Source organism: Amphibalanus amphitrite, unplaced genomic scaffold (assembly GCF_019059575.1).
Source record: "Amphibalanus amphitrite isolate SeventyFive unplaced genomic scaffold, NRLGWU_Aamphi_draft 000052F_arrow, whole genome shotgun sequence".
Classification (NCBI taxonomy): Eukaryota; Metazoa; Arthropoda; class Thecostraca; order Balanomorpha; family Balanidae; genus Amphibalanus; species Amphibalanus amphitrite.
This window is the reverse complement of record NW_024881548.1, coordinates 444652-584275: the sequence shown is the minus strand read 5'-3', so window position 1 is coordinate 584275 and position 139624 is coordinate 444652. Positions and strand designations below refer to the sequence as shown.

Here is a 139624-nt window from a genome sequence, read left to right as displayed (position 1 = left end):
GGTAAAAGAGCGAGAGGAGCTTTGAACAGTGATCGTATAAAAGGCGTGCCTAAAAAGCGGAGGAAAAGGTTGTTTTCAAAAATTTCGCGCGCCTTCGGCGCAGCATTTCAAGAACACTTGACCTTTTGTGACCTGGAGTATAATGAATACACACGATGCAAAATCAATGCAGCACGACCTATACGAGGTTACGCAAAAAAAAAAACTGGTGGCATGGTAAAAAACGCCTCCCAACCCCCCAACCCCCACTGAGCGATTTTTTTATCTCGCGACCGTATGGCGCCCTCCTTGGGTGAGATGGCGCCCTCCAAACCCTTGGCCCCCCCCCCTTCGCGATTTTCTAAATACGCCGCTGCATTGTAGTCATTCATTGTAGTGGTTTAAGTAAAATGCAGGCACTTTATTTGTATCATAATATGGTAATTCTAACACTAATTTTGTAGAAATGGCAAACAGGTTCAGTGTAGAAAGGTATTTGTTGAAATTGGCAGCTCCCAGGTAGTGGCAGTAATGTGGTGTGCAGTGTGGACCTCTTGTCAGGATGCAACTAAAAATAGCAAACAAGAACCAGTGTTTATCTTCCACTTCTTTTGATTATGTTCCTTTGAATCATCCTGCTAATATGGGTTAGCAGCTGTACCAGTCTTGGAAGGATTGTGCGTGAATTTTCGATGTTAGCTAGCCCTGGGTGAAATGGCCCAAAATTGATACCAAATGATTTTTTAGTTAAAGTGTTCATATCTGATCTTACTTCTTACCTACTGGGTACCTAAGTTACTTATTTGTGGCACTTATAAGCTTATACTACAAGCTCAACCGTTGTATCCACTGACTTCTTTCTCGTTTCTCCACAGCTACTCCGGTCTCCAGAGCTGACATCCATTCCCTATCACGCACCAGCTCTAACACTTCAATCGTCATGACGTCTGTGATCCGGATCAAGCGGAAGGTGGGTGATGACCCGCAGCAGGCACTGCTGGCCACCAAGCGGCGCCGGCTCCACTCGGGGGACGAGGCCGCCGCCTCCTCCAGCTCCGACACGCCACTCAGTGCCGTCCTCCAGTTCGTCGGCACCATGAAACCGGAGGACACCACGTTACCGGACGCGGCGCTGAGCGCTGTGCGCGCGCAGCGGAAGTCTGGCGCGGCACGGCGTGACCCGATGTCGGTTCCCGCCGCCGTGGAGCGCGCAAAGGAAGCGCGCCGAGCCCGACTCCAGGACGAACAGAAGGCGCGGCGCTACCGTATCGTGGCGCGCCGTCGCGGAGAGCCCGACGGTGAATCGGCCGACGCTGACTCGGGCCTCGCTAGTCTCCCTGGCGTCATAGATGTAGAGGAGGAGTCACCGGCGGCTGCCGCGACCTCCAAACATCCTTCCGGCCCGGGGGAGCAGCTGACGTGTAACGGCCAGGTCATGGAGCGGGTGGCAGTGCCGGATCCGACCTCCACCACCTACGTGTACGACCTCTACGTCAGCAGCGCCCCACTATCCGCCGACGACGATCTGCTGGAACTGCGCCCCTGCGACGACGTCCAACTCTGGGACCACCGCGCGGCGCGGCACAGCGACAGCGACGACCCGTTCGCCGACGACGACGATGACTCCAACGACGAGGACAACTGGCGTAATGACTACCCAGAGGAGTTGGGAGACTCCGACTACGAACGCTACATGGACCCGGTGGATGGCGCAGAGTTCGACCTCATCAGACGCATGGAGGCCCATGAGATCGCTGGAGATGATGAGGTTGACGAACCGCTCGCCTACGGACTGGATGAACTGGAAGAGGGAGGTGGTAAAGACCCGTACGATAAGTACAAGGCTCGCGTGCTGCGGCAGATTAATGGTGAGGACAGTGACAGTGACGGGGACGGAGGGTACCTGGCAGACTCCGGAGACGGTAGTGATGAGGAGGAGGGGTATTAGGCCGAACTAGGGATGATTGTGATGTGTGATGGCTGATGAAAGTGCGATTTTATTGTGGATAGGATAGGAATGTTTCTTGCCTGTGGATGCTATCGGAAGCAGGCCCGTTATGATGTCTTGAATGTTCTGTTCGTAAAGCGTAGATGTGATAGCCATTAAGTCTGTTTTGACTACTGTAACAGTCTCTTCTTTTCTGATTCATACTAACTTACAAGAAAGCAGGAAGCATCGTCATCATAATTGTTTCTCATCACCATTTTATGATAGTCGAAAATACATTGTTGTAAAATATATGCTTTATGTCTTTTCACTATTGTAATTCTCACGTTCAACTTTACCACCCGTTGTAGAATGGTCGCGTCGTTGGATCAAAAGAGCAGCTGTTGAATATTTCGTAAATGGTAATTGGAAAACACCCCTGTTGCGCTTGTAGGTCGGGGAGTGCCCCTCTCCGCTGACAAAGTCGTACCCACGTGGCGTTGATGAAGTGAAAGTTCGTCCCTCCACCGGTAGGTGTCGCACGCAGTGTCAGCCCTGGGGTAGGCTGAACCTGGGAAGATCTTAAAATCAATGCTGTTATAGACATATCGAAGTTCTTATCTGTGAACTGCTGAACGATTATATCACTTACATCACTGCGTAAAACATGTATGAGCATCAATGCATGAGCATCTCTAGGCGTTTAACTTAGAATGAGCATTCGTAAAAACCTACCGATTTACGTGATATGCTATCTTATGCGTTATACCTCAGTAAAAGTCTGACATCACATCGTGAATGCTACCTGTTGTGTGTGACGCCAGCCTATCCTAACTGCCTGAATCCTAACACCATGCGTGTACCACCGTTTCGGCAGGCCATGCCGCAACTCCTGCAAGCGCTGGCGCACCTCCGGGAGCACCATACTGCAGCTCCCTCAGCTTGGTGGGAGCCTGCAGCTCCTGCAGCACCATACCGCAGCTCCTGGACGTCATACTGCAGCTCCGTCAGCTCATGCCGCAGCTCCGCCAGCGAGTTGCGCCGCCGCCGCCGCCGGCCGGTGCGGGTCAGTGCGCGGCTGTTGGCGGCGCGGCGCGGGCGGCTGTAGGCGGCCCGGTGTGGCGCCGTGTCTGAGCGGCGCCGCCTCAGTGGCGGCGGGCGGGGGCGGCAGTCAGCGGCGGCCCGCTCCCCCGTCCGCCGCCCGTCCGCGCTGCGGCCGCCAGCCGCCATGGGCGACGGCCAGCTGCGGCGCCGGCGGCTGCTGCCACTGCTGCTGCTCGTCGCCGCCTTCTGCGCCACCGGCCATGCCCAGTCAGGTGAGTTCGCCGCGGCAACGGCCGACGGACGCGGCGATACTGCCCTAGGGGGTCTGGTTCCTGTCCTGTCTCCTAGTGTGTAGCTCCTGCCCTCGGACGTGTAGCTCAAAAGATCTGACCTCGGGTGTATCTTGTGTCTCGACTGTATAGGCTGGCCCCTGTGTTTCCTCCGTTTCAGCCGATTTTGTCAATTCTCTCGCTCGTTCAGGCCCATCTGTTCGCCGGTGCAGATCATTGCCTTGACCGTTAGTACAAGTGTATTATTTGTCTGTGAAACTCATTTCTCTCGTCCATGTATGTTTGTTCCTTGGCCCACGTATCCACTGTCCAGTGTCCATTCATTCTTCCTGATGAGGCTGGTCCCATTTAACCGAAGAAGTCCGTCTCTTCGCTCGTTGCCCGTTAGTTTACCCGTTACCCTTTGCTTTGGCTTTCGGTTTGGTTTTCGCTTTGGCTTTATCATTCGCCTATGCATTCCCCTTCCCTGCATTGCGTACGCATTTGCGTCATGGTACTTTGCGTCTTGAGATCGATCTACTGCTCAGCAGAACTAAGATGTTTGTCCTCTGTTGTGCTGAAAAGTTATCATAAAATGCCCGTAGTCATAGAAATTTGCATTGAATGTTGATCAAGCTCCTGCAACTTGCAAGCCATACCGCAGCTCATGCCTCAGCTCCGTCAGCGCAATAAGCGCATTGCGCTGCTGTTGAGCATTTGTCTAGAAAGTTAAACCATGCTTCAAGTCGTATTTTTGTGTGGGCACGACAGTTCGTTCTGTCTTTCCCTGGTATGGATACTTTTTCTTTGCACTTTGGCTGCATCTGGGTTAGATAAACATCGTAATAAAGAGGTTCTGTGGGTCTATTTATTTACAGAGCGGCTGCAAAATAAACGTGTCGAGCCTAAGTCCAAGTTAGTTCATCGTCTTTCCTTTTTTGAACTTTGTTTACTTATGAATGAATAAACTATGAAAAATAATCACCCACCCTGTTGCATCTGTGGGACGTTCATCTAAGAGTCATTCTCTTGGCAAAATTATGGCTGAGCGTAGTTTTTTTTAAGTGGAGCAAAAAAGGAGCTGTTTCGTATCACATACCACGCTGCTTTCGTGGTATATTTTTCGTTGCTCTGGCATATCCGGCGTCTCTCCCAGTGCTCCGGGACCATGGTTGGTGACCTAAACACGAACCGGAATCGGATGCTGTTGGGTATACAAACACTGACGTCACGAGTCGAACGGGACCGTGCCAGCTCAACGGGAGGCAGCAGGATTTCAAATCAAATGAATAATTCTTTGGTGTACTAATAGTGCTAAAGCCATGTACATACGTATTTCGGCGGTCGCTTCCTCCAATGCATGCTGGCGACACTTGGTGCTCTCAGACGGCAGTCTTTTGGTCGCTTTGTCCAGATTTAAAACTGTTAGGTAATTCAATATTGGTTGCTGCAAAATCTGAATATTTGGTCACGGTTCTTGGGGTTTTATTCCAGCCCAAGGCTAGTGAGCCTCAGGAGTTCAAACTCAAGCAGTTTTATAGCAGTCTGACTTATCATGCAAGACGTTTCCGCGTTGCGTGCCGCATGCCCAGGGGACCTGCTTCATATTTGATTCTGGGGACGTCTGCCTGACCGAGCTGCCGCTAACGCGGCTCCGATGTTTATACAGACACGCCAGTGCGTTGAACCGGGCCTAGTACTTACATCGAGGCTTCAACCTAGTGGAATGTCCTTTTACCAAGATTCTTACAGATACTTTTTACGAGCGCACGATTGCCAGCTGCCAAGAACATGAGCTGCCGTCTGTAAGATTTGCGTCTTTCTATGACCGTTCAATGAGTTAGACTTTTTTGAACGAAACATTCCCTTCTAATACCAGTATAACGCCTTTTGGGGCGATTAACGGAGCGAGCGAGAGGGTGGGCCTTGCACGTGCGAAATTGTGAGGGGGTACCTCCAACTGACTTGTGCACGGCACCCTACTAACCGGTCTCTAGCGATGTGCCAAATTTGGGCACAATTGGCCCAGCCGTTCTCGAGATCTGGAAGCGGCACCCTGCACGTGCGCACGTGCAAAATGGGTCCCAACTGACTTGTGCACGGCACCCTACTAACTGGTCCCTAACTGTGTACCAAATTTGAGCGCAATCGGTCGAGCCGTTCTCGAGATCTGGAAACGACCCCTGCACGTGCGCACGTGCAGCAGCACCCCAACTGTGACACGTGGATATGCAGTGCCTAGTGGGTGCCTACCTACATGCCAACTTTCAGCGCAATCGGCCAAGTAGTTACCGAGATATTGCAACAATTACAAAACGGACACCTCTTCGTTTTGCACGTGGCACGTGCATAAGGGGTCACCCACATGCATCAGGAATAGTCCAATACTTGGTAGAAGGAATGAAGCTACCCTACAAAAATTACCGCGTGTAAATCAGTCAAGTGGTTGCTGAGATATAAGCCTCCCAAAAGCGTGACCACGGCCGGCCGGCCGGCCGGCCGGCCGCTCATACTCAGAAATTTCCGTTATTCTACGTACCAGTATAACGCCTTTTGTGGCGACTAACGGAGCGAGCGAGAGGGTGGGCCTTGCACGTGCGAAATTGCGAGGGGGTACCTCCAACTGACTTGTGCACGGCACCTTACTAACCGGTCTCTAGCGATGTGCCAAATTTGAGCACAATCGGCCCAGCCGTTCTCGAGATCTGGAAGCGGCACCCTGCACGTGCGCACGTGCAAAATGGGTCCCAACTGACTTGTGCACGGCACCCTACTAACTGCTCCGTAACCGTGTACCAAATTTGAGCGCAATCGGTCCAGCCGTTCTCGAGATCTGGAAACGACCCCTGCACGTGCGCACGTGCAGCAGCACCCCAACTCTGGCACATGGATATGCATTGCCTAGTGGGTGCCTACCTACATGCCAACTCTCAGCGCAATCGGCCCAGTAGTTACCGAGATATTGCAACAATTACAAAAGTGACACCTCTTGGTTTTGCACGTGGCACGTGCATAAGGGGTCACCTACATGCATCGGGAATAGTGCAATACTTGGTAGAAGGAATGAAGCTACCCTACAAAAATTACCGCATGTAAATCGGTCAAGTGGTTGCTGAGATATAAGCCTCGCAAAAGCGTGACCACGGCCGGCCGGCCGGCCGGCCGGCCGCTCATACTCAGAAATTTCCGTTAATCTAAGGAAAGACTACGCTCGCTTCGCTCGCTCCGTAATTAATTATGGTGGTCCTTTGGCCAGTCTGAATGATCAACAAAACAACGTATCATGCCACTGCTGCTTGCTCGATTTCCTGTTTTTCCCCTACTCCCATGTGTCACGGACCGTTACCCGTTAGAAGACCGCCTTCCATTCTGGGTGTATGGCGATCTCCCTCTCCTAGCTCTCCGCCCGGCCGGCCGGTCAGCCCCGACCAGAGCCGCCGGACCGGGGCCGGCACGGTCCATCCCGGCTGTTTACACTAGCAGACCCAGATTCCGGCCGGCGCGGCGTCCCGGACACATGGCTCGTCTCAGCTGTCGACCGAGCCGCTGCAATGCCGTGCTGCTGCCGGCCGGCGGCGCGGGAACCGCTGACGAGCTATCCGGCTGCTCCTCTCCCCCTCTGTCCCCTCTCTCCCCGCCCACTCTGCCGCTCCGTCCAGAGCTAGCAGGCTCCGGATCCGTCTCCGGGTGCAGAATCAGTGACGAAAAGCCTTCCCGGAGGCGCAAACCCCTTCCTCTCCTCCAATTACGGTGGCTAAAAAAGTAAAGCACTCCCGATCCGGCCCTCTCGGAAAACAACTGAGACGGTGCCATGTAGTGAGTATCCTGGCCAATAAATGACCAATATTTATTATTTAACCATTATTGACCTGCCCAATATTTCCATATTTCCTAATTGTTTGAAGTGTTTCGTGTACTTTTTGCGACATTTCTTCGTGCCCTTTAAAAAAGAATGAATTGCAGAAAAAAGACCATCGTCGGTATCATCAGCATTCGTAAAACGTATTGAAGTCGGACGTTAGTGGGAGCAAACATGGACTGCCGAGGCGGCGAGGCGGCGAGGTTGACATTGGGGCTTGGGGGGGGGGGGGGCGTAGATATAGCTAGTTATGTGTGAAACACTCAATTCTCAAAGGATCTACGACAGACGAAAGGCCGGCTGCAGAGCTGAGGCTCGTTTGGCCGCCGACCGTAGAACAGCCGCGCCGGCTGGCCGTATCACTGGCAGTTAGGCTGTGCCGCAGTGCTTACCTGCCGTGCGGTGCAGCGAACACTCGCCTATCATCGTCCTCACTGGGTGTGGCGCGTTGTCGGGACTGAAACGAGGGATTTTTTTAGTGAATGTTTGATTTTGATCGTAGACCTCTTTACACCTGTATACAGAGGCATATGTTTTTGATGCATTGGCAAATTAAATCAGATCTAGATGAACGCCGAACGTCCAATTTACGGACGGTAGGCTAGACCTCGAAGGGTTGCTAGCTGGATGTCAAGCGTTGGGGCATCTGAGGTGGGAGGATCTCTTCCGGGCGGATTCTAAGTAAACTATTGTGCACGAGGTCCACGAGGTACGAGTACAGTTGCGGGTACGAGTACAGTCCAGGGTACGACCGCACGAGTACAGTCGCTCCACAGACCACAACAGTGGCAATTCGCCTTATTTTTTTACTCCTCATTCTCAGCAATGAAAGAAGAGCCGAGGTTCTGATCCGGTGGGGCAGTTAGGCCGGTCGGCTTTATGTAAACAAACGGAGAGTAGCATCGGATGGCCAAACACGCGCTGGGGTTTGACTGCCGCGACTGGGCCAGCACTAGGCCGTTAGCATGGGCAGGGTGTAAGGGAGCGGCAGGACGGGCCACTTTTGTCTCGTGGCTCTTTGCACCGTTGTTCCTTTCTAGGGCTGCAAATATTTACAGGACAAAATTTAACGTCGCTGTCAGCAGTCACACTCTCCGAGCAAGTGCACAGCGCATGCACAGTGCACACTGTCAAAATAAGACACGGAAAGGAAAGCTATCCTAACTGCCAACTGCCACCGCTAACCGCGAGTCTCACCATCTACCGTTCCGTCCGCTCTGCATTTCTGCCGTAACGGACCCGGACATGCACATGTGCACAGACACGCACACACACACCCGGCTGGCGAGTCGATGAGCCGGTGCAGCGGCGGCCCGCTCTCAGACGTGTTTACTCGCCGGATTCCGACGAGCGGACCGTCACCGTGGGGCAGACGGAGGCGGGATGAAGTCTCCAGATGGCCTGTGGGGCTTAGCTTAGCAAGCCTCCGTAGTGGCGGAACAGGGCGAGAACTTGACAACGAATAATGGTCTGACCTGTGACATTGGGATGGCCGGTCACATCTAGTTTGCCCTGTGCCAAACTTAACCCGGCGGCCGCTGGGCCCCCGCGCCACCCGCCGGCCGCTGGGGGGGGGGCATAAAGTTGCCCCCCCCCCCTTTACTTCTGCGACGACGCGAAGAGATAGAGAAGCGAAACTTTGCACACATCTTCCTGAATACCTAGCCGAGGTTGTGTCCAAATGTGGTGTCGATCCCATTTGAAATGACGTCACAGTGACGTCATAAGTGAAATTATAGATTTGCGACTCTCATATTCCTCACGATACATCAAATATATGGGCCCGAATATAAAGGGCCGATTATTGGTCAGAAACTAGATGGAAGTGTACTGTGTAGTAAGATGTTTTAGGATGACAGCAGGTGCTGTCTAGTTCATTTACAGTCAAGTTTCATGCTCAGCGTCATCAGAAACGGTCCATATAGGAAAACGACAAAACTTTATGACGTCACTGTGACGTCATCTTAGGTGCTACAACCACCAAACTTTCCTCAAACATTGCCTAGGTATTCATTTGAAGCTATACCAAGTTTCACGTTCGTAGCTCATCAGGTTTCGGAGATATTTCACAAAACGTAAAGGGGGGCAACTTTATGCCCCCCCCCCCCAGCGGCTCGTGGGTTAACAACGACATTTGTCTGACCTGTGACTGGAGATGGTGGCCGTTCTGACGTGTGCTTGGCACATGCCTAACCTGTCTAATTTGTGTCTAGCCTGTACCGACTTGTACCGTCCTCTAACCGCAGGCGGCGGCCGGCCGGCGGACCTTTTGTGGTCGACCGGTCTGGCCCGTATCTGACCTGTGTGCTGACCTGTCCCGTCCTGTGACCGCAGGCGGCGGCCGGCCGGCGGACCTGCTGCGGTCGTCCGGTCTCAGCTCTGGCCAGGTAGCCGTGCGGCGGACGGTGGGTCGGTGCGACCGTCGACCCCACAGGGACGGCGGTACGGCGCCCGACTCGGCAGTCACCCTGCCGGCCGCCACCGTGCCCAGCGTACCCACCAACAAAGTCATCGGTGAGTCCGACGACAATTTTACAACGCTGAGCGCTCGCTTCTGAATGTGGTCATCGATGCTGGAAGGAGCAAGATCTGTGTCAATGGTGGTGTTTTTCATTGTTTTTTACATGTTCTCCATCTGTTTATAGTTATGTTCCGGGTTATAAAGTAAAAATAGTAACACAAATATTAGCTTTTGATTGTTGTCATTTTTTGTCTTTTAAACGTAACTACATGTTTATATGTGTTTTGGCGATATAACTTATCCCGTGTGGTTTCCCCAGGCAAGTTTCCGCTGGACTTTTCTTTACTAGCGACTGTTCGGCCCGAGTCCGGTTCAACGGGAGCACTGCTGGCTCTCTACAACGACAACGGAGAGGCGAGTGCCCACGGGATAAAGTCGACAGGGCAGCTGTGGAAGACAGTTACTTAGGCCAAGGGTTCGGCATGTGATGGAGGGGGATAAGTGCCGTGCTTGTTCTCAACATTTTGTCTCATTCTGCTAACAATTTGCATAAGATCAAACAAATAATTAGTATTTTTTTTTTGTTTTGCTACTCTAACATTTAGTTTTCAAATGACTGTTTTTGGTAAAAAGGATTCCTTGGTGCTGACGTCTGTCAATTATTGTTCATTACCTTACAGGACCAGCTGATATTCACTGTCGGTGATACGATAGAGCTGAAAATTGTCGCCAGTCGGACAAAGAAGGGACCCAAGATACAAACCGTTACATTCCCCGTCAAAATCAACGACGGAAAGTAAGCAGCACTTTTACTGATTATGTGTGTGTATCTGTGTGACAGGCTACCGATAATACCGTTATAAAACGATAAAACCTTTGGAATGGGATAAAACGGCTTGAGCCCTTAATCTCTTGTGAGCTCCTGTTGTCGGTCATTTTAAATTTGGAATAGAATATGCAAGCGTGAGTTTATTCTTTTAAGCCCGTCATTAGGTATCTATCTTTCACAAGATAGAACGCCACAAAGTGCATGCGCCTCCATTCCTGATGCCGCCTCAGCCAGTAACTCGTTTTTCGGCCGACAGATGGCACCGTCTCTCGATAGCCGTGAAGGGCAACTCTGCCTCGCTGTTCGTCGACTGCTCCCAGCAGTCCACGCAGGCGCTGGAGCGGGACGAAAAGTCCAGAATCAGCCGGCGCGGCGTCACCATCGTCGGACAGGATCTGCTGGCCAGTCAGGTGTTCAAGGTAAGATGGCTGACGGAGGAGGGAACGCACCTGAAATGTTACACAGCGTGAAGGTCTACCTAAGTGCTAGTTATTTACAGCAATGCATCGAAAGCAGGTTCGTGGTCGTTTTTACACTGTTACTGTTTCTTTATTAAATACATGCTTTGTGCATCTATTACTTTATTCACGAGAGAAATCACGGACCCTCCTAACTTCCGTAGGTACTTTCCTCTGGCTCCGCACACCTTATAACACCGTTCTTCTTTCGCACAGGGCGACATTCAGGACCTGGTTCTTGTGCCGTCACCATCGGCCGCGTACGACCAGTGCTCCAAGTGGTCACCCAACTGTGACACCCCGCTGCCGCTCAAAGAGAAACCGCAGGCGCAGGAGCCCGACTACGGCGACGAAGATTACGACGGCTATGAGTACACCTACGGAGATGAATATGGACCTGAAGATATTTACGATTATGATTCGGTTAGTATAATTGGGTTCTTCAGATGGTGATTTCTCGTCAAATTAATGAGCCAAGCATTGGGCTGTTTTGGGATGTGTTATTTCGGCATGAAGAGCTGCTTTGTTCGAGCGCTTCCCATGTAGTCTCAAGTGGATTTTTAATGTCCGGGCGTGCTGTGATCGTAACTGCCTGTATCTGTCCGATGTCCGAAGCCTGGCTGTTGTCCCACTCCCGTCTGACGCCCGGTGCCGGTGTCTCCACAGAGAGGCAGCGACATCCCGCCGGACGACTTCGACCCTGCTCAGCCGGACGGGGGCGGCCCGCCTCCGTTCGACTACGATACAGACCGTCCCTCCCCGGAGCTGCCTCCGACCCCGACGGTCGGGGAGACACCGCCACCGGAGCCTGTCCCCGTGCCAGACCCCGACTACAGCGTGCCAACTACCGACTACGAGGACAGGACACTGGATGGCGCGGAGCCGCCGCCAGACTACGGCGACCCGCCGCCGAAGTTCCCGCCGCCGACAGAGGCGCCTCAACCTACCCCGGTCCCTGACGGCGGGTTCGGCCTGTCGCCGGAGTCTGGTCCGGAGCTAGAGGGACCCCTGCCACCAGAGGCGGCACCCACGGCCCGCCCCGAGTCCCCGGAGAGAGAGGAGGACAGCAGTGAGGAGCGAGAGGAGGAGGATGAGAGGGAGTACGAGGGCCACTACCCGGCGACGTACCAGGGTCCGCGCGGTGCGCCCGGTCCGCCCGGACCCATGGGACCGCCCGGAGACCACGGTCTGGACGGACCGCCCGGTCAGGACGGACCACAGGGACCGCCCGGCAGCGTCTTCATGATACCGGTCAGTGCGGGCGAGTAGGTTGTGCGAGTGCGTGGCTCATATTATAATCTGGAGAATTAGGTTAATTACTCTTAGGGCAATGGAAGGATTAGAGAGATTGGACTGGTCAAGTACTCAGGCAATTATGTGTGACAGCTTACGTCTTGATATTCAGGACAACCAAAAGTTGGTCATATGCCTCCCTCTGGCATTAAATATGCGGATAATATGCGGATTTCTGTCGGCGCTGGTTTGTGTCGGCGCTGGTTTGTGTCGCGTTCTTACTATGCAGTGCAAACATGCTGTTCTGTCCACATATCGTCATTCAAGCGACCTGACTAACCTGTGTCTCCTCTCCAGATAAACCAGCACGTGGGTGGACCCAAGGGCCCCGACAACATGGCCAGCTCCATGCGACTGATGCTGGACCAGCACATGCAGGCGATGCAGGGAGCGCAGGGACCTCAGGGCCTCACCGGCGGACCGGGGCCCCAGGGTCCGCCCGGCCCGGACGGCGTCAAGGGCGAGGCCGGCGAACAGGGAGAGCCGGTGAGAAATGACTTGGAGGGGCTATAGGGCAAGGAGCAGATGCCGTAAGATCCGAGATCTTCGAACATTAAGTTTATTGGAGACGCTCTGAGTGAACCATTTAACCCTCGCCCCGTTGGGGGGGGGGCCATTTTGGCCCCCCCCTGTGGTTTTTCCTGAATAGCAAGAAAACGGCGGCGCGCAGCGCCGCCAAATTTTCAGTACCTTCCCGGGCATCAATTTGACACCTTCACACCAAATTTCAAGTCTTAGGTCACCTTAGGTCAGGAGTTATTGAGGTCAAACTGAGGTCATGTTCGAGCAAAAATGAGCAAAAAACATGCAATCTTGAAACGCTCACCAAATCAACAGTTATCAAGCAATTTCAAAGTTCTTTATATGGTCTAGTAGACAAAAGGCGGCGCTACAAAACTGCTATCTCGGATTTTCAAAATTTTTGGTTTTTGACCCAAAAAAAATCAAAAAATTGATTTTTTTAGAAAAACTTTGAAAAAATCCAAAATTTTTACGAATTTCGAAAAAACCGGAATATATGTGATAGTCCTAGCGCTCTTCTATATACATACCAAATTTCAGATCGATATCTCGTTTTTTGGCCAAGTTATAGCGAAAAAACTGTTCAAAAATGATGACGTCAAATTTTTGAACTCAATTTTTAGCAATTCTAGACCTCGTACGGCAAAACAAAGACCACCATTGAACTCCCCGTGACGAGCTGCATCGATTCGGTACCCATTTTATGCAAAAATATTAACTTTGAAATTTGACCTAATTTGACCTGACCTTGACCTGACCTTGACCTGACCTTGACCAAAACGTGATCTAAGCTGGCCCGAAAGGCTGCCTGACCCATATAATCGCATTTATCATGTAAAATGGACCATAAAACATGTATCACACGACACTTTCATATTGTGACCCCCCCGTGACCTGACCTCTGTGACCTGACCTGGTATCAGTGACCTCAAATAGCAAAATATGTGTTTGAAGAACATTTCCCCATCGATGATTTTCAATGAAATGCATTTTACTCGATTTTACAACGCATTTCTTGAAGTGCCTGTAAACGGTGAAAATTGGACCTTTGACCTGACCTGTGACGTCATCGGTTTGACCTAGGTCAATAAAATTGGGTCACAAGGTAGTTCCCTGATAGGGCTATCCAACGCCGTTTACCGCTTGTCGCTATGTTGCGTGGTTCTCGAGATCTTAGGGGGGGCCAAAATGGCCCCCCCCCCCCCAACCGGGCGCGTTGCTCGGCAGAGCCCAACGGGGCGCGGGTTAATATCCTGCACAGTGCACAGTGCACATGCATGACTGATTATAACATGCTACTGCGTCCGGTATGTGTAGAAGTATTCGTTTAATGATTAACTACTGAGTACTGATTCCGTGATGAGAAATTGACGACTAACCCTGACTCATCTATTTTGCAGGGCATGCGAGGCCGTCGCGGCCCGGAGGGTCTGCCCGGCCGGTCCGGCAGGAGGGGCCAGCCGGGAAAGGACGGAGAGCGTGGTCTGTCCGGTCCCCCTGGAGAGAAGGGCGACCAGGGACTTCGTGGACTGCCCGGTAGGTGTTCACCAGCTTGGCAAGTGACGTTGGATTTATGTTGCATTGGTCTTTTTGTCCTTGCTCATTTCTAGCTCTGCTGATTTCTCTCGAAAGTCTTTGATAGTTACCTTCAGAAAGATACGATACGGTGTCCCCCATTCCCAGTTTAGTTTTCTGATTACTTATTTGCCTAATCTTCTGAACCGATCTTTAGAGGAATATTTTAAAAGTTGGTTTTGGCTTATTCACAGTCAAATCATCTGACTTGACTGGTGCCCGGCAGGTCTGTCCGGCGAGAAGGGCCACCGTGGCCGACGGGGTAAGCGCGGAGACCGCGGCTCGCCCGGTATGGACGGCTCCCGCGGCGAGCCGGGCATCCACGGGCCGCCGGGTATCCCCGGAGAGATGGGTCCGCGCGGCTTCCCCGGCCCTCGCGGCTTCGGCGGCCTGCCCGGCAGTCCGGGCATCCCCGGCTCCGAGGGCCCGCCCGGCCTCAAGGGCAGCGTGGGCGCTCCGGGTCAGGCAGGCCCGCCGGGACTGGTGGGGCCGCCCGGAGCCCCCGGAGCCACCGGGCCTGTGGGCGCCGTCGGACCTACGGGACCCACGGTAAGATTGCTTGGGAAACGGGGACGAGAGACGCCGGATCCGGATGATCCCAGTGTGATAGGGAATATAGAGACGTTGGGCAGGAAAAGAGAAAGAGAGCCCGGCCTCTCGATATTTTTGTAGCACTATTTCTTTAGAGTAATGGAATGTCTTATTAGAAAACTATGCTTTGACATAATTGTGTTGCATGCAATACATGGGTACAATGAAGTGAAGTGCGAAGCTGTTTTCCGATTAGCATCGCCATGTGGTTTCCGTGCACTTGTTATCAGTTCACCGTGTGGCTGTATCGCTCCATGTCTGACAACCTGTGTTCTGCTCCACCAGGGTCCGGAGGGCAAGCAGGGTCTGCCCGGCCTGCCGGGCGCCGAGGGCAGCCCCGGCCGGCCCGGCACCCCCGGCGCTCCCGGCCAGAAGGGAGAGCGAGGAGTGGCAGGACCCCAGGTGAGTCGACGATGCGACCCCCGCCATCCTGCCCGAAAAGACAACTCGTATTATGCATTTTGAAGTGACGTACTTACTATTTTTTTTTTGTTCACACTGAGAGTGATCAAATGTGTGCATCTTGTTTGCGTGCGAGTGCTTGCATTCTTCGCAAAAGATGGTGCTAATAGTCAATACCTGAAGTTAGGCTGTGTCGCAACGCAAGGTCTCGAGTCTATGATGTGTCGACGAGACCTGCGGATCAGTTTTCAGGTGACTGTCGCGTGAATATTTGGTTGCAATGCATAGCCGACTTCAAGATAGTGAGACATGCATCACTTGTGCTTGGTTTCCAGGGCACTATCGGTTTCCCGGGCCCTCGCGGCAGCAAAGGAGACCACGGCAAGCGCGGCACGGTCGGAGACAAGGGAGAAAAGGGAGACGCCGGCCTCGAGGGGGAGAAGGGAGACATGGGCGTCAAGGGAGAGCGGGGAGAGCCCGGCCCACAGGGAGTCGTCGGACTGGAGGGGCCACAGGGCGCCAAGGTGAGGAACACCTGACGTGCAAACAGTGCTATATTTTAGTGTGGAGAAGAATAACAATGGCTAATGTTTTTTTTTATAAAAGACGTTTCCTCGTTCAGTTACACTATTTTAGGCCTGGTGGTCAGAACTATGACTGTGTTACTTGTGATCTCTTACAGTCTATGCGATTTACTCATCTGCCGAGCCGATCGTTCTTCACACTCCGTGCTTGCTTAAGCTATAATTGTCACCGTCATCTTTGAATTGACTCATCTGTGCTCTCCACAGGGTTTCGAGGGCCCGCGCGGAGAAGTGGGCGCCATCGGGCCGACGGGCCACAAGGGCAAACGGGGCCCGGTCGGCTTCCCTGGCTTCCCCGGTCTGACTGGCAGGAAAGGCAACAAGGGCGTGCGTGGCCAGCCGGGCCGACTGGGCGACAAGGGCGAGCGGGGACCGGACGGCCTGCCCGGCGAGCGCGGCGAACGGGGACCTAGGGTGAGTCACTGCCTGCGGGGAAAACGGCATGGTGTGTGGTGGGTGTTAGTATTCAGTGTTTTTGTCTTAGCTCATCTGATCTTAGTTAATTTTAGTTGCTCTTTTAATGTTTTCTTTATAATCTTTTTTTTTGCAGTGTTTTCGTTGTATTTGGTTTTACATAGATTCATCTGTTTGGTGTGTTTTCTTTTTATGTTCGAGTCTATGACTATGTGTGATTATGATTTATGACTATGTCGTTAACATTTATGATTTGCTCACAAATACCCTGTCTAACCGCCCCCTCCCCACCACCTGCAGGGTTTCCGCGGCTCGCGCGGTAAGACCGGCTCGCAGGGTCCGGTCGGTACCAAGGGAGACACTGGCCGACCGGGGCCGGCCGGGCCGCAGGGCGAACGCGGTGCTCCTGGGAAGGAGGGCCCGCGGGGATTCGCCGGTCAGATCGGCCGGCGAGGAGACCACGGAAAGGACGGCGTGGCCGGCCCTCCCGGCGGTCGCGGACAGCAGGTCAGAGGCGCGGGGAACTGTGGGTGATGTAGTCTGTCACTATTCAATTTTTAGTTGTTTTGTTTCTAATTTGTAGAGATACATATATGCCGTGCTGATGATAAGATGGCGTATTTAACCATTCTTCATCAATGGTGTATTTAACCGCTGTTTCCGTTCCGTTTTCGCTCTGTCTGACGCCGCTGTCTGCCGCTCCCAGGGTGAGCCAGGTCCGCCGGGACCGGAGGGCTCAGCCGGCGTGGTCGGCCCGCCGGGCCCCACCGGTGAGCCGGGCGCCGCCGGGGAGCCCGGCGCCCCCGGCCTGCCCGGCCTGCCCGGCGAGAACGGTGCAGTCGGCGCCGCCGGGAAGGAGGGACCGCCCGGCCCGCAGGGATCGGCGGGCAAACCGGGCCCCACCGGCTCACCGGGCCTGCCCGGCTACCCGGGCGAGCGCGGCCTGCCCGGTCTCACGGTACGTGCGCTGGTGTGAAGACAGAGACTGCGGTGTAGCGATGCTGAACGGGACTAAGCAACGTTTCTTTCATATTTAATGAATGCACCAAATCTCACAGCATTGTGTGTTTTAAAGTAAGATTATAACATTTATCCTTTTTGCACCTACAAGGTCTGAAGCAAGTTGTCCTGAAATGATAGGAAGGTGTGAGTTAGCATTTCATCGCTTTCTTTCAAGCACTTTATATTCACGCTGCCTAATGTGGCATCCCTGTGGGAGTCGTACATGTCAGCTAGGCACGTCCTCTAAGTCGTGACCTTTCTTTCCACAGGGTCTGCAAGGAATGAAGGGCGACCGGGGGCCGGCCGGTGTCCAGGGGGTGCAGGGTGAAAAGGGTAAGACGGGCATCCCTGGTGACCTGGGCCCTCCTGGACCGCCGGGACCGAGAGGCGAGACCGGAAACCAGGGACCGGCCGGAACCAAGGGAGATCAGGTAAGCACTGGTGTTGTGGGTGAGAAATTTTCCAAGTGCTCTTGGACCTCTGCCCTCTTGGTGTATTTTTGTCACGCAGCATTGTGAAATGTGGATGTCTGTTGGTGGATATTGTATACGATTTCTTAGCGTCAGCCACGTTTGGCCGAGTTGGGTTAGATCTTTGTGCTGAGCTAGTTACGAATGTGTATGTATTTACTATATTTGCTGTGCGATGGAGTTAATTGGTAAAATTCAATGAACTCGACTCGCGTCATAGCCAGCGACTGATATTCGTACCTTTGTTTCCAGGGTCCGCCGGGCCTGACAGGTCCCACTGGACGGGACGGCCCGACCGGCCTGAGGGGCCTGCAGGGTCCCACGGGGCCTCAGGGCGCCCAGGGAGAGGACGGAGAAAAGGGAGAGGTCGGATCGCCCGGAGAGAAGGGTCACCAGGGACCTCGCGGAGAGCCGGTAAGAAATTACGAACTGACGGCAGTGTAGAGTGAAACGACTGAAATGGAATACAATGATTTCTGGTTATGTTTCTAGACTAGCGTGACCGTCTTTTATTCAGACGGTTTTCAGCCTCAGAATGTGACGATATCCCCCTCCCCAGGGCCTGGCCGGCGCGCCTGGCCCCCACGGCGCGCGTGGCGAGCCTGGTCCGCCGGGCCCGCCCGGTGAGCAGGGCCTGGCCGGAGACATGGGCCGCCACGGCCGGAAGGGCGAGATGGGACCGCAGGGCAAACAGGGCATTCCCGGCGCCTCGGGCAAACCGGGCCTGCCCGGAGCGCCCGGCGAGCCGGGAGACAAGGGCGACGTCGGACGAAAAGGTCAGTACGTGACGCCGGTCTGGCGTCTTGGTTGTTTGGCAGTACTGTGTGATAAGTTTTCTGGTAGTGGTGCGATTACAATTGCCGTATGAGTTTGAATTTACTCAGAGGTAGGGTTCATGTTTGTTTTAGTTGCTGCCCATCTTCGTGTGGCTCGCCTGTCTAACCGTGTCCCGTCCTTTCCCAGGACCGGCCGGTCGTGCTGGTCTGCCTGGTGAAAAGGGCAAGGCCGGCGCGCCGGGCCGCGAGGGCCTGCCCGGCCCGCCGGGACCCGAGGGCCAGCAGGGTATGAAGGGTGCCCCGGGCAGTGACGGCCCTCCCGGACCGGTCGGCCTGGCCGGCCGGAACGGCGACATGGGCCCGCCCGGTCAGAAGGGCGAGCAGGGTAACCGCGGCGCGCCTGGTGCCGTGGGCGGCCGCGGCCCGCCCGGACCCGTCGGCCCCAAGGGCAGCCCCGGCAACGAGGGCTTCCCCGGGCCGCCCGGCGAGCCCGGCCTCATGGTGAGCTTACTGCACGCCGTGCTACCTCTTGGGATCGCCTTGTGATTTTGAGGGAGCCGAATAGTTTTTTTTTTTTGAGACATTTGTGGGATTGTAATATCGGATGTTTAACTCATTTTACGTAGTCATCAATCACTCTCGCTTCTCGGTTATGTTAGAACTGTTGAATCGGTACAATTTGTGCGTCAAAACTTTGTCATAATAGGTGGGTATGTACGGCTAATGTAATGCTGCTTAGTTCTGTCGCCAGTACCTAACATTATCGCGTGTCTCCTGAATGGTGCAGGGCGTCAAGGGAGAAGCCGGAGCGCTCGGAGAGGACGGCAAGGCCGGTGCACCGGGTCCGCCTGGCGAGCCGGGGCCACAGGGCGAACAGGGCATCCCAGGAGCCGTCGGACAGCCGGTGAGTAGCGCAACAACGCTGAACGTCACGGCCAAACATTTGTGCTCCAATATCAAATTACAGTTTACTTGCCGGTATGTTTTACATGCATTACTTGATTCAGAAATGGATTACTTGTTTGCTTGTGGGTACATTTTGAACACATTTAATTGAAAAAAAATTACTTGGTAGGTAATGTTACTTGCCTTTGTTTTTTATGTGTGGGCGCTATAGAATGAATACCTATGGGTTTGGTTGCCTCGTTTCATGATTCTCTCCTCTGACCGTGCCGTTCTGTTCCACCAGGGTCCGGAGGGGCCTGCCGGTCCGGTGGGCAGCCAGGGCACCCCCGGTGATAAGGGTGACAAGGGTATGCAGGGTCAGATCGGCCGGCAGGGTCCCGTCGGGCCGGCCGGCATGCCCGGACCGCAGGGAACGTACGGACTGCGCGGATCACCGGGAGCCGCCGTGAGTACCCGAAGGCGAGGCGACAGCGGTCGCACGTGATCGGATGAAAAGGAAATCGGTTAATGGTTCACATAAAGCAATGTAGATGTTTTTATCGTGTCGTGACTATATGAAATAACCAACCTGTTAAACGTGAACCAGAATGTGAACCTTACCTTCCGTTACTGAATCTGCTTTTATTTTGCCTTATTCACTTGTAAGTAAGCAAAACATCATTGTAAAATAAAACTTGGGTATTTTTTCGGTGCGGCTATTGTTTCCCCACTGCTGTTTCCGCCCATCCTGCTCATTAGCTCTGACCGACCTCTCGTGCCCATCTCCTCCCCGCAGGGTGAGAGCGGTGCGCCGGGCACCCCTGGCGAGCCGGGCCCGCCCGGGCTGAAGGGAGAGACGGGTCCCGTGGGCCGCCGAGGCCGGCGCGGTCAGCGTGGCCAGAAGGGACACCGTGGCGACGTTGGCCTGCCCGGCAACGAGGGAGATCAGGGAGAAAAGGGAGAGCCCGGCATGGTCGGCCCGCCCGGACTGCCCGGCCTGAAGGGAGATATGGTCAGTGGAACGAAGTGTGGGCAGGCATGAAATATTGTTGAAACGTGGTCCAAATTGCATTGATGATGAGTTTTTTGTTCAGTGCATCGTGGTTATTTTATGCTATGATACATTTTAATGCATTCATTTATTCGCATCGGTAACTGCAGGGAACCTTGATGAGCAAGATCGTTGATGCCTTCACTCCTCTGCAATTTCCACTTTAGCCTGTACTTATGCCACACAGCTCACCCACCCATGTCTGATGTTGTTCTCAGGGACCTCGTGGCGACGACGGCGACAAGGGCCTGCTGGGGCCGCAGGGTCTGCCAGGGGTGGAGGGGCCGCAGGGCAGTAAGGGCCTCCAGGGCGTGGCGGGGATGAAGGGCCGACAGGGCACGCCCGGCCCGCCCGGCCCCCCGGGCCCGCCCGGCGAGCAGCCCATCGTACCGGCCGAGCTGTTCTACCAGGGACCGAGCAACTTCAAAGGACCCGAGGAGCGACGCAAACGAGAAATGTGAGCCAGTGTGATAAAATCAGGATGACAATGGGAGTTCAGGTTTAAAGGTAATTCATGGCTCGATTGGTGCCATTGTTCGCGACATTCATGCATGAGTTTGGCGTTTTCCCCATGAATTGGCTAAAATATCGTGATTCGTCTGTATGATGTAGGCATAGGCAATAGGCATGCTATATTTACTCAAGGGCTTTGCTCAATCTTTCTATTTGAATCTCTTATTCTCGTGACAAGCTGTGTTACGCCGTGTGCTGTGCTATTTCGGCTGTGTTACAGCTCTGTGAGCGAGTCTGCTCTCTCAGCCTGATGTTTCCCCGACTTTTCACAGCCCGGACAAGCTGGACATGGGCAGCGAGTTCTCCAACAAGCTGCTCAGCATGTACAGCAGCATCTACTCGATGCGCCAGGACATTCAGCGCATCGAGAAGCCAATCGGCAGCCGCGACAACCCGATCCGCACCTGTCGGGACCTGTACTTCGGACACCCGAACTACAAGAGCGGTGCGTGCCGCAGAGCAAGGTCGACAAATATACGATGCAGACGGTTATGCGATGAGATAATGTAAAAAAAATATTTCATAATGGTAAATGGGTACGGGCTGCTGGTGAAGCATAAACCGCGCTTTTGTAATACCTTGGCGGCGAAAAATGCTGGAAAATGCGATGCCGCGGTGGTCCAGGCCGATATTGCCGCTCTCTGTCGATAGATGGCACTAGTAGTCAATACAGGGAGGTATGCTGCACCGCATAACACCAAACGCGTTACCGCTAGCCTGAAGTTCGGCAATCGTCACCATTATTGATGTTGCTATATTATGCAGATGTCTCCTGATGGGGTCACAAGGATAATCGGTTGCTTATCACCAATCATTTATGCATGAACACATAACGTTCACCGCGTCCCCTTCCTCCTGCACATCCTCAGACTGGTACTGGATCGACCCGAACCTGGGGATGCCCGACGACGCCATCTATGTCTTCTGCAACATGACCTCTGCGGGAGGCGAGACGTGCATCTACCCGGACGCCCACGCCAGCAAGATGCCCAACATCCCCTGGAGGAAAACCACAGAGCGCGCCAGCTGGTTCTCCACGCTGCGCGGCGGCTTCAAGGTGAGCGATCGGCCGCGAGGAGCCACGTCTGATGCTCGGACAATGTAACTTTGGCTCGATTAGATGAGCGTAGTTATCGGTTTTAAAAGTTATTGATGTGCTCTGGTTCATCAGCCTGTTTTTATTATGAGCAGTGAGCGTAATGCAGGCTGCATTATTTCCCGTTCAAAGTTAACGTGGGTTTTAAATAGTATTTGCATCTTGCGAACAGTACTTATTTGAAGTGAACTCACTACTTATGTTATTTAATGGCACTTATGTTACGCTTTCGACTTGCGTGAGTGCACTCGTTAATTGTTCATGTTGCGCTCTCCTTGCCTGACCTCTAACCCGACCCGACCCTGTCCCGTTTCAGATTACGTACGAGTCGATCGGTACGGTACAGATGACGTTCCTGCGCCTTCTGTCCGACACGGGACGTCAGAATTTCACCTACACCTGCATCAACTCGGCCGCCTGGTGAGCAGTTGGGCACTCCATTGCCGTGACAACCGTGAACCGGGCTATGTTCGAGAGAAGTCGCCGAAAACAATACAGTTATTGTATGATAAAGTCCGATGCACGCCTCAGCGTCGTTACTGCACGGCGTTTGGTCCACACGATTTAGAATACGTTTAAATGCTCGTTACATCATGAAATGTGTTTAATATCGATAGATGAAAACAGCGATGAAATGGTCTTTTTGTTTAATACATGAACGTTTGTTGTTTCCAGGTACGACTCAACCACACTGAATTACGATAACAGCATCCAGATTTTGGGCTCAGGAAGCAGCATATTCAGCCACTCGGAAAATCTGCGGAAAATCAAAATAGCAGAGGATGAGTGCAAGGTATGGAGGCGATGGGGATGATTCGAAGGTTACCCGTCGACTTTTAGTGTCATGGGCTAGTTTATGTTGCCTTGGTTTTACGACATGGGTCACGGTTAGGTTCCAATACAACTGCTAAGCATGAATTATAATGGGTTAGAATTTATTGACTCATGAATAACGGATATCATAGTATTTTGGTAGGCAGCAAATATCACTTGAATAATAATTCGCAACGCTCCAATAATTTCACCATTTACCGTAGTAAAAAGGGCATTACTGAAATAACCAGTCTGTTCACTCTTTGAACCGCTTTCCCAGGAGAAGCGCGGCCCGGGCCGGATGGTTCTGGAGCTGCGCACCCGGCAGCTGAGTCAGTTGCCGATCCTGGACTTCCTGCCGGCCGACTACGGCCTGCCCAGTCAGGCGTTCGGCTTCGAGGTGGGCCCGCTCTGCCTCAAGTGAGAGCGGACTCTGAGAGAGGAGGGAGGAGGCGCGGCTGCAGAATACATCACACTCCATTTACATTGGGGAGGGGAGGGAGGGGAGGGAGGGGCGGGTCGCACCACTGCTCGCGTCGTGTGAGTGAGGCGGACTGCGGTCCCGCTAACTGAACTGCCATGCGACAGTGACCCGCGCGCACTAGGATAAGGATCGTCGACATACATGTGTTTTTTTATGTTTTATGTGTATGATTGTTAGATATTATTTGCACAAGTACTGCCATTTTGATAAAACCAATAAAAATCACAAAATGATGAATTTGTCTGGAATGTTTGCATCACGTTGATCAGCCGATGTCGCTTTAGTTCTGAAAGGAGGAAGGCACGGGAGATTAGACGTTACAAAAAAAAAAACGCGTCGAGGGAGGCGATGAAGCCAGCGCGGATTTTCCGCGATGGCCACGTGTATTCAAAGTGGATGAGAGGAGGGAGTTCGCGTATTCACATGAATTATTCAGTTGATGTGGCAATACAACCGCAACCATGGGAAGAGCTAACTCCACAGGTTAGCCCTTTAGTCCGATAGGATTCGCTGTCATTCGTTTTTCTTATTCGCCTTTCGTCTTCGGTTTATGATATAAAGACAAGAGGAAACAAATAATTTGGCTGAGGCTTCTTTCGAAAGGGGCGGGTACCGAACATACAAATTTCGTTTTGAACAGTGCAGCTTACGTACGGTGCTTTCGTGAACTGAATAGATTTTGGCGCTGCGTTTGAGTATAGTAGCATAAGCATACCAACTCGGGCATCTGGCTAATACGTTCAGTCAACAGTGTCAGCCGTCGAAGTACCGTCGAAGTCAGCCGTCAGCCGTCGTGTACACGCACGATTGAAAGTGACAGTAATTCCTAAGCTAGACTGTAACTTTACAGTGATACGAGTTACGAGTCACCAAGTGTAAATTTAGTGGCTCGCTATTTTCTCACGGCGACCGACGGGGATAGCCTGTGACCGCAGTCCGCAGCTCGGTGGCAATACTGTCGCGATATATGCGAGCAAAGCCAGTGACGGGGCGATCTGTAACAGCGAGGACAAAACGATGACAACCAACTCCTGTTCCTAATGATTGGCCAATCAAAGCGGGTCACCGATCAAGGCGGCCAAGTGTTTGACTGGAACATACATCCAACGCTGGGCAAATAAGGTGTTTGGCCCAAGTGTAAAATGAGGATGAACATAAGGAATAGAAGAGCTTTGGGTGCCCTTGGCCATAGTAATATTGCCTGGCCGGTAAATATATAAATGAAAGTGAAACAATACAAATAATTTCCACGTCCATCAATTGAGCAGCAGATTGATATTCGCGAATATCAAACTAAAAATTCGATATTCGGACGGGGAACGCAATAACTCAAGAACCAGTGAACCGATTTTGATGAAAATGCCCTCATTCGATTCCTCGTTCCTTATTCCAGCTTGACAGCGATTTCCAGGTCACTAGGTCATGACCTTCAAGGTCAAGGTCAAGGTCAAAGGACGGGGAACGCTCTACAGCCTAAAGTTACCGTCTGATTGGCTTGTAAATGGTCTCAATCGATTCCCCGACCCCGATTCCAGGTTTACAGCGATTTCCAGGTCACTAGGTCATGACCTTCAAGGTCAAGGTCAAGGTCAAAGGACGGGGAACGCTCTACAGCCTAAAGTTACCGTCCGATTGGCTTGTAAATGATCTCTATCGATTCCTCGACCCCGATTCCAGCTTGACAGCGATTTCCAGGTCACTAGGTCATGACCTTCAAGGTCAAGGTCAAGGTCAAAGGACGGGGAACGCTCTACAGCCTAAAGTTACCGTCTGATTGGCTTGTAAATGGTCTCAATCGATTCCTCGACCCCGATTCCAGCTTGACAGCGATTTCCAGGTCACTAGGTCATGACCTTCAAGGTCAAGGTCAAGGTCAAAGGACGGGGAACTCTCTACAGCCTAAAGTTACCGTCCGATTGGCTTGTAAATGGTCTCAATCAATTCCCCGACCCCTGGAAATAGTGACCTGGAAATCGCTGTCAAGCTGGAATCGGGGTCGAGGAATCGTTTGAGGCCATTTACAAGCCAATCGGACGGTAACTTTAGGCTGTAGAGCGTTCCCCGTCCTTTGACCTTGACCTTGACCTTGAAGGTCATGACCTAGTGACCTGGAAATCGCTGTCAAGCTGGAATCGGGGTCGAGGAATCGATTGAGACCATTTACAAGCCAATCGGACGGTAACTTTAGGCTGTAGAGCGTTCCCCGTCCTTTGACCTTGACCTTGACCTTGAAGGTCATGACCTAGTGACCTGGAAATCGCTGTCAAGCTGGAATCGGGGTCGAGGAATCGTTTGAGGCCATTTACAAGCCAATCGGACGGTAACTTTAGGCTGTAGAGCGTTCCCCGTCCTTTGACCTTGACCTTGACCTTGAAGGTCATGACCTAGTGACCTGGAAATCGCTGTCAAGCTGGAATCGGGGTCGAGGAATCGATTGAGACCATTTACAAGCCAATCGGACGGTAACTTTAGGCTGTAGAGCGTTCCCCGTCCTTTGACCTTGACCTTGACCTTGAAGATCATGACCTAGTGACCTGGAAATCGCTGTCAACCTGCAATAAGGAACGAGGAATCGAATGAGGGCATTTTCATCAAAATCGGTTCACTGGTTCTTGAGTTATTGCGTTCCCCGTCCGAATATCGAATTCTTAGTTTGATATTCGCGAACCTTGACCTTGACCTTGAAGGTCATGACCTAGTGACCTGGAAATCGCTGTCAAGCTGGAATCGGGGTCGAGGAATCGATTGAGACCATTTACAAGCCAATCGGACGGTAACTTTAGGCTGTAGAGCGTTCCCCGTCCTTTGACCTTGACCTTGACCTTGAAGGTCATGACCTAGTGACCTGGAAATCGCTGTCAAGCTGGAATCGGGGTCGAGGAATCGATTGAGACCATTTACAAGCCAATCGGACGGTAACTTTAGGCTGTAGAGCGTTCCCCGTCCTTTGACCTTGACCTTGACCTTGAAGGTCATGACCTAGTGACCTGGAAATCGCTGTCAAGCTGGAATCGGGGTCGAGGAATCGATTGCGACCAGTTACAAGCCAATCAGACGGTAACTGTAGGCTGTAGAGCGTTCCCCGTCCTTTGACCTTGACCTTGACCTTGAAGGTCATGACCTAGTGACCTGGAATTCGCTGTCAAGCTGGAATCGGGGTCAAGGAATCGATTGAGACCATTTACAAGCCAATCGGACGGTAACTTTAGGCTATAGAGCGTTCCCCGTCCTTTGACCTTGACCTTGACCTTGAAGGTCATGACCTAGTGACCTGGAAATCGCTGTCAAGCTGGAATCGGGGTCGAGGAATCGTTTGAGGCCATTTACAAGCCAATCGGACGGTAACTTTAGGCTGTAGAGCGTTCCCCGTCCTTTGACCTTGACCTTGACCTTGAAGGTCATGACCTAGTGACCTGGAAATCGCTGTCAAGCTGGAATCGGGGTCGAGGAATCGATTGAGATCATTTACAAGCCAATCGGACGGTAACTTTAGGCTGTAGAGCGTTCCCCGTCCTTTGACCTTGACCTTGACCTTGAAGGTCATGACCTAGTGACCTGGAAATCGCTGTCAAGCTGGAATCGGGGTCGAGGAATCGATTGAGACCATTTACAAGCCAATCAGACGGTAACTGTAGGCTGTAGAGCGTTCCCCGTCCTTTGACCTTGACCTTGACCTTGAAGGTCATGACCTAGTGACCTGGAAATCGCTGTCAAGCTGGAATAAGGAACGAGGAATCGAATGAGGGTATTTTCATCAAAATCGGTTCACTGGTTCTTGAGTTATTTCGTTCCCCGTCCGAATATCGAATTTTTAGTTTGATATTCGCGAATATCAATCTGCTGCTCAATTGATGGACGTATAATTTCCTTGCTTTTCAACCAGTGAAGTTAAACCTTCATGAGTCAATGTAATATAAAGTTAAAACTTTATCAGCAGGATTTGTCTGTGGTGCGCCATAAAGGTAGATAGTTCCAAGACGCGCCGTTATATGTGCGTTCAGCGTTGTGTGCGTTCAGCGTTGTTCGCGTTGTTCTCTGTGTTGTTGTGGAACACATTTTGAACGGATGTAATAAATTTTGTGCTTAACTTTTTTTGGTTTATGGTAAATTGAGAAGTGCGTTCATCTTAATCTGTTTCTTGACCTGCTCGTCAAGATTCATACCGTACCGTTTTTGAGCAGTCCTGCCAAGGTGAGCTTGTTTCTTATCTTGAGTTCAAGTTTGCAATGTTATTTCCTGTTACACAAATAACTTTTGTCAGAGGCTTTCTCTTGGTTATCATTATTAAAATAATTCCATTGTCACTTTCATACACATGAATACAGTTAACTTTCAATGGATTAATGGTGACTTAATGAGCGGCCTCTGGCCCACATTAAGTCACCACTCGACTTTATCCTGCGCCCGTTTTGACCATGATAATTTGATGGTATGTTGAAGTTATTGCAGGTAGAAGGCTACACAATCCCTTCAGTTAATTCTGGCTCTGCGGCCAGTACAAGTTGTCAGTTGTGCACGATATGGTATCTGGCCCATTTATTGAAATGATGAATGATAGCAATAGGTGGTGCATTTCTAGTTATGGAAACGTTTCCAAAAATTAAAGGGGGTGTGTTCCATTTATGAAAACTCGAGTTCCATAAATCAAAACTCATCTTAAATCATGGATATTTTTGGATTTATCAAGTAAATCATATGTTATGTAACATTGTGACTTGTGTTTGTTTTTCTTGATGTTTTTTCCAAAAAGTACTGTAATCTAGCAAATGTGTGGTAGGCAAATGGTGAATATGATGCCCTGATGACAACTTTGTGTAAGTTTCATTTTTGGAAACTGGAGAGTTCCAAGAATGAAAACTAGAAATGACCCTGAGCTCAATGTGATAAGCTTAAAAATGGCATAGCATCATTAAGTGGGCTTGACTTGCAGCAGCTGCTGAATAATTGAAGAGCTTTTAGGTGTTTTGCAGCATTTAGATGTTTCTGTTTGTAAAATAAATCATTTCTGGGCTTGAACAGTCTTTTTCATAGCCTTTTTTGTGTGTGCACACTGCACAATTGGTACATACCTATGCAGTTCTTACCAAGTTGGGCTGCGGTACCTAACTATGCAGTTCTTACCAAGTTTCTGCCATGTCAGCAAGTATTTTTATCACGATAACAATTGCAATTTGCTGTTGTAGTTAAAAAGCTGCTCCTGCTACTAAGGTGCCAATACTTTGCAAAAACACTGAAAATGACAGACTCAACTAACTATTTTTGGGTCAATTGTTGAACCTTATGTTTAAAATGTTTCAATTTCCATTAGCATACCCATATTTTATTCCATTACAACTTTAGGCAAATGACAACATCAAAAGATGTTGCTATGGTTACATTATTAACATGCAGTCTATTAATGCATTTGGCACTCTTCCTTTTTGCACCCTCAGCCCACCTGCTAGGACCTGTGACCACTCTCTGCCCCTGGTCACACCTGGAGTGAGGGAGCAGCCGGGCCGGCCGGTACCCGCCGCCCGCCGGTGGCCGTCTCTCGCCTGCCGCCGCCCCCTGAGATGACCCGATGATCCGCGGCGCTATGAACCTGACGGAGCTGTCGGAGGCCGAGCGGCCGCCCTCGCCGGCGCGCCTGCCCTTCACCTCCGAGAAACACCCCCGCTCCACGCTCAAGGACCTGGCACTGCTCAGGAAACACCGCGAGCTCTGCGATGTGGTCCTCTTCGTCGGCAGCCGGAAAATATTCGCGCACAGGTAAGGACGTCGGAGCTAGTGGAGATGTCAGTCCATGTGAATTGGACTGGAAATAACGTGCTACATAATTTGCTAGGGCACAAAGTTACTTGTGTTTTTGTTTCTGGTTACAAACGGTGGGATTATGTCCTCGAGCTGCACCCGTATCATCCGCTGGGTTATTCTGTCGGCGTATGTCCTTATTTCCACGCCATGCATTTCTTATGATGCCCACATTTCCCACAGAGTTATCCTGTCGGCGTGCAGTCCCTACTTCCACGCCATGTTCACGGGCGAACTGGTCGAGTCGCGTCAGACGGAGGTCACCATCCGCGACATTGACGAGCTGGCCATGGAGCTACTCATCGACTTCTGTTATACGTCCCACATCGTCGTCGAGGAGTCGAACGTGCAGACACTGCTGCCGGCAGGTCAGTGCAACCGCCGATGGACTGGGTGAATCTTGTTAGGCCAGAGGCCGAGGTTCAGATCTAGGTACATCACAGACCAGGATGGTGGAAAGTAGACTGGTTTATATTCACTTAAGTGTTTACTAGACGGCAGGGCTGGCTTGTGTTGTGCTTTGGCGTGTGTCGTGGATATTTTGCGTTGCTACCGCCAAGTGGCAGCCGTCTTTGTTTAGGTCTGTTTTTACGGTCGCAGTATACCATCAGCTGGGTTAGCTCAAGACAGCTGGGTTACTACCGCGGCTGTTGTTTTTGCTGTCTCATTTGCTGTGCGACTCCCTGATGTCAACTTAGTGTGTGCTGTGCTAGTTTGGTTCAAGCGGTGACCAGTCGTGCTCGTAATTACCTGACGGAGCTTGTGTAATTTAAAAGCTCATATAGCCTGTTGACTACTTCATTGGCATTCTAAAGTCGATCAGGTATTAACAGCAGCTGAGTTATTTTATGTTGAGTTGTTGGACCATAATTTGCTCTTAGCATAATATCTTTTAACGCTGGTCCAACCATCGAGCCACTGTCGCAAAAACGGATTTAATATCACACAACCCACCTTTCTCTCCCTGCAGCGTGCCTTCTGCAGCTCACCGAGATCCAGGAGGTGTGCTGTGAGTTTCTGAAGCGGCAGCTCGACCCCACCAACTGCCTGGGAATCCGGGCGTTCGCCGACACCCACGCCTGCAGAGAACTGCTCCGCATCGCCGACAAGTTCACCCAGCACAACTTCCAGGAGGTGCGTCTGAATGGAGACGGTCTGATATAGTGATGTCAATTACAGAAAATACCGATACCGATACCAAACCAAATACCAACTTAGACCGTGAGGAATTACCGAAACCAAACAAACTTCAGAACATGAGGGAAATACCAACTTTTTACCAATTTCTCGGCCTCTTATACATAAGTGTGGGCTCATAATGCCAACAAAATCCGAAACACATTAGGATTGAAATACCAATTGCCAAGTTGGTATTGGTTTGGTATCGGTATAACAAAAGGTTGGTATCCGATTGACATCTCTAGTCCGATAGGTGTCCGAGTTATCCCCATTTACGTTTGCGCTAAGTTGTGTCCTCTTATATACTGTTTATCGGAAATGTGACCTGAAGATTGGTGCAGAATCTGAGCTTGCCAGTTACATAATCTTATCGTTCTGAACATGAGCTTGATCGAATTAGCTAATTTCAGGCCTTGAAACTTTCCCACGTTTAGTTAAACATCAACGCGACCCAATAAATTTACGTTTGCGACTGACGACAGTCAAAGAGAACCACTGACAGCTTTTTCTCGCATTACTGGATTACCTTGTGTTCCCAAAGGTGATGGAGAGCGAAGAGTTTCTCCTGTTACCAGTCAACCAGCTGGTGGAGATCATCTCCTCTGACGAGCTGAACGTGCGGAACGAGGAGCAGGTGTACAGCGCCGTCATGTCCTGGGTCAAGTACAACATCTCCGAGAGGCGACATCACCTGCTGCAGGTGCGTTCATAGGCGGGTTCATTGAGCCGTCACAGTCTACAGTTCTGGTGATAGTGGTTGATCAGATGCTAGCGCTCTGAATGGTTATTTTTACCTACCCTCTTGCAGTGTTCGCACCTTTCACTTTCACCACTTTCAGTAGGTAACTTCTTCGTCGATAAATGGTCATTGCTTGTCGAAGTTAAAAGATAAACGAAACAACATTCTAGATGCCGACTCGAATAAGTCTTTTATCGTTATTTTTCCGTTTTCATATTGCAGGTCTGTGCTGGACATCGAGGAGCTCATTCAGGCGTGTCTTCGCCCGCGTTTTGCTTCGACTGACTGTTACCCTCCGTTCACAGATCCTACAACACGTCCGGATGCCGCTGCTGAACCCCAAGTTTCTGGTGGGCACCGTCGGCTCCGACCTGCTGATCAAATCGGACGAGGGCTGCCGGGATCTGGTGGACGAGGCTAAAAACTACCTGCTGCTGCCCCAGGAGCGACCTCTGATGCAGGGGCCGCGCACCCGGCCGCGCAAACCCATCAAACGCGGCGAGGTCCTGTTCGCAGGTAAGGATCCACCCTGTAGGCATGGATGAGGAATACTTCATCCATGGTGTAGGCTTGGTTGTGAGGTCTCTGACTAGCTAGCACATCAGGCTATTTGGAGGTTGATGACTCACTAAGAGCAAGCGCATTGGCTCCATCCTGAGTTGACACGAAACTAGTAATCGTTTCACCCCGTTTCGCCTCTAACACTGACCGTCCCCACCAATGACCGACGATCGACGACCCCCCCCCCCCCTCCCCCACCGCTGAGCGATGACTGTCCCCCCACCACAATCTGCCTCGCAATCACTGATTACTGTCTAGTGTCTACTCACCCACCGACAATCCCACTCTACCTAGCCTTTGAGCAATTATCAGGTACTGTCCGGGTCCCGCCGCCACCACTGACCGCCTCTCCCCGCCCGCAGTGGGCGGCTGGTGCAGCGGCGACGCGATCGCCTCTGTGGAGCAGTTCGACCCGCAGACCTGCGAATGGCGCATGATGGCGCCCATGTCCAAACGGCGCTGTGGCGTCGGCGTGGCGGTGCTGGATGACCTGCTGTACGCGGTCGGAGGACACGACGGACACTCTTACCTCAACAGCATCGAGAGGTGGGTGGCGCTGATGGCCAGGTTGAATGCGTGGTGAAGAAGTTGCGCAATGTGCTGTTAACAGTACGACTGTAAGATTTGTCATTATTATACAGATGATATTATATTATTGTAGCTGATGTGTAGGACGAAATTGTTGATATGATTGACTGCACTCAATCAGTTTTCTTGAACCTACGCGTTATATGCGCCGACTCAGACGAAATCTCTGTTACATTACAACTGTGATTGCATTGTTAGATAGTTGATTTGATTAGATTAGATAAGATTGTAAGATTGTACATTGCGGTATCCTTTTGGGATCTACCGTATGTGATTCGTCTTCTCAACTCCGTTCTCATATTCTGAGATCTATGAGTGGGCCACACTATGCCGTCCCACTACATTAGGACTCTCACTGACCCCCACCCCTCCCCCTCTCTCAGGTACGACCCGCTGTCTAACCAGTGGTCGTCGGAGGTGGCCCCCACCTCCAGCTGCCGTACCTCGGTCGGAGTGGCCGTGCTCGACGGGTACCTGTACGCCGTCGGCGGACAGGACGGCGTCTCCTGCCTCAACTTCGTCGAACGGTGAGTCCGCCGGGCTAAGAATGAGTTGACGTTTTTTCATGGAGATCATTTGTCGATGAGGTGGTCATGAGACACCGTCTTACGGCCACATTTTGTCTGCTAATCATACCATTACCACATTTCTTGTGGAAAACAATGGCATTGGTGTATGCTGTTATAGACTTTGCAAAATTTGTTGACAAGGTGTCTGGTATTGACTCGTATGTTTGTGTTTTTGTTGTTCAATTTTCGCTCATCTGACGTGACTCCCTTTCCCCAGCTACGACCCGAAAACGAACCGCTGGAGTAAGGTGTCGAGTATGACCACCCGCCGGCTGGGTGTGGCCGTGGCTGTGCTCGGGGGTCTGCTGTATGCAGTCGGCGGCAGCGACGGGCAGAGTCCGCTCAGCTCAGGTGAGATACGAAAGAGACAGTCTGGTTTGAGGAAGGTTAAGTAATAACTAATCACACTGGTCAGTATAGAGTAGATATTCTGATATCAGCTTAGGTCAATATGGAATAGAAATCCAGACCGACAATCCGCTCGCTCGAATAAGACCGATGTTAGGAAGCCGGGTCGATCATCCCGAAAGTTCAGGTCCTATGACTTGTTAGACACTGAGCGGTTATGTTCTCGCCCATTTCCAGTGGAGTGTTACGACCCGAAGACGAACCGGTGGACCATGGTGCCTCCCATGTCCACGCGGCGCAAACACCTGGGCTGCGCCGTGTTCAACAACATGATATACGCTGTGGGCGGCCGTGACGACTGCACGGAGCTGTCGTCGGCGGAGCGCTACAGTCCGGCCACCAAACAGTGGAGCCCCATCGTGGCCATGAGCTCCCGGCGCAGTGGGGTGAGTGGCTGGGGCAGCTGAGAGTCAGCTCGGGCTAAGGTCAGGTGTGGCTTTGATGCGTAGTCTTTTAGATAAGCAAACAGCAGGCTGATGTTAGTTACGCTGGGCGGACGGGGGTGGGGCTGGAGGGTTTGTGGCTTAGGGGAATGGTTGGTGCACTGTTCGGAAGGTTGGAGCTGCTGTGAAGGAACCGAGGGTTGAGCGGCGGCAAACTGGCAAAGGGTAGCTGACGAGTAAGATTGAGGGACTTTGTGTTTGTGGGAGCCGGTCAATCGGTACTCGATAGGTTGGCGGCGAATCGGAGCAATTTCACTACCGTCACTCTATTTTTTTTTTTGGTAATAATTACGGAAAAGGGAAGCTGCTCTACGATGTGTGTGTGTGTGTGTGTGTGACGTGTGATCATGCTACTTTTCCGGTCGATGTTTGCATTAATCGCGTTCTGCATTAGCTCTCTTTGAATTGGTTACCAATGACGTTATTCCCGCACAATGACGCACACCGACACACCTGTGTCACGCTCCCTCCTCCACTATTGTTCCTGCACGAGCCCCATGTGTGGCGTCCGTCCGCACCTGCTTACTCCACGCCCTGTCGCGCCGCACACCTGTAACTGAAGTCCACCCTCCGCCCCGCTAGGCACATTGTCCTATGGTGACTAACAGACTTGCCGTCGCTTTACGCCGTTGTTACTTCACCTGCCTTATGATAGCTGGTGGACGTCGCAGTCGCCTACCACAACCGATAGACACACTATCCCATGACTGACTGACGCCCCCTTCCTTGCCAGGTCGGCCTGGCCGTCGTCAACGGTCAGCTGTACGCGGTCGGCGGCTTCGACGGCACCACCTACCTGAAGACGATCGAGATGTACGACCCGGACGAGAACACGTGGCGGATCTGCGGCACGATGAACTACCGTCGGCTGGGCGGTGGGGTGGGCGTGGTGCGGCTGCCTCCCAGCGAGAGCCAGCTGTGGTGACGGCCGTCACTGGCGGCCGGCGGCCCCCAGAGCCCCAGTCCGCCGCCGCCGCCGCCCTGCCGCCGCGCGGTGTCGCTGAGGAAGGCGCACGGCTGGGCCGGGGATGCCGAGTGAGGAGAGTTGGACTCGGAGTGGTGGGAGAGGCCGTCTGACGACACCAGACGTAGGGTTGATTGAGTGTTTTCGGTCAGACCGAGTGATGAAATCTGAGGCGGTGGATAGTGAGAACTGAGGACGAAGAGAGTCACGGCGCTAGGCGGGGACAGACATACAGGCAGACAGGCCTGATCAGAACCAGAGGGAAAGTCATGGCGGCTGGACTGCTGCACTGCTGTGGAATGGGATGAAGAAAGACTACGGTCCTGCGCGTATGGCGGCAATGGCGCCCCGCGACACCAAGTGATCCAGTAAGACATGAACATACAAGTGCCACAGCTGTTGTCACAAACTGCAGCGTCCGTGCTGTTGAGTGTTGACGCAGGAGTTGTGGACTGCCACCATGACAGATCTTGACGTAAGACGCATTTGTGCGCGTCTGGTACTCTGGTGTCAGTGACGGCGTCGGCCGTCGCTCGTACTGCCAGGAGCCGACTCCCTGGGCCCTGGGACGGTGGCGGGCTCTGCCCCGTCCAGAGCTCTGCGTTTAACCTCCATTGTACTGCCGACTGGATACCGTTGATCGCCACCCGCCGTGTGACATAGGCTGCTGTGTGACCCGACTATGACCTCATGACCCGGGCGCTGCCGGGGGTCACGGCGCGGTCAGGGGTCACACAAAGGTCAGCATTCCAGCGGTGGGCGCTGCGCGTTTCTTCAGCCCACCGTTCTGGTGGTCGGTGCTTTCATTGCTGGTTAGCAGCTGGCGAAAAACTGCATCTTCAGTCTAGAGTGAGCTTTAAACCACACAGACAGAGGACTCACATTTCAGAGGACTCTAACATAAGGTGAAGTGTGGTGCATCTATCCGCGTTGTGTAATCATGTACGTGTAAATTATAGACGTCGCGCCGTGCGCCGCCAGCATTTGTCGTCCGCGGGACTGATACGATCGGATTAAATTCTGCTCAGAAGTTACTTAAGTCATGCTTCTATCCCCCGTACATGGCGATATGGGGGGGGGGGGGGCGATGACGCCTCTGGTCAGGCTAAGGGGCGCGGCATGTCGCTGTAGCGGTTCGTGAACCACCCCGCCCCAACTTACGGTCTCAGAACATTATTGTGGACGAGGCGGCCTGGTGAGAGAATCGGGAGTCTAGCCTATGATGCATTTCGCTGATATGAAGCGGATGTGAAGTTCAATGGTTGCTGTGTGTATTTGAGTAATAAACGGCAACTTGTGCATTGTCTGTGGGATGCTTCTTCGCCTTGTTTATTCGGTTTATCTTTTATCCAGGTTAGGATTGCATGGAGCGAACGATTACGTAGTGATTTGACGGCGGTGTACCTGAAGTGTGCTCATTGAAGTTGCAGCTTCATTATACGCATTATCCCCTCGTCAGGCTTGTGGCATACAACTCATACTTCACACCCATAAACACACAGCGTTCACACCGAACACAGTGTATTGACTCTGGGCCTTCCACCGTCCGGCCTACCATCCGTCCACCGATCTCTGGGAATGTCATATCGCTGACCGCGGGGCCGGTACCCCCAATCGTTCCGATCCACCTATCGCTGACGGCATATCCAGTAGGGTGCCGGGGTGCTCTGCAGGACCGGGCAAAGCTCAGAGTGACAGCGACGGAGCTACAGTGGAAGCGAAGTCTACGGGAACACAGGCCCGCGTGCCACGTGAAACAGCTCTCACCAGAGTACGGACAGTGGTATGGTTATATGTACACGATAACAAAGCCCGAATCCACGCCACCAGCCACTGACTGTGTGACCGGGTGGCGGGCGAAAATACGGGTAAATTCCCTACTACAGCCCACTACTGAGCGACAGACAGAATAGACGGCTATACTCGTACACGTTCGTTTAAATTACATACACATGCACCCGAGCGAACCAAACGAGCGACTACGTTTAGTGACAAGCATCGATTACAGTCTTTCTGGCGCGCGGCCGCATTGCTACCGAGTCGCCATGGCACCAGCACCTGTTTGATCTAGGACTAGGCGACGCGACCTAGCCCGTCATAGTCATTCCGCCCCACTGCATGGGCGCAGTCTCCGCCGAATGGTTCTAAATACTCCTTGGCGGCGCTGACGCTCAAACCGCAACACAGATGCGTCTTGGCTACCTGCTTAGACAGCTCTCGTGTGCAGAGAAATCAGAGGAGTTTAATCTACGCGCACACGGGGTCGTAGCGGGCGCAGAGAGCACATGGACCAGGAAAAATCCCGCTCTCTGGCCGGCCGGAACACAGAGGGTTTGATGAACTGAACAGTCCGGTTCGTCGGACTGGTCTAAAGAGTCACCCGAGTCAGCCGTCGATGGTGACTCGATAGGTACCCCGGGACGTGACTCTAACCTAATCGAGACCACGCCGGTCGTCTAGAGAGGGGTTCAGAGACCTCGCGTCTACCGCCGCGAACACATCGAGTCGGTAAATCACAGCTGGTAGTGAACCACGGAATCGTAGACACAGAAATACTCCGCGATGTGCTGGTAAGCCTGTGAGTAAGTCTAGTGTTGCGTCGAGCCGGTAAGCTGACTACACGTTTTGCCAGTCTGAACAACAAATGACTTCTAAAGGGACGACCGTGTCACTAGGCCGGGGTAATTAGATTAGATATGCTCTCTCATCACTGGGCTAACCAATCGTCACATTCATCCCAACATCCCTATCCGACAATCAATTCGCCTACATTCGTCCAGAGCCGACCACGATACCTATAACTCGCTGCCTAAACACAGAGACCACAGCGAACCCCTACACGGTTCCAGCCTCTCCCGGTTAACACAGAATTCCGGCGGTGGCCGCTGCCGCTCACCAATAAATACCCAGCCGACGGCCCGGCCGTCCCGCCGCGGTGGCTCTCCTCCATCTTTTCCACAGCGGCGGGGGCGGCCGGCCGGCTCCGGCTGCCTATGATGTGGCCATCGGCTGCGGATCAACCACGATCGGTACTTTGTCGGAGGCGGCGTTACCCAGCATCTCCTCCCGCGACGCCCTGGGGACACGGACAGGTCAGGTCAGCGCTCAGTCACATCAGTCACGTCAGAGCGGCTCAACATCAGCTGCAGTAACACGGAATGTCAGTGTCCTTCACGGGTCAGCCATAAGTATCATATCACTACACCAACATCCGGTCAAATCCATCCGCATGACTGGACACAACACCCATGGCAACGCCGACGATGATTCAGCAATGACGTCACGGCGATAAGGAGCGATGCGAAGCGCGGAACACTCCGTATCGGCGCGAAACGGAGGTAAAACGACAGTTAAACCTTCTCCGTAGGCGCTCATGAACCCGTGAATCGTGATTGACACAAAACTTACTCAGGCATAACATGCAATGTCAATGTTTACCGAACCGATTACTATCTTTTAACATCTTTAGAACGGTATAGTTATGTAAGGACATCAAAACGGCTTCTCTTCACCAGTCTATGTCCGCCTGCCCCGGTCTCCACAGGTCTCTCTACCTGCCCCCACTGTACCGCGGCGGGGGCCCCACTGCACTGTACCGCGGCGGGGGCCTTTGTTTCCCGTCAGCAGGTGCGCCGTTTACACCACTTATCGACTGTGACAGGCGGCGACCAACGAACGGAGGGGCGGGGAGGGACAGAAGAGGAGCGGGGAGGTTATCGGTCCCACGCGGACCCGTATCTCTGCGCACTCGGTGACGTGGGACTACCGTACTCGGCGGATAGGTGTTAAGGTCGACTGATAGAGACACAGAGGTCGAACAACACCTGTGGAACGGACACGACGACGTACGTCAGACTGAGAGAATATGTGGCAACGGGAGCTCAGATCTCGACCACACCGGTATGTCCGAATGACGACGGTTCTTAAGCACCGGTAGCCGAGACAATCAAATCTGGGTGGTGGAAATATAGGTTGACCGACGAACAGAGAGTCCCATTCAGTCTCAAGTCAGAAGGACATAATTTTCCGGCTGCGTGAATCGCATCAACATGGAGGAGCTCGACCGTGCAGAACGCAGATCGCTATTATTAAGAATGCACTCGCACGAATGGGATATGACATAAAATGACTATCCAGCGTAGACGCTCCCGATAATTCCGTCAAAGTAAATAATCAAGTAAAAACGGCATGAGAAGGATCAGAGCTGCTGCCGCCAGGGAAGGATCAATCAATCAATCAATTAATGTATTCATAGGTACATCCACCATACTTCCGCACTCGAGTCACACTGCGTCAATACGAATAAAAACAGATGAAAAGAGCGGGTAAAAGAACGGGTAAAAGAGACGGCGCTGACCATACGACATAAGACAACACAAGCACACAAGCTCAGCTTTACCCGGCCCCGGCGATCGATACTTCCCCGCCCGACTGTACAAGGACAGAGGCAAATAGGTACACATAACCGTTTGCGACGCTCCAAGGATAGAACGTTTGACGTTACTCGTCCATTTGCCGGTTTAGTTGGGATCCGAACGACCGGAGAAAACGAAGCGGATCAGAAAGTGTGTGATCATTTGTCAAAAAGCTACTGGGGACATAGCGTGGGTTTCCCAAAAATGCCTAAAAATATCAAGCATATGAGGATCAATGAACACTAAACACTCACAACTATTAACATAAACACGCACAGCGAACATAAACAAGGACACATAACAACCATTCGTGCGGTGACGAGCAAGGCCACTGCCTGATCGAACAGTCTCGTGCTACACTTGACAATTACGCAGCATATGTAATACACAAAGGTTCCGCTGCAGCATCTGTAAAATCGGCGCGATAAACTAAAAAAAAACGAACAAACAAGCGTCTTCACTGTGTGCCTTGCACACAACGTTGTCTAGAGCAGTGATAGAAGGGTGAGCATCAGACTTTTGGCATACATGTGAAACATTGTCTCCAACACAGCGTGTGGAAGCGGTGGGTGACTGACATTGAGCACATGCACATCACATCACACTGACAGCCATCCAGTAGCTAGCCAATCTCAGCATCTCCTCTGCATGCCTAAATACACTACCATATCTAGACACCAACAACGCAGCTCATTATCCTACACAGGGCAACATCCACAGCATCACAGTCATTTGCATGTCATTAGCTCTCACGGACAACACCCACACAAACCGACATGTCCGCGGTCTGTCCGTGCCCCGGTCAGGAGCTACGGGTTGGGCTGCCACACGGCCGGGTCACTGAACAGGGCCTGTTTGGCCTGAGGAGCACCGCCCCCGCCGCCGTCCGAGCCGCGGGCAGTGGCCAGCATGTCCTGTAGGTTACCCCTGAGAGGCGGCGGCCGGCGTCATCGGTGGGCCTCGGGAGAAAAGGCATGGCGCCGGGAAAGGGAGGTGACAGTGCGACATGGTGACCCTGTGATGGGGATCGGATGTTTTTTGACAGTGAGCGATAACATAATATTCGCCCATTACCTGCCAAGTGAACGAACGAAGGTGATCGATCGATCTTGAACATAAGCCCCATCTACAATACTGCCCTAGTGTGCCCAGTGGGGTGTAATGTGTGTAACAAAGCGAACCAGAGAAGATCAAAGAAGGAAATATTTGATAAGCAGATCCCCAAACATCGTGCACATACGACACAAACAATCATTGACAAAATGACTGGCATGACTGATCAAAACAACAAAGCCACTTACTTTTTGCCGAGAGCCATCAGGCCGTTCAGTACGCCGGCCGAGAAGATGAGTCCCGATCCGATAATGATGGACGCCGTCTGGCACATGAGCACGGCGGGAATGGCGATCCTGCGACAGACAGAGACACGACGTCAGGGGTCAAGAAATTACAGAAATGGTATCCCAGATACACGCGAGGGCAATACGCTCAGCCGCCGTGCAGCCTATAAAGATGCTTGCCAAAATGCAGTCGCGGTCATTTAAAGCATGTCATTGAAATACGAGCGGAGCGTTTCGGGAAATTAACCAAACTCCCGCTGTATGCTGGTGGATCGGCTTTCTTCCTGAAACCTAACGGCCTGACTAACGCGACAGCTGCAATTGAACTCCCGTCCCCGCAACTCTGCAAGCCTGAAACACGACACGCCAGTATGCCACTCCCTGCCAAGTGCCAACAGAAGCCATATAACTGGTACATAACTAGCACACATCGTAATGCCCCGTGGCAGCTCTCATAACTTACGCGATGTAGAGACCGCCCTTGAAGAAGGCTGAGGCGTTCTCCATCTTCTTGCTGAGGTTCTGCACGAAGTCGATGAACATGCAGAGGAACGGCGCCTCCAGCACTGTCACCAGAAAGCCGGCCATGCTGCCACAGAGGAGAACGCGCGGCGTCACCGGGGAATGAGAACGACTCGCGACACTGAAGGTCAGTGCATTACGATACAAAATATCTTGGTAAGGCCCGACCTGCCACAGCAAGTGACGGAACCTGACCAGGAGCGATCGGTTTTCAGTGTATGAGATAAAACGTAAAAAAGGACGACTAGTTTAAAAAGCCTGTACTGACGACACAGACCGACTGCCAGTTTGTCATTTGGGCGCACGGCAGTGCCAGCAAACCGGACGTCTCCCGAGTACTCACATCTGCCAGATGCCCGCCAGCAGGTACAGGGGAGTAACAGTGACACAGTTGAAGGCGCCCAGACCGATGGCGACTGAAACAGAGCCGATATTGAGTTAACCATTCCATAGAGTGGCAGCATGTCACATTTATGAACAATGTGAAGGACATGACTATTACAAAACAGAAGAGTGTACAATTGAAAAGTAACAACCCAGCATGTATCAATGTTTCTTCTAACAGCCCCAGCCAGCACACTTTGTTTGTCCACTCACTAAGTCCTCCCACAGCACCCAGGGCCTTGGCTGCATACTTCATCCACCAGGGTGCCTGGTTGGAGGGGGCCTGCTGCTGCGGCAGCTGCTGAGGCTGGCCTGGCTGACCAGCAGCTGGTGGTGGCTGAGCTGAGTTCATCATGGCTGAGGAGGGAGCAGGGGCAGTTGTTCAGCTGCAGGGCAGACTGTCCAGTGCAGCCACAATACTGGACTTACTGGATACTACCACAATACTGGAATCTACTGTCTCAGACTCCTTAGCATGTTGTTAGATAATACATTAGTAGAAATGGTAGCAGATGATAGGGTAGAATTTAAAATATAAAAAAACCTGAAGCTTTACATTTGTAGATTTTTTTTACAGAAGTAAGCTTCTTAATTGGAGGCTGGCATGCAAAGTACATAGGTTAAACTGTAAATGGTAAGCAAGAAGATATGGAATAACATTCCAAAACAGACATTAAGGTACTAAGTGCAATGTTGCATAGGTATAGTCAGGAACTTGGCAAACTACCCCTAACACTCAGCATGCAAAGGTAATAACTGCATAATCCTGTAAAGAGCTACCTATACATTAACTTTATGCTCATGACTAATTTGTAGTTCTACCTTATAGAGCATGTAAGGTAATAAAAACACTACTTGACTTGACTTGACACTACTTCAGACTATGATGTGCATTATGCATGCCACTATGTAAGACAAGGACAATAAGCTAAATATTGGGAAATAGCTATTGGGAACTCAAGAATCCAACTTATTACTATTTAAGGTCTATGAAACTGTTGCAATGTCTAACAAGAGACACAAGCATTGTGGGGCAACCTTGTCCAGCCTGCAGCCTGCATTGCCCAGTTTCTTGCCTCAGGAGGCATCTGCTGGGCTGATTGCATCATGGCTGAAACATTATTACTTGCTTAAATATTACATCTTAGGCTGGGTACCAAGAGGCAAAAGCCATCCCAATATCAGAATACCTATGCGAGTCACATGAAATCCGTGCTCGACATGAACCATTACTGAAACTTTAACATAAATGATGTCACACTGCATCAGTGTATATGTTCATACAGCTAATACAAACATTTTCTTACACATATTCAAACCCCCAATCCACTCAAAATCCAACCATATTGATGTTCCCCTCGGCTCTGCTCTGACTACCACCAGTGCAAGGGTGTAGTGACCAGGGTGTAGATAAAGCACACTTGATGATGCTCACCTGAAGTCAAATAAAACAAACAAAAAGCAAAATCACTTCAAGTTCCTGTCTTTATCCAGAATCTGACGTTTAACGTTTGCAATGGATTTTTGACACACTCCCACCAGAAGCCTGATATTGATATTGTTCACGAATGGCGACTTCAAAGCTTGCAGGAATACAGTCTGAAGTTACCGAAGGAATCAAAATGTAGGTAAATAAGCGGCCTAAAATTACAGCCACTGAACTTATGCTACTTTATTCTATTTTTACCTAACGGACCGTGCGAGAGACAGCACAGCAACAACGATCGAGATCGCAATTTGGTAAGGTTTGCCACACATCATGACTATCAAACAAAAGATCAGAGGAATATGATGACGTATATATGTATAATTAAATGTTTACTTCTGCAGAACAGAAATCTGAAGTACTTTACTCACTTCATAAATTACACATTTAAATCTAATAAACAGCAAATAGTTCAGAAATTGATGGTTAAACCAAAAAATACAGCATTTGTTTTAAAACGCAATTTTAGCTCGAAGAAATGCAATAAAGATTGTAGCAATGTTTGGGAAACCTGCGCAGCTCTGACGTTTGTGGAGTAAAATGTTTCCTAATGTTTGACAGTAGCAGCTTGCCAACACATCGTCTACAGATATTTACTCCTTGAGCGTGCATCGAGCTCTAATAGAACAGTAAATCTTGATTTTTCTTCTGCAAACTCTGAACCATACAATGCTCCTTTTACCCTAAGAGAACTTAAACTATCCCTAGCAAAGGCAAGCACTAAAACTTCGGTAGGACCAGACTCCATTCCATATTCTTTTTTCACAAAATTGAACGAACTCAACCTTTCCACACTACTGATAGCATTCAACAAACTATGGACTGAGGACAACTTCCCAGATGAATGGCTTAAAAGTATAATCATACCTATCCTCAAACCCGGCAAAGACCAGCACGACGCAAATTCGTATCGCCCAATCTCACTAACCAATTGTGTTTCCAAGATTTTCGAAAGAATGGTAAACAGGCGCCTGCGATTTTACCTTGAGAGCAACCATTGCATTGATATATGTCAAAGCGGTTTTCAGAAAAATCGTAGTACGGCAGACAATATCATTCGCCTTATCTCGGACATCCAGGTAAACTGGGAACATAGGCGACCGACTGTTGCCATTTTCCTAGATCTAATGTCAGCCTTCAACAAGGTACACAGTTCGACGATAATTTATAAGCTGCACTCAATCGGAATCAGAGGCCATTTGGCTGCTTTTCTTCAAAATTTCCTAAAACCCCGAACTTTCAAAGTTCGTTGCCAAGCGACACTTTCTGACGACTTTGTAATGGAACATGGCGTCCCTCAAGGCAGCGTGCTGTCACCTACGCTGTTCTTGATTGCCCTGAACGATATGCTCCTACTCCTGCCACGTGTTCTAACATTTTCTGTCCGCTATTCGCTTTTTGCTGATGATATAGCAATATGGGTATCCCACAAAAACTACAAACAGGCTTATTCTATATTGCAAACAGTGGTTGATCACTGCGTTAAATGGTGCACAAAATGGGGATTCTTTTTGTCAGCACCAAAATCAGTCATGATGGTCTTCAAACGTGGACCTCGACCATCGCTTGAAAGATCCCCACACATCGATGGGATTAAAATACCTTTTTCCACGTCACACAAATTTCTAGGGATCATTTTGGATACTAATCTAACCTTCCGTCAACACGTTGAGCACCTAAGAGCACGTTGTATTAAACGAATCAATGTCCTAAGATGCATATGTGGGTTTTCTTGGGGTGCGGACAGGAAAACATTGCAAATGTTGTATATTGGGCTAATCAGATCTACGATTGAGTACAATTGTTATCTGTTTAGCACACTGTCGCCCAGTTTATGCAAACGTCTAGAAGCCGTCCAATCAACGTGCTTGAGACTTCTAACTGGGGCTTTTCGCACATCGCCAGTTCTTGCGCTTCGTGCAGATACCGTCATTCCAGCACTTGATGACCGACGCGTCTTTCTTTTCCTCCGCTATTACTACAGAGCAAAAAGTGTTCGAAATCACATTGCGGTACCAGCAATGGAGGCGAGGAAACCAAGAACCCGACGCCCACTGCGTAGATCGTGCTTTCTACCCGGGTGCCTTGAGCAAGCTCATCAACTGCTAAACATTAGGCGCACTGAAGTTACTCTAAATCCTCCTATGATTCCATTTTGGCTCCTCAAAGACCTATCCATTGAATTTCTTTTTGATTATAAGAAGACCAGTATACCTCCGGTGGAAGCTCAAATGCTCTTCCAGGAGTATGTAGAGCTCAACTGCGACTCTGCTTTTTTCTTCACAGATGGCTCATGTCACGAAAATCAGATAGGTTCAGCAGCCGTCGGCCCTGGGCTTAGGTTTGGGACCCGGCTTCAAGAATTTACGACAGTCTTTAGTGCCGAAGTTCACGCAATCGAAAAAGTTATGGAGCACATCAAGGCAGAAAAGATTGATCGGGCAACCATTTGTACTGATTCGAAATCCGCTCTTCAAGCACTGGAAAGGACCGATAATGTTACCCACCACGGTATCTACAATATTCTCAGGATCACATCAGATCTCAATGAGGGCCAGCATGTGACCCTTCTTTGGGTTCCAGGTCATTACGGTATTGCAGGAAATGAACGTGCGGATGTCCTCGCAAAGGAGGCTGCAATGCGACCTGATCCAGTTGTGGAACCTATGGCCCAAGGGGACGCTATTCATATGATAAAAATCAAATTCGCCGAGTACCTTCAACGCAAATGGGACCAACATCATGCTGCACATATGTATGCGATCAAACGAGAACTTAGAACATGGGTCACATGTAACCAACCAGACAGGATACGCGAGGTGACCCTGGCCAGATTGAGGTGTGGTCATACTCGCCTCACCCATGGCCACCTTTTTGATAGGACAGGCCCTCCGATTTGCCACACCTGTGACACACGCATCTCCGTAGAGCACATTTTGATCGCATGCACGGCATTGCATCACGAACGAAGACACATCACTAACTATCTTGCGGTACAACACCTTAAAAACGACCTCCCGACGCTTCTCGGGGACGACACAACATTGACAAACCTGGTACTTGATTTCGTCCTAACATCACCCTACTCAGAGCTACTTTAACGGCCTTGACTGTTAGCAGGCGCCCGTTTCGCTACCACCAGGCTGACTTGTGATACGGGGTGGGTCGGGTTTTTCGCTGGTGCCGAAACACAGAGCTTCGGTGGCAGACGGGTTTTCTCCTGCCGCTGGAGCAGGCTTAGAGGCTCAGCGGCCCAGCGAGCTACACCAGCGGACCCCGGCCGCTGAACAGCGGCGGCGGCCGGGTTGAACGACCACAGTCCACAGAAAACCGTCGGCCGCCAACTGCAGCAGCGACAGATTCCCCATCCTCCAAACCATTCCTTTCATCGTGACGCTTAAACATTCACAAACCCCATCCCTCCCAGCGACATATCCCCCACTCTTCAAACCATTCCTGTCATCCAACTCTCGTAACCTTACCATTCACAAACCTCCTCCTTCCTCCCTTCACAAACATCAATTTACCGGTAAGTTTCACTGTCATTTATGTGTCTTAACGTAAATTCATGGGTTTTTTCCCATATTCATGGCATAGTACATGGATATGGGTTTTCCCATGTTGTCTTGCTGTGTAAAAGTGGCCACCGGTCTTAGTTAGGACGGCCGGTTTGTTTTGCGCGGCGTAGTTTGAGTTAGGTCGCCGCCCTCCTCGCGAGGCCGGTAACGTAAGTTAGGGCCACTAAAAAAAAAGAAAAAAAAAAAGACAGTAGCAGCAGATACAGATACAGTCATGCAGTAGCGAGGGTAGCGAGGGCTCTGGGTTTTATTTTTTAAAGGTTTCATTTTTTTGGAAGTCTTCACCGATTGAAATGAGTGTATTTAAAAGTTTAAGGGTCTTAAGAACAGGTGAGGAACATCTTAACGCAAGCAGAGTGTGTTATTGTGGGTGCAGGTTTAGTAAAGGAGGACATTCCAATTTAATTCTAAATTTGTCCTTTATTGGTCTCGTATTTCCCAAATCAATAAGACAATGTAAGATAAAGCATTGCAAAATACCTTAGTAGGCCTAGATCTAACCTGAATATCTTGCAGACAATATGGGGCATTCACTTCTCTCTATCAATTAGCATCTAAATCTGAATATTATTTGGTCACTTCAAAAGAAAATTTGGCATCCCACAAAGATATTGCTTCTTATAACAAGGCAACCCAAGAGGAGCAAAAATCTGAGCAGTTTTTGGGAAGTGGATACTGAGTAGCTTTTGGGAAGACAGAGATCCTAGGTCATCTGTGTATGTTTGCAGACATGTGTGCTTGGAACAAATACCTCTTAGATTTTTTCTAGGTCTTCTGAATCTTAAATTTTCTATTTTCTAAGGTTAAATATTTTTGCCAGGTGTTAATCAATCACCCTATATTTTTGTTGAATGGTGCTGTATTCTGTATGTATCCTAGCTACCTGTTTGCTTTGTATTGAAATGTTCAATGCGGGCTGCTGCTTTATGCCATGTAAGAAGAAAATTTATCATTTGCTGGACCATTGCAATCCTAATCATTACCTGCTTAACAGAAGTTACTTGAAATAATTCCCCATAGTGCATTTGAAAAAGAGCTGCATTTGATTGTACAGTGATCTCATTACTGCTAAATCCAATTCTTCTTAGAGGGCATGACTGCCATACTTAGCCCCTGGGTACTGATAAGATTCTCACTACCAACTCACAGATGAAGGTCATAGTTGCTTTTTCATGGTATGGACAATAAGTTTTTCAGGAAGTCTGGTGTAATGGCCATGGGCGAAGTTCAACACAGCAGCCATTCACTGCCAGTGTTTCTGCTCTCCGTGCCATTACAGCACTGCCAGTCATCAACACGTCTCAGCCGGTGCGGTGGCGCGTGCGGGACGTCAAGGACGTGGTCAAATGGCGGCCGATCACGCGTCCGTCCAAGCTGTCGCCGGCTTACACCGGAGACCTGGGCGTCACCGAGCCGGTGGACGAGAGCCAGCCGCAGTCGGCCGTCAGCGCCGCGCGGGAAGAGTTCGACAGGTGCGTGCCGCTGGAAACGATAATTGTAGGAATAGTGGTTTCGTGCGTTTAGTCGATGGTTTTTCACTTCGAGCTATCTCTCGGTGTTTATGGATAGTAGCAGTGACAATTTTTGACCACGTGCCGTATTCTCGTCGATCATCGTCGATGCCGGTCCCGTAGCTCAGTTGGTAGAGCGTTGGACTCCGCGTGGTGAGAGCACGCGTTCCCGGTTACAACAGTCCGGGTTCGAAGCGCGACGGGCGCTTGACATTTATGGGCCTCCTGACAGGTATGGTTGCGGTTGGTGGCAGGCCATAGCCAGGCGAAGTCAGTGAGGGGACCGGCCGTGCGCGGCTATGTGCGCACGTTAAACTTTGGACTCTAAATTCTGCCATAGAACTGGAATTGCGCGATCGGAGGGTAGAGGGCAGGGTCACCGCAACAAGCTTCGCTTAGCGGTGGCTCTGTCCTTGTGAATCCTTCCCATCAAAAGGTTCGGACTAAATTTATATAAAAAAATCATTTTCGTAAAATTTTCCTACGCATGACCTAGTTATTCGTAATTTTTATTTTAATCACATGAACCCCGTCAATAAAAACTTAAGAAGTGTCGACGTGAATACCAAATTATACTTACGAAAGAAAACCTACTTACGAAGTCGACGTGAATACGACCCCAGGTGTTCTTTATGCCCGTGTCATACTGCTCGTTTAGGTCATTTCATCTCGCTGGTGTTTCCTGCCATTTGATGTTTCTCACTCGTGCGTTTGTTCTCTCGCCGTCAGATCTGATGACGTCACTAAGCGAGTGTTGTCGCTGGAGTTTGCCCGTGGGGTAGAGAAGACCAAACAGCTGGAGGATAAGGCGATGGCTTTCGTTCAGCGGCACCGATTCGATACGGAATCACCCGAGGCACAAAGTGAGTCACACCCCACAAGAAAGTGCAGTCCCGTGAAAATTCACAAGATAGGACGTGTTCCAGCGATGCTAATTGATAATTATCCGTTAGTGCCTTATATCACGTGAACTGGCCAGACAGCTGGTGCAGTGAGTGAGTATACCAGTGTGCGCTGACCAAACCTGTCTAACCGCTGGCGGTTAACCGCTTACGGCCCTCTAACCGCTGACGGCCCTTCCCCGTCCTTTCCCGCAGTCGGCCGGATGACGGCAAAGATCCGGCGTTACCAGCTGCTGCTTCAGGACCCGGCCATATTCAAGAGCAGCTCTCTGATGCGTGCGCGGGTTCACGACCTGGCGCACAAGCGCAGCGGTCTGCTACGCAAACTGCGCGCCACAGACTACCGGCGCTTCGAGTGGCTACTGGAGCAGCTGGAGATCGTCTACCGGCCGCCGCTGCCCTACAAGTGAGTGACGAGTGGGCTGCTTTGCTGCTTTGGTGTTCGACTGCTTGTCGTTAGGGCTCTAAGGGAAAGAGTATTTTGTATATGGATTGCGAGCTACGTACCTACCATAAATGCCAAAATTGAGGGCCCGGAAAATCTGCGGACGACATTCCAAAACAGGATCTATAACTCACTAACTAAACTGTTGAAGCAAGAGCTTTGAGTTTTTAAATCACTTCATCAAAGCTGGTTTCTTTTGGAGCTTGGCTTTTGGCTTTCTAGACGCTGGCATGCACAAATCAGCGTCAGCTCGGTACCTAGTCATCGCTTCCCTGGTGTCTTCGTTCGATAGATGTCGCCAGTGTTCCTCTTATGGGTAAATCGCCGTTCATCTCATTCCCCCGCCGATTCCAGCTGTTTCCACCTCTTTAGTGTCTGTTAAATGGTGATTTTGAAAAGAGAATTTCGCTTGCCTTGCTGTCATTGGTGTATCTCACACCTGTTGAGTTCATTGGACACACTCCTTCATTCAGCACGGCCCTAGAGGTGCACGGTTCATTTAGTTATTGATCATTGCCTTATTTATGTAAGCGTAGAATTTCTCACAGATGTTCCTTACATTTTCGTTTCGATCAAGATCCAAGCAATCATGTTGTGCAAATAACATAGCTGTAATTGCTTTTGAAGTTGGTTTTCTTCGATACCCTACCGCTCTCAATGATTCATTCTGCTTCCTCAATGACAATGACTCTTCACTGCTCTGCTGTCAATAGCTGTTGAAGAGCACATTTAACCGCCTTGTTAGTTTGCCATCCGTGTGCATCATTAAAATGTTCTCAGTCCGCTAAATAATGTTTGTATTTTGTGCACGATCAATGCACAATGTTCTAATTGGCTGTTGGCACATTATGACGCACCATACTCTTTGTTTCCAATTTACTCTGCTCTTCTCAGGTTGTTTAGCTGTTTGTGGCCAGTTGACCTACAAATGCCCTCTAGATGTTATAATGATCCCATGCCAGCTGCATGCGTTGGTCGGCATCTAAGCGGCTTATCGGCGATTGGTTCCATTTGAGTTGCTGGGCTCTGCCAGACACTTTTTTCTTCCTAGTACACACTGTGACTCAACTGATCAACTTACCCGCTCGTCAATTTTCCTAGGAACAGGACTAATGAGAAAGCGATTAGGGTGGATACAATGAGGCTTATGATGGAAGGGACGAGCCTTCCTTATCCATTATTTATCGCTGTGTTTACCTGTGAAATAATATGCTTGCTTTTTGCCGCGAACCTAATAGTGTGTCATTTTCAGGCACTTAAAACTAACTGGAACCGAATAGAGATAAATAATGGTTTTCGTAGTCAGATTGCTGACTAAAACTGGAACACAAACACAGGGTATTATGGTATATTTCATAATCAAAACAAAGCGATTCCCATGTAACAATGGCTTACAAATACCGTTTGTTGAAAAATGCTTGCATGAACCAAGCCACAATGCCTTTCAACTATCACATGTAAATCCAGGTAAACGTAGCACTCTGTGCACGCTCTGCCCACCTGCAATTTCGGCAACATGTGATGCTGCAACAGACTGCAAAGGCTGTCAGTCATTTGCACTGGGGATGGCCACACAATGCCGCTATCTGGCCGTCTCTGCTCTGTCCTTGTGACATCCCGGTCGTTCTGCTCTGCTGAGACGTCAGTCAGGCTCCGTGCTCTGGCCGTTCCCGTGCTGTCGATGCTATCTCTCCGGCCTGATTCGGGTGTCGGTGCGCGGCTGAGCCGCTATGTGTTAATTGATCTGATTTCCACGGCTGTCTCGCCGTCTGAGTAATGCGCCACAATGGATCTGTTATCACGCCATCAGCCTCCACTCGGTCCTGGGTGGTCAGTGGTTACCACTTACCAGCTCCTCTGGGCCTGAGGAGAGGAGTCTGTTGTCCGACCCGGCCCGAAAACGGCCTGTGGTATGATCTCACCCAAACAGCGGTTTTTGTAGTCGCATCCTGTCCGAAGAACGGTTCGTCTTCTGATCCCCTCCGATCCAGCAAGTCGTCCTTGGTCCGATCCTAACTTGAAATATATTAGTCTAATTCTCCCCAGGCTCTCATTTATCCCATCACCCGCACGATGATCCTGTCAGAGATTCCTTACCGCCGTGACGTCAAATCGTGACGTCACTGGTCTTCCCGATGATACTGGCACGCAGACGTGCGTGTTCTACACTGGCACCGGTTTCCCGGGCTGACGGGATGGTACGCTAATGAGCGCTGCCCAAATTACCTCGTGGTGGCGTATTCCAAGTCGGTTTCTCACGCGAAAGGTCTTAACTTACGGCCGCTGAGGCGATCTTTCAACGGGAGGCGATTTGTAGTTTTATTTACTGCGGTAGGTAGGAGGCAGTCCAGTGGATGAGTTTTCTTGTCACGAACTGTGCACAGTAGCCAATTCTGGTGTGGGTATTTGTTTTGGCGTGTTGTCTTTATGAGATTGTGGTGCTGTTCGCTTATCGGCAGAAACAAAATGCACTGCACTGATCAACATCATCAATATTACAGAGTTTGCTTTTGTTTTCATGCCGTCACCCATCGGCAATTCAGAAGACTATCGATATAGGTACCGTTTCGCAAAAAAATAACATTGTATTTTAGGTAGCAAGTTATACCTATAATAAATTTGTAAATAATGTGAGCACAACAGTAATTTCAAAAATTATATTTTGGATAGAAGGAATGAAGACCCTGCTTAAATCCATGGACGCTACTGATTACGGCAGTCCGACTCCGAGCTCCCAAAATCTCCACTGGTATCCTGACATTCAAAGTCTCATCCAGACTCCAGAATCGAACGTCCTGAAAGCACGGCCCTGAAAGTCGCCAGCTCCTTCAAGTATCAACGTCTCCAGTCCTCGCCTACTCCATCGACATCTAAGCAGACTTTAAGCGTTCCAATCGGCCGGCAGTATCCAGCCCTGCCTACTCCGACGATCTCTAAGCCGCCGCTAAGCGTTCCATTCGGCCGGCAGGACGGACGTCACTCTCTGTCGCAAGACCAGCATCCGTCGCATGGTGCAGATCTTCTGCGACAACATCCGCCAGGAGAAGTTGGACGCGCTGCGCCGTCAGCTCGACTCGGAGAAGCCGGCGTTCGAGGAGGAGCGCCGGCGCGCCTGTGAGTGGATAGCCGAGGAGGAGCGCGCCCTGGGACTGCCGCTGAGCGTGGACACCGAGCGGGGCTGTCTGCTCGAGCCGCGCCTGCCCAAACGGGTGGTGATCCCACCCCGGCGCGAGCAGGCGCAGGCGTGAGCCGCCGCGCGGTGGAACTGAGTGTGTGTGAGAGGTGGGGAGCACAGTCGGAATGGGTGGGCATGATGGAGATGTGTGTGTTGGTGTCACTGGAAAGAGGAGAAAGTGTCAAATAGAAGGGTTTGTGTGTCCGTGTCTGTGTGTTTGGGAGAGAGTGTGTTCGACCGGGTAGTTTGATGGCTATCTGAGGCTTGGTCGCCCGGGGACCAAGAGAGAGACTACCGAAGGTAAAGTGATGGCGTCAGTTCCATGAATGTTGGCCACTGTCTGGGTCATGTGGGGGAGAGACGGGGTTTTCTCGACCGTGGCAAGACATCTGTCGAAACGAGGAAGGTCGCATGATCGAACTGGATTGCCCAATCCATATGTTTTGACAAATATTATTCACCCAAGGAAATTTGGTGATGTTAACTAAGCATCAGCATGATGCGACATTTTCCTTACTCGAAAAGAAGTTGTATTTGACGCGATTAAGTGGTGCTTTCGTGTGTCCGTTGTAACTGTGACCACTACTAACATAAGCTGGTCTGATGCTTTTGGTAGATCTTTGGGGAAATGTGAATATTATTTTGGGGCTTTGGCCTTTCCGCCCGTTCCATTTCCTTAAATTTATCGTCAGGCCCCATTGTTCATTTACTCAATGTTCCGAGCAGAATTTCACGTACCTGCCCACACTTACTTTTTTATAAACGTTTTTTTTTATATTTGCCGCACATCGGCACATATATAACGCATATTTGCGTGTCAGCCAACAGTCGTTCATGCCGAGATAATAACACGGTTGCCCTGTAGCGCTCTGTCGCAGTCATTTCCTGTTTCGGCGGCGTGTGGGTCTGCCCGGAGGCTGTGTCGCAGTCTCGGCTCGTTCCGCCTTGACCCCAGTGACCCTAGCGTCGTCAGCACCGCCCCCCCCCCCTCCCTTCGCCCCGCGGTGTCGCCTGGAGTGTTGCCGGCTGGCCTGGCCGGGACGTGCGACTCGCTCGAGTGCTACCGTACCTCGTGCTACGACCGAGGTGAACGGCCCTGCCCCGGCGGCACGGCGCGGCGCGGCCGTTCCCAGCGCGGCGTCCGGCGACCAAATGACGCCCTAATTGGACTGCACTGCTGCAGTAAGTGATTGTCGGTGCGAGGAAGCCACAGAGACGGCGGCACTTCGCGGTGTCGGCGGAGTGTGTATGGGAGCGGCGGTGCCGGCCGGACGGCAGTCGCTGCCGTTTCGTAGGGGTTTGGAGCCGCGAACCGTGCACCTACAGCCCGGGTACCTACTGCCTACACGGCAGACGGCCGGAAACCGATTCAGGACCGTGACGAGGCGAAACATCGGGCTTTGGCGGCAACTGCTCGTGTAATCTACGCTTCGGGTGCGCTTGTTTATATCCCCTCTGCCATCTCAGCATTTATGCCGACGCAAAGTGAGCGTCTGAATCCGAGGTTCACGCTCACGCAGCGTCGCTCGGTTGAATTTGTTTGCTAACTCCGTCGCTGCGCTGCGGTGGGTCTCTATCGTCCGCGCCCATCGCAACGCTCGGCGCGGGACAGCACGGTCTCCCGATCGCGATGCACGCCGCATCATGACGCAGTGCATACCGCTGGCCACAGGTTTCTTCCACCGGCCGACTCGATGGCTGTTGTATGCTAATCAATTGATGCTACGCCTGAGGAACGCAGCGTCGTCAGCTAGTCTATTGTTGGCTCGGGTAGATGGCCACTTTCGCTGTGTCATCTCCGGATAATTCACGAGAGAGGGAAGTCTGCAAATGCTGAGGAGCTGTATTTAGGCAGTCGACAAGTGTACGGTTGTGCAATGATACTATTCTTGGATATGCAATCACGAGAATGAAATAAAGGTATTCGCAGTTGATAATGATAGTGCCTCACTTTAACGACATGTTCCTGCTATTGTTGGTCGTAAATAATAGTGCATTAAAACAGGTAACTGCTAAGTTCCTAGCCCGTATGTGATGCAACATTAGCTTGCGATGCAGTCCATGCACGGTCGTATGCTTGTTTAATGATCTGATCAGTGTGGTATCGATTGGAAATATAAAATACTGGCAATATGTGGCAAATGTGGCAATAGCAAATAATATCAATATGTCGTCTGAATGCAAATGATGCAACCAAGGCTAATTTAACAAGCGTCGTATATCATCACCGTGGGGAAGAAGTAATTTTGTCGAACCGCGCTGAGGTCAGTGTTCCTTAGTTTCGAGGTCCGGCGCTTGTGGTCTGGCTCGTGAAGCAGCTGGACTACCTTATCACGAGTCCGATCGAACTTCCTTCGACCGAGGCCAAGTGACGAATGACGCTCCAATGACTGCGTCCGAGGAGTCGGCCGGCAGGTCTGCCACCTGAGCGGCGGGCACTCAGTGCCGTTTTCCCCGCTCGCTCCACTTCCTCCTTCGCTGCTTTCCCAGACAGGTACCGAGTGAGAGGGCCGCTCCAACAGCGCCAACAGTGCAGGCCACAGTCATGGAATGCTGGTACAGGATAATATTACATTTTACAAGCTGAACTATATTGGTTTAGCCGTGGTCGGGCATGCGTGGTTTGCGCCCTCCGGCTGCTTCAAGCAACCCTGCCGGCCGCTTAGCACCGCAGAGAATTCGAGGAGTATGACCGCGTTCTGCAGTGAGACGGAGCGTGACCGCCGGCTCCGACTGGGACTCTCAGCGGCTGCGGCCGTCTGTCTGTCTGTCCGTCTGTGTCGTTCTGTTGTCTGACTGAACTGGCGCTTATGTCATAACGAGTGCACAGTGATGACTGTGACTCATACTGCACCAGACGCTCTATAAAGGCACCAACCGCCGGACACGGGAGTAATATCGCCACACTCATATCCTCCACAAAATACACAGATACTAACACACAGGAACTCGCGTTACTGCGCCAGCATGAGTCAGAGATCAAGTTCACGGTCGTTCAGTGTTGTGGGTTATGCGAGTTTATTATTACAGGAGTTTTATACCAACATTTGGATTATTTCCTGGGCAATTTGTTCAAGGCGGCGCCATAATGCCTAGCATCAAAACAGTCGTTTGATTCAGATTGAAGCGATATGATCTAAGAGGATATCGAATTCCGCTTCCGAGGGCCAGCATTCAGCCTAGAAGTACCCAAAATGCACGCTACGGTATCAGTGGGCTGAAGCCGATCTACGCTGGGCTAGAGTGACCGTTATATGGATTGTGTCGCTAAAAAATGACGTGCCTTGACCGCGTGCTAGATTGTGCATGCTGGGTTGGTATGCTGATAATCCGTAGCTGGTGTGGGGCTGCACAGTTGTAGCTAAAAGCTCGTAATAATCCAGCGGATGAGTCGTGAGTGTCACCCACCTTCTCTGCATATAAATATGGCTTAGGGATGCCTGCATATCTGCATACGGCAGTGCTGCTATCGGGACATGACAATTCCGTGGCCCTAAAACCAACAAAAGCGACGAAAATACCACACAGCCTTCACAAGTATTTATTACTCGACTGTCGGCCACCTGGACACTGGCAGCGGGCGCCAATGCCGTCCGGAGCCTATGGCCCGGGACTCCTGTACTTAGCGACGGTGATTGTGTGGGCTCTCTGTTTCTCTGTGCCACTAATAGGCTTTGTTCAGGGACGTCGTGGTGTGGAACCTACTTGACCCTGACCGAGCGTTTGTCGGTATACGGTGACAATCTGTGACTGCTCCTTTGGCACATCGGATTTCCTCGTACTCCGGCATCCGGGAGGAAACTTAGAGGTGTCATTCTTGTCTCAGGTTCCCTTGAAACGTCTAAATCCTCGTGTAGTGCTGTTATGCTCGGAAAGCACATAACAACATGCAAACATTTTACATGTTCAGCTCAGCACTGAGAGCTGCCACTGTTTCAAATCATGTTAACTCTTTCGTGGCGAGGCAGTGGATAAAAATACAAGTAACACCGTGCTGGAATGTCTTTGTGAAAGATCACAGAAGCAATTCTACAAATAAAACTTAACAAAACAACGCAAGTAAAACACAATGAAGAAGCTGAAAACGGAAACAACATGACACGCATGCATACTTTGCGTGCGGTGTTGACAACTTGTCGTGTGAAACAGTTGTATAATTTTTAGGAAGACTTCAGGGTCATAACTCAGTAGGTAGGTATAGCATTTGTCACCGACGAAATGAACTGCCCTGTTGTTCTTCTCTTTCGTTTTACATTTGACAGCCACGCGTGATCTATCGCAGTACTGGTCATGCCCCGTGAGCCTGGACCAGCTCTTGTGTTAGTTTCTCGTCTCAAGTTCTAATTGCCTACAATTTGTCACTCGCGCTATCGCTTCACACTTGACGGCTGTTCGTGCTCGCCGCCGCCGTATCGTATAACCGAACGTGCCGCGCGAGCCTGCTCTGGCTCTTCTCACAGGTTTCTCGTTTCATATTCTAATTGCTTTTAGATGTACGACTGATTGTTCTTTGTGCCCGCGGCGGCTCCTCGAGTCGCTGCGGGCAGTCTCCACTTGAACGCCACCGGGTACAGTCCTCGGTGGCGGTGCGCGGCTCCGCCGGCGCCCCGATGTGCGCCGGTGTAGTGAACCCGTGACGGAATCGTGCGCGATTCCGACGGCACCCCCAGCGGGTTGCCAACGTGAACAGTGACGGAGTCGTGCCACCGAGCACGATTCCGAGGGCACCCCCGTTCGTGTGCCCAGTGAACGCCACTGAGCCCAGCTCAGTGGCAGTGCGCGAATTCGCCGGCGCCCCGACGAGCGCCGGCGTATTGCAGTGCAGTGAACGGCTCTGACGGCGCCCCGTCCGCGGCGGCGCCGATGTGTCATCTGAACTCTGAACAGTGAACTTCATCGACAGTGCTCACTGTGTTTTTCTCTGGTCCACCTGTCTACTCTGCGCTCCTCATTTCACCCTCGTCTACCGTTCGTCATCATCTATCGTCCGGATTTCTTCAATACATTCTTCAAAATTCATCGAAGTTTTTCCTCCGCTACAATAAATGTCCCGGCCCCCATCAGAGGCTCGTCAGGGTCGGCGACATTTAATGGTCCTCCGGGCCGGATCAGGCCAGAAGAAATCAGAAGCGGAGGAAACTTCATCGAAAATGGAAAAACAAGAAGGGAGACCGCAAAGTGAAGGCGCTGTCGGCGGAGTTCCTGTGACGATAGAAACTGAAGAAACCATGGAGGTTTCGACGCTGCAGCAGCCGCGCCCTGAGGTGAGTTCCAGTTCGTCAGCATCCCGCGCATCCGCTGAGGCTCAGCTCACGGCGCGAAAAAGGGCTCTGCATGTGAAACAGTTGGAAAAACGACTGGAGATGGAGCGACAGGAAGCGGAGCGAAAGCAGCAACAAGAAGAGAAGTTGAGGCGGCAGCAAGAGGAGTTGAAGCGTCATGAAGATGAAGTGAGAAGACGACGTGAGCTGCAAATCGCAAAAGATGAAATGGAACAAGCTGCACTAGAGGCACAATGGCGACAGCAGATGAATGATCGACGAAACGCCGGCAGAAGGGACGACTTCATGAAAGCTGAACGGGAAGGACAGCGAACGGTTACTACGAGACTCCCGCAGTCCGAAATATCATTCCACTGTCCTCTCCCTCTCCCTGCTAGCCCCGTCCCAGCTAGCCCTCAGATCAGCAGACCATCGTGGATCGACGAGTTACCCAAAGATAGGATACCGGCGTCAGAAAGTGTCCAGAAGTTGAAAGTTACGGACAGCCAGAAAGTGACAACCAGATGGATCTCCATCGCTACTGCCCAGGTACTTGGCATCTCATTCGACAACCAGCTACCCGCTGGGCCAGACCTGCTGAGCTCGGAAAAAGAACTCGCTAGCAACAAGAACCTGAAAGAGGTGACTCAAGAATCCTGCTCGAAAGAAGGACGCCTCCGAAAAGTGAACCCAGGTGAAACAGCTGAGGCAGCAAAATCCCTGCAGCATCCCTCAGCCAGAAAACCGAGCGAAGACCCGGAAATCCAGGTGATCTCCGACTCCGACGCTGCTGCCCAGGTGCTTGGCGCCTCGTGCAACAATCGACCACTCGCTGAGTCAGACATGCGGAAAAGTCAAACTGACGTCCCGCAACGATTCCAGGAAAGGGCTGTGGCCTGCGTAGCGGATATCCAGGAGACGGCTGATCAGAAACAGTTCATCCGACAAGAAAGAACGGCTCAAAACCGCCTCTCGCCTGACCTGAACGACGGACAAAAATCAGACCAGAACGAGAAGGAAGAAAACGTCTTCAAAACCGAATCGTGGCTGGCGTCCGCTGACCTTGTGCCGCAGAAAACAGTCACCGATCATGATGCAGATGCACAAGTCAAACTGAAGACAGAGACCACGAAAGCGCGACACGGCAGTGTCTGTATGGACGACGCCCATCAACCAGAACGAACCGTGTCAGAGGCCGCCAGAGCAGTAAGAAGAGATGGTCCCGATCTGCTCACAAAGGAAAACTTACGGCTCGAAAACCAGATGAACAACACGAGTGAAGTGCAAAGCAGCACACCATATGTGAGACAAGCACACCCCGATGCGGACTACGATGACACCTATCTCCCTGCGGAAGGAGCTCTGGGTGCTGTCTGGGACGAAGAGCGAGACTCGCCGAGTGCCCAGTTCCGAGACAGTAAGAAGCAGACGACCAGACGAGGAGCGCTCAGGAGAACTGCGGTTATCTTCGACCCCGTGAGGATCGCCGCTCCGTATCGGATCACGGTGCAGATCCTCAAGGAGAAACTCTGGATGCTACGACACATCCGGAGCCGATGGAAGAAAGAAAAAAATCCCAAAACCTGGCACATCGAAAGGACTCTGGTCCCTGGTTCGAGAACAGAGCTCCTGCCAGGACCGGACAGACGAGTGCGCGCTGTACGACTCGTCACTGCGAATGGAGCGACCCACACACGGCCGGTCACGTGGTCGCTGTCCTAGAAGAAGCAGCTCAGCTGTAGTGAACGGGTTTGTCGCCACATCATTCCCACATCCTGACAGCTGTACTTCGACCGTACTCCCACTGACCCACTGAGCCTGGCCTATAGACCATTTCTGAAACTTCATCTCGCCCTCCGTCCCGTGGAGCAGACACCAAACTCGCCGAGATTTATGTCTTTTCCCGTGTCCCCCTCTAGCCCGGCTCGCCACATGGACCGCTTTCCCCTCCCCCGTCCGCGCAGCCGGCCATTAGGCACGAGTGACATCTGGAGGTGGGGGAGCTCAGCTGAGTGGCGCGTGCCGCGCTGCCGGTTGACACTGACCTTGAGTACCGAGGGAAACTGAGGCGACGAAGGACCCTGCTGACCTACTGAGAGCAGCGACCGATCAGCTGACTGCTGGAAGGACAGCACATCAGCTATTCTGGAGAACGACAACCGAAACCGGCAACAGCCGTGTGAACACTCGCGTTGCGTTTCTGGTGTAGCCGAACACTGCGCACCGGAGACTGGCGTCAGAAGTGACAAAGTGACGCGACCAGTGGACTAATGTGCAGATGACCAGGGACGAGGTCTAGCGCAATGAACGATTGTGAAGGTGCCGAAAGTGTTTGCATTCGTTATGATTTAGTACTAAGTGATATAGGTAGTGTACCATAAATCTGTATAGGTGCTTGTGTAGTTTAGGAAGAACTCGCGAGAACCTGCGTAGCGAAGTCGTGAATCTCGTGGATGTACAGAATGTTCCGTCGGTGTTCAGTGGTTGTGTGATCTCCCGTCTTAAGTCGATCACAGGGGAGGAGTGTGTCACCGACGAAATGAACTGCCCTGTTGTTCTTCTCTTTCGTTTTACATTTGACAGCCACGCGTGATCTATCGCAGTACTGGTCATGCCCCGTGAGCCTGGACCAGCTCTTGTGTTAGTTTCTCGTCTCAAGTTCTAATTGCCTACAATTTGTCACTCGCGCTATCGCTTCACACTTGACGGCTGTTCGTGCTCGCCGCCGCCGTATCGTATAACCGAACGTGCCGCGCGAGCCTGCTCTGGCTCTTCTCACAGGTTTCTCGTTTCATATTCTAATTGCTTTTAGATGTACGACTGATTGTTCTTTGTGCCCGCGGCGGCTCCTCGAGTCGCTGCGGGCAGTCTCCACTTGAACGCCACCGGGTACAGTCCTCGGTGGCGGTGCGCGGCTCCGCCGGCGCCCCGATGTGCGCCGGTGTAGTGAACCCGTGACGGAATCGTGCGCGATTCCGACGGCACCCCCAGCGGGTTGCCAACGTGAACAGTGACGGAGTCGTGCCACCGAGCACGATTCCGAGGGCACCCCCGTTCGTGTGCCCAGTGAACGCCACTGAGCCCAGCTCAGTGGCAGTGCGCGAATTCGCCGGCGCCCCGACGAGCGCCGGCGTATTGCAGTGCAGTGAACGGCTCTGACGGCGCCCCGTCCGCGGCGGCGCCGATGTGTCATCTGAACTCTGAACAGTGAACTTCATCGACAGTGCTCACTGTGTTTTTCTCTGGTCCACCTGTCTACTCTGCGCTCCTCATTTCACCCTCGTCTACCGTTCGTCATCATCTATCGTCCGGATTTCTTCAATACATTCTTCAAAATTCATCGAAGTTTTTCCTCCGCTACAATAAATGTCCCGGCCCCCATCAGAGGCTCGTCAGGGTCGGCGACAGCATTTTACCGAGCGACTTTCAAATATGCTGGCGACTTTCCGCTATTTGGTTACTGTGCCTTGGGATTCAAAGAAATTTGATGATGATCATTTTATATAATTGGCGTTATCAATGAATGCAAGTTCCGAAACGCAACAGCCTCACGCTCCTTTTTGGTGAGGCATGATTGTTATTTGTTCGACTTGATAAATTCCCGGTCTCCCTACTTCATCGTCCCGACTCTCGAGACATTGATATCAGTGCGTCGAACTGGACTCTCCAGCCCAGCAGTCAGCGATTCTGAGCGATACGGAATCGTAAGGGCCCCTGTCCCTGAACGGTGAACGTGCAGGCCATACGTGACGGGGATCACGTCGTCGCTCGGTTGCATGAGTGAACCGGCATAACGTATAATGGGCCTCATGAAACAGTCTTTTGGTGCGTGCCTGCACATGGAACTGGAACGGGAGGATTATCACACTATACCTATGTTGGCTGACTGACGCATTGAATGACACCACCATGTGCATGACAAGGATGACCAGATTTATCAACGGTTATTTGGAAACGGGAAAGCCGCCTCATTGACCTGATTATTCATGTTTTACAAGCAGGCTCAAAACTTACTTTGGTTTCTAAGATGGGAAAGCCCTTGAGACGTCTTAGTCTTTGTGTGTTATTTTTACCCGAAAAGCACATGACAACATGTACGCATTTTTAAGAAATCAAATAAGCCCACTGTTGCAAATCGTTCCGTTTTTATTCAGGTGACACCAAAGGTCGGTAGGCGCTGGTTACACCATCCGAAGCCATGCACCCAGGCCGTGCTGTAGACAGGGTCACGGGTTTCGATAGCGCATACCTCATTATGCTGCCACCTGCCATTGTTCTCCGCCCCGGTATTAGAAACCGGGTGCGAATATCTCGGCTGTTTTCCCATTGGCGGGCGCGATGTGTGTGCATTAGACGGTCGGAGCTGCTGCTGACACAACTATAATCGGTGCGCCGGTGTCACCGCGGGTCGTGGCTGCCGGCGCGGCTGGCGACATCCACGGGGTCCCGTTCACACGCCGTACTCACTGCTCATCCGGCTGGGGTGGCACAACGGCCGCCATCCGCCTGTCAGGGCGGGTTTAGAGGTTACAAACGGGTGGGGAGGTAGCGAGCATCGGTCAGAGTGCAGGGAGTGTTCAGAAAGGGGTGAGCGGAACGGTAGTTGTTACCGTTGCCGGTGTGAATAGAGATTTCCCCTTCGTTGGTAAAGTAGGCATTTAATTTAAAAAGGAGAAGATGGAGTAGAAACGTTACCATCAGTGGCGGTGGAACACCTTCAATTAACCCGGCAGTTGCTGGGGTATTTCGCCACCCACCGTTTGCTGGGGGGGGGGGCGTTAAACGCCCCCAGCCGATAACTCGAGAACCAATAGGCGCAGCGAAACGCACGAGGCGGCAAACGAAAGACCGCGACGAGACGCTTCATATGAGTACTTTAAAGTTGAATTTTGAGGTCACGGGTCGGGTCAAGGTCAGGTCAAACACCTAAAATCGGGCTTTCAGTAGCATGGACTTCAGGACTTCGCAATGGGCGCCTCTCGCCATAAACTCTGTCAAAACGGTGCACAATCCATCTTATAAGGCCTACAAGAGTGTCAGCTCCATGTAGGGGTCAGTCAAGCATAGGTCAGGGTCAAGGTCAGGTCAACCGGGTAGGCACATATCCCCGAAAATCAAAACTGATATTCGCAGCCTGTGACACATGTTTTATAGGTAATTTGGGGCGTAGAACACGATGGTGACATTCATTTTATCATATGTGTACGTGTTTGGCTCAAAAAGTTCAATTTAAGAAATTCATGTATCATGGTCGTGAAGTAGTCACGAAAAATTGCCAAGATTCAGTTCAAGATTATGGAAAATGCGGAACGATAATCAATAATCGAAGATAGCCATTTGATTGATCATGGTATTGGCAGTCTAATGGCGTTTATGGCATGTCTGTATGTCTATTCTGTGATTTTATATGATTTTTTGAACATATGCCGTTTTTGGTCGAAAACTCAGAAATCATGACGTCACTAAAACCTTGATATCTCAAAAATTTTCGGACCGATTTTTTTGAAACTTTGTCACAATAACCTTCAATCAATTCCCTACAGGTACCCAAAATTTGGCGCGCCTGCGGCGCGCCGTTTTTATGCTATGGCCCGGCGAAAAAAGTGGGGGCGTTTAACGCCCCCCCCAGCAACTCGCGGGTTAAGGGGGGGGGGGGGCACTGCCGACTTTTTGTCCCATTCTTTCCATGCAACGCCCATAGGGCTTATGTTAAAATGCCAAAATCAAAAGGGGACAAGGTGCCCCGGTGCCCTCCCCGTTCCGCCGCCTACGGTCATCATCTTTTAAAATTTTGTAGAATATGTTGCTCTTCATGGAAATAAGATAATAAAGCTTCATCGTCTTTGGTCATGATTGTGATCGCGCTTGAATGGTACGATTAATTACAACTAACATGTGGTGAGCCCGTCCTTTCACATGGTGCAGTAAGCGATTAGGATGACGCTGCACATTGCACAGTGCACACTGCACACTGCACAGTTTTCAAAGTTCAGCTCCCATTTAGCTAGTTTTTGGTTCTAAGCATTTTCTTTACCTCGAGACGAATAAAAATTACGATAATTTTATTGCAGTCCAATGCTGCACGGAGCGACCGTTGAACAACGATATTATCGCCACTAGATGGCAGTGCGCTCGAACGCCTGAAGGTAGGCTAGCCCGCATGGCTCCGCGGCCCGAGATACAAGTGCGAACTGATATGACGCAGCGGGAACCAGTAGCGGCGGACACCCTCAATTAAGGGGGGGGGGGGCACTGCCGACTTTTGGTCCCATTCTTTCCATGCAACGTTCATAGGGCTAATGTTATAATGCCAAAATCAAAGAGGGGCACGGTGCCCCGGTGCCCTCCCCGTTCCGCCGCCTATGGCGGGGCCGGGAACCTCAATTTCTAATCCTCTCAAGTCTCAAGTGAAGAGGAGACACTAGAGACGATGCATTCGCAGTTAAAGTGACATTTTGGATGGACTGAAAAAATGTCATGAGTTCCGTCAAGTGACCGCCGGTGTCTGACTTGGACTGGGCCGATTGCCGAAACAGTCAACGGATCTATAAGCTGCCAACTGGGCAGGCTAGCGAGGACATAAATCTGAAGTTTCTTTTTATTAAGAGGCTAAAAACCAGCACTGTTTCTCCGCAGCTCTGAACCGGGCACCTAATCGCAATGGAGCCGCGGCCGCGGCCCTGACTGCCTCTCGACCTTTCGAGGTCCCGAATCCGAACGACCCCAGAGGCCGGTGTCATGCCGCCCGGGCTCCAGTCACGCTCGCTGTGTGCATATGGATGGACAGCCGCCTGTCAATTATCCATCTCCGTGTCATTTCGTTTACGCTGGACGCTCGAGACGCGCCATTTGCATAATCCACTGTGTGGAGGTCGTTCGTGGGAGACGCCGGACGGAGGCGCGTCCTTTGTGTCACCGTCCGTCCATGACTGACCTCGCTGACCCCAACCCCCTCCCCCTCCGCTCACCCTGGGACACACGGCACGTGACCCTGTCTGCCCCGGGGCGGTCCCCTAGGGAAGCCGGCCAGGCGCAGACCACGTGCAGCGCCGGCCGGCCGGCCGGCTGCTGGCGCAGTCAGCTGGCGCCGCCGAGCAGCTGCCGCCCCTCCCCTCCCCTCCCCTGCCCAGTCCCACCCCTCCACGCCGCGCGGCGCGGCGCTCGTCGAGCGGCGGCGGGCAGTCGGCCCGTCGGCCAAGCAGTCGGCGACCAGACGCTACAGCGTGAGGGGTGCGTGTTGGAGTGGCGGAGATATAGGAGGACTTTGGGTCTCTTGGCGCCTGGACGCGTCGCTGTGTGAGGACTGTTGACTGATTGCTGGCTTGGAGAGCTGTAGGAAAGCAGTTGGAGCTCCGCAGACATTGAAGCTGAAAGAGCGGTGAGTATCCGAAAACCGAAATGCATGTGGTGGCGGGTCAAATGTGAATTGGTGTGCAGTGTGAAGTCTGAACGCTAACACCAGTGTTTGTTATGAACTTGGGAAATGCAATTGCCCAATTACCCACTGCGTTGCAGCGTTGGACTTATCTCGTGCTGATGCCCTCGTACGTCAGATTTAGTCGTTGATGACTTTGCATGTCATGTTCACGTCATGCGATGATGCCGTGTTCAGTTGACAAGTGACACGCAGTCAGATTGCTGGGCTTAAGGATATGGTTTCTGATTTATGTTCGATTCAGGTTCTGTCTGTCGCGAGTCTATTCACGTTGAGTCGGCCCGGGCACCTACGACTGACGAGAACGGACGATATCAATATATCCCGTCTGTTGTCTACTCAGCACGGTCTCAGCACTATATAGCCTGACAGGCGGCAGCTGCCGGCTACTGCTGTCAACTTGCAATGCAAAATGTGCCTGCGACTTACCTTTTTTTGCTACAGCCTGCATTGCACTTAGAGTCGTACACTTGATGTCCTAGGTCTTGCTACCTCGTTACCTCAACACTGTCGGCCTCGTCCTAGAGAGCAACAGCGAATTCGCTCTCCTAAGCCAGTTATCATGCTCGTTGTTGAAGGATAATCATACAAATAAAGTACCTGCATGTCCATCCAAGAACCTTGAAGGGATTTAGTGCAAACTACGGAACACTGCCTGTCCGCTGTTGAAATACGACGACAAAGCTTTGACACACGAAAAGGAGGCGTCGTCATGTCGAGTCGCTCAGCTAAGTCCGTAGAAGGATGAGAACGTTGTTTGGATTATAAATATGCACTTTGGTTCCTGGATCACAAACGATAATGATACATTTGCACGAGAACGAAAATACGAAATTCCGAAAACTTGAGTCTTGAACAGCGCGACCTAATTCTATTTTGTTTTCGTGTCTCGTACCAGCACAACCCGGATAAAGTATCTGCTCGTTCTTTATGCATGCTGGCACCTAATTTGTTTCTCGGCGGCCTTGAGTTTGAAAGGCACGTCGCTGCGAGCCGTTTTGAACCGGGAAGAAGGAATCTGAACGCCTGGGAACAGCAAAGTCCTGAAGATTACACGCCGAAGTCGGCCGTAGCCCGCGGCCGACAGTAAATACCATCTGGCAGGGAGCACCGCCTCCTTTGTTGTTCGAGGACGGAGTCGGACACGAGTTCGCGAGTCGGCCGCGTCCAGCTGCGCCATAGTCGTGTGAAAGGTGTGCTGCTCCGCCGGCCAAATTTGCACCTGGCGCTAACGGCGAGGGGTCTGTGATTGAGCCACGGAGCCGGGAGGCTGGAGAGCAGCACAGAAGCTTGAAACTGGCGTGGCTCCTGGCGGGCCGGACGTCCTGAGAAATGGACAGACTAAAGAACAAGGACAACAGGCGGTCGGTCACACAAACAGGATAAACAGGGAGCCAGTCTCCCGGACGGACAGCTCCATAGTCCATACCCGAGGCAGACGTGACGTCTGTTGAGCAATCCTGGGGCGCCAGATAACCAGGACCGCTGCTGTGTTGGGAAATACATGATAATCGGCGATACTGACCACTTTGGGCTCCGGTTATCTCTCTGACACCCCGATCGTTCTCTCCCAGTTTCTGCCTCCGCCCTCCGGCGCCCGCCGCCCGCCGCCTGCCGCCCTGCCCTTTGGGCCGTCACTCGAGGAGCGAGTGAGTGACACGCCCCGCCCCGGGTCGGGGATCGGTCTGGCACCACCGAGCGCGCTGCCGCGTCCCCCGCGGTGGCAGCTCCCCGCCGTCCGTCATGTCCGTGTCTGTCTCTCAGAGATTAGCGCCCTCCCCGCCCCGGCCGAGCCCCGCTCCAGCCTCGGCGCGTCGCTTGGTGTCAGCCAGAGGCACACACGTCTGTCAGATGGGTGTTTTCGGCACACTGAGGGCGCACCGTTCCAGTCCGTCAGCCGCCGATCGTCGCCTCTGGCATCACTGCGTGCGTGACGCCGTCTCGCCCTCACCTCTGGCCGTTGTCGCCTCCCTCCGATCACGCTGCCTATGCTGAAAGGAGCGGGACTAACCGCCACCACCACCACCACCGCCGTGGCTGTCGGCGTCACCCGTCGTTTGTCGTCAACACCTGTCAGCGAGGCGGCGGCGGCGGCGCCGTGGCTGGCACGTCTGTGTTTTTATATCGCGCTATCGAGACGGCGACCGGACGGCGGCGTCACGACCCACACGGGTACTGGCAGCTGGGCAGATCGTGGCGACAACGTCCACCTGGCCGCCGGATGGACACTCGACGGGGTGGACAACACACTGAGAGCTCTAGACGAGAGTGCTCGGCTGCTTATCATCATATGGATGGTTAGAGAGACTCGCTGTTGTTGAGCGCTGTATGTGAATGTGTCCCTGTGATGCCACATATAGAATGCAAGATTGTGTGAATCACCATAATCTCACTAAGCTTAGTAAACGATTTGGTGTCACCACCACGTTCCCGTCCGACGTCTCTGCCCATTTTCACGTCTCTCGCCGTCACGTCACCGTCCCGTCGTAGCCACGTCACGCATTGTGCGTGTCTGCGCGGCTGGCCGTCACGTCCGTCCCCGGAGGAAGCGGCTGCCGTTCGTCACGGCCGGCCAGCCGGTGCTTTGTGCGCGACACCGGAAGGGGCGCCTGGGAAACGGGCTGCTGCCGGTCGTGCAGCGAATACCCGGCGCTCCGAACCGACTGCGGAACGCCCAAGCGGTGTACTCGGGACGTAGGGTGCCCATCGCCAAGCCGTGACGACGTTTAAAATTCAGACTGCGAAGGAATTTGGCGAGAGGCTTAGTGGCTGTAATGCGACGTCTTTGATCGTGTGTTTAGGAAGCGTCGCGGGTTCTGTGGTCGATGACCCTTTCTGGTTTCAATTTGTGGTTCATGCTCCTTCTCGTATTTCTATAGGCTGGTGGTGTCGTGTTTCCCTGCGCTATGCGGCTCAGCTGTGGCGCGGGGTAGCGGCTGGGCGTCCGCCGCCGCTGCCGTTCACAATGCCTGCGGGGGCTGCCATGGCCGTCCCCACGCTCCCCTCGTGTCGCCGGTCAATAGGCCGCCACGGGTGGCCGTTTAAATCCCGCGGCGCGGACTGGCACGACGGCCGGCCGAGCGCCAACCGTCGGCATCTGCCGCCGCCTCCCCGGACGATCGCTGGGCCTCAGTACACACAGCCAGTGACGGGGCTCCGTGCCGCGTCTCTGTCCACCTGGCCGTCCCTCGGGCGTTCGGAGGCGCTGCGCTCAGCAGGCGGCTCTCCCTGTGTCGGAATGTGACGTGACGCGAGGAGACAGCGGCGCCGCTCTCCGTCGGCTCGGTGACGGTTCGGCGAACGGTGGCGACCTCGAGGCCGACGCCGGCTCCCCGGAACGACGGCCGATGACGCGGCGCACCCCCGCGGCCGGCCGCGTCACTCCCCGGGTTCGGGTCGCCCCGCCGGTGGTGTGTATCACGGCTCAGGCTCGCGCTGCCACCGGCCCCGTGCGTGCTGACGCCGGCCCAGCCAGCGCTGGAATGCGAGGGGCTTGGTCGACCGCTGGAGTGGGTTCATTAATCCCGACCTTCCGATACGCCCGAGCGGACCAATTCAGAAAGACCACTTCTTTCTGAGGCCGGACAGTTGAGTGTAATCGTCCAAAAAATGCGGTCCAGGAATTTCAAATGAAAAGTGTAGAACTGCTGAATGGTGGCTTTTAGGGCGTTGTGTGGAATGGCTAGGGTTAAGCGTTTTCGGTGGAACCAATGCCCTGCTGTTTGGACCCAGACTGGTTCGATTTTATTCCAGCACTGCTGTATGTATTTGCCACGGCGCTGGAGTCAGTCAAGTGATGCTGACGAGTTTGTTTTTCGCTGCTGCAGCTTCGGTTTGCAAGGCGAATCCATTGTGCATGGCCAGCACAAAGCAATTTCTCAGTCACATTTGAACGAACCGTCCTCAGCCGTCTGGCCTGCAGTATGCCACAAAGGCCAATTGTGATTTGATTGTCATTTATTCCCACATTGTTACTATGTCTATGCCACTTCTTTCGCTCAAAAGTCGACTTGACCTTTGATTCGTCGATAAATTTCGGGCTCCTTCGCCCGATAAGGCAGCATTGTGAAGCGATCAAGCGGCCGACGTAAATATGCTAGACTTTAACGGATATGCCTTGTTTGAATTTTGTTTGTGAGAGACCTTCTCTGATCACTGTGACCAAACAAAGTACGAAACCATCTTTACATTCCAAGCTCGCTTGAAATGCTTCGCATTTGTTGCTACTTGCGTACCTATTGCTCAGCCGAAAAACACCTCCGTCGCTTGAAGCCGGTCTGTCTGTCTGTATTTCCATACCGTCTGAATCGACATCCGTTTACTCATACCAGCTGGCTGACAGTTTCCCGTAGCCGGTCGCAGACGCGGCGGCGCTTTACCGCATACCCCGGAGGCCGAGCGGTGTCGTCCGTCCGTTCCCAGGCTGAGTGAACTGACACTGCGCGCCTCTGTCGGTACAGACGGGCTCTGCAGCCGTCGGACCCTCCCCGGACAGGAAACCGGGACTGATGGACGGCCGATGGCCCCGCTCGACCTGGGATGGGTGTGTCTCAGACCGGCTGCGGCTCCGCCAAAGTTTGCAGCATGTCTGACCCGACGCTGGCCCCTGGGCCGCCGCGCCGCCGCCGTTGTGGTTTCGGTGCAGGGTTTCGTCGACCGACCGCGGCCAGCCCACCTGGCGGCGGGTGATGACGGGTTTTTGTGGGTGGTGCTCGGGCCGCCTGTTTACGGCTTCTGTCGTCACAGTTGCGGTGATGAGAGCGAGACCAATGATGCGGTGGAGGCTGGGTCGGCTCATCTGTCCGTCTCCGTCGGCAGTCGGGAGGGTTCGCTCCGTCCGTATGAAATGGCGAGCTTGGTGCGCCCTCCGGCTCGGTGCCGTGGTGGCTTCATTACCGCCGGCTGGCGGAACGGAGCACCGCCGGCGGGCGTGCTCGTCTTTGTGCAATGACCTCCAGTGTGAGCGGCCGGCGCCGCGCCGCGCGGGTTCCCACCGTTACGGTCGGGTCAGGCTGGGTCGGCGGTAATGATCAGCCATTAGGGCAGCACGCCGCCTCCGGCAGGGTGCGTCAACCCCGCCCGGCCTGCCCCGCGCGCGGCAGTCGACTCCACCCACTCACCCGCCGCCCGCCCGACTTGACCCGCCCCGCCCTCGCCTCCACCCAGCTCACCCACCCCGGTTCGCCTCGTCATGGCGTGTCAGGTCAGGTCAGCTCTGCGCCACCCCTGGTTAGCCACTAGCCAGTCGCCAGAATTGACGAACTGCAGCCGGGACTGCCGATGTTGTGAAATGTGCCAGACGACGCGGCACGCTTTATGCGCATTCTCTATCTCCATCGCTCGTCTTGTCCAGATGGACAGTCTCAGCGCTCTCTTCGGTTTTGTTGGGTGTCCCAATCTGGGCAGGCCCGTACCAGGCCCGCCCGACCGGCTGTATGTCGTCATACCAACATCAAACTGCACACAAACGCTATCGAACTGTCAGGGCGACTGTCAGCGGCCACTGTTCCGACCCGCGGAGCTGTCCGTCCACGGAAGGTCGCTTCCAGCAACAGGTCGCTACGTCACGGTTCTACCGACTGACCACTGCACTGTCCAGTGCCGCCGGCCGGCTGGTCCCAGAATCGCCTGGCATATTTACCTGGCTCACCTGCGCGACCTGAATCACGGTGGTTAGTGCTAATCGCCGCCGGCCTTCCGCCGAGTCCGCTCATCGGTCGGCCGGGGCGGTGACGCGGATCAGAATGCGGTTGAATCATGAGATGTTGTTGGGTTACGACTTGCGCCACCGACCGGCCGGTAGAGGTGAGTGGGGCGGACAGACCCGTCACTGAACCCGGTACTGCCGGTCGGTCGGAGAAGCGGTGGCGATCCGCAGGGCGTGACGAAGCGAGCGGAGACCTCGGTCAGAAGTATGCATAGAACCGGTTCCGGAGGAGTGAGGCGTGGTGCCGGGTCACTTCGTCCGAGAAGTGAGGACAGAGCCGCGACCACGGGCGGGGCCTGTCGCCACCGGGCTTGAGGTAACAGTGTCTTGGACTGCTGTATCTTGTCCCATCTCGAACCACCTCATCACTCGCGGAATAATGATCTCATTTTACCACACTCTACGCCAGACTCGGTCGTGTTCACATACGTCAACTGTCTTTTTAATATCATCAATTTATCATTTACCTTGGCCACTAGGTGGTGACAGTTCATGTCATTTAACATCGCCCAAAATTACTTGGCCATGCTTCTAATCGAACGCCTAGCTCAGTTTTCTCTTCTCGTTGTGTACCTAGCCACTGCATCATTCAACGCCATTGCCCTTTCTCTCTCCTCTCTCACCGCTAACGCGGGATGGTAACTTTGTGAGCTAGACAGTGGCTGCAGGCTGGCTGATAGTTGCAGTCAAGGACGTTTTGTCTATCATATACCTACATTGCCACGATTCGCTGCAAGGGTCTTTGACTCTCTCGCAACTTCTAACGCCAGCATTTGCTCATTCTTGCGCTGTGCAGAGCTTATGCATGCTGAGCTGAATGTTATCAGTATGGTTATATTATGCAATAATTATTTTATGAGCGATGCTTTTACCTACCTATTGGGCCCATCGCATTTTATGGCTTGACTCTGGGACATAATGAGGCAAAAATGCGACTGATGAAATACGTCGATGCACATCTGTCAAAAAATGCGAGCTGGAGCGCGCCAGCCCAGCAGTCGCCCTCCTTTGTTCTCACAAGGGTCGACAACACTCATTTCGTGACGTCACGCTGCCTATCTGGAGCCCCAATAACGGTGGTCGACAGGCGGGAAGATAAAACGTAATCTGCCGCCCCATCCCGGGCAGGCGGGAGCCCGGCTGCCGGCGGCATCACACGAATAATTGTCGCAATTTGCCGGCGCACCGAGCCGGACACGGAATCGTCGAATTCGGAGAATGTCTTGTGGCCGACGAGTTCAGACTGCCCTGCGCGAGCGATTGCCCGTGACTGCAGCCAGACGGGCCCTGCTAGTTGCTACCGTGCCCCTGCGGGTAGATAGGCGCGGGCGGAGCGGCCGATTTCACTTTGTGCACCGAGAGAGCCGGGGGCGGGGCCACGGATGTGTTTACCCCGCTCCTGTTGTGGTTGATGAGTGAAACTAATTGTTTCCGTGCTGGCGCTGGTGCGCTCGGCGCCGGGGCCCGGGCCGGCCCGGCCGTGTGCAGTGCCGGCTCGGCGCGTATGGGTTCCACCTGTCTGGCGGACATGCCCGGCGCTCACCTGAATTTACCTCTGGGGTTTTCCTTCCGTCAGTGGGCCGTTTCCTGGACTCTCCCGGGCGGCTTTGTTTATTGGCTCAGGTGGCGTAGAGCCGCGTGTGAAGAGTGCTCGTTTGCCGGGCGGTCTCTGTGCCCCAGTGCTGATCTGCAGCCCTCCCTGGTGGCTGGCGGAAGTAAGCCGCCGCCCCGCCCTGACCAGCCCTTCCTCGGGCAGCCGGTGAGCCGGCCAACACCCAGCGGCTGCCCTGGGCGCAGGGCGGAGCCGCGATCGGCGCCCCGGTGCCGTCACACGGAGCTCCATTGTTTTGCCGCCTGATTAACCCAAAGCGGGTGGCCGCGGCCCGACCGTTGCCGCCGCCTCGGCCTTATACAGCGGGGAGCTGACGACCCGGCACGGACGGCCGTGGCCGGACACACGAACCGGCCGACAGGGGTGCGAGATCGGCCGGGATTAAGTTCACTCTGAGGCTAGAGCGCAATAAATCGAGCTGATAGAAGAGCCACGATTTGTCTGTTTGGTCTGAGCCCCATCGGTCACTACTCTCGTACCCGGCTGGTTATTTATATCGCCAGATTAGTCTGGCTGGTGTCAGGACGTAGCTTCCGGGTGATTGAGGATTTCATTTAACGAGCTTCTGGTGTATCCTCCAATCCTTCCATCTGACACGCCTATCTATTCTGTCCAGCTGTCTCTCCCATCTGCTCCAGCTGTCCCGTTGGCTCGTTCTCTCCAGTTGTCCTGTCCGTCGGTTCCTCCCAGCTGTCCCGTCCCGTCTGCCTATCCGGCCGTCTCTCTCGGCTGGCTGGCCACTTGGCTCGTCCATTAGCGTCTGCGCCGGCCCACTTCCGCCGCGGCCACCATCGGACTTCCCTGCCGGTCACTGAGTAGATCAGTAGCACGGCAGCCCGCCAGCAATGCCGCCGGCCGCCGCCGCGCCGCCGCCGCGATGGGCAGCCGAGCAGGCGGCCCTGCCGTGGGGTGACGCCGGTCGCGACGGCGCACCGCCCCGCTCGGCTGGACCCGATATGGCTCCGCACTAAATACCAGCGAGCGCGGCCGTGTGCGACGTCTTTGCGGCTCGACTCGGCCTGCTTTACGATATAATTGGATAGGTTTGACATGTAGAGCGGCGTTATGGCTAGAGTTAAACGCTCTGTCGGCGAGTGTCTGTGGGATTATATCGCTCCGGTATGTCGTTTCGAAATCAGATGAGTCTCGTCGTCTTTACTGCTCTTCTGACCAATCTGTCGCAGACAAAGGGCTCTGACCAGACCTATCCGTCGTCAATCGTGATTTCTGCAGCTGGAAGCGCACTGACCGGTTAGTGTGCGGGCGGGTGGTCGCCCTATTGAGCTCTCAAACAGGCATAAAGCCGCTGTCGCCGGCACGTGTGTGATCGGCGCCTACCGATCGACTGGCAGGGCGGGGTGCGTGTGCGTAGCTCGACGGCCGCGCCTGGCGCTGACGAATGGGGTCCGTGCTCGTTTCAACACCGGCTGGACGGAGCAGGACGTGAGCGATTGGCCCGGCTGCCGACCCGGGTCGTGGCGATTATCGGGCAGTGACCGGAGCTGACTGCGTGCAGCCGTGGTGCGCGATGACCTGCCGCTGGTGTTGGTGATGGCGGCGCTGGTGTTAGTGATGGCGGCGCTGGTGCCGGTTTGTGTTGGCTATGGTTGTGGTGCTGCTGCTGCGGTCGCTGCTGTGGTAGCGGAGGGTGTGGCTGCCGTTTCTGTGCCGACTGGAGATATCTAGCGCTGTGGTTAGACCCACAGCCGAATCGCAGCCTCATGCGGTGCCAATTCGGGCGCCGAAATCGGTCGGTCCGTCTCCCATCGGCCGCGGAGAGCGCCGAGTGGCCGCGGTTAGCCGGTCGGCCGTCGCCACACGCCATGTGTGGCCTGGAAAGGCTGCTGGCCGCGCCTCACAGTGCCGTGGGAGGTGGAGCTGCCGCAGTGGTCTGGTCCGAAGTCGAGCGGTGGTCTGTAGATCGGCTCCGGTAGCCACCGGTGGTCTGTTGTCCTCACAGGTCGTCCTGCACGGCATACAGTTGCATCATGGACCGGGCATGACAACAGCGGGTCGACTGTTATCATGGCAGCTCGGGCCGTTGGCAGGATAATAGACAATGGTCTTTGACTCAGTGATAAATACTCATGTCACATGTCACGAAACGGAATTCCGTTCGTTGTGACGGCAATACGTTGAAATGTGTTCTTGCAAGGTGTGTTTTCCGGTGGTGGGGTTGAAACCTGTCATTCCGATGCTGGTCACCTTTGCTGTCAGTCTTTCAAGATATGTTTGCTTGCGGTTTCGTTTCGTGTAATTCTGCATGAGGCCTTCGCATGGCTGCATGCGATGCTATTTTTTCCATTGGCACTTACCGTCTTTGTTTTCTGGACGTCCACCGGGTGCAATCTCGCCTCATCTGTGGCTACTGGGCCGGAAGACTCCCATTCAGGGATATCGTTTGCGGTCACCAGTAACCCGCGATGGTCGTTCGGTCCCCCTGGACATTCTTTACCGATGACTGGTCCTGGGTGTCCCTGTCCGGTGCATGAGTAGCCTCTGACACCACTAAGGGACGTGGTATTGCCCCCTAGAGGCTGTCTGCAGCTAGCTCCTTGTGGTGCGGTTTCGCGAATCCTCCCGCCGGCCGCCGCCCTCGTGACCTCTTCACGAACCGTTCGCTCCGGCTGGCCGGGTCTCGCGTGAGCCTGTGGGCTTTCTCGGGAGCGTCTCTGCGCTCGGCCGGCCCCGATCGCCAGATAGACAGCGAATCGACCCCGACATCCTGCGTGACCCGCCTGCTCCTCAATCCCCGCGGCCGGAGAGTCGCTCGTACCACAACTCGTAAGCGTGATCCGTCAGATGGGGGAGCGGCGACTAGGCCGGTCTCATTCGCACAAAGTCGTGAGCTGAGCGGCTTCGAACATTAACCCGGCGCCGAAGTTCACACGTTGTACGATAGGTATATTACGACGCTGCGTGATCCCCTTGGCCCCGATCGGAAACCATTGCCGTCATGACCAACAGCTCAACCGGGTCGGGTTGGCCCGGTTCTGTCGAAGCGGTTGTGTGCCACGGCGCGGGTGAGTTCGTGGATTGTGCGTGACCTGTTCGACCGTGGCACTGCCACGCCGCCGTCGGGCCCGCCGGCGGTGCTCGTTTCCGTGCAGGGGGCCGGGAAGAAAGTCAGTGGGTCCCACGCTCTCGCGCTGGGCCGGCCGCCCCTGCGCGGCGGTGGCAGCCGCTTCCTGCGGAGGTAGCCAATCACGGCTGCCGCGCCTCCGCACTCTTCCTTTCTGTTCTCCTTTCCCACACGGCCGCCGTTGAGTGGCGCTGGTTTGGGCGGCGGCAGGTGTGCTGATGGGCCGACGGGACGGGGTGGGTGAATCATCGCCGTCCCATCCCCGACCGGTGGGCTCCTGATCGGACGCGCCGGCAGCCGCCACAAGAACCCGCACTTACCTGATGGCCGGATGGCCGGGATTCGTCACGGGCTGAGCGGAACGCCGGTCGGTCGGGCCGGGACGCAGTCGTGTTGATTAGTTCTCAGCTCATCCGCGGCGGCAGGGACGGGGGCGGCTGACCGGCACCGCCGTGCGAGGAGCGACACACGTCCCGTAATTACCGTCCATTTGCTGGGGGCGGACGCCGGCCGCCCGGGCCGCTTTGTGCGCTCGGCGGGGGTCGGGCTCGGCCGGCGCCCCTCGCTACTAGAGTTGCAAAATTTCCCTACCGCACTACCGGCATGCCGGTAATTTTCACTACCGCAGGTTTTTTCGTGGTATCTGGCATGTCTTGCCGGTAGCATGCCGGTATTTTTGATTTTGCACAAAAAAAAATTATCAGCATATGATTCAAACTTTGGACACTAAGAGGCTATTGAATTGTAATAACAGCAATCTTAGCCACTGCAAAATACATTTTGTGGTAAAAGTTCCATATGCCGTATTAAAATTACCGCCAAATTACCGGTATGCCGGTAATTTGGCGGTTTTTTTTGCTTGGGGCGTGGTAGCATGCCGGTATCCCAGAAAATTTTTGTGGGGCGGGGCGGTGCCGGTAGCAGCCCATTGGGAAAACTTTGCAACTCTACTCGCTACCCCTCACCGAGCACACCGGCCGGGCAGGTAAACAGAGGGTCCGGCCGCCGCACCAGCACTGAACACCGATCCAGATCAGCTGCGAGCTGTCATGTCACCCATAAACACAGGTCCAAACGCACCCACTTGGGACTGCCGGCTTCCGAGGCATGCGCTGATCCGTCCGCCAGCCGCACCGCGCACAGCCACAAAAACTCGCCGCAGATGCCAGAAAATTTACATCAATGACATAAGATACAACTTACGGTGATGTTTTTGCCGAGCGCTTCTGGAGATGACAAGATCGGAGAACGACGGCAAAAACAAGTCTTTGTGTTGTTTATCAAAGGAGCGATTTAAAATGTATTGACGTATCTCAACGTCCACGGACGACGTATATTTATGAGTGCATATAAGGTCGGTTACCCCCTGCCTGGGCCGTTCCCGGCCTCACGCCAGTTGTGTGCGGAGCGTGGGACCTCTCTCACAGTGTCCAGAGCCGGCGGCGCTCCAACCACTTTACCGCAGCGCCGCCGCCAACGGCCACGTGACCGCAAATTTATTCAGGCGCGCGATTTATCCTGTATCGTAAACGGAGCGTGCTATGAGCCCGCCGGGAGTGCTGGGACGGCGTGCGCGTCCAAACATCCTCATCAGGGTCGGGTCCGCGCAGATTGCGGGCCGCGACCGACACCGCGCGGTTACTGATTGGTCCCGGATAATTGGGCCAGGTATGCGGGGCTGGGCAGAGCGAGGAACCTGGACGCAGTGGCATGGTCGGTCTTTCCGTGGCGAAGCCCGAGCTCATTGTTTTCTGCGAAACTCGCGGACCGCAACCTAACCTCGAGTGCCGTTGTCAGAGAGCTAGTCATATCTGGGGCAGAGTCCAGTGTTGCATAATCTCCAACGAGCGGCGATGGATGTTGTTCAAAACACACCCGGGGCGTGTAGCCGCCGGTTGTCATTATAGACCCCAGGTGGTTGGTCGTTAGCCCCGATAGTGCTCTGCCTTCCACCTCGCCGCGTCCCGCAGCCCCGGGGTAGGCCGGTGGCGCTCCTTCGCTCTCCGGCCCGCCTGCGAACGGTACCAGACTGCAGCCAAAGAGAACGGGAGCGCCGCGGAGTGGCACAGCACGCGCGGCGGCGGCGGTGGCGTTTGTGTGCGGGTCTCGCCGCGGGCCGCCGCCGCGGGCTGCTCCCACGGAATGGTTCCATTATGTCGGCACCAGCGGGAGCGGCGCCGGCGCTGTCTTCCCGGCTCAAGTGGTGCTTCTGTCGCCGCTGATGACAGCCTCGATAGCGCCAAATGTCCCTGCGACGCTGACTGGACGCCGGCTGTGTTGACGCCGACCAATCTCCGCAGCTGGGGTGCGTGGGTGATGGTTCTGAGACGGCTGCCGACTCAGCGGGGCGTCTTGGGGTGCTCTGATGGTCTGCCTCCCCTCCTGAAGCTTTGAAGCGTTCGCTACCGAACAGATGAGAGATCCCGGGGCTGTGAAGGGGAGCTGCCCGGGGTAGCCTCCAGAGGTCAGTGGAAGGACGGAGCTGCGCTGGGCGCCATCTAATGCTGCCTCGGGCGCCGCGAGCACCTCAGAAAAATGATAAATTGTTGGAACGAGGGCGAGACGCGCTCTCGTTGTGCCATCGCAGTGACTGGACGGGTGACGGTAACGATCTCTGAGTTCGGTCCGGGATCGGAGAGAGGAAGAGAGGGAGGGAGGGCTGGGAGTCGTTTGGTTGGAATTATGGCCAGAATTCGTCACCTTGCATCAGCCGGAGTGAAAGTACGGTGCGGCGGCGCGTGCGTGCGCGTGATACAGCTCCGTTCAGCTGGGATGAGGAATAGTCCTCGGGCGATGGCTGTAAAGAGACGGACACGCAAGGTCTTACGGTGGCTTGCATGCTCGGAAAACGTTCGACCTCCAAAGGCTTTAGTTGGCGGCCATTCAGACGACTGTGTACACAAGGGGCTGACAAAGAGTTGCCCGGCATCCGGTAATCTCGGCCTGCCGTTCACCGGGCCATCTGCCTCCCCCTGACTGGAACGACCCGCATGAACCGGGCTAATTTGCTGCGGCGGCGCGCCTGGGGAGCTGCCGGCGGCCACCCTCCCTCGCGGTGACACTGAGCTGGAGACAGGGGACATCTGGTTGTCAGCCGCCGCCGCCGTCGCCGCTTTGCCCTGCCCCAGGCTGATGTTTCCGGCGCCGGCGCCGGCGTCGCGTTGCCGCCGCCACGGTCTTGCTCCCTCTCCGCCGAGTGGGGTTGGCTCACGGCATCCCTCTGTCCCTCTGTCTCACTGTCGGTCGTCTCTGGGAACGGGTCTCTCTCCACTCCCTCTCTCGTCTCTCTGGGGCGGGGCTGGAACCGGTCCGAGCCGCCTCTGTTGTCTGTCCTTCGGTCCGGCCGACGCCGCCCCTTGCGGACGGGCTGGAAATTCAGAATCTACTCGCCGACACGTCGACAATCTATCCACATCACCTGGGAACTGTGACAAAAGGATCAGCATGGCCCGATTCAGATCCGCTATTCATCACTTGATCTCGATTTCTGTCGGTGTTGTTCCAGCGTCCGATAAGGCCGGATCTCACTCCGTTCACGATTCTGTTGCTCAACTTTCCCATCATCTCACTTCTCAGTTTTTCACTCCGTCGGGTTCTGTCAGTCCGGTGATATCTCAGCCACTTCTTTCCTCTCCACCTCTTCCCCTGGCTGTAAATATGCACCCCTCCTTCCCGAAGCTCGCTCGGTCTCTGCCCACGCCGATCAGCTGGCAGTCCATCTTACTCAGTCGCCGGACGGCAGCAACATTCCGTATTCTGGCCGCCGCCGGGACGTTGTGAAATATGTGTGTGATTTACTGGCGCTGCCGCCGACTGGACGCGTGCCGGAGAACATTGAACACTGATGAACACTGAGCGCCGCACACCGCCTGCCACCGGCAGTGAACGATGGCCGGTCTGTGGACAGCCTGTTCGCCCTCGCCCTCGCCGAGCGGGGTGGAGCTCGGCTCGCCCGTCCAGCCCTCGCCCGCGGCCTCTCCGGCTCCGTGTCGGCTTCAGGGTCGATCGCTCTGGCGCCTCATCTCGTCTGGTATCGTCTCGTATCGTGTTGTGCTGTGTTGCAACTCTACCGTCGGCGCCGTCGAACTTGGACGGAATCAAACGGAGCTTTTTTGTGAGGGATGCCGATGGTGGCCGGCTGCAGTCTGACAGCGCATCTGCAGCGGAGCGACTGGTCGGCGGCAGGTGCATTTCGCCACGAGCGACAGACAGAACCAGTCAACAGGAGTGGGTATGTACAACTGATTGGAGGGAAGTAAAGGAACACGGCTGCTGCGGCGCCGCTCTGTAGCGCTCTGGTTTGTGCGGTTGTTGGCCATTGCACGGTGTAATGCATCTATCTCCTTGTCTGCCTAGGAAGCGGCATTATCAGTTTCTCTGGAGGCGGGAGCTGCTGCAGCGATCCCTGTTTTCCGCCTCTCTGCTCTCGCCCGGTCCGGTTCGGCGCGGCCTCGCGGGCCCTCTGAACTCGCCCCCGATATCCGCCCACCGCCCCCGTGTACCGGCCCCGGTGGGGTGAGAACAATGCCGGGCAATTAGTTCGGTCCCCGCCCCGGCTGTCCGGGAGCCGGAGATCAGACCCGGAGCTGATCCCGGCCCGGCCCCGGGTCCGGACCGCTCCGTTACATCGCCCGGAGACCTATCGCCGCGTCTGATCTGGCCCCGCGGCCCGAACACGAGCGTGCCCCGTCGGCCGATAGCGGGGCCGTGTCTCCCGTGTGTCTCCTGTGTCTGTCTCTCCGGTGTCTCCTGTGTCTGGACGATCTCCATTGTTTGTCCCGTGCCCTGCGTCTCAGCCATTTCGTTGGTTTGATGTGTCTCTGATTGTTAGCGACGGGCCGGTGGCTTACGTCGAATGCTTTTGATTGTGTCGCGTGAATTTAGGAACGGCCAGTGAGTTGTAGCGGTCCCAATTACCATAATGTCTTTATAAGGCAGGGTCTTGTCATTGTCTTGGGTTTGATTGAGCCAGGAGTTGACGCTCTACGAAGGCAGAAAGGTGTCTGTTCTCTGTATGACCGAATCGTCTCTCTGTTTCAGGCTGCTGTTGCCGATGGCACCGGAGTAGTGTGTTCGGCTGGTCACTAGACCGGGACCAGACCAGGCCTGCAGAAGACCAAAGTTCCGCATCGCTTCGCTTCTACTGGCAGCAGGTGAGCCAACGGTCTAATCGGTAATAGTTACAGAATACTGTGTTAGAACGCTGAATGTGAAATAGCCATAACCCGAAATGTAGGTACTGTAGCGCACATTGCTTTGGCGTTGCTGGTCTGTTCGGTGTGTCTCGTCTTTGCACAGCGGTGCCAATGCGGGTCACTCATTACCCCGCTCTATCAGCCGTGAGTCTGTGACCTGCACCGTGACCCCGTGATGGCCGGGCCGGCCCGCGCCGTGACCGACGGATAACGTTCCACGGGCCCCGAGACCCGCCGGGTCAGCGGTTATACGGCTGGCCGCAACCATTGTGCACGCTGCGCTCGGTGATTGGTTTGTGCACACTGCAAAACTGACCCCGTGTTACCACCGTGAACCTCTGACCCAGCGGCAAGGCGCAGAGAGCGGGGTGTTGTTGGTTACCACTGACCTGACACACAATACAAGCCTGTTGTCTACGGCGGGTGGCGTGATCGGCTTGTGACGCCTCTCGCACCGGCTACTGCGTGTTGTGTTGTCTTCTGGGGTCCGGCCGGATAGTGTTTTATGTTTTTGCGGGTCCTGGCCGGTCGACATGAAATGGGTCTCAGCGCGGCGACTCCCACTCAAGGTCGCCACTTCTGCCGCGTGCCGGCCACCTGGATCGCCACTCAGCTCTGAGCTCTTCGGTATGAGACGAGCGCGACCTTCGCCGCTCGGCCTGCTGTTTCGACACCACCATGTGTCGGCCGGCCGGACGGCCGGACGGGCCGCCTGCGCCGCCGTTTGCATGGTGTTCATTACCCATTCATTACCTGTCGGAGGCGCGAGGTGGAGGGGATGACCGGCGGGCCAGCCAGCCGGGCCCCTCCGCCCACGGCGGCCTTCGCTGCTGTGCGGGGCCCGGTGCCCGCCGGCGCCGCTAAAAATTCTCCGCGCACGCCGACAGACCGCTGTTGTATGGTGTGGCGCGTGTAACGCATTGGCGTGCCATGCGACGAGCACGTCGCAGCGGCGCGCCGCCTCCGCCGCGGCCGTCGTGACGTTTGGCGCAGCAGTGGCCGGCGCGAATGAGGCGCGAAGTGGCCCGCCGACCGGTCTCCGAGTTTCTCTTTGTTGTTGACAAGGTGAAACGGCGTGTTGTCTGCGCGGTGCGATTGGCGGCGGCGGGCAGAGTGGGTCAGCGGCGGTCCGGCCGGAGTCGGCGCAGAGGGACCGCGGCCACCGGACCGCAGCGGGTGGTCGCCGCTAATGAGCCGGTGCGGGAGACCCTCCGGTCCGTCCCCCGGGCGGGACGCGGGCCGTGGACCGCGGCCAGACCCGCGGCACCCGGGATTTTCGCCTGATGGATGACCGCCGCCGTGATTTTCGGGCTCCCGGGTGAAGGTTAGCCGCGCCGACCTGCTCGCTCTCTCCCTCTCTAATGCGACAGCTCCGCATTCCTGGGACCGGGCCGCTATGATGTGTCTCCTCCCGTCAGATCTTTTCTCTGAAGCGGGTCCGGCTGCGGCTTCTGTGCCCGTCTGTCCTGGCAGCTTTGTGCACGGGTGGTCGGGCTGCGGGACGGTGGGTGGGTGGGTTTCAGTCCAGGAACCCTCTGATGTGGTACAGCTCACCTGCACGGGAACTGGAGGCTGGACGCGACGTCCCACGCCGGCAGGCAGAACGTCCGTGTGATGTCTGCTTTGGGTCCGTTTGATCTGCGGCTGGAGACCGTCTGATCTTTGTCGAGAGGTCCGAGCTCTGTCTGGGTACTGTCTGAAACCGTGCTGTTCGTGGGATGTCTCTCTTTGGTGTGTAGAACGTACCGTCTGACGTAATTCTGCTGTATGTTTGAGGAATGCAGTGGACCTGAGGACCACTAATTTATCTTAAATTTATCTGAGGTATGTCTGGGGTCTGTCTTGGGGGCCGTAATGTCTGTCTCAGTTGTAAATCCTGTGCAGAAATAGCTCGCCACCCTCCACCTGGCGTGCAGCACATGGCGTGCACAGTACCGACGCGTGCTATTCTCACGCACTCACACTTCACCAGCACGCACATTTGTCAGCGTGCAACAGCTCTCATACCGCCACTGTTTTTAGCACTTTCCACACGTCCGGGTCGCGGCACCCGTCACCTAACTCAGACGTGCGAGCTGCACTATTGCATTGTTGCAGCACAGGCCGGGCGTGGCGCCGCTGGCCTGCAACACCCTGTAACAGCAGATGGTATCACCCGTAACACCACCCGGCAGCTGACATTTGCTGCCGCACATATCTGCTTTCCGGTTCGCCAGCTAGTACGGCGATATATCGACTGACTGTGATTCGAGTCGAGAGTCGGGTACTCGCCATGCTGACGAGGACGTCCAGAATGTCTACACCGGGAGGGCCCCTCCGCCTTCCGCTCAGTCGGTGTCTGACGGAGATCGTGGTAGTCGACACCCAATCGACCCCAGGCGGAGAATGGCGTCACTCGCCGAGAAGTGGCGGAGAAAGGATGGTCCGTGGCCGTCGGGCGTTTTACAGGAGCTGATACCGAGCTGTGGTGCTGGGGATACGGCTGTTTTGTCCCATGATTGACCGCCTTAGACCCCCGACATGACACGCCGACCAAAATAGGCTGTCCTCGGTAGACGGAGCACAATGTTTCCGGGCAGTGTTCGATCGTGATTGACGCGACCTCTGAGGCTGGTCGTGTTCGCCGCAGGTCGGGGCGTGGCCCCACCGTCAGCGGCTGGCCGTCCCGTGCCCGTGCTCCCCCGTGGCAGCCAGCCTCCCGTCGGCACGTGTGCTCCGTGCTGCGCAGCGTGCGCGCGCCACGTTCACTCGGCTTCCGGGACAGCAGGTGTGGGGCGCCGACCGTTTGCTGACGGCGCCGGCGGTTGGTCGCTGATGACGGGTGCCAGGTGCGACATGGGGAGCGCACGGTCCCACGAACATCATACCGCCGCGCCCGAGCAGCCGTGGTGACGGACAGTCTCGAGATAGCAGGCGCCTGGTGACGGACAGTCTCGAGATGAACGAGCGCCGGGTGACGACCCCGGAGGACCAGGCGACGTGCTGGAATTTTGAGATGTTTGTCAAGGCAGCGGGCGTCCCGAGAGATGATTGCTGGCCGAGTATTTTTCGTCTACGGTCAGAATGCGAGAAGAATGCTCCCGCTGTCTTCATGAGGGATCTGTGTATTATTGGATCCATCTGTTTGCGTGCTAGCTGAGAGCTGGCTTTGTGGGAGCTTATTTAACCGTCTGAATGAAGATCGATGTCCGCCGACCCGGTTTCGGCGGGATTCTGTCGGTGCTTTACTGGCGTCAGAGGCCGACTGTCGAGATAGCCGGACATCAGCCGGATTTATGTCGCGTGTCGGCCCGTCGGCCGTCCAATAAAGACGCCGGCCGTCGACACTAATGCGGCCCCGCCCCGTGTCGGGGGCTGCCGTCCGACCCAAACGCGCTCCCCTGATCTGATCCAGATCTCGCTCTCTCTGGGTTTGGGAGGGCGGGTCGGGCTCCCAGGACCGGTGCGCGGGACTCTCGGGACCTCTGGGTAGGGCTCCCAAACACCAGGAGCGGGTTCAGGCAGCACGCCACCCGACCAGACTCTGAGAACCACATACAAGCTCCTGGGAGCCACATAGCTGCTCCTGAGGACGCCGGTCCGCGGTCCCGTGTCGACGGGAGGTGGGAGGGGTCGGAATGATGGGCGGCCCCTCCGCCGCCACCCGGCGTGCCTCGCTGCTGCCTATCGCCCCATCTAGCGCGCATCGCCGACCGGCGCGGACCCCAGCCCGTTCATTAATACCGGGCCCGTCGATTGCGGCGTTTGCCGGCCGGTCGGACGATATCGGACAGCATCGCGGCGCGCGCTCACCAAATGACTGTTTATTCACCGGCCAGCGGCGCCGGTCGGGTAACTGCTCACACCGTGCCGGCGCCGCGGCGGCGTTACTGCGCTGATGACCTGCGCAGCGGGTCAGACGGTCAGGGTATGTCACAAGGGCGGCACCTGGCTGGCGGACGGACCCATTACGGAGGTATGTGCCGGGCGAGAGGGGCGCCAGGGGATGATTACCGCCTCCTGGAATGGTCGTGAGGTGACGTCTGCGGTACGCGCCCTGTCCCAGTTGCACAACAGGCGCCTGCAGGCGGTCGGCCTCTAATGGCTTCCTTCGGTGGCCCTGGGGCCGATCGGAGGCTGCTCGGCTGGGATGAGTCAATACTGCTGTGTCAATAAGGGCACCCCGGTCCATCCGCGGAGCTCCTGTCGCAACGGTAGGTCACGGTGAGCGGCTTCTGCCGGCCCTCCGCCGCCGACCGGCCCCCGTCGAGAGCCAGCGTGAACTGCATAAATACGCCGTGAGGCGCCGCGCCGAACAGCGCCAGGCGATGTCGCCCGAGCCCAGCGGTCGAACCCCGCGGCGGACACTTCTGCTTATCGCCGACATCGACGGAGGGATGTCTGAGGAAGGGGGCGACTGCTGAGCCGCCTGAGGTCAAACCCAGCAGCGATGGAAGCGGACCTTTCCATGTGTCGTCACTTGCTCGTTCGCGTTTGATGGTGTTTGCTGTGAGCGAGACTCGATCACGTGATCCGCTCTCCGCCGCTGGTGGTCACGGTCGCCGAGGAAAAATGTGCGTTTTTGTCGCCGGTAAGCCGTCGGCTCGAATGTCTGAACACGGCGGGCCGGTGGCCGCAGCCGCCGCTGTCAGTGTCGGTGACTGGGTTTTTCGGTGTCGGCGGCGGTCGGACTCGGCCAATCAAAGTGCCATCTGCGGTGGGCCGCGGCGCTCTCGGACGCCAGCTGGCCGCTGACCGCTGACCCTGTGGCGTGTCCCGGCGGTGTCGGTTCGCGCTGACCGTGACCCGTCGACCTGCGGACAGGGAGCGCAGTGACCTGACGACCCGCCGGCCGGGCGGTCCGGGCGGCGGTTAGTGCCCCGGGCTGCGGCCGGTCCGGCGCGGCGGGCTGCGGTCAGACCACTGCAGAGTTGGAGCTGCGGTCGACCGCGGCTAGGTCGTTCCCTTGGCTGGTAGACAAGGAGCGGGGACACAGAGACAGCTGGACACCGCGGTATGACAGCTCGGTGACCGCAGAGTCAGTTCGCTGCGGCTCTAAGCCTCTCCGACTCGGGTGCAGTCGTGAACTGGAAATGCGGCGCCAACTCGTGATCAGCCTGCGGCCGCTGCTGGGTCGGCCGGCGGCTGCCCTTGGCTCCCACCGCGGGCCGTCCGCCGTGCAGCCGTCTCCGCGACCCTCACCAGTCGACCGGCGTGCTGTGATGCACGGTCGTGACGCGGCGGGGTTACGACCGGGTCACGGGTAACGGCGGCGCTCCCGACAGCCGGCGTGTACCGCTCGCTGCGCCCGGCCGCCCGGCACCTAATAGCGGCCGGGTCGGCCGGGCCGCGCGGCCCGTGATGGAGCCATCGTAATGACACGCTCCACTGGAATACATTTGCATACAGCATCGCGGCGCGGATTGAATTCAGCCGGTGTGGGTGCGGGAGTGAATGGGAGCGCCCATTTCGCAGGATCACGAAGTGAAATGAAATAAATGGTTTGGTATTAGTAAGGTTCCCACGCGCGAGGCATGCTGGACGCTTAATTAAGTGCGAATGTGTTGCCACATTTCCGTGGCGTTCCCGCGCCTTGGGCTGTTCGTGGGGCGTGATAAGTTTTTGTGCCAGTTAAAGGCATAGCGTTCCTTTCATAGACGCACGATGCCGCTTTTTACTTTCATGCAACGGTGGTTACACAACTCCTTGAACGCTGACACTCAGTGCTTATTATCCTAGCAAGTGCTTATTCACCCTTGTCTTGAGAGCACCATACAACCACTTACTGTACTCATCAGTCAATACCGGCATAGACTAACGCATCTACTTTGCAACTCATCCACCTTGAACTTTCGCGGCGTACCTACAGCGCTGGTCGGAATACATAGATGGCGACCCTGAACACGGGCCGCTGCCGCCACGCCCGCCGCTGCCCCTTTCCCGGGTGATGGAGCGCCGCGCCTCCACGGTGGACGACCCTGGCGCTGTCCACGGAGTCACCTGCACAGCGTGCACAGCTTAGGTCGGCCCAGGTGCCGGACTGTGTCCCTCAGAGCGGCCCCACTTCCCCGGTTCTCAGGAGCGGGGCCCGGCCGCCGCGGAGGTCGTCCTGTGTCCGCCGGGGCGGACCCTCCGATCGCAGTGGGGAGCGGACGGATCACCGTCCGACCGCGGTGGTGTAATGCGGGATACACGATTACCTGATTACGAGCGAGCGAGCGCAGCGAGCGAAGTGAGTCTTTTCAATATAACGGAAAAATATCAGTGTAGATGGCGCCCGTCCTATCCTATCCTTTCCTGCAGCTTGTCCGTCTTCCGACCCGTTTCACATATCCTTCGTGCTCGTTTCCCGATAAAACCGGCGGCTCTAGGAGCCGAAGTGCGCGTTGGAGCGGCGGGCCGCTGAACGCTTGTGCGTAGGGATATAGTGCGCGTGTTTTCATTAATTAGATGGCGTTGTTAATTAATTGCTTTTGAAATATCATTGGAATATTTGTACTATCTCGTAGGGCACCGATTGTGCTGGTTGTAAGCGGATATTGTGTTTTCCGGAATTTCGAATGCCGCGCTGGCAGTCACGTGACCGGTTCTGATGTCGAGTCCGACTGCGCGGAAGGCGGTCTTTTCGTTCCCCGCCATGATTGGAGGCGGATGTGTTGCGGGTGCTCCGGATTTTGGTACCGGTGAGTGAGGTTCTAGAGGTTTGTAACTGCTGAATCTAATATGGTAACTACTCAGTTGAATTTATGTGATGAATATTTGTTTTGTTGTATAACTTTAATGTGAAAACCGGTTTATATGAGCTGATATGTTCGATTCTCCGGGACAGTGGCTCGGTTGCCCCCGATTCGGGGAGGACAAGCTGTGGAGCTTGTTTGTGGAGGCTGCCCTGGTGGCCTCGTGAGTTCGGTCGCCATGGTCGTTTGGCAGCGCGCCAGAGACTGGATAAGCCGGTATGTTATCACTAAAGATGCTCATTGTCTATCTTTGCTTTGAATTTCGATACCTCAACGTCTGCTGTGTATTGCTTGATTTATTTACTTACTTGTAGAATGTTAAACAGAGTTCTTGGACCCCGAGCTGTGTTGTGACCCATTTTGCATCGTGCCAACTGGTATTTGACTCGAGCTCGTATTGTGTGGATGTGTTTGCAGTAACAATCAAATGATCGAAGACGGGATCCAGAGCGGTCCAATACAGATCTGTCCACGGCCAAGTCTCTGAGGTGGCCAGGTGACCGAGGGGTGGCAGGGAGCAGATGCGGGCGATGGTGGCGCGAGCAGTGGCCGGGGGCCATCTGCATCTACAGTTACGGCTTCCTTCTCCGCGCCTTCATCTGCTGGTGAAGCCCAGTAGCGGCTTCCCTCTCTGCGCCTTCGGCTGCGTCTGGAGCTACAGTTGCTGCTTAGTCTCTGCGCCTTCATCTGCCTCTGGAGCTGCAGCACCGGCTGCGCGCCGCGCCTTCCAGGATTCTGCCTGAGTGGTGTGTGGCTGGCTGGCGCGGAGTGGTGTGCGGCTGGCTGGCGCAGAGTGGTGTGCGCCGGCGAGAGGCGCTGCGTGGTGTATGCCGGCGAGAGGCGCTGAGTGGTGTGCGCCAGCGAGAGGCGCTGAGTGGTGTGCGCCAGCGAGAGGCGCTGAGTGGTGTGCGCCAGCGAGAGGCGCTGAGTGGTGTGCGCCAGCGAGAGGCGCTGCGTGGTGTGCGCCAGCGAGAGGCGCTGCGTGGTGTGCGCCAGCGAGAGGCGCTGCGTGGTGCGCGCCCTTGGTGCGTGCAGTGTAGTGTGCCCCTGGACGGGCTGAGAGGGTGCTCCCAGCGGGTGAGTGCCCCTCTGGCGGAAACATCTTTCGCGGAGCTGCACCTTCAGCTCTGCATCTGCTTGAGTAGCAGCGACCGCCTCTCCTCGCTGCCTGGTGCCGGCATCCTGGTTCGGCCGGAGCTGGGAGCTGGAGGATCTGGCCGTCTGAGGTTTGCTGCTACCTGCTGCTTCTGCTGGACTGAGTTGACTGGTAAGGGTGATCCTGTGGTGGTCCTGCGCTGGTTTTAAATTGTGTTATGTGGTGTGTTTTTATATTGCTGGGAAGTGTCTAGGTTAAGGTGTTTAGATTAAGTGATTGCTGAGGAATGCGGTATCCTCTCAGTGCTGGGAAGTGTTTTTAAGTGTCTAGATAGTAGATAAGTGAGGGTGGAAGGTCTGTGGTATCCCCGCTGTGCAGATTCCTATTCCCTCACCCTGAAATGGCGCCTACTAAGGAGGAGTTGGGAAGGTTGAAGCTGACAGAGCTGCAACGGGAATTAGAGACCCGTGGGCTGGAGGTAACCGGTAAGAAGCAGGATTTAGTGGATAGGTTGTGGTCAGCCCTCGAGACTGAGATGGACCAGTTAAACCCGGCAGAGAATAAGGTGAGTCCCCGAGAAGCTACTGGAGGGCCATCGACAGATGTATCGATTATTTTGGCGAAACTTAAGCTCCTCAAGGAGGAACAGGCCGTAGAGCAGGAGCGGATGGCGGTGAGGGCACGCGAATCGCTTTTGCAGGCCAGGTCGGAGCAGCTTAAACTTGAACGCGAGTTGGTAGAGGCAGGGCACCTAGTGGAGCCTGAGTTGGCCCAGGTGCAGGTTCCGATCGAGCCGGTGGGTAAGCCCTCACTGGGGGAGGCCCTCAGTGCCCAGGTCAAGCGGTCCCTGTTGCCCCCCGCAGAGCTCCGCCCGTTCAGCGGCGAAATAAGAGACTATCGTTTATTTACTAGATCGTTCCAGGCCCGTATTGAAACAAAGACTGAGGACCCAGATGAGCTTCTTTTTTATCTCGATCAATATACGAAGGGAAAGCCCAACCAGCTCGTGCGAGGGTGTCTCCACCTGGGGGAGGCTGGTTTTGCAGAGGCAAAGCGGCTCCTGGAGGTTCGCTACGGCAACAGTGTGGGGCTGGTCGACTCCTATGTCGAACAGGTGAGAGGCTGGCCTAAGGTGGCCGCTGGCGATGTTGAGAGTCTGGACCAGCTTCTTCTGTTCTTGACCGAGATCATGAACGCGATGGAGAGTGTGGAACTGAGTGAATTTGATCATCCAACGAACTTGCGCCTTGTCATGTCGAAGCTGCCCTCGTACCTCCAGGATCGGTGGATGAGAGAGGCAGATAGACTCCTTCAGGAGGGCTCGACCGTGCGCCTGTCGAACCTGGTCGGGTTTCTGTCCGCTGAGGTCCGTGTAAAGCGGAATCCTCTGTTCGGTCCTCGTAGTGCCGAACCCGCGCGCCGTGAGGCTGTGTCCAGGTCCTCTCCCGGGTTTAAGGTGAGCGCAGCTCGGGTCACACGACCGGGCGCGGGGTCAGGGCTGTGTCCTTTTTGTGACGGTCGCCATGAGCTGGACAGGTGCCAGCGGATGTTTGAGAGGCCCTGGCCTGAGAGGCGTCGGACGGTGTTACGAGCGGGGCTTTGTTTCGGGTGCCTCAGGGAGGGTCACCGTGCCCGCTCTTGCAGGAGCCAGCTGACTTGCCGCTCTTGCGGTGGGCGTCACCCGTCGGTGATGCACCGGGACCCCGACTGTGACGCTCGTGGTGTTCCAGCTGCCCCTCCGGTTTCCGCCCAGCCGCCGGTGGCGCGGCGTGGTGCCGGCGGCGGCCGGGAGTTGCGGCCCGAGGCGGCGGTGGTGCCGCCGCGCGGAGATGGTGTGGCGCCACCTCGTGGTGGATTTGTGGCGCCACCTCCCGGCGGTGAGGGGTCGGGTTCCCACAGCGGAGCCGTGATCAGTGCGAGCCTTGGACTCCAAGGTGTCGATCGGACGGCGCTGCCGGTCGTGGCTGTGCGCCTCCGTGGTCCAGACGGCAAAGTGGTCGTCACTAACGGATTTTTGGACCAGGGCTCCTCGGGATCTTTCCTAACTGACGGACTTGTTTCCTTGTTGGGACTCCAGACCGAGGAGACGAGTGTTGTGCTCGAGACGGTGGGGAGCGGGAAGAGGCGGATTCAGACGTGCCTCGCGTCGGGCGTGCAGGTGGCCGATGCGAGAGGGGGAGCTTTCCATGCTCTGCCGCCTCTGATGACCGTTCCGTCCCTGCCGGTGACTCAGGAGGACAGGTGTCCGAGGAGTGAGCTGAGGGCAGCCGCTCATCTCGCCGATGTCGCGCTGACAGAGGTGGACACGCCTGTGGGGATCCTGATTGGGTCGAACTGTGCCGAACTGCTTCTTGCCAGGGAGGTCCGGGCTCCGCCTGAGGGCCAGGCGGGGTTGTGTGCCATCCGTACCGTGTTGGGGTGGTATGTGATCGGACGTGTCCCTGGGACAGCAGTCTCGAGGGGCAGGCTGACTGTCAACTTCCTGAGGGTCGAGAGGGCGACCGATTCTGATGATGGGGTTACCCAGAGTGTCCGTGATCACTGCTCGGAAGGCTGTCAGTTTCGAGCCATGTACGAGCGGGACTTTGGTGACCTGTCTGATGACCGTGAGTGTTTTTCCCTTGAGGAGCGTGAGTGGATAGCCGACGTCGAGTCAGGCGTCCGGCGGGACTCGGAGGGTCATTTTGAGATCCCCCTTCCCAAAACCGATTTTGGAGAGCTGCCAGACAGCTTCGGAACGGCGGCCAGACGGTTGAACTCACTCCGGAGGCGGTTCCGATCTGACCCAGAGTATTTTGACCAGTACCGGCGTGTTATCAGCTCGCTGGTCGATGACGGGTACGCCGTTCCAGTCTCTGACGATGACGTCACAGGTCCCGTATGGTACCTCCCCCACCATGGCGTGTGGGAGCCTGGTAAGGGCAAGCTGCGCGTGGTATTTGACTGCGCGGCTAAGAGTGGTGGTACCTGTCTCAATGACTTGCTGAGGAAGGGACCTGTTCTGACGAACTCCCTGCTGGGGGTGCTCTGTCGATTTCGTGAGGGGCGGGTCGCTTTTGCGTGCGACATTCAGAGCATGTACCACAGGGTGCATGTACCAGAGTCGGACACGAGCATGTTGAGGTTCCTGTGGTTCCGTGACAACGATCCGGACGGAGATGTGCAACTCTGGCGAATGAGGTCTCATGTGTTTGGAGCTGTGTCGAGTGGGAGTGTCGCCAGTTTCGCACTGGGCCGGTGCGCTGAGGAGGGTAGATCGAGCTATCCGGAGGCCGCTGATGCTCTGATTCGCAACACATATGTGGATGACGCACTGTGTGCTGTGGACTCCGTTGAGGATGCTGTGCATCTGGCACGGGATCTGAAGGCGCTGTGCGCCACGGGAGCGTTCAATATGACTAAATTCACCAGCAGCAGTCCGCAGTTCCTGAAGTATGTACCCATGGAAGACAGAGGTAAGAAAGTCAAACAGCTGGACCTCGACAAGGACCGACTCTGCGCCGAGAGTGCGTTGGGTCTCAGATGGTCGGTCGATGATGACACCTTCCGGTTTCAGTTCCGAGGTGAGGAGAAGCCCTGGTCCAGACGTGGTGTATTGTCCACTGTCAGCTCTGTTTTTGACCCCTTAGGTGTGGTCTCCCCCGTCACCGTGACGGGACGCGTGTTGGTCCAGAAGCTGTGCGCTCTCTCTTGTGGCTGGGATGACCTTCTTCCTGCCGTACTGGCGGAAGAGTGGCGAGAGTGGCTGGACAGGGCTAGAGAGCTGGATCTGGTCCGGCTAGATCGATCTATCGTGGGCCCACCCGGGGAGGTTCTGACCACCCGGCGGGAGGTGCGCTCATCTGAGGGTAAAACGGAGCGGTTTGTGGCGTTTCTGATGGGGAAATCGCTGGTGAACCCTATCAGGTTTGTGTCAGTTCCGCGCTTGGAGTTGGCCGCCGCTGTGTTGGCGGTGAGAGTGAGGAAAGTACTGCAGAGGGAGTTGGGCACCCGATTTGATACTGTTCATATGTGGACTGACAGCATGATAGTCCTGAGTTGTATCCGGAATCGCACGACGCGATTCAAAACTTTCGTGGCTAACAGGCTCGCTTACATTCATGATGGCTCAGAGGTAAGCGAGTGGTCATACGTGCCGACGGACGCGAACCCAGCGGATGTGGGTTCTCGGGGCTGTGCGCCGACCGACTTGGGACCCTGGTTGAGCGGGCCCGATTTTCTCGCGGGGGACGTCGACTGCTGGCCGGTGGAGCCTGCTGTTCCGTCCGCCCTGCCGGCGAGTGAGGTGAAGTCGGTGCCGGTCGCCCTGACAGCGGTCGGAGCTGATTCGGCTCAGCCGTGTGACGTGCTGATTCAGCATTTTTCTTCCTATTTTAGACTTAAGCGAGCGGTGGCTTGGTACCGTCGGTTCATCGATGTTCTTCGGAGCGGTGAGTTCCGAAGACGGTGCTTGGCGAGACGGCGAGGGCTGCGGCGCCGGGAAGTGCCCGTCCGGACTTCTCTGACGGTGTCAGACCTACGCGGCGCCGAGCTGGCGATCTTGCGCCGAGTCCAGCGAGATCTGCCAGAGTACCCGAGCGGTGTGTGTGACGATGGTCCAGTCAGCGTCAGGCGGAACAGTCCGCTGGCGAAGCTACGCCCTATACTGAGTGATGATCTGCTGCTGGTGGGCGGTAGGCTAGAGCGGTCCGACTGTATCTCCGTGAGTGCCAAGCACCCGGTGATCCTGCCCAGGCGGCATCATGTGACTAGGTTAGTGATAAGGGAGGCTCACGCTGAGGTGGGTCACGAGGGCAGACTCCATACCTTCTGGAGGCTGCGTGAGAGGTTTTGGGTTCTGGGTGCCGGACCGGAGGTCCGGAGGCTGATCCGAAACTGTGTCGTGTGCCGGAAGGTCAATGCCCGTCCTCAGCGGCAGCTGATGGCAGACCTGCCGGAGGAGCGCGTGTCCGGTGACACGCCAGCGTTCTCTTCCGTCTTGTTAGATGTATTTGGTCCGATTTTAGTTAAGGCTGGACGGGGGGAGAAGAAAAGGTACGGTCTGATGTGTATCTGTGTTGTCACGCGCGGTGTTCATATAGAGGTTTTAGATTCTCTCCGCACCGATTCCCTCATCAACGCCGTCCGACGTATCAGTGCCCGCCGGGGGCAGATCCGTCAGGTGCGGAGTGATATGGGTACCAACATGACTGGCGCTGATCGAGAGCTCCGAGAAGCGCTGAGGGACGTAAGCAGCCGTGATCTCCAGCGTGCTGCTCTTCAGAGGGGTATCGACTGGAGGTTCAACCCTCCAACTGCCTCTCACTTTTCCGGTGGAGTGGAGAGGCAAATCAGGACGTTCAGAAAGATTTGGAGGTCCATGCCGACGCAGCAGCGGGTGGACGATGAGTCGTTGCAGACCCTCTTCTGTGAGATAGAGTCCATTATGAATGACCGCCCTCTGACTTACGTGTCTACCGCTGATGGCGATGTGGAACCCCTGACTCCGGGACACTTGCTGTTCCTGAGGGGCCGTCCTGGGCCGATTCCAGGCGAGTTTCGAGAGGCCGACTCGTTCTCCCGACGCCGTTGGCGTCATGTCCAGTACTTGGCGCAGCAATTTTGGACTCGCTGGAGGAGCGAGTACCTGCTCTCACTGCAGTCTCGGCAGAGGTGGACGCAGGAGTCTCGCAACCTGGAGCCTGGGGATGTAGTCTTGCTAGTAGACGAGAATGTGCAGCGAGGCCAGTGGCAGATGGGGAAGGTACAGGAGGTTCTTCCCAGCCGAGATGGCAAGGTGAGAAAGGCTCTCGTTAAGACTAGCACCTCTGTGTATCTGCGCCCAATACACAAGATGGTAGTGGTGAGGTCCGACTCCGATCTAGAGTAAGTTAGAAGTAAGGTGCCGTCTAGAAATAGGCTGCCGTCAGCCACAGGGCTGATCAGGCTCGGTAAGGTAGGATAGGTAGAGTGTGAGCGGGACGCTCATCGGTTCAGTGTTGTGTGGTGGTAGATATATATATATAAATATTTTTTTTTTTCGTGGACGGATCGTCAGGTTTGTAGAGGCTGTCAGCTTGACGGGCGCTCCTGTGCTTCGAATGCCTCAGTCATTCGAAGGGGGGAGTGTAGATGGCGCCCGTCCTATCCTATCCTTTCCTGCAGCTTGTCCGTCTTCCGACCCGTTTCACATATCCTTCGTGCTCGTTTCCCGATAAAACCGGCGGCTCTAGGAGCCGAAGTGCGCGTTGGAGCGGCGGGCCGCTGAACGCTTGTGCGTAGGGATATAGTGCGCGTGTTTTCATTAATTAGATGGCGTTGTTAATTAATTGCTTTTGAAATATCATTGGAATATTTGTACTATCTCGTAGGGCACCGATTGTGCTGGTTGTAAGCGGATATTGTGTTTTCCGGAATTTCGAATGCCGCGCTGGCAGTCACGTGACCGGTTCTGATGTCGAGTCCGACTGCGCGGAAGGCGGTCTTTTCGTTCCCCGCCATGATTGGAGGCGGATGTGTTGCGGGTGCTCCGGATTTTGGTACCGGTGAGTGAGGTTCTAGAGGTTTGTAACTGCTGAATCTAATATGGTAACTACTCAGTTGAATTTATGTGATGAATATTTGTTTTGTTGTATAACTTTAATGTGAAAACCGGTTTATATGAGCTGATATGTTCGATTCTCCGGGACAGTGGCTCGGTTGCCCCCGATTCGGGGAGGACAAGCTGTGGAGCTTGTTTGTGGAGGCTGCCCTGGTGGCCTCGTGAGTTCGGTCGCCATGGTCGTTTGGCAGCGCGCCAGAGACTGGATAAGCCGGTATGTTATCACTAAAGATGCTCATTGTCTATCTTTGCTTTGAATTTCGATACCTCAACGTCTGCTGTGTATTGCTTGATTTATTTACTTGTAGAATGTTAAACAGAGTTCTTGGACCCCGAGCTGTGTTGTGACCCATTTTGCATCGTGCCAACTGGTATTTGACTCGAGCTCGTATTGTGTGGATGTGTTTGCAGTAACAATCAAATGATCGAAGACGGGATCCAGAGCGGTCCAATACAGATCTGTCCACGGCCAAGTCTCTGAGGTGGCCAGGTGACCGAGGGGTGGCAGGGAGCAGATGCGGGCGATGGTGGCGCGAGCAGTGGCCGGGGGCCATCTGCATCTACACTCAGTATGAGCGGCCCGGCCCGGCCCGGCCTGGCCTGTAACGCTTTTGAGAGGCTTATATCTCAGCAACCGCTGGACCGATTGGCCTGCGGTCTTTTTTGTTGGGTAGCCCCATCCCTTCTACCCCGTAATTGACTACTTTTGATACATCTCAGTGACCGTCGTGGCACGTGCCACGTGAAAAGTCAAGGGTGTTCAAGCTGTTTTGCAAAAGTAGTGATTTTGAGAGGCTCATATCTCAGCAGCCGCTTGGGCGATTGACTTGCGGTAAATTTTATAGGGTAGCAGCATCCCTTCTACCCAAAATAGGATACTCTCGAAGCATGTGGGTCACCCCCAGTGCACGTGCAAAATACAACAATAAGAGGTGCCAAATTTGTTCCCATTTCAGTAACTAGGTAATTACTGGGGCGATTTCGCTGAAACTTGGCATACAGGTAGGCACCCACCAGGCAATGCATTCCCATGTGTTGCGGTTAGGGTGCTACTGCACGTGCGCACGTGCAGGGGGCGTTTCCAGATCTCGAGAACGGCTGGGCCGATTGCGCTCAAATTTGGTACACGGTTGGGGACCAGTTAGTAGGGTGCCGTGCAAAAGTCATTTTGGACCCCGTTTGCACGTGCGCACGTGCAGAATGCCGCTTCCAGATCTCAGGAACGGCTGGGCCGATTGCGTTCAAATTTGGCACACCGGTAGCGACCGGTTAGAAGGGTGCTTTGCACAAGCCCCTTGGAAGTACCCATGGGCGCCGCCACCGGGGGGGACGGGGGGGACGCGTCCCCCCCACTCTCAGAATGGAAGGGGGACGTCCCCCCAAACTCATTACGGAGCGAGCGAAGCGAGCGTAGTCTTTCGGGAAATTTCTGAATTCTGAGTATGAGCGGCCGGCCGTGGTCATGCTTTTGCGAGACTTATATCTCAGAAACCACTTGACTGATTTACATGCGGTAATTTTTGTAGGGTAGCTTCATTCCTTCTAACTTTTGTAGGGTAGCTTCATTCCTTCTAACAAGTATTGAACTATTCTCGATGCATGTGGGTGACCCATTATGCACCTGCCACGTGAAAAACGAAGAGGTCAGTTTTGTAACAATTATAATATCTCGGTAACATACTGGGCCGATTGCGCTGAAAGTTGGCATGTAGGTAGGCACCCACTAGGCAATGCATATCCTTGAACATGTGCCACAGTTGGGGGTGCTGCTGCACGTGCGCACATGCAGGGGTCGATTCCAGATCTCGAGAACGGCTGAACCGATTATGCTGAAAGTTGACACATGGTTAGGGAGTAGGGACCGGTTAGTAGGGTGCAGTGCACCAGTTGGTTGGAGGTACCCCCTCGCAATTTCGTACGTGCAAGGCCCACCCCTCGCTCGCTCCGTTGGTCGCCCCAAAAGGCGTTTTACTGGTAGATTTAGGTGATAGATGGACGGAGCCAAATAGAATTAGGAATGACACGGGCGGTGAGGTCAGTCATTAGCCTTGGCTTTTGTCTCTCTCGACAGTGCTCGATCTTGCGCCTTGGTAGGTCGCCAGCCAGAGGCGTGACCGTGATCCACACGGGTGGGATCGTGTCGGATCGGGTCAACGCCAGGTCAGGACTAGACGACGCCGCATCGGTGGAGAGATAACATAACGGTGATGATCGTATGGAAGAATGGGCCCATCATCCTCTCGTGTCCGTGTATTCATGACGAGACTCACGACTTTGACAAACAATGGCCTTCCCCGAGACGTGTCGTCGAGATCCTGGCTATTTTTCTGTGTAACCACCGAGTCGGTGTCCCAGCACGGCTGGTCTAGCTGCGGCTGGGGGTTAATCGAAGGCTCGGTAGTCGGTCGAATGCCGGTGGATCCGCTCGGCGGACCGTGTCGCGTTGTCCATGCGTGACCTGTGGTCCGTTCTCGTGGTTTTTCGGCGGTTTGTTTTCGTCGTGCCTGTCGTGTGTCGGCCACCCGGTCCATCGTCGCGCCTCGGATGGTCTTCGCTACCGTTCTCGTCCTCAACATTACAGCGGCGGCGAGGATGGCGCGGCTACGACGGCCAGCGACAGGTGCTCATCAAACGGCCGCCTGTCACACCGTCAAGTCGTTTCCGGCGTCCGGGCGGCCGGACCGGACGGCAGGAAAGAAAAACGGCTCATTTATAGAGGCGATGAGCGATACGGTTCGAGTCTGTCCGTTATGACCGCAGGAGAGCCGGTCCATGGCGTCGTCCTGGACCGGTGGTAATTGGGAGGCGTCTGTGATAGAATCGGACCGGACAGGACCGGACGGGGCGAGACGAACACCTGTCAGAGGTGTCAGTGGTCGTGTCTCGTGACTGGAGAGGCTGGGGTTAGAGGCGTCGGTGACCATATCACTTGACGAAGAGGGTTAGTTTTAGAGGGTTGCTGCCAGTGGTCTCATCACGCGATCAGGTGGAGTTCATGGGTCAGCATTTGTCAGTGATTGTGTCAACTTGCCGGGCCAAAATGTGTCATGTGTGATTGCCAGCCGACGTTTCCTTTTAGGTTGAGATTTGTGACATGTTATATTCCGCTGCAGCTGCCCGTTAGTCGAGTCACCGGACGACGGGACAGTTGCTTACATTGCACCGGGAAGCCCCCGATGCTTACTCAGTGATGTAAGATAGTGTATTGGTGTGCAATGTGCATATATGACGCGACGCCCAGCTGAGTCAAAGGATGTGAGTACCCGTGGTGTTAGTCGCCTGGAACGTGTCATGTGACAACTAGCGGCCACATCCTTTGGTTCATGTTGCGGGGACCGTGGGCAGTGAGTGTATGTACCGCCGATTACATAGTAAGCGTGTGCCGCGGCGCCAGCCTATCGCTAGTGTGTCAAGTTACCAATCATCACTGGCAAGCGGCAGCCGCCGCCTCCGTGTCTGTCCGCTATAGCTTTACATACGGCCGAAGTGCAGCTATGCGTAATTGGTTCAAATCTCTTCTAATGAATGTAATCAAATCTAATGGAGCTCACTTACGACCGATAAATTTCCATTAGGGCTTCTCATACCGTTCGCTCCTCTGATCTGTTACACAGAGTTGGCTGTTGTTGGCCGTCTGCACCCAAATCGTGTTATCGTTCATATCATGATCGATAACAAAACGGGCCGACGACGAGTGTCTCGATGGTGTTAAGGACTGAAGGTTGTAGTGAGGGGCCGGGGGGGTGGGGTCATTTTTCGCAGCCTGTCACTCAATCCCCACTCGTCACACCGTCCGTCGCCGTCCGTCGCCTCTGAGCGCGCGTCTCGGACTGTTCGACCACGTGGTGTTTGCTTCTTCCCCGGCCTGTCCCACCACCCCTCCCTCCCTCTGTTTACTGCGCGTGCCTTATCTCGGGTCAGCCTCCTCCCCTCTGCCTCGGGTCGTGTTTCCCCTCTCCTCTTCCACAGACACACGTCTCTACCGTCTTCGCGCCCCCCCCCCCCCCCTGCCCCTCCCCTCCTTCCTCGTGCCTGCTGCCGGCCGCTCACTGACCTTCGAGCCCCTAATCGACAATAGGTGGGCCCTATTACTGATTCTGGCGGCAGGCTCTCAGTTCCTCCCCATCCTCGGCTGCCGTGCCGTCCGCGTGACTCGAGCGGACCACAAAAGACGTGACGCTGAGGGCTGGAGCACCGCCAGTCTCCCGACTACCGTGGGACCGGCACTGTGTCCCGCTCCATTTCTCTAAACAATGGAGGTCGTTCGCTGCGCCCGGTCGGGTGGAGGAGTTTCCTCGAGCTCCGCCGGGGTTGGTTCGCCCCTGGCCGCTCGCCGCTGCGTGCGGTGGACTGGGAGCAGCGCTGAGATGACTTCCGCACACGTTTTGTTGAAGGCCGCCGCGCCGTGGGTCGGTGGTGGTAATTGGACGGGGGCTGCTTGGGGGTGGTTAGGAGATGGATCTTGTGCGGGGATCACCGGCGGACTACCGGCAGACCACTGAGAGACCACTGAGGACCACCTGCGGCGCGAAGGACCACAGCAGTGAGCTGCAGATGAGCCTATTTAATCACAATTTGGGTACTGCTAATTGATGGTCTCGACTCCCAGGAAGTTCTTCAATAACGTCTTCAAGACGTTTCATTGTATAGTATCACGCGGTAATGAGGAGTGTTGCAGACCAGCGCAACTACGAACCACAGACGCTTACACAAAAGAAAGGAAAATCAGATTTGGTCAATATGCATTGTGCCTTAGCTCAAGAATAGAATTCCTGTTGTGCACCAAGAACCTGACAGTTGATTGAATGTCTTGTGGCCTTGTTCGTGACCTAATTTCTTGCAAATGACCCAAAGTCTTCCGGGGCATCAAGCCGAATGCATAGCTTGTGTTCCGTTTTCCCATCAATTTTCGACATTCGCAGCGCCAACTGAAGCGTTTAGTTGCGCTCCCTGAACCATGGCGCTGCTCCGCTGACGCATGGTTTCGGCAATGCGATACCTTTGCTCAGTGAAGCCAAGAGGCTAAACGTCTGTGAATAGCTCCGCGGATCAGTGCAGAAACCTTCACTTTGAGCCGGTCTAATCACAGCGTGCACGGCCCGGTGCAGGCTCATAGCGCACGCGACCCTGACATGCATTATTTATGCTCTCTGTTCTGGATCGCACCTGCGGAGCGTATCCCAGTAGCGTGTTATCAGTGGGGCTGCCCTAATCTGTCTGACCGCCCGGCCCGGCACCGCCCGGCACGGCGCGGCGACCGAAAGCTCGGGTTTGGTCCGGCGGTCTCTGTGGTCCCGACGGTCCCCCGATATGGTCCGAGCGTGCCAGGCCCGCCGGCGTCCCGGTCCCCAGCTGGCCATGGCTCGTGTCACTCGGTGCGTGCATTAGTCTCAATAAACAAGCAGGTGATTTGGCCGGCCTTGGTGGCTGTTTGCTCTCCTCTCCTGGCCGTGTGTGCCATTGCTGTTCCCTATCCAGTGCGCAGTAAGCGCTCTCTAGCGGTTGCTGTCTCTTGGGACGCAGTGGTGACTCATCGCTTCAGATGTGAGGCGTCTGAGGGCTTCCAGATATTTTAAATGTCTGGAGAATGTTTGCAAATGGATCTGCTTGGTGCTGTTATAGTCGGTTTTCTGCGGCTGCTGTCGGGACGAACCTCTGTCAGGCGGTATCTCTGAGATGGTGTATTACATGGCTGGCGGCTGTGCAGGGAGCGTTGAGTGACACGACCGTATCCAGCTACTGGTGGTAATTAATCATCGATTTCATCAGCGTCTCTGGGTCGTCACCGACTCGGTGGCCGCTGTCATGAAGCATAATCTCAGTTACAGAAGTGAGAACGGTGCCGGGCTTCGGCCGTCGGGTGCCGTAGGTGCTGGCGAGATTCCTGATTTGTTGAAGCCTCGTCTTTGATGCCACTAAAACGATGCGGCTCGCTCTGACGAGTGTTTCCGTGTTATCGGTGGTGCCACGTCGCCAGTGTGTCACCAGTGTCATCAGCAGTGTTTCCAGCCGTACCAGCTCGATGCCGGCGTCGGTCGGGCCCGCCGGTCTCTGGCCTGTTTATGACCGACGCTGAGAGGACGCCGGGACGGACGGACCGGCCGGCCGACACTCTGATAAACACACGCGCGGCGTGTCCGTCGAGCCAGACCGGCCGTCAGCCGAGCCTGCAGAGAATCGAGCGCGTAGTGTATCTCGTAGTCCCCTCCCCGCCTCCCCCTCCCTCACATCCAGCGACGCACCGGCGCGTCGTGTGGGCGGTGCGGTCGGCATGTCAGGAAGTGAGGAAGTTAGGAAGATCGTCGGCAGCTCCCGAGCACAGTGCGGGTGAGAGTGGCGGCACTTCCGGCGCGCTGCGGCGTAGATCGTCGCGCGGGCGGTGCCTGCCGTCTCCGGCGCGGCCTCTGTGCCCCGGGGCGCTCCCATAGTGCTCCCTGTGCGCCGGCGAGCAGCCAAATCGGCCTCTTCCCGGACGCTGCGGTCGCTGTATGTGTGTGTGCACAAGCCGTGCTATTCTGCACTGCGCCGCTGGGGCGGGTGGGGGCACTCGCCTCGTTCGTCACCGCCGAACCGAGCTGGGACGACACGTTTGTATAGCGGGATTTTTGTGGTTTCAGCAAACGATCCGTGCCGTTTACACGTGTTGTGGATGATTGAGTGCAGCCATGCACTTCCATTGAACCTCAGCAGTTCTAAGTTGTTACACCAATTTACACTCAAAACTTTTTTACTACCTCCTGGAGAGTTCATTTTCATCAAACCCGCAAGATAATAGTATATTGAAAGGGTAACTCGCTGCTACCATTATGTGCATAGTAACGGTACGTGGTTAATATGAACTTATTCGCCAGCGAAGAGTATTATTACCATGTAAATATCAATATTACTCTCGCGATCAAGAACATCACGAAAACTCTTTCCTCCTGGGTATCGTGACTCGGGTACAGATAGTCGTTTCATGCGTGGATCTTGTTTACCCTCGTGAAGATGATATTTGAAATGGAAACAATCAGCCAATCAGAAACGAGATCGGCCGTTTGCGGTTTGAAGGCCGCGCGCATCTGTCAGTTTTCGGCCGTTGGTCTCCGAGAGCGGATGTGAGCAGTGTCGGTGCCGCGCGGCGTGGCCGTTGGTGATTGTGCTTGTGTGTTGTTCATCGCCTATAGAGCCTCTGTGGACATTTTATTGTAAGTACCGATGTGCTAGAGCATTGCGTGCCGTTGAGTGGTGCTAATTTGACCTGGTTAACAGGACCCCGTGCATGGCCACGTGGCCTAGTGTTGTGAGTACGTACATTAATTTTGTTGTGATGCTACAAGTTTATGCATTTTGTTGGTGACTTTGAAAAAGCCTTGCACTGTAGTGATCCAGTCGCATTATCTCACGCAGACGGGCGACCACCCAGGAACGCCGTCGCTCGCTTCAAATATTGTGCGCTCTGCCTAATCCAATATGAGGGCGCTGAATGTCTTGTATTCATATTCAAATTGCATTCAAGTTGTATCGTGGTGTTTATTTACCGCTTGTGCATTGCTGAACGCTTTGTATAAATTTGTATGAATAAGTGAAGAGTCTCACAATGTTCATGGTTGGTGTGCCCCTCGTATTGTTTGTACGGAAGCCAAATATACCTACATTATTGCTCTTGAAGCATTTTTTTTAGTTGGTGAGCTCCGGTTAACAGAAGCTTCGTGAAGCTTCTGAAGGAAGCGTCTGTGGGTCTGTTACCATCCTCTGGGGGGTTTACACTAAAGGAAAGAGTAAACATTACCATGTGACAAAGGGTAGGCCATAAGAATATACTCTCTGTAGGAGGGTAAAGCACAGAGTAGATGATGCATTACTCCCTAAAAAAGGGTTCCGTTAAAGATTTACCCTTTCAAAGAGTGTAACCCAAAAAATGTTACACTCTAGACAAGAGTAAATCAAAAGAGTTTACCATTCAGAAGATGGTAAAAAACGTCTGTGTGTCATGTTACCCCTCCCTGGCGAGTTTACTCTTCATGAAAGAGTAAAATTTACCATCTGGAAGGTGGTAAAAAACGTCTGTGTGTCAAGCTACCATGCTATGGCGGGTTTACCCTTCAGGAAATGGTAAAAAAGTTTTCAGTGTAGGCATATTCGATATCACATATTGTCTTATTAGCCACTGCTCGAGTACTTGTTACCTATTTACAATTTTTACATTTTGTGCATTCGCCGTCCAATCAGTTTGCCCTTTCCGTGGCCCTGATCGCCGCAAACTTGTCTGTGTTCTTTGTGACAGAAATAGTCTGATTTGCTCATTTCACGTTCGGCGGAAGATCGTCAAATTAGGAGGAACGTCCGACATTCCCGTGGGTATTATAATCATTTGTCAAAAGTAGAAGAAATATGACATAATTGGGGAGATTCGCGATTTCCTGAAGTGGAAGACAAATTGCGATCCTTTTCAGAATTAATGGTATTGTCGGTACCCGCACACAGGTTTATTAGCCGACTTACTAAATGGATGACTGGATTTCCGGATTCCAGGCCAAAGTATGCACACGTGGATGAGTAGCCACAACTGATGCACTTTGGTAACGTTTCCTCCAGCTGCTGCTGCGCCTGGACGGATGCCCTTCCGCTTTGACTATGTTTTGTCGTTCTCTGGATCACTCCCGGCACTAAAAGCATTGAGCAACACGTCAGGGCACTATGCCGGAGCTGCATCCATCCTGAGCAGCTTTCTCTTCATGCCCTCCCGACTGCCGCCGGTCCCATTGGTGATACGACTGGTCACATACCTACCGACTCGGCCTGGCCAACTGGTTCCGGGACTCATGCATTTACCATAACGTGTTTTTATTGTTAGCACACACCATTGCCGTCCTTTTTCTTCATCATTTTATGTCCATGAACGAGTTCATTCGGCGAAACCATTGACCAGCGCTTGACGTGCAGCGAAGTTGTTCATGTAATACTCCTCTGTGACGTGTACGATTTAATGCCTGCCTTTCTATGGAGGCGATGGTTGTGAAATTCACATGTTGCATTGACGCGTGATTGTCACGTATTAGATATTGACGCGATACAATGCTTTTCGTAGAATTGAGCAGCATGAATCGTTTTCCGTGACTTGGTTTCGTGTAAATTGGAACTGAAAGACCTCAACCACTGGAAATGCTACGATACAATCTCTTATTTGTCACGATGTAGCTGGCTCGAAAGGAAATCATGTTATAAACCCACTCTTGGAATGCGAGCTACCTGACTTCTTGGTTTTACCAAGGAGTGATTTCATATAGTCTAATCGAGGGACCAGCCGCCACTCGCCATTGCTGGAGCTCAGTGTCTGGGAGCTTTCGTGTTCCTCGTCGACGAGCTACTGTGCTGTCCCCCACCGAGAGCTGGGACTGTGCCGATGGGGCGCCGCGGGTATCCGGGTCCCCAGTCAGGTGGGCCGGATCTGGCTCCTGATGGATAACCACCATCGGGAGAGCCGCGACTGCCGCCGGTGTTCTCTGGCAGATCGGGTGATCGGTCAGAGCCGCTAATGGCTCCATGTTGTGTGGGGTGGGTCGGTGGGTCTGCAACACTGCACGGAGCTCCATCGGCCGCCACCATCGGTGGTGACACAGACAGCAGAGGGAGCAGCACGACTTGGCTGTGGGTTCAGGTGTGCTCAGCTCACTGGTATGCATCTTACGACATGTGACTCAGGTGTGGGTGTAAGGTGTGGCAATGCATAAAGCGAAGTCCACTTAGAGAAGGCTGGGCTGCAGATTCATGGCGCAGGGTGAAACTGGTTGGCCTCCAACTGCACACGAGGTCAGGTGCAAATGTCTCTCTTGAGCCCAAATGAGCGCCGTTTTAGACTCGCGGGAGAGTACCGCCAAGGACCGGCGGTGGTTTCAACCGGGTCAAGTGGCTCAACCGCGCACACTCTCTGCCGGCGCCTCGGATCACCTGGTCCTGCGTGCCGGCGAGACAGCTCCTGCAGGTCAGGCCGCAGAGGCCGAGTGGGTCACGGCTGGACTGCAGACTGGTCCGCCGGGGCCGCCGGTCTCTCATGACCGGGTCACCGGAGAGAGAGAGTGAGCCGGTGGCAGTCGGAAGGAATGTGGCCGGCTCGTGCCGCCGCCGTCCAAACCGGCAGCGTCGCGCCCGGCGGCCCGCCCTGCCGACTGACTGGCCTGCTTACAGAGGCGGACCGAGCGCCACCGGCCGCCGTATATATCGGACCGGACAATCGCACCGGCGCCGGACAGGACTCGCCACTTTCACACCGGTTGGCCGGCGCGGACTGCCGGGTCCTGCGGCGTTGGCAGATCGGGGGCGGGCGGCTGCGTCAGCTGTGCCAGCGTCAGCCGACAGTCGGGCAGCCCAGACAGAGACAGACGGACAGACAGACGGATTGATAGCCGAAGCCATCGATCAAACAAAACTCTCGCCGCCCGAGCCGCGGGGGCGTTGTCTGAGCTTTAAACTTTGAGTTGTGATAAACTGACTGCATGCCATTTGCCAGTTAGTTGGGTTTAACTTTCTGCAACCTAAACTCCAAGCGGGGTAGCTACAGACACTTTGATTTGAACATGAAAAAATAATAGTGTCAAGTGTTCAATCAAGAGCAAGCCGACTCAGCTCGTCATGATTCGTGTCTGTGCGGGACTGGGCACTGGGCAGGTCTAGTCAGCTCAGTGTTATTGCGTGTGTTTATTTTCATTTTCCAGCACGCATTCGCGCTAGTACCGAGCCCAGCTCCGTTCCGAGCGACATTCAGCGAACTTGGACTATGTGGTGAGCCAGCTTGATCATATACATGACGAGGCCGAGTGTCACACTGACACAGCCGATAATCTGCGGTCGAGCGACTGATGCAATTCAGTGACCCGTGTCATTTCTGTCATCCTGATGTAACGTGACGGTCCCATGACGACAGGGTGTCGTTACATAATGTGACGGACGTCGTGACACGCTGCCGGTCGGTGTGCCGGCTCTGACGCCTCGGCCGGGTCTCTCTGGCGCGGTCGGGTGCCTCCGCGCTATGTCAGGCATGCCACCCCGCGGTGCGAGCTGGTTGAACAGGTACTGAAAGGCGGCGGCGGTGCCGGATCGGATCTCTGGTCACGGGTGGCTGAGCGGTGAGCCGCGGCTGCGCCCGGCACCGTCCGCCGCCGCGGGGCGTTGTTTATCATCCGCCAACAGTTGCAGCGCTGGACAGCGCACAGCAGAGACCATCGCGCTCGTTAGGGCTTTGGCGCAGTTCGTTAGTGAGCAGGCTTTTTAGCGGCGGTAGCTCGGGACGTGCGCTGCATGCCGGCGGTCTTCCGTGAAAGGGAGACTCGGCAGGCGTCCTGCGCACTGCGCAGCCCTCTGAGGCCGTTATGGCGCGTCCTCCGCCAGTTCGGTGTCGGCGTATCGAGGACAGGGACTCCTCGACACGTCGGATGGATCTCACTGTGACGCAGGGCACGTCGGCGACTGGCCATGCACGGAGACAGGCCGGCGTGCCGAGCGGCGGCCGGCGCGGCCGTGCAGCTTTCTCCGCTGATAGCGAGGCGATGATCGGCGCCGGCGTGGTGCGCCGGTTGGCGGACAAACACGGTTGGCAGACGTGCCGACGCAGCCGTGTTGGCCCGACGCAAACAGCCGAACGGCAGCGACGGCGCGCCGCAACGCCGCAGGCGCTGCGATAGCAGGCACGGTCATGGACGGAGGTGCAACGTCGCGAAACGCTCCGCCGATGGAGCGACGCAGCACACACCTGGGCAATGTAGCAACAGGTGCAGCGGCTTAAGATTGCAGTATATTGGCAGCTTTGCGCAAATGTTTGTCCAGGTTTCCTGTGCTCTCCCGGTGCCAACGAACAGAAGTCACGTATGCTATGTTTACGATAGTGTGAGGTGTTTTTAAGCTGCAAGCTGGTCTGGTTTGTTGATAGGAAGCACTCAGTGTGCCTCTTATCTGACGTTTCCGTCACAAAGGAACCCCAATTACGCCGTTTCCACCGTTGGCATTCCGATCTTTGTTGCATTGTGTGCCGATTTCGTTGTAACCGCCCGCTGTTTTGGCACGACCTGCGGCGCTGTTTTCTGCCTCCGGTCTTGTCGTTCGGACGTGTCCCCACTGTTCACTTTCAGCAAACAGTGGCATTCCGTGACCACATTTGGCGCTCGGTCTGGCGTCATCCGTGACACAATGGGCGTATTCGCCGCGGATTAAGTCGCTCCTGTGCCCCGGCTGTCGGCCGGATGGCGTGCGGATTCGGGCAGTGAACGTGCACCGCAGGATGTGGTGGAGTGCGTCACGGCAGGCTCACGGGGACCACCAGTATTCACCGTTCTCCGTACATGGTGACAGCTGGCTCGAACGTCAGAGCGGCCGATAGGAGCGCCGCCCGCCGCCGCCGCCGCCGCCCGCCACGCCGCGGCGAGTCGTCATTCATTGCGGTGGCTCCGTGGCGAACGGATGGTGCGCGCGGCTCGCGGGGATTGACTGTGACGAGCGATGGGTGACGAGTGACGAGTGATAATACGCCGTGTGTTGACACCGTGAACGTCGTGGACGTGACCTGGGGCGAGCACGCGCGCACAGCGAGTGGACGTGCTCCAGGGGACTTCCGAGTGCCAGTGAAAGGCGTCCCAGTGCGGCTTGATGCACCCCGTGGTGATTAGAGTGCGGTGACCGGTCATTGCGAGCGGCGACTGGGATTGGACTACCGGAGAAGGTTTGTACTACAGCACGAACTGTGTGTCACCGACTCACCGTGAGGTGCGCTTAATGGGGCGCTGGAGCGGTGATTAATTTGGGCCATTCCGACTGTCGCGCCTTGCGACACAAGTGGCGACAGTTTGTGGGAAAGGTGCTGAGACAATCGTGCTGGAATCAGATTGGTTTGGCAAGAACATTTTGCCGGGACATTTGTTATCTCGGGTAACGATTGATTTCATCATAGTTATTTAGTGTCATTTGTGGGATGTTTGGCTATGGCGTCAAGTTAATGATGATGATCAAAAGCCCTGGAGCACGTTTATGTGTCCTTGGTCTTATCATCTATCTCCCTGCCCTTGCTGTCTTGGAAATCTCGAGAGCTCTTGTCGTCCTTATCTTGAGTTGTTAACTGCATAACAATTTGTTTTACGTGGAATTTGCCTCCGACCGGCTTTGCAAACCGTCCAAAGATCTCGCGGATCTCATGTAGCTCTGCAGTGAAACATTAATTCGTCCTGGGGTGGCACGTCGCTCGCCGGGCTATTGTTAGCTCGTCACCGGCTTTACCGTCGTCCCTGCTGTATGGAGCCTCTCATTGAGCTCCATCTGTGTCAACAAACTGGACGTGTCGCTCTTCAGGCCGACTGAATGGATTATGGCACGGCTGATCTTGCATCATCTACCCTGACTCGAAGTTTGAGAGGACCCGTTAGTCTGTGGGCTGCGACCTTCGCCAGTCAGCGGACTGGGTGGCGACGTTCAGAGTGCGCGAGATCGGTTTATTGAGGATGCCAGCGGCTAGTTATTTATGCCGCTGATAGGAAACCGGGATGGGATGACCGGGATGACGATTGTTTGCTAAGCGCAGCATCCTTGACTGGATCATTAGGTTTCCATACCTACATCATTAGATTTTCAATTCCATGCCTGGCTTTCCGGGACGGTATGTTGCAGCGATTGCTGGTATTGGGCTGCTCAAAGCTCTGTGGTCGCTTATCGTGCAGATGGTTGTGATTGAGCGTCACTTTTAGTCTTGAAACCAGCCGTGACAGACGGTGAGTCAATGTCCGACCGTGACATTTCACCACTGATATCGCCTACTCTTGCTTATAGGGGCCCAGCCGAGGGAACGTTTATAGGTCTGACAGCTGAATGGACAGTGGGCTTTGAAAGACTGTGTGGAAATAAAACAGGAAGTGGATGGAATTGGAAAATGGACATCCGGGCGTGACAGCAAACCTTCAAACGCGGGATAAGACGGTCGATGAGCGGAGAGGCACAGCCATCTGACGGGTCAACATGTCGGGACGATCTAACAGGACGTGCATTGTGACCTTTGCTTCTTGCGGAACCTGAATCACGATGCAGATGGTGTGATTTATATACCAATGTCCACGCGTGAGTTGAGCATTATTCACATTTTGAGATACACGAAAAACATGTTCATGCACCGATGACAAACCGCTACATGTCCTTCTAATCTGATAGCGAATTGCGACGGTTCAGACACGTCTCAAACCTGCCACCCACCCATGTGTGACGGTTGTTCGCCCCGGCTGCCCTCGCCGCTGCCATCGCGGCCGTGTGAGGCTGGCGAACCTGTTTGTTTGTCCTCCGCGACGCTGTTGACGCGGCCCGGCCGTCCCTCGGTCCCTCGGTCGCGGCGCGCTCACTCCCCCGGCGCCGGTGATTGTCTCGCCACCACCGCGCACGTCCGGCCGCCGCCGCCGTCTCCTCGCCGGCGCGGCGGCGGCGGCAGCGGAGCAGAACGGCGTCACGCGGGCGCGCGGCGCCGCCCATCATCGCCCGGCGCCGGGTGACGCCGCGCGCCGCCGCCGAAATTGTCCATTTGTGCTGGCGCGCTCATCCGTCCAGTTGTTTACATGCCAGCTGGAGTCGGGTTCCGCCCGGCCGGCTCCGTCGTGATGCCGACGCCGTTCGCAGTAATGCGAGCTGGCTCGCCTCATGACGCTGCTCACGGCTGGCGCCGGCGCCGCTGGCGGTGCTGCACGCGGTCGTTAGTGGTCATCCCGGCGGCTCCCCGCGGCCCGGAGACGGTTCCCATGTCTCCCCCTCTACCCCTCGCCGGTCCGCCGGCAGTCACCTGTGCCGCCGGCCGCTCCACGGCGCACCGCCGACGGGAAGTGGTCCATTAGCTGATTCCGGCCGGCGGACAGCGCACGGGACCGGCTCTGGGCCGCCGCCGCTCCCTCCCGCCGCACCGGACGTGCCTTCTACGCCCGACGGAGCGCCGTAGACGGTACATCGCAGTCCCCTCGGCCCGGACTCTACGACCCGGCTCTGTGGTTCGCCGCTCCGACCGACACCCAAAACGGCGCTGCAGGTAGCTGCAAACTCACTGTCGTGCCCGCCCGGAACACCGAAAAAGCTGATCAAGTTGTATTATATAATTAACATGGTAGTGCCCGGTCAAGGTGACGACCCACGAATTGGGCACGGAGAGGGCGTTTTTGCCGTGCGCCTCAGATGAGCGGGGAGGCGGTGGCGTGTACGGCGCACCTGTCAGGGGGCGGCGGGCGTGGCGCACGGCCCGCACGCGCCGCCGGCCAGAGGCCCCGCACGCACTGATCGGTGACGTCTGCCGGGCCTCCGGTCTCTGCCCCGCCCGGCACCGGCTGGCAATGACGTCCGCTTCAGGGTGGAGGGCGGGCGGGACGGGAGGGATGGACCTCTCCGCAGTGATGAAATCAGAGATAGATGATTGGTGACGCTCCGAACGCGTGAAAAACTGCCCGATCACGCCCTGAGGTGGCATGTTTAAGGCCTTCGAGAGACCCATGGCACACATTTCTTTTGGAAACGCAACACCGATACCATAAATGGACTACATGATCTGCTGTGTGGCGTCTCCGTTGGAAAGTTTCTGACGCCGCCGAGTCGCGCTAATCCCTCTGAACGTCCGCCCGTGTGCAGAGATACGGCAGTGACGCGTCGTTTCTCCTCGTTACAGCTCGTCCAGTAGCCGGCGACGATGAAGTTTTTCCGGCGCCGCGACCCGGCCGGGCCGCGCCTGGTGAGCCTGTCGCCACTGCGCGCTGCCGACTCCAGCACGGGACCGCCGCACGCGCTGCCGCTGGGCCCGGCGCCGCCCGGCCCCGGCCCGCTGGCTGGCTTCGTCCCGCCGTCCAGTCCTTCCGCCCACGAAACCTCACTGGACGCCGCCAAAAAGAGTGAGTTGACGGGAGACGCGACGGGCGTGCCGGTGAATGCAGTGACGCAGCTGCCGATAACCGGCGGCTGCCGGTGGTATGTTTTTATATGGTCAATGCCGATCATGCGATGATTGTGTTGTTGCTGATTAAAGGATGACTGTGCCGATGTGTGCATGTGTTTATAATTGCATGCTTACGGCTCTTGATATGATAATGGCTGCTTTCCAGCCGTCATTTTTGTTTACCAAAGATCGCAAAATATTTTGTAGTCGTTGCCCTTAAAGCTGGAACGCTGGTATCAGTAGTTGTTTGTCTGACTTTCTGACAAGTACGCGCTTAGGCTGTTTTCGTTTCGCGCTTAGTCGCAAATCGGCGAACTGCGCGAGGTAGCCTGTGTGTTTGGAGAGCAAACAGCTGATGGTGTCGGCCTATCTCGTGACGGTCGTTCGTGCCGCTCCATACGGCGGTGCGCGGTGACCTGGGGCAGCGGTGGGGGCGCGCGGTAACCCCGGACTGACAGCGGGGTCGCGCACGGCGCGGTGTAGCATGACACGGGGACTGGCCAACCCCGCACGGCGGGCTGGGGGTGGCAGGTGTCGCGCCGCGCACTTCGGGAGGGTCCGCAGCCGGAGCCGGCGCCTGGGCCGCGGCCGCACCTGAGTAGTGCCCTTCACAGGCCGGCGCTCACGACTCGACTCACGTATGACTCAGCTCACGGCACAGGCCGGCCGGCGGGGGCGGCCGGCAGGCCTGCACGCGAACCGGGCGGAGTCGCGCCAGGAATCTGACCGGCCGACCGACCCGCGCCCCCTGACCTGTTTCGCCAAACAAAGACGGAGAAGGCCGCGGCCGCCATGGGTCGCCTTGCCGGTCGTTTGGTCGGGCGTCGGCGCGTTGCCACCCCGGCAATGGTGTCAGTTTTCATAGGAGGTGCGGCCGTTGCATAAGGCGGCGGTCGCGCCCGTGCACGCCTCACGTGATGATCCAGATCCTATATCGGCAGTGCAAAAAGATCCGACGGCCTGTCTGACTCGCTGACGGCAATAACACCTGAAGGTTAATCGCCGGACAGATCGCTCACGAGCGTCTGATCCAATAGCGGTGAGGCGAACACGATCTTTCAGTTTGCCGCTCGTTCTTCTTGAGATGATGAGTACCGCTGTGGCCAATTTAGGGCACTGCTCGCACCGCGGGCGTGATCGAAACAAGCCGCACCTAACAAGCCGGAAACCGACAATCGTGCTGACTAAAACCACTACCAACAGCGCCGAGCAATCGGACCAGCCGCCGCTTCTCACATTCGATACCACCGTCATGATTAACCCCCGCCCTCTGTGCCGCAGGCTTCTCCACCTGGAGCCGCAAGGTGGGCCACAAGTGGCACCAGCTGCGCAGGAGTGACTCCAAGGAGCGGCTCTCACATTCCCTGCCGCACACCGGACCGCGCAAGAAGAAACAGCCGTCGGGCGGCGACGCGAACCGCTCCACCGGCGACCGCAGCCGGCTGGACCGGGTCGAGTCTCTGAAGAGCCTGTTCCTGCGCGGCCGCGGCGACGGCCGCCGGGAGGTGTGCAGCGTCGTGGAGCCGACCAGCGAGGCGGAGTGCGTCCGGCCGCTGTATCGCAGCAGCTCCACGTCCCAGCTGGCAACCTACGTACCGGCCGAGGACCCCAGTGACGGGGTGGACCTGCGACGCCAGGCGGCCCGCGCTGCTCCCGCCCGTACCATCAGCTGTGACCACATCAACCTGCTGTCAGCAGAGCGGGCGGCCGAGCGGGCGGCTGCCGTGGCGGCGGCGGCAGCGCCGGTGGGCGCCCTGGCCGGCCTCTCGGCGCTGCCTGAGGAGAGCGGACCGCCGTCGGCCGACGCTGGTCTCTACGTCAGCACCCTGGAGCGGACACGGCGGCGGCCGCGCGGCCGACAGACGGCCTCCGCCGGCAAGACGCGCAGCCTGTCGGTGGCGCAGCTGAACCTGTCGTTCCGCAGCCAGCAGCCGGCCGATGCGGTGACTAAGACTCGCGCCGACTGTGACAGCGACAGCGGCATCCTGGCCGAACACTCAGACAGCGGCTCAACGCACAGTTCGGAGACGGGCAGCGTGGCCTCGGCGCGCACCGACTCGGGAGCCTCCAGCGAGGGAAAGCCGGAGCCCGACAAAAACCTCTGCGACGAGGAGAAGATGCTGCGCCGCGCGCCGCGCTCCCGGCACGCGTTCTGGCCGGTGCCGGACGGTCGCTGCCGGGTGGACACGGAGGACCCGTACAGCCCAGGGTTCCTGGCGCGGCAGCAGCGCGGCGCCGGCCGCTGCCTGCCCGTGCCCGTCCTGACGCCGCCGTCCGGCTGTGACCCGGCGCCCGACCCGCTGGTGCGCCGACACCTGCGTTCGGCTTCCGTCGACCGCAGCGAGGTGGCGCGGAGGATCGCCTCGCACGACTTCCCGGAGGCTGCGCGGCGCCGCGGTGGCTCGCCGGACTCCTCCCGGCGCGGCCGCCGCTCGTCCGAGTACAGCCCGGCGCCTCCCATCTCACTGCCGCCCAACCTGGCCTCGATCACCAACCGGCAGTTTAAACTGCTGCGGCTGGTACGTCAGGACGGCGAGGAGCTTGGTGTGGGCATCACCGGCCGACGGAACACCGAGCACACGGCCAGCGGATACTATATCGCCAACATCGAGCCCGGCTCACTGGCAGACAGGTACGAACGGACTGGGACGGGAGAGATGCGCTGTAGAGTGTGGCTAATTCAGTCTCTATATCACTCATATCGCAGTGATGATGAGTGTGGCATGAACGCACCCGCTCACGCGGAAACGGCCGTCGTTTGCCGTGTACGATGACCTGAGTTGTAGTAATTTATCGCAGTAATTTATTGCGTGCAGAGGATCGTGTCAAGATGACTCGATTTTCGCGGTGCCGCTTGACTGCGCCATCGCACGCTGTGCAGGGAATTCGCGGTTCGTCGACCTCTCTCTGATGACAGGGCAGTTTGTGTCCTCCGTGACTCATGCTACCCATGGCTGTGTGTGATCTGATTGACTCCTCTGCTACAGGGACGGTCGCCTCAGGATCGGAGATGAGGTGTTGAACGTGAACGGTAACCGACTGCGGGGTGTCTCTCTGGAGGAGGCGTGTGCCATTCTGCGCGACACCCCGCCAGAGGTGGATGTGGTGATCGCGCGCGAGGCGCGGCCCGGCGCCGGCGCGCCGGTCCAGACACCCCAGACGCCCGGCTCGCCGCCTCAGACACCCACCGGGCCGCCGCCGTCTGCCAGCCAGAAGTACGTGACAATCGTCAGCACCACCGGCGCCCTGGTGGCGGACGGCAGCGGCGGCGGCGGCGCCACCGACACAGTCAGCTCGTCGAGAGCGCCGCACTACTCGCAGACGTTCAGCGAGGCGCGGCACCGGCGGCGCCACCGCGGCGAGGGCGGCGCGCACGCGGCGGCGGCGCGGCTGCACTCGCACCCGGCGGCCGGCGGCGCGCTCTGCACCCTGCCGCGCCGGCCCAAGTCGCTCTACCTCAACATTATGATGGTGGTCTTCGAGAAGGGCCGCGGCAAGAAGAGCCTCGGCTTCAGCGTGGTTGGAGGCCGCGACTCGCCCAAAGGAGACATGGGCATTTTCGTGAAGACCATCTTCCCCAACGGTCAGGCAGCGGAAGAGTCCAAACTGAAGGAAGGTGAGTCACACCTAGAGCTCCGAGCGATCGGCAGCCTGCAGCGTCTGGGACTGTGCATTTTTCCTAGCTCTGTCTGGAGCACGTCCGTCTTGTCTCCGTTTCAAGGGCCTTATTACGGAGCTTTGGTTGCATTAGACGTTTATTACGCATTGTTGGTGTATTTTTGTGCCGTACGGCCGAAATTATGGCCGCCGGTCCGGTGATACCACCGGTTTCTGTATATTTTTGTCGTGCCGTTGCATTGTTTCGTGGTCTGGTTATTGATGTCCACCCGTCTAGGTGCCGTCAACAGACGATCAGTTCGGTCAGTTACGGCGAATCGCTGACTAGTTTCCAAGAACCAGCTGCATAACAGAATTAGTCATTCTAGCACCGGGTAAAATTCGATAGGAATTCGTTGACAATGGTGAATTTAAAATCCCGGTATGACTGAACTATGCCGACCCCACAGTTGCTTTTGAAAAGTTTAGATGCTTCCTACCGTAGAAGACTTGTTGTAAACATACTCCTTCATTTCTCACATTGAATCTGCACTGTTTATTTCCCAATCAATCATTGGTGTTAACCTGTGCAGTGTGCGTCGTTAATTAACTATGGCACCAACAGCCATTACTGGTCTGTAGGTGCTTCAATAGCAAAGACGGTTGATCTGGAGTGTGATGGCAATAAAATTAGGCATAAGAATGCCCTTCCTAAATTATGAATTATCCCTCCTGAAAAATAAAGGTTGTTTCGGTCTCAGCCTAGTCCTTGACGGTTTAGGGGCATACAGGTACTCGGAACGTGCTGGTGCTCGCTCTCTCGCCTCTGGGGCACGGTTTTCGGGCCGCCGATATGCTCTCCCCGCTCACCATTGTTTCCCTTTCTCCCAGTACGTGCTCGGGCGTTAATGCCTTTGTCCAAGTGATGGTTAGCGCCAACTTAGTTCTGCCTTAAAGCATAATGAATGCTTTCTTCAACGCACTTAATTCACTTGGCATGCTTTCCTCGGGACACAGTGTCGGGTAAAGTGTTTGAAGCGAAAGCGCCTCCAGCGAAGCGCGGGTGTTTACCGGCGATTTATGGGAATGTTATGCCGGGAGAGTTCCCGTCACCCGGCATTGTTGACCGGGGCCTCGCTAATCCCTGGTCCCTGGGTGACGGACTGTGCCTTCAACAGCGGCTGGCCTCGGATCTGGGGAGCCTGAGGAGCCGGTCGCTCGGTCCCATCCTGTCCCCAAGCACCGGCGAGCGAGGCTGCCGATCTGCCATCTCGCATTGAGATATACCGTAAAGTGGGGCTATTTGAGACAGTGGGGCTATTTGAGACAGTTTTAAAATGGCTATAAAATGAAGAGCGTTTGAATTTTATGTGATATTTTTGCTCAGGAAGATGTGGAATCGAGCGGTAAATCGCCTGAGCAAAAATTAAGCATAAATTTCAAACGGTTTTTATTTAATAACAATTCTAAATACCGTCTCAAATAGCCCCACTGTCTCAAATAGCCCCACCTTACGGTACGGAGTCGGGGAGCAGTGACCGGGGTGTAAGAACGGGGGTAAAAACGGATCAGCCGTGCCCCTGTGCTGGGGCGGTAACGGGATGACGCCGGCTGCCGCTGTCGGAGTCCACTGGGGTCGGGCCGACCGACCGCCGGATCCTGTCCTGCCGCCCTGGGTGGAAGGGACGGGGCGGGCGGCCGAGCGAGCGCAGCGCACAGCGCCGCTGCGGCCGTTTGTCGCCGGGTTTTTGCGGTGACGAGCGCTGACGGCCGGTCTAAGCCGCCCATTCAGACGGGCTCGGACCCGGCCGCGGCTGATTGCCGGTCGGATTAGTCTGATTGGCCCATTCCGGAGGGCTATGATTACCGTCTGTATCCCCGCCGGGGTCGGTCCTCCCCCGCCGCTGCCGCCGCTCCATAACCATTATTTCATTGTGGTTCTTGATGCTCGTTCCCTGGCCGTAAATCGAGGGTCTGTCTCTCATCTGAGCTCTCCGTAATAACGTGTCCAATTTCCTGTCTTGACCCTCTTGGGTCTTGTTTGTCGTGTTCTTGTATTTTGTTCCCCTGAGACGTCTTTTTGCCACTGGTGTGCTCGTGCTCTCTCTCTCTCTCTCTCTCTCTCTCTCTCTCTCTCTCTCTCTCTCTCTCTCTCTCTCTCTCTCTCTCTCTCTCTCTCTCTCTCTCTCTCTCTCTCTCTCTCTCTCCCACACGCTCATTCCTGCTCTCGTGTCATTTCCTGTAGATTTCCTCGCCTTTCCATCTTCCTTTCATCCCCAATAGCAATCTAACGATCGCACCATTTCGTTCAGGCTTTTTTCTCTCGTCTCTCGTCTCGGTTTCTTTACAGCTAAAGGTGCCGCAAGCAGCACCTCTACCTTCTGGTCACGGACTGTCTCCCTCACTCCCCCCCCCCCCTCTCTCTCTCTCTCTCTCTCTCTCTCTCTCTCTCTCTCTCTCTCTCTTTCTCTCCACTCCCTCCTTCCCTGTCCCGAGCACGCAGCACATCAGCGGGTACACGCAATCAAGACTATTTCCTGTTCAGCTGCGGGCGTTCCCTGGAGCTGTGCCTCGGGGCTTCAGGGGCAGGCCGGAGCGAATTGGGGGTGTTGGTGACGCCCGACCGCGTGGTGGGCGGTAATCGCACCAGTCTGGGGCCGGAGCCGAGCGACAAAAACAACTCGGGGACGCCGCTCCGTCCAGGTGCTGCTAGTCATCACAGGTGTCGGTCACTGTCAGAGTGGAGACGGGAGAGATGGTGACCGTTAAAGGGACCCTCCCACCTTAACATTAGTTTTGAGTTGAGATAGCCAAGTTTGCGGCCAGGCTCAGAAACCACCATTTATCCTGGTCGCAACCCCCGCAGCTTTATGGTGTTCAAGAAATTTCTTCCCTTTACTTGCAGGGTGGGACCAGCGTGGTCCCTATCTCTTAACCATTACGGGAATCTGATGACGTCATCAGGCTTTCGAACGTCCGTTAAATGTTTGACTAAAACGTTTTGTAGCACGCGGTGGTATATGCTGCTTTGCGCGCAACAAATGCCGCACTTTCAAATAAAGTCGCTAGGAGCAGCGGAGATCCCAAAAAGTAAACAAAAGTAAAAGTCTAATATCTTGAAAACCGGTGAATATTTTTCGATGAAATTTGGTAGATATTCGTTTTTGCTCTTTCTGAACCGAGCGACATCACTTTTATGCCAATTCATTAACTTTAGTTGAAGGTTTGAGGGTCCCTTTAAACTGTAACGTGATGATACCGAGAATTGGGTATTGGTTTCATGGCTGAGGCTTTTATAAGGAAGGTGTTTTGTGAAGGTTGGGTAGTGGGCACACAAATCATCCGTTCTCGTTTCGTATTTCATATTTGGATTGCGATGCCGAGCGATACCTGCACAACTGAGTCATTCAGCCGACCATGAAGTTAGTAAAAATACTATGCCTGCATTCGTGCTGTCTGTTGAAAGCAGCAGATAAACCTTTGCCGCAGGGGTGTAACTTTTGCTTTTGAGATGGGGGTGCACTTGGTGATGGGGGCGACCTTCAATGAGGATAGGGGCGCTTCTCAGGAGAATAGATGGTGCATATCTCAACAGGCGCGCACACAGGATTTTTGAACGGGAGGGGGAGCACGACCTGCAAACTGGGGCCCTCCATGCCGAAGGGCCCCAGGCCCCAGCCGAAAAGTTTTCCAACGCGATTATTTTTCGGTTGACTTGAAACTTAGCTTCTGTCGATTCATGATAAAACAATTACTTCAGTGCCCGTTCAATTTTCAAAGCATTTAATGTTCCATTTTTGTTTACGCAGCATGTTTCATTCAAATACGATTCAGTGAGTAGTTATCACCATCTTAACAATCACGTAGAATATTCGATTAATAAGCGTGGATGCAAGGCCCTCAGAAATCAACGCGGGTAGCGCCTGACTGCCGGCCGGCCGACCGACCCCAGCCTGGCTAGAAGAGGAGGCTAGTCACGGGTTCGGGGTTGGCCCGGATGTGTATGAGCGGGGCAGCACCCCCTTTGTCAATTCGCGTATTTATTTAGGCACATCGACATAAAAAGTCATTACAATGATTCGTAGCGAGATCACAGACCAGAGATTTAACCTTTTTCTAGACTAGTTTTGACGCTGTCAGAAATCCTAGACGACGTGTTTCATGACTTATGTGTTCGTATTTCTTCTTACGACACACGACTCTGGCACTGAAGTTTATCAGTTTCTGAATGCGATGAAGCTGGATTATGCCACAAGTTCCATAAATTGACATACAGTACCGGCCTGGTTGACAGCACTAACGACAACACGACTTGCTTGAGAACAGAGTAAGGTATGACGTGACTAGCATGGACTAAACCTAGCAGAGTGCCGGTACATTTTCTGACGAGGTGATCGATGTGGTTGCCGAATGTCAGATGCCTATCCATGTGCACGCCTAAATTCTTCACTGTATAATCTCATTTGGGCCTCCTGGGGTCCGATTTGGGCCCTCCTGGTCTTTTTAATCGTCATTTCAGCTCATTTTAGACAGTCTTCGGCGGTCTTAAGATTAGGGGCCCATTTGAGAATTTCGGTAAAATGTTTTATTGGTATATTTTGAAATTCAGACTTAAAAGTGATCACCATTTGTGTTCCTCCGATTTAGTTTGAACACAGTCTGATGTTGCAAATGGGATTGCAGCTCATTTATATTAAAGGGACCCTCCCACCTTAACATTAGATTTGAGTTGAGATAGCCAAAATGGGGTCCCTGGCTCACAATTACCGGTTTCGGCACTCACAACATCGAGAAATGCCTTAAATCAGAAATATTGAATTTCAAAATTGCAGCATTTTGATTCAGAGGGGCTAATGCTTAGGAATACCCCTCTGAATGTGTGACGTCAGCGCAGATATCTACGATTTTTAAATGTTTGACTAAAACGTTTTGTAGCACGCGGTGGTATATGCTATTTGCGCGCAACATCTGCCGCAAACGCCGCACTTCTAAAATAAAGTCGCTAGAAACAGCGGAGATCCCAAAAAAGTAAACAAAAGTAAACATCCCAAAAAGTCTAATATCTTGAAAACCGGTGAATATTTTTCGGTGAAATTTGGTAGATATTCGTTTTCGCTCTTTCTGAACCGAGCGACATCACTTTCATGCCAATTCATAAACTTTTTTGAAGGTGGGAGGGTCCCTTTAACCCAAGGCCCTCTAACCGGCGCACAGATAAACGGATGTCGAGGCTTCTACTTGTAGGTACAAGAACTTTTGAAATAAAATGAATATTTTTACATAAACAATTTTAATTGTATGAACACTAAACACCCCAATGTTAGAGTCCAATGGTACAAAGTTGGGTATTACGAAATGACATTAAATTCGTTGGCACGAATGTCAATCAATCAATTAAATTTATAACGAAATTGCATTTTACCTTTTAATTCCAACCTTTTATAGAATCGGAGTGCCCTTTTTATGCTCGGCGACTGGTGACACCCACACTTTTGCTGAAATCGCCTTTTTTATTGCGCGCCTTTCTACTGCTGAGGTCGCCTCTCTCACTCTCTCTCTCACTCTCTCTCTCACTCTCTCTCACTCTCTCTCTCTCACTCTCTCTCTCACTCTCTCTCTCACTCTCTCTCTCACTCTCTCTCTCACTCTCTCTCTCACTCTCTCTCTCACTCTCTCTCTCTCTCACTCTCTCTCTCACTCTCTCTCTCACTCTCTCTCTCACTCTCTCTCTCACTCTCTCTCTCACTCTCTCTCACTCTCTCTCTCTCACTCTCTCTCTCTCTCTCTCACTCTCTCTCTCTCTCACTCTCTCTCTCTCTCACTCTCTCTCTCTCACTCTCTCTCTCACTCTCTCTCTCACTCTCTCTCACTCTCTCTCTCACTCTCTCTCTCACTCTCTCTCTCTCACTCTCTCTCACTCTCACTCACTCTCACTCTCACTCTCACTCTCACTCTCACTCTCACTCTCACTCTCACTCTCTCTCTCTCTCTCTCTCTCTCTCTCTCTCTCTCTCTCTCTCTCTCTCTCTCTCTCTCTCTCTCTCTCTCTCTCTCTCTCTCTCTCTCTCTCTCTCTCTCTCTCTCTCTCTCTCTCTCTCTCTCTCTCTCTCTCTCTCTCTCTCTTGTTGAGGTCACCACTCTTCTGCTCGGCGGGACTTACTTCTGATGGGCGCTCCTCCTCTGCTGGGGTCTCACTTTTCTTCTGGAGTCTGACATTTCCCTTCCCGGGTATGCCCTATTTTTGCTAGAGGCGTCCCTCTTCTGCCGGGGGAGCCAAATTTCTGCTTAATGGTGTGAAGTGCTTTAGCGAGGAACATAGCGAGAATAGATACGTGAAGAATCATTGACCTTTTCCTGGAAAATGTAAAAACAATGCCAAAAGTTATATTGAATGCGGTGAGCTTTCGGCTACAAGCCTTCGTCAAACCAACAAAATGACACGATACCAAAATGACATGTATCGTGTCATTTTGTTGGTTTGACGAAGGCTTGTAGCCGAAAGCTCACCGCATTCAATATAACTTTTGGCATTGTTTTTACATTTTCGAGGAAAAGGCCAATGATTCTTCACGTATCTAAATTTCTGCTTAAGTCGCTCGACCTTTTCTAATGAGGGCGCCCTTCTTGTGCTCGGCGAGCCCAACTGCCGCTTGAGGTGTCCCATTTTTATTGGATGGGTCCCCTTCTGCGGGCGGCGCCCCTCTTTTGCGGGGCTGTTCCTCTTCTGCTGGAGGCGCCCATCTTCTGGTGGCGGTGCCCCTCTTCTGGTGGAACCGCCCCTCTTCTGCGGGTGCGCGCTCTTCTGCTAGAGCGCCCTCTTCTGCTCGGCCAGCTCAGCTTCTGCTGAAGGTGCTCGGTTATGTCTGTTGGGGGCATTGCTCTTTTGCTGGGGACCCCTGTTCTGCTGGGGATGCCCCACTTCCGCTGGGGCCGCTGGGGACGCCCCACCTCTGCTGGGGGCGCCCCCGGCCCCACTGCTGCTGGACGAACCCAACTTTTGCTCCGGGTGCCCCTTTTGTATTGGGGCCCCTTTCTTCTTTAGACATCCCTCTCCTGGTAGGGCGCCTTTTTTTCTGGTGTGGCGCCCCTTTCTGCTGGGGCGGCCCTATGCTGGGGGTACTCCTCTTCTGCTGGGGGCTCCCCACTACTGCTGGACGAGCCCAACTTTTGCTTGAGGTGCCCCATTTATATTGGAGTGCCTCTCTTCTTCTGGAAGCATCCCTCTTCTGGTGGAGCGCCCCCTTTCTGCTGGGGAGCCATTCTTGTGCTGAGGGCGCTCCTTTTCTGCTGGAGGCATCTCTGTTCAGGTGGGGCGCCCCCTTTCTGCTGGGGTGCCCTTCTTCTGCTGGGGCGCCCTTCTTCTGGTGAGGCGCCCCTTTCTGCTGGGGTCGCCCGTGTTCTACTGAGTGCGCTCTTCTACTGGCGAACCCAAGTTCTGCTTGAGGTGCCTCATTCCTACTGGGGGCGCCTCTCCTCCGCTGGGGCGCCAGTCTTATGCTTGACGATGCCAACCTACGTTGGAGGTGCCCCACTTCTGCCTCGGGCGCTCCACTTTTGCTGAGAAAGTCCCGTTCTTGCCAGTTGCCGGGGTGCCCCTTTTACCCATTTTTGGGGAACGATACGACTGGACACCTCCCAAGCCCGCAAGCAGCATGACGCCGGTTACGAGACGGAATGTAGCCGGGAAATCACCCTCGCCATCTGCTCAAGAGCTTATCGGTGTCGGGCGGCGTGTGGGGCGCCGCTTAACCTATGGGGGTGCACTTTGACGTGATGGGGGTGCACTTTCAGGGGATGGGGGTGCACCTGCACCCCCATACATATAGAAAGTTACACCGCTGCTTTGCCGTTAACACCTGGCTGGCTGTTTCAGATAACCTCTTACCTCTTCACAGCTGCGGTTCAAATCCACAAGTTATTTTTAAAAATCCATTGATGGCCTATCATTCTTCGTCTACACACTAGTTACCCATCCGATACAGTCCTCACTCTGGTTAGAGGCCGTCTGGCCGTCTGCGAACCTGTTTGCATTAAACTCTGTCTGCAACTTAGTGCCATCCGTCGTAGGTAGTGGCGCCACCACTGAACTCTATAATGGCGCCACCTACATCGGAGGCGTCACGCCGCAGCGCCTCGGGCCGCGGCAGGGGGAGTCTGTCGTTCGCTTCCACACCCGGCAGTCCGGCATTGAAATTCGTATTTGACAGTTATGTTTTGGTGTTCGTAGTTGACAGTCTGACTTTGAAATTATGGTTGTGAGATGCAGCAGACTCGGATCCTTCTGATCAAACAAACTTGCACTCTCTGACTCGGCTCTCCCCGGCAGGCGATGAGATCTTCTCCGTGAATGGCGAGTCGCTGCGAGGCTTCTCTCACGCCGAGGCGATCGCCGCCTTCAAGAAGACCAAGACTGGCCAGATAGTGCTCCAGATCGGGCGGCGCGAGTCAGTGAAAAAAGCGTGAGTAGACCGGATGTCTGACGTTTGGGTTATTATTTAAGAAGTTAGAATTTCAGGGGCAGCTGGTGAATCGACTGTTTTCGTGATTGTGATTAGAGTTGATTGGTGGGGCGTGCCGAAGGTCACTTTTGATCTTGTGTCGCCTACAGATTTTCCCATTATCTCAGCATGAATGTTGTGCTAGCGTGCCAACCATGTGCCGACTTAATGCATATTTTGTTTCACATCCTATTACTATCGTATAACTCTGTAAGTCCCTTTTGGCCCTAATAACAGCTCGCCAGCTAAGTAGATGTATCTCTACATCAAAGACTTCCGGTGAGTGCGGTTGGGGCTTGCTACCACCACTGGGCACCCGGTGTTAGAAAAACCGGCCCGCCGCGGCTGCCGGTGGCACGGCCGGACCCGTCCTGACCACACGCCTTTTTGTTTGTCCACAGCTCGGCCAAGTCCAAGTCATGTGATGGCCTGGACAAGCTGGGATGAACGGGCGCGCTCCTCGTCAACCGGTGACCTGCGCGGTGACCGGTGACCTGCGCGGTGACTGGTGACCTGTGGGGTGACCGGTGACCTGCGCGGTGACTGGTGACCTGCGCGGTGACCGGTAACGTGTGGGGTGACCGGTGACCTGCGCGGTGACCGGTGACCTGCGCACTGTGCAGTGACCGGTGACCTGCGCGGTGACCGGTGACCTGTGCGGTGACCGGTGACCTGCGCGGTGACCGGTGACCTGCGCGGTGCCCAGAGACTGGTGGCCGGTTTCAGTGTGATCTATGTTGGCGGCGGACGGACCGATGAGGCGTCTCCGGTGTCTCAGCTGGCGGCTGATGGAACTCTGCTCTCCCCGTGCCGGGAGGTGGGGACCGTGTGTTCCCCCGGTGACCTGGGTTGTGACCGGGCGGGGAGCGCCCCACCGCCGCCGCCCCCGCCGCTGCTACTGTTAATGTGATGTGCTGTATGTGTGCTATGAACTGTGCTACGAAGTCCGAGCGGCGCAGCAATTAACGTGACGTAGTGTACTCGGCACATTGCCGTGGATAAACTCTAGTCTGGATCCTATTTCGTAGCGTGTAACTCCAGTGTGTTGTCATACCTGTAGCGGTTCTCAGTGCATTGGTACTTATTTTTATTTGACTAAGTGATGCCGTATGCTTTCTTCCCATATTGAATGAATGACTATAAATATATGTGCAAGATAGATGGAAACGCTCGTTTTCGCAGGATGTTTCCATTTTGTGAGAATCCTTACTACGTTATGTACTAAGGCATGTTGTTGAATTAAAAAGGAGTACGTAAGCTTATGAATGCTAAGAAAAGAGCGTTGCGAAGTGCAGTGACCCAGACCGAGGCACACCCTTCGCCATTTGACACCATTGGTCTTCAATTCACAGGGCTTGCCCAATTGAAACGCGTAGTCTCCATGGAACTAACTTTTCGTCTTTTCCGGCCTTGCCTGCGGTTCGTAAGGAGATGCACCCATTGAGCATGGTCCAACCGCGTTGCAACTCAGACACCGGGCGTTGGTCTGTGATAAGAACGTGTTGGCTCTGTCTGGTCTGGCACTGGCTGGACCACTGCTGTCAGGTCCGCTGGACTACCATAGCCATTATCCGCCCGGGTTGCCAGTTCGCGCCACGCCACGCATGATGGCGCTATAATGGCGCTATTATGGCGCTATTATAGTGTCAATGGCGCCTATTATAGTGTCTATGTCTATTATAGTGTCAATTATAGTGTCTATTATAGTGACTATGGCGCTATTATAGTGTCGTGCAGCGAGAAGCCAGTATATTGTCTATACTAACCGTGCGTAGAGGCGAGGTCAACGTCTGTAACACCCTTTCAGCAGTCAGGAAATCGTATGCGAGAGTCTCGTCAGCGACACACAGTCAATATTATACCCGGACTTAGGCTCCTAGATACCTATGTATGGCCCTCCATTGCCAGGTTGGTTGCCAGCATCACAATGATCGATCTGTGTTGGTGAATACGTCCAAGGGCTGTTGAAAACCATTGCCGAAGTGTGTGTACCAACCGTCTCCTAATTTATTTTGAGTCATTTTACAGGAGTGTCTCTGTCATTCAAAGGTATTACACCAAAAGCACATGGCTAGCTAACTACTTTTGCTGGTGGGCCGTAAGTTACATTTTTCTAGGGTCTAGACAATACTATTTCTGCAGCTATAACTGAGGTTTAGATTAGATATCCAGGCATAATTGATTCGTCGATATACGGTAATGATGGCCATACCCTGTTTGTTGGTCTTCTACGCTGTTTTCCAAGATGCTGAAAATGATATATAGTACTATAGCTCAGAGTCTGTCTAACTGTTCCATATATTGGTTTTCACCCCTTACAGCCGTGTGGAAAGCACCAGACAAGTGAAACACACATAGGAATCGCACAATCCTTGTGCAGTTGCAGACAGTAGACATGCGACCGACTGTCGATGAATATCTACTGCCCCTCCCAATCGGCTGCCGACTAATATACATACTTAATCGAAAACATCAGCCATGTGCCGTGCCGCCACCACCGGTCGCCGAACCGCCGTGGGCTGCGAGTGCGCCGCCTCACCGCCGCTGTGGTTCCGCGTCCCCGGTCTGCGCCGGGCGCCACTCAGCCGGACGGGCACCGCTGCTCACACTGCAGCAGATTGTCCTGGCACTCAGAGAGCGGCGACTGCGCCCAGCCGCCGCCGTCGCCGCCTGCCAGAGAGTCGCCGACGGGCAGCTCGTCGACCACCGGCTGCGGCGTGGGCCCGGATAGCTCGTAGGTGCGCGTCTGAGCGCTCACCCGGATGGTTTTGGCCGCGGGCGGCAGCTTGGAGGGCTTGCGGTGCGCGGTGGCTGCGCACCTGCGGTTGTCCGCCTCAGGGATCAGGTACAGCCAGAAGCCGTCGGGCGCGTCGGCGCGCGAGACGGAGAGTTTGGCCGATCGGGCGAAGTGAATCCGCTGGAGGAGGTGGTCGTCGGTGAGCTGGTGCGGGTGGATGACGCACCGGCGCGCCACGGCCAGTGCGGCGCACTCGTCGCCGCCGCGGAACGTGCTCACCTCCAGGTCCACGGCTTTGGCTTCGACGTCGGCCCAGCTGAAGCGGCGGTACGACACGTCTGCCGGCGTAGACTTCATCGTGGTCACCCTCTCGCCCAGCTTGACGTTCTCCGTGGAGACGCGCCAGCGCATTGGCAGCGGCATGGTCGCGTTCGTCACGGCCATCAGCTCGAGGGAGCGCTCGTTGTGGCAGAGCAGTACCTCGAGCCACTGGTAGATGTGTCCGCCGCCCGGCTGCCAGGGCATCACCCAGTGGTGGCGGTCGTCGCGCGCAGAGATATACAGCCAGACGGGCGTCTTCAGCGAGGGCCGCTCTCCCTTGAGGCCGATCGGCGACAGCTGCACCTTCAGCACCTCGTCGACGCGCACCTCCCGCGCCGGGTCGCTCTCAAACGTTTGCGTCGTTTCGCCTTCCAGCTGAAACACGACGTTCTTGCCCATGCGGACGGCGACGCTCGCCGACGTGAGCAGCAGCACGGCCAGGATCAGTCGCATGGCGATGCTGCGCGGGTTGGCAGGTCTAACTTCACTCGGAGACTTCGGAACGTCCTGAACTCGCTGGCCGCTCCTGTGGGGTACCGGGTGACGGGACGGGACGCTGCGCTCTGTTCGTGCGGGGCGACTGCCGCCGGCGAGCCCCCGTCAGCTTATATCTGCCTGCACTGAGAGTGACGTCAGCAGCTCTGGCCGTGACAGAGAGGCCGCGCAGGGACCCAGCATCAGTCGACAGATAAGATAGTCACTGGGACCAGGGGTCACTTCAGAGACGAATTACCTATTGCAGAAGTGCATAAGGTAACCTTACTGAACTATCTTTTTATTTAACTGCCTGTTGGCGTGGGGACGTTTGCTATAAGTACCCAGCATGAAAGCGAATGACACAATACCGATCTCTTTTTACGGAGACAAGAATGAACCCTCGCCGAACCTATTGGCTTTCTACATAGGACTACTTACCTACGCGCCGGCCGAGGGGGAGGGGGTATACGACCCCTCTCGTCGTTCCGCCCCTGATGGAGCTAGAGCCTTGACGAAGAAACGAGCCTGTGCGCCGTTACAAGACACAGCGACTGCTGCCCAATTTTAAGGTTTAAGGTCAGCCGGTGACCTCTGAGGTCAGGTCAAGTGACCCAAGGCATGGATTCGGTTTTTCACAAATAACTTCGTAAAAACGGCCGCAGGGCCGTGACTTTGGCATCATCGTGTTTGCCCTGTTCAGGCGCGTTTAATGGTATGCTTTTTGTACGGGTCAGGTCAACTTAAGGTGTTGAGCTTGAGCTCGGGTCAAGGTTAGGTCAGAACTCAGAGCTCCCAGGTCACGATGTCGGTCAAAGGAGGTCCGGTTGTATATCATTCGATTCGGCAGGTCTACCTGAGTCTATTGGTGACTTTCCAGACTCGTTAGCTCAATTTGCTCGAGAGTTATTTACGAATAACTGATGATCATAATGACGTCATAAATTACGTCACGCAGGTCAACCATGCAAAAGGAAAGCATCGGACCTTGCAAGGAGTGCATGAAGTCACGATGCTGTGTACTAGAGATGGTTTGAGATCGTTCCTAGCGCCAAAATAGCAGTTTTCATTTTCCCCCATTAACTTATAATGGTGAGATGACGTGACCGGCCTGACCTCATGTGACCTTTAGGAAAAATCCGAGATATACAAGTTGTGAGACCCCTGAAGGATGAAGTATACTTTGTAGGTCCTGTAAGTTTCATCTCCTTGTGGAAGCTGCTCTGGGACTGAGGGCGCTGCGAACTTGCGACATCTGATGACCATGCATAGGTTCACTTATGGGTTATGAGTTATGACGTCATAGGTCAGTGACCTGAGCTGAAAACGAACATGGGGATATCATTCCTTTCCCCTTCTTTCGACTCTTCTGTTACGATTTCAAATTAAAGAAATTATAAATGCACCAGGCGGATGTATTTTTGGTCGTCAACGAAATCAGCAACCATGTGGGCAGGGCTCCAACTCGGCCCAGTACAAACTCGGCATGCCTAAACAAACAGAAACCTACTGTATCAAATGAGAGCCTCGTAAATAGCTCCCCAACCCACTGTAAATAAACTCCCTGAATAGGCGGGTTGCCGTATGGAAAAGTGTCCGTGCAAGCCACGCCAAATGATGTCGACAGCTCCGTAAATGTGCTCACCGCTCAGCCACTCAGACTGACACGGCTAGCATATTCACGGCGCTGTGTTATCGGTGTTTGGGTCCCAACAGCGTATGTGGAAACTAGCTAGACTGCAGACGTAGCCCCAGCTTTTAACCCTCGAATGTATATGCATCGCCGAGTGAGCCGACAGAATGTCCCTCAGACAAGACTGCCGATGTCCTCAGCAAACGCATATGACATTCGAGATCCCAACGCACCATTCGCGACAACAACCAGTGCCCGACCGTCCGTCGCCGGCGCGACCCCACCCGACCTCGCTTCACAATCACGTGGTCTGCGGCCAACCAAATCACTGCACGAGTCCGCACCGCACAGCCCCGCTACAGCGAGAGATGCTGTGCCGCAATACAGCGGTCGCGCGTCGGCCGAGGAGAAACACGAGCGGGGTGGAGCATGGGTGGAGCAGACACAAGCGGGCGAAAACACGATAACTAGTTATGTTCACTTTTGCCGACACTTTCCCACTATTCTTCCTTTATTTCTGCTATAACATAACAGCTAATTTTGGTCTGAGAAAGACCACCCGGGTCCTATATCTTCAGGGATGTGCCGTGCTCGGAACATTCCGACAGTGTGACCCAAACCAAGGGACATGGCTGTCATGCGACCCAAGGATGTCTGAATCGGATGACATCATGTTGTCGGCGGGACCGTACTCGACAATCTATCTGCCCTTCGAGACCATTCCACATCTGTTTGCTCGGGTGGCTAGTGCACCCAGCTCGGCCCCGTCGGGGAGATCCCGGACAGTACCGCGTGGCGCCGCTGGCGGGGGCGAGACAGATCACAGTCGCAGGGCCGGTCTCAGCTGGTACACGCGGTAAACAGTCGGCGGCAAATAGGGCCTTGCAGTCGGCACACTGCACCCGCAGAGACGCGTCTAATCATGAAGCAGCCTGCGACCGGCCGCATTCCAGCAGTGCAGTGGGTCAAACCAGAAGTTGCGGAGCCAGCTTCGTGGTTATCCGTTTGGTTCTAATGGTAACGATTGACCCGAGCTATTTTAAACGGTTTAAACCGCAGACGTGAGGTTCATTTATTCATGTATTCATGGATTTACTTGGAGGTCGCAGCTGCACTGGTGGATCCAAGGGGAGGGGGTATTGCACCCTCGCACTTCGCAGCACTCGAGGTCGATGAAAATTTGTCGTTTTTCTAAAATAAGTAGAAAGTGAACTACACCTACGACTTTTATCGGGGACAAAATTGCTCTAAACTTCACAGCAGTGCTGAGGAATCGAAGGCCGGGAAGTTCTTGGAATTTGATTTTTTTTTTTTGGGGGGGGGGGGGCATGCCACCACACTCACAGAGCTCCTGTCTCTATCCAGAGAGTCGAGAGAGGAGAGCTCCGATTAGTCTAATACGACTTTATTTGCAGATTAAAATGTCATTAAAGGGACCCTCCCATGCCTTCAAAAAGGTTAATGTGATCGGCATGAAAGTGATGTCGCTCGGTTCAGAAAGAGCGAAAACGAATATCTACCAAATTTCATCGAAAAATATTCACCGGTTTTCAAGATATTAGACTTTTACTCTTGTTTACTTTTTGGGATCTCCGCTGTTCCTACCGACTTTATTTGAAAGCATGCGGCAGTGCGGCACTTGTTGCGCGCAAAGCAGCACATCACCCGCACCGCGTGCTACCAAACGTTTAAGTAAAAGATTTAAAATCGTTAGACCTGCGCTGACGTCACAAATTCTAAGGGGGCATTCCAATGCATCAGCCCCTTAGAAGTCCGAAAACTGCAAGCATGGGTGAAACTTTGACATCACCATTGGGGTCCCAAACGTCCAAGGGGGCCTCCATTTAGTGGGGGCCTCCAAGCAATTAGGGGCCTCCAATTGCGGAAGCGGTAATTTACGAGCCACGCCAGGGCCTCCTCTAAGAAATTTTCATTGGGGGACCAGAGGCTCAGAAGCTAAACATGGGGTACCCCCAAATCCAGTTTTCTCATCGGATTTAGGCCACTTATTTTTCGTCACAGCTCTGATGCCATGATTTTTTTTTAATATCGATAAAGAAATGGTAGGTCACCTGACCCTACTGGTGGATCCAGGCCAGCAGGGTGACATTGTATGTAAATATCCCCCGCGGCATCCGAAATCGACGAAAATTTCTGGCTTTTTCACTTTTGACAATAAAACACAATGCCTTTATAATAGAAAAAAATTAACGGCACAGCATTGCGCAAGGAATCTAGCCGTAAGCCGACCCCAGAAAGTGTGAGGGTTAACCTTCGCCAGCACCTGGGGGGAGGGTCGCCACCCCCAAGTTAGCTTTTCTGCTCTACACTTAACATTTTTAAAGCTAGAAACCTGATTTTCTTTGTATAGCTGCTTTTCTATCTTTTCTCAGCGTCCATTGAAAATTTCAAGCTTCTGCGGCATTTGGGTTTGGAGATATGACCTTGTTCTTCAGGTCATGTCATGTCCTAAATGACGAATACCCAATATCTTGCGATGGCTATGGGCCTTGTGAGCTTTTGACACGCTGATTTCGGCTTTTTTTTGCCAGTCTTACCTCCCACCTATCATTGAACATGTTGTTCTGCGATGTACAGATGTCAGAGTCAGGGTCAAGGTCAACCTAGGTCATCTAAAATTATTGCGCTTTAGGCAAGCTGAATTTGCTTTTCGTGAAGTTTCTTTGACTGTATGTTTAGTAAAAGCTTCTCACTTCATGATCAAGTGTAATAGGGACACACAAACCGATCTGTGCACACATCAGTACATACACAGACATACACAGACATACAAACACATATCATTGACCTTGACCTAACTTGACGTGAAATGACCACAGCCAGCAAATTAGTCGGATAGTGTGACAAAGAGCTGTTCTAGCTCGCTTGGCACTAATACGGCAGCGTCATCGGTATATGATGGGTTGGCCCGCTGCTTGTGTAGGTATCTTATTCGACATCACCACAATTTTTTCTTACAAGATTTTAAGCCTTGCGGTCAAGAGCAACAGATTCTTTGGGAAGTGACGAATCCAATGATACCAATTTTACCTCATCAGGTCAGTCATTGACCTTCCAGGTCAGGTCAAACTAAAGAATGTTGCTGTTTGGGGTCACCGTTGCCCGTTGGAATATCACGTGCGCTGCTCATCATGTACCGATGACGCTGCCGTATTGTGGTGCCAAGCCAGCTAGAACCTCTTTGTCACACTATCCGACTAGGTTTTTGCTGGCTGTGGTCATTTCAGGTCAAGTTAGCTCAAGGTCAATGACATGTGTTTGTATGTCTGTGTGTGTCTGTGTGTACGAGTATACTGATGTGTGCACCGACTGTGAATGTGTCCATATTACATGAGATCATGAACTGAGAAGCTTTTGCCAAAAATACAGTCAAAGAAACTTCACGAAAGTAAATTCAGCTTGCCTAAAACGCAATATTTTTAGACGACCTAGGTTGACCTTGACCCTGACCCTGGCATCTCTACATCATTGAACAACATGTTCCATGATAGGTGGGAGGTAAGACTGACAAAAAAGGCCGAAATCAAGGTGTCAAAAGCTCACAAGACCCAACGCCAACGCAAGATATTGGGTATTTGTCATTTGGGTTATGACATTACCTGAAGAATAAGGTCATATCTCCGAAACCAAAAACCACAGAAACTTGAAATTTTCAGTGGACGCTAAAAAAGGATAGAGCAGCAGCTATACGAAATATCCGACTTCTAGCAATCAAAATGTTTAGTGCAGAGCAGAAAAAACTACCTAGGTCGGGGTGGGGGGTGTGGCAACCACTGCCCCCCCCCCCATGTGCGGACGAGGATTACCTAAGTAATTTGAATATCAGGAAAATAATTTATTAAATCAGGTATTCCAACAGAGTCCCGCTTTTTTATAGGTGACCTCCGATTTGTGTTGCATCTAAGTTACCCAGGGGGCCTCTTATTTGTAATTGTAGGTACAGTACAGAGAGCCTCCTACTTCGACTACTTGCAGAGAGAGCCTCCTAGCGTACATACGGCTAAGCTTCTACAGGTCGAGCGCCGGTCTCTTGTACGTACAGAGAGCCTCCTACTGTTACAGAGGGCCTCCTGTTTGTCTAGGGGGCCTCCTATTGGTTAACGGCGCCTCCTATTTGTCCAAGCGGCCTCCTATTCGTCTATGGGACCTCCTATTTGTCCAGGAGGCCTCCTGTTTCTCCAGAAGGTCCCCTATTTATCCAGGGGGCTTCTATTTTCCAGGGGGCCTCCTCTTTATCTAGGGGGCCTCCTACGTGTTCAGGGGCCTCCTATTTGTCCAGGGGCCTCCTATTTATCCAGGGGTCTTTTATTCGACTAGGAGTCTCATATTTGTGCAGGGGCCTCCTATTTGTCCAAGGGTCTCCTACTTGTCCCGGGGCCTCCTTTTTTTAAGGGACTCCTTTTTGTTAAGGGAGCCTTCTATTTGTCCAGGGGGCCTCCTATTCGTACAGAGAGCCTCTAGCTCCTACTTGTCCATGGAGCCTCCTATTTGTTCAAGAGGTCCCCTATTTGTCCAGGGGGCCTCCTATTTGTCCAAGGGACCTGTTATTTTTCTAGGGGGCCTCTTTGCCCAAGAGGCCTCCTATTTGTCCAGCGTGCCTCCTACATGTTCAGGGGGCCTCCTATTTGTCCAAGGGGCCTCCTATTGGTTAAAGTAGCCTCTTATTTTCCAAGCGGCCTCCTATTTATCCAGAGGGCTCCTATTTTTAGGGGGCTTCCTCTTTATCCAGGGGGCCTCCTTGTTCAGGGGGCCTCTTAATTGTCCAGGGGCCTCCTTTTGTGAAAGGGGCCTCCTATTTGTCCAGGGGGCCTCCTTTTGTGAAAGGGGCCTCCTTTTTGTCTAGGTCTAGGACCTTCTATTTGTCCAGGGGGCCTCCTATTTTTGCAGGGGCCTCCTATTTGTACAGAGGGCCTCCTACTTGTCCATGGGGCCTCCTATTTGTCCAGGGGCCTCCTTTTGTGAAAGGGGCCTCCTGTTTGTCTAGGTCTAGGACCTCCTATTTGTCCAGGGGGCCTCCTATTTTTGCAGGGGGGCCTCCTAATTGTACAGAGGGCCTCCTACTTGTCCATGGGGCTTACTATTTGTCTAGGGGCCTCTTATTTGTCTAGGGCCTCCTATTTGTCCAGGAGGCCTCCTACTTGTCCAGAGAGCCTCCTATTTCTCCAGGGGACTTCCTGTTTTCCGGGGGCCTCCTACTTGTTCAGGGGGCCTCCTACTTGTTCAGGGGGCCTCCTACTTGTTCAGGGGGCCTCCTATTTGTCCAACAGGGCCTCCGATTTGTCCAAGGGGCCTCCTATTTAAACAGAGAACCTTTTATATGAATATCGGACCTCCGTTTGCAAAGAAGCTGATGCGTCTCGGGGGCCTCCACTATTGGGGTCCCAAAATGACAATTGGGGTCCCAAATGTTCGCATTGGGGTCCCACATGGGACCTCGAAAGTATACAAAGTTACACCCATGACTGCAAGTTTGAAATTCCATACCTCCGAATTAAAGCATTTTTCTATGTTGTGAGTACCCAAACCGGTATTTTCAGGCCATGGCCACCAATTTGGCTATCCCAACTCAAAACTAGTGTTAACCCTCGCCCGCACATGGAGGGGGGGGGGTGGTTGCCACCCCCCCCCCCCAGGTAGTCTTTCTGCTCTGAAACTCAACATTTTTAGAGCTAGGAGGCTGATGTTTCGTATAGCTGCTCCACTATTCTTTCTTGATGTCCACTAAAAATTTCAAGTTTCTGTGGTTTTTGGTTTTGGAGATATGACCTTGTTTTTCAGGTCATGTCATGACCCAAATGCCCAATTCTCAACATCTTGCGCTGGCTATGGGCCTTGTAAGCTTTTGACACATTGATTTCGGCCTTTTTTGCCAGTCTTACCTCCCACCTATCATGGAACATGTTGTTTGACGATGTACAGATGTCAAGGTCAAGGTCAAGGTCAACCTAGGTCATCTAAGATACCTAATTGTGTTTTGGGCAAGCGGAATTTACTTTTTGTGGAGTTTTTTGACTGCATTTTTGGTAAAAGCTTCCCAGATCATGATTTCATGTAATATGGACACATAAACAATCGGTGCACACATCAGTATACACACAGACACACACAGACATACAAACACATATAATTGACCTTGACCTAACTTGACCTGAAATGACCTCAGCAGCAAAAACCTAGTCGGGTAGTGTGACAAAGAGGTTCTAGCTGGCTTGGCACCAGAAAACGGCATCGTCATCGGTATATGATAAGCAGCGCACTTGATATCCAACGGTGACCCAAAACAGCAACATTTTTTAGTTTGACCTGACCTGGAAGGTCAATGACTGACCTGAAAAGGTAAAACTGGGTATCATTGGATTCGTCTCTTCCCAAAGAATCTGTTTGGTCCTTACCGCTAAGCTCTATCTCCAACAGGAAAGAAATGGCGCGGGGGTGCCCCCCCCCCCCCATGTGCGTTCTAGGATGGGAAAATGGCATGTGCGGGCGAGGGTTAAGGTGGGATGGTCACTTTAAGTGATTGCGATAGTAGCTAGCATTCGATTTGTCGCTATCAGTATCACTGATTTATCCCGCGCCCCGTTGGGCCTGGCGGACCCTACCACCGCGTTGGGGGGGAGGGTCGTTTCGGCCCCCCTCAGATCTAGGAAAGCTACCAACCGATTTGGAAAATAAATTCAAACAGCGTTCGATAGCACCACCAGGGAACTAGCTCGTGACCAAGTTTCGTTGACATAGGTGCAACTGATGACGTCACAGGTCAGGTCAACTGTCGCAGTTTTTACCGATTTTGAGCCTTCTAAGGAATGTGATATAACATCGAACAAAAGGCATGTTATCGAAAATCATCGATGCAGCGTTGGCCGCCTAATACATATGCTGCTTAGGAGGTCACTGATGCCAGGTCAGGTCACTGAGGTCAGGTCACAAAGGGTCACAATATGAACCCAACTATACTATTGTCGTGTGATACATATTATATGGCTAATTTTACATTTCTAATTCAATGGTGTGGTTTACAGATTACACGACCGTTGCGGCCGACTTACGTTCCGTTTTGGTGGAAGTCAGAGCAAGGTCAGGTCAAAAAAGGTCAAATTTCAAAGCTGATGTTTTTGCATAAAGAGGGTGTCTCAATTCGATGCGGCTCATCACAGGGAATCCAATGGTGGTCTTTGCTTTACTCTGCTTTACTCTTATAACGGCTAAACATTGAATCTGAAAATTTTACGTAATAAACTTTGAGCAGATTAGATCTGAGACAAATAAGTAGGGTAAGGTGCCTAATTAGCGACCCCCTTAATTTGAACCGTCATTGCTCACGCTCTGTGGATGCCATTGTGTTACTGGCTTGATTTTCGCAGAGATCGTTCATTTTTCTATCAAAATATAGTCATTTTCTGCCCCAATATTCACCAGCTTATTGGTAGTGAGCATTTTGGCAGACCATTGCAAAAAACGCTTATAGGGAACTCTTCCCGATTAGCGACCGGAGAGGGTCGCTAATAAGTCTATGGGTTTCCCCATATTAAAAATGGCCAAAAATGCGACGCCTGAAAAGATGAAATATGATCTCAAAAAGGTAACCTATACGCAAAGCACTCAATCACTCCAACAGGAGCGTTTATCCAACACATTTACGTAAGTAAAAACTGATCACGTGATGCACCGAAGGCGAAAAGAAGGCGGAAACCCAAATTTTGCGGGCTATCTTGTATGATATTTGAGGTCCGCGCTGAATTCGGCACCCCTGCAGTCGCTGACGACATTTGGCATCCCCTGCCACACCTTGCAAGCTTCAGCAACACCTCATTTTCATTTCTCTCTTTCCCCCTTTCTTTCCCTTCTTGAGCTATTTGCGACCATGTCAGGCGCAAATAGGAAATATGAGTTGCGACACATTTTTAACCGCCATGCTGTGCACAGTTGAGCGATTCACTATGGGAAAACGGCAATCAATTAAAAAAGGATATCGATTCAGAATAAAAAGGTGCATCATCCTAATGTGCATCGCTTGTCATCAGAGAGGTCCCAAACACACTCGTTTTGGATAAGAAACTCGTCATTTTTATTTAAACTCATCTGAAACGTCCCACCAGAAACATCGACGACCGGAGAATAATTTAATTTGATAACCAAAGTATGGCTGACCATTGGTCGCAAATCGGAAAGGGTCGCTAATTAGGCACTTTACCCTACCTACCTAGTATTTATGCCAGTGTTTTGAATTGAATTGTCATTTGGGATGTACGGCTTGAAAAAGACATTTTGTCGAAACAAATGTGTAGCCAATTCAAAAGAATATAACTCAAAATAGCTTCCATTGTCTATCCCATCATAATACCAAACTTTTAGCAGTTTTTTCGCCATAACTTTGCCAAAAATGAAGCTATCGAGCTCAAAGTTGCATGTGAATAGCATACCAATATTTCTATAACATATACCCGTCTTTTTAAATTTTGATTTTTTTTGGTATTTTGGGGTATATTATGTATATCCAAAAATCACTTATGAGTTTTGGGGGATCAAAATCTAAAAAATTCACAAATCCGAGACAGCAGCTTTGTAGCCATGTTAATTCTACACCTTTTTATGCTAAACATTTTCCTCTATTTTCAAAACTGTAAGCGTGACAGCTCTTCCAGAAAACCCTTTTTGGGTCGAAAATAGCAGAACATGACGTCACTCTGACGTCATTTGCGGTCAGCCTATCAAAGGCTTTGGACAATTTTTAGTCACAAGGAGTAAAATTGATGCTCGGAGGGGTCCTGATTCTGAAACTTTCGCGGCGATATCTGCTACCTATACTTTGGGAGATATCGACTGAAAGGGGGGGGGGGCGTTTCGGCCCACCAACGGGGCGCGGGTTAAGTACGGGCCATTATATGTATAATTGTAAGAAAAATGTATCTCGGTCCAGTGATTCACTTCGCTACCACCACACACTAGATAGGGGAGAGTGGGGGGTAATTTGGCCGCTTTTTTTAGAAAACGATGTAACATAATATTGACAACACATTTCTGCATTTTCTCAACGCTGGCAGGTGTTGCAATCATTTTACTTTACTGGACAGTAATCTTGAAATGATAGAGTTACTACTTATATTGAAATTGTGACGTACTACAAAGGTCTGCAAGGCGGCCAAATTGCCCCACTAGCAGGGTTATTTGGCCGGGGGTGTGGGGCAATTTGGCCGGTGTTAGTTTGAGGCCGGTATTTTTTATGTTAGTGGCGAGTCAGCTTCACATTCAGCAATGACGTGTGTGTGTCCTACGACGCATTTGACGCATTTCGGAGGTTGACTCAGCGGTCACAGGGGTCGAAAATAGTCAAAATAGCGGCTCTAGATGCGATCACAGTTTTTTTTTACGAATAACTTTTGAAGTGATCAAGCTAGGTCAAAACTAAAAGTAGCATCGTAATTCTCTCGGCAGTCCGCATCGAAACATATATGTGTTGACCTCGTGTTGACCTCGAGAGGTCAAGGTCAAAGGTTGACTTCAGGTCACGCTAACTCAAGTCGCTTGACCTTAAGGTCACGTGATTTCAAGGTCATCATGCATATCATTTGATGCACCTTGACGAGCTGAACACAATGAAACCATTTGCGCGGCTGTATCTTTTTTCTGTAAGGATTTATTAACAAAAAAATGTTTGGTTACATTTGATGACGTCACATGCCCTTACAGCTGTCCAATAGGAAATAAGGCAGCAAGGTAGTCAAAGTTGGTCATGAATTATGTCATCTGATGGTATAATTGACCATTACAACTCGGCCGTCCCAGCAAAGCGACCCTGAGCGCACCGGCCCCGCTAGTCCCGGCCAAATAACCCCACATTGCTATTCTTAGAATTTTTGTCTATTAAGTCGTCATGACTGTACGGAACTAAATGAAATTGCTCTTGGAACCACTGGACACCCCGCAGAATGGCGCTATAATGTCGGAATTCGTTTGTATCCCAAATACTGCATGCTATACAACTTTTTAAACGGAAGTAAAGTTACCATTTTCTGATGAAATTCACGTTTTATTTATTTTGAATAAAACTATGAGGGGGAAGGTTTTGACATTTGTCCTCGAGTTAGTTCTACCCATGACAAATGAATAGAGACTAGATATTTCATCCACTTTTATCAGATATCGTACAGGTGGGGGCGGCCAATTTACACCACCGGCCAAATTACCCCGTTCTCCCCTACCTAGCTCGGACATAAATGATCAAATGTGCGCAATAAATAGGTAATGCTTCTCTCTGAATTTGGTTCACTCGGTAGCTTCTGAAAAACATCCTTAGGTACCTATCGATCGGTACCGTCCGTGCATCGAATTATCTATTCACATAAATACCTAGGGCATACCGTGGCAACGCGCATCCCCGAGGTAATGCTCCCCACGTCAATATCTCATATTTAAGAAATGCACTGAACGAGCTCTCCAGAAAGCCCGCCTATTATTTCTGCTGTGTCGATATTTTCTTTTGGCATAATTGATCGGAGGGTGGGGCTGCTCTGATGCAAGTTTTGTTTTATGTGGTTTTCATGCAATATTCACGACATTTGGAACGTGAATTCATGTTAAAGGATGCATGCATTGCAAGCGTATAACTGCCATAGTTTTCATGGGAGATCACTTGCTCATTTTTGCCAAACATAGTTTGCGTCACTTACGCCGTCGGTGCGTCAGGTGACAAAATATGATTTTGACGCGGGGGTAATGCGGCACAGCATATAGCAGGGACAAGAAGCCCAGCCCCAGGGGGCGCTTTGCCCAGCAAGTAACTAACGCTGTAACAAAGCATATCATAGAATCGCCTATATATATGTTACAGGCAAAGTGAAAACTCGGGCATTTTGCAAAATGCCTAGGCAATTTGCAAAATGCCTGACCGGCTAGGCATTTTGCAAAATGCCCAGGCAATTTGCAAAATGCCTGACCGCCAGGCATTTTGCGAAATGCCTAGGCAGTTTGCAAACTGCCTGACCCACCAGGCATTTTGCAAACTGCCTAGGCAGTTTACAAAATGCCTGGCGGGTCAGGCAAATGCCTGAGTTGTGATTGATTTATTTTACCGTTTTTGTTTACGACAGGCGTTGACCATGTCGCTCCCATGTGCCTGAGCCCCAAACACATTCAATATTTACGAATATACCCACGTCTTGCGCCACTTCCGTCGAGATGGAACCACTACTGAATGGTGTAGATTGAGCCAACGTCTCCCTATAATTTTCGTATACGGAGTTGTAGCCGTTCGTGTGTAGGAATGCTGCGATGGGGCGCGGAGCATGGCACAGAGAAACATGGGCGCGGAAAAACGCGGCGACCGGTCGAATATTGACCCGACATTCTTCGCTTCCCGTGCTTATTTACATCACGGCAAGAGAGGGCCGCAGCGACACGGGGTTGCCAGCGATCGATAGAACAGAGACAAGCGTATCCAATAAACATTTTTG

At 53.8% G+C, this 139624-nt stretch overlaps 8 protein-coding genes across 13 annotated transcripts in view; 6 read left to right on the top strand and 2 right to left on the bottom strand.

The window, feature by feature from the left end:
- LOC122377912 (probable RNA polymerase II nuclear localization protein SLC7A6OS) overlaps positions 1-2220 on the top strand; it is a 6449-nt gene extending 4229 nt beyond the window's left edge. For both annotated transcript variants that reach the window (XM_043358503.1, XM_043358504.1), the window contains exon 2: positions 855-2220. In XM_043358503.1, the coding sequence (XP_043214438.1) occupies positions 920-1927 (1008 nt within the window). In that variant the 5' untranslated portion in view covers positions 855-919 and the 3' untranslated portion in view covers positions 1928-2220. The remainder of the gene's footprint in view (positions 1-854) is intronic.
- An 855-nt stretch (positions 2221-3075) lies between these two features.
- On the top strand, positions 3076-23539 carry LOC122377911 (collagen alpha-1(I) chain-like). The gene is made up of 28 exons (XM_043358502.1): positions 3076-3222; positions 9413-9592; positions 9859-9953; positions 10220-10335; positions 10625-10787; positions 11043-11249; positions 11493-12077; positions 12417-12605; positions 14042-14177; positions 14443-14765; positions 15093-15209; positions 15545-15733; positions 16001-16207; positions 16508-16714; positions 16914-17165; positions 17479-17640; positions 17932-18093; positions 18239-18455; positions 18643-18956; positions 19243-19359; positions 19645-19806; positions 20137-20352; positions 20610-20848; positions 21177-21349; positions 21774-21961; positions 22317-22420; positions 22676-22793; positions 23094-23539. Exons 1-28 carry the CDS (start codon positions 3135-3137, stop codon positions 23235-23237), a joined length of 5370 nt encoding a protein of 1789 aa, XP_043214437.1. The 5' UTR covers positions 3076-3134; the 3' UTR covers positions 23238-23539.
- Positions 23540-27234: 3695 nt separating this feature from the next.
- Positions 27235-35840, top strand: LOC122377908 (kelch-like protein diablo). The gene is made up of 11 exons (XM_043358497.1): positions 27235-27488; positions 28730-29048; positions 29274-29458; positions 30061-30224; positions 30811-30969; positions 31314-31524; positions 31932-32115; positions 32541-32684; positions 32944-33077; positions 33312-33520; positions 34311-35840. Exons 2-11 carry the CDS (start codon positions 28861-28863, stop codon positions 34500-34502), a joined length of 1770 nt encoding a protein of 589 aa, XP_043214432.1. The 5' UTR covers positions 27235-27488; positions 28730-28860; the 3' UTR covers positions 34503-35840.
- Positions 35841-36045: 205 nt separating this feature from the next.
- Positions 36046-42944, bottom strand: LOC122377910 (calcium channel flower-like). 3 transcript variants are annotated; one of them, XM_043358500.1, is made up of 6 exons: positions 42638-42943; positions 41416-41559; positions 41162-41234; positions 40760-40885; positions 40258-40365; positions 36046-37617 (listed from the first exon to the last, which is right to left on the bottom strand). In XM_043358500.1, exons 2-6 carry the CDS (start codon positions 41555-41557, stop codon positions 37533-37535), a joined length of 534 nt encoding a protein of 177 aa, XP_043214435.1. In that variant the 5' UTR covers positions 41558-41559; positions 42638-42943; the 3' UTR covers positions 36046-37532. The 3 variants fall into 3 exon arrangements, with proteins under 3 accessions (XP_043214435.1, XP_043214433.1, XP_043214434.1); XM_043358498.1 differs by lacking the exon at positions 36046-37617 and adding an exon at positions 38774-39883 and having other exon boundaries at positions 42638-42944; XM_043358499.1 differs by lacking the exons at positions 36046-37617; positions 42638-42943 and adding exons at positions 39738-39883; positions 42279-42341.
- Positions 42945-44621: 1677 nt separating this feature from the next.
- Positions 44622-52507, top strand: LOC122377907 (28S ribosomal protein S15, mitochondrial-like). Of its 2 annotated transcripts, XM_043358495.1 has the most exons (5): positions 46376-46596; positions 47546-47738; positions 48507-48640; positions 48875-49085; positions 52093-52507. In XM_043358495.1, exons 1-5 carry the CDS (start codon positions 46560-46562, stop codon positions 52370-52372), a joined length of 855 nt encoding a protein of 284 aa, XP_043214430.1. In that variant the 5' UTR covers positions 46376-46559; the 3' UTR covers positions 52373-52507. The 2 variants fall into 2 exon arrangements, 1 of the variants encoding a protein (XP_043214430.1); XR_006255935.1 differs by lacking the exons at positions 46376-46596; positions 48507-48640; positions 48875-49085; positions 52093-52507 and adding an exon at positions 44622-46217 and having other exon boundaries at positions 47546-47679.
- A 5020-nt stretch (positions 52508-57527) lies between these two features.
- LOC122377863 lies at positions 57528-95546 on the top strand. The gene is made up of 4 exons (XM_043358378.1): positions 57528-57563; positions 87980-88574; positions 95074-95197; positions 95395-95546. Exons 1-4 carry the CDS (start codon positions 57528-57530, stop codon positions 95462-95464), a joined length of 825 nt encoding a protein of 274 aa, XP_043214313.1. The 3' UTR covers positions 95465-95546.
- On the top strand, positions 64771-124155 carry LOC122377906. Of its 2 annotated transcripts, XM_043358493.1 has the most exons (7): positions 64771-64938; positions 80437-80549; positions 110630-110849; positions 112175-113525; positions 113881-114509; positions 122817-122949; positions 123390-124155. In XM_043358493.1, the coding sequence occupies exons 3-7, from the start codon at positions 110651-110653 to the stop codon at positions 123433-123435; spliced, it is 2358 nt and encodes a 785-aa protein (XP_043214428.1). In that variant the 5' UTR covers positions 64771-64938; positions 80437-80549; positions 110630-110650; the 3' UTR covers positions 123436-124155. The 2 variants fall into 2 exon arrangements, with proteins under 2 accessions (XP_043214428.1, XP_043214429.1); XM_043358494.1 differs by lacking the exons at positions 64771-64938; positions 80437-80549 and adding an exon at positions 107440-107674.
- A 1113-nt stretch (positions 124156-125268) lies between these two features.
- LOC122377905 lies at positions 125269-126639 on the bottom strand. Its single transcript, XM_043358492.1, has one exon. It carries the CDS (start codon positions 126497-126499, stop codon positions 125570-125572), a length of 930 nt encoding a protein of 309 aa, XP_043214427.1. The 5' UTR covers positions 126500-126639; the 3' UTR covers positions 125269-125569.
- Between the last annotated feature and the right edge of the window lie 12985 nt (positions 126640-139624).

Coding starts and splice junctions, on each gene's coding strand:
- LOC122377911 (XM_043358502.1), top strand. CDS start 3,135: ATGGGCGACGGCCAGCTGCGGCGCCGGCGGCTGCTGCCACTGCTGCTG. Junction 11,250..11,492: donor ATATTTACGATTATGATTCG/GTTAGTATAATT, acceptor GTGTCTCCACAG/AGAGGCAGCGACATCCCGCC. Junction 20,353..20,609: donor CCGGCCTGAAGGGAGATATG/GTCAGTGGAACG, acceptor TGTTGTTCTCAG/GGACCTCGTGGCGACGACGG.
- LOC122377908 (XM_043358497.1), top strand. CDS start 28,861: ATGATCCGCGGCGCTATGAACCTGACGGAGCTGTCGGAGGCCGAGCGG. Junction 30,225..30,810: donor CCCAGCACAACTTCCAGGAG/GTGCGTCTGAAT, acceptor GTGTTCCCAAAG/GTGATGGAGAGCGAAGAGTT. Junction 32,116..32,540: donor TACCTCAACAGCATCGAGAG/GTGGGTGGCGCT, acceptor CCCCTCTCTCAG/GTACGACCCGCTGTCTAACC.
- LOC122377910 (XM_043358498.1), bottom strand. CDS start 41,557: ATGATGAACTCAGCTCAGCCACCACCAGCTGCTGGTCAGCCAGGCCAG. Junction 41,235..41,415: donor GGGTGCTGTGGGAGGACTTA/GTGAGTGGACAA, acceptor GCTCTGTTTCAG/TCGCCATCGGTCTGGGCGCC. Junction 40,366..40,759: donor AAGGGCGGTCTCTACATCGC/GTAAGTTATGAG, acceptor TGTCTGTCGCAG/GATCGCCATTCCCGCCGTGC.
- LOC122377907 (XM_043358495.1), top strand. CDS start 46,560: ATGAGTGTATTTAAAAGTTTAAGGGTCTTAAGAACAG. Junction 46,597..47,545: donor TTTAAGGGTCTTAAGAACAG/GTGAGGAACATC, acceptor GTGCCATTACAG/CACTGCCAGTCATCAACACG. Junction 47,739..48,506: donor GCGCGGGAAGAGTTCGACAG/GTGCGTGCCGCT, acceptor TCTCGCCGTCAG/ATCTGATGACGTCACTAAGC.
- LOC122377863 (XM_043358378.1), top strand. CDS start 57,528: ATGGAGGTTTCGACGCTGCAGCAGCCGCGCCCTGAG. Junction 88,575..95,073: donor CTGCTGGACTGAGTTGACTG/GTAAGGGTGATC, acceptor TCTCCGGGACAG/TGGCTCGGTTGCCCCCGATT. Junction 95,198..95,394: donor GCCAGAGACTGGATAAGCCG/GTATGTTATCAC, acceptor ATGTGTTTGCAG/TAACAATCAAATGATCGAAG.
- LOC122377906 (XM_043358493.1), top strand. CDS start 110,651: ATGAAGTTTTTCCGGCGCCGCGACCCGGCCGGGCCGCGCCTGGTGAGC. Junction 110,850..112,174: donor ACTGGACGCCGCCAAAAAGA/GTGAGTTGACGG, acceptor TCTGTGCCGCAG/GCTTCTCCACCTGGAGCCGC. Junction 114,510..122,816: donor AGAGTCCAAACTGAAGGAAG/GTGAGTCACACC, acceptor TCTCCCCGGCAG/GCGATGAGATCTTCTCCGTG.
- LOC122377905 (XM_043358492.1), bottom strand. CDS start 126,499: ATGCGACTGATCCTGGCCGTGCTGCTGCTCACGTCGGCGAGCGTCGCC.